We start from the raw sequence: 144179 nt of genomic DNA on the forward strand, positions 1-144179 counted from the left end.
TACTCACGATGTCGAGCTGGATTCGGCGGCGTCGGCGGCGTCGAGACTGCAGATTTTCCCTTGTGTACTGGAAACAACACTTTCCAACAATTCAGCAATTCAGTAGATGGTGAAGTCCTTTGGCCCTGTGACTTCAACAGGAGACTGGCACTCTTCCAGCCCTTGGAGATTTTCTTAGCAAGTTGTAGAGAGTACACACCAAGTTCCTCTCTCCTTGTTCCTTGGCAAAAATAAAGAAGCAGCTTTCAGGTTCCTCCACAGCAAAACAGCACTCAGGCAGAAAGGGGAGGCAAGTCCTTAGATCAGCAGGCTTCTTGTCCTTGGTACAAGTTTCCTTGTCAGAAGTGATCTCAAGAAAAGCAAAAGGTCCTAAAAGTCTTGGAGGTATCAGGGGGACAGAACAGCCCCCAGCAAAGGCAGAAGGGTCCCAAGAAGTCCTGGGCATAAAGAAATGGAGCAGAAAAGCTCCCAGCAAAGAAAGGTCCTCCAGCCAAACAGGGGCAGGGCAGGGCCCAGGGAGGCAAGCCTTCCCCTGAGCCCCAGCAGCAGCACGCCCCTGGTAGATTCAAGTCCAGAACAAGAACACGAACAAGAACATTTTGTAAGGGGACACAGCCCCTTTTTATACACCAAATCCCTTTGTCTCAAAGGTGCAGGGAAGGGGCGAACCAGATACAACTGGTTCCTGAGCACTTTGTTTTGCTCAGCCCCTCTCCCTATTCAGAGAGCAGGCCAGGGTCATCAGTCGCACCACAGGGGGCGGAGCCAGCATTGTGTGGGGAAAACCCAGCCCTATTCAGGATCCAGGTGTACTCCTCCCACCCATCTAGCTGCTGATCTCCCCATTCACCACTGGGTGACTCATCCTGACTCTGGGGATTCCCTAGCCCGTCACCTGACCTCAACCAGCCAATCGCCAGAAGGCACACATTTCATACTGCACACAGAAGTGCCCATTTCTAGAAGTGGCACTTCCACACTAGGTACATGCACGCCGCACACATCATCGCGCAGCATTCAATCATACGAGTCCGCACATACCAAACTCGGGCCTGCACACCCCACGCATCAGGAACTACCAGGACACATACATTACCCCATGCATTCCTATGGGAGGGCAGGCCAACCTCAACACACGCACGCACTTTACCCTGGGACACAGCGGTAAAGTGGGCAGAACTCAAAAATCACTACACCATGTCATCAATAAAAGCAAAAAAAGTTCAGGGGTGAACCTGCCAGAAGGGCCAAGTCCAACAGTCAGGAGCAAGGCACCTGAGTGGGGAGGTAGGTGCGCTAGAGGGGGGAACTGACTGTACTTAGGGCCTGCTTTTTCCCCCCACGGCTGACACTGCCCTCTACCTCGTGACCTAACCCTGCCTTTAGCCTCTAACCCTGGGATCACGCCAACCTTATGTGCTCTGTGCCTAGCCAGGACCCCTAAAGGGAATCAGGGTAGAGAGTTACCATCACTGGCCAAATCCTCTACATCCCTGCTGTTGCCCGGAACCCTGGAATAACACAGATCTAGTGACTGACAGCTTTTCTTGAATGAATAAGAATGTGATCATCGCCACAGACCCAGGAAATTGGCTGTCCGATTTGACTGCCCCTGAGCTGCAGATCACCCCCTTAATTTTGTCGACCCCTGCCGGAGACCCCATAAGGAATCACTCACCGCTGCAGCCCAGGGCCCGAAAGATCTACCCTTCTGTCACCTGGGGCTTGTGAGGAAGACTGGGGCCCCACCGCTGCAGTCGCAGCTCTTGAAACGCGGCCCTCCGTGAGGAGAGAGAGCCGCCGAAGTTTCCTGTAGGCCGCGCTAGGCCTGAGATCCAGGACTCGGATCAGGTGACAGGGGCGGACTGCGAGACGCCGGCCCCGCCGCTGTGCGATTTGCTGACTGGGCAGCGCCCCCGCAGGCCGCGCTGCCATAGGCGGCTGCGGGCGCAGACCCTCAAAGAGTGAAGGAAGCTCTGGAGCCCCGTACCTCAGCCCCCACCACCTCGCCGGACTGCAACTGTGGGGGAAGGCCCTCGGCCCGGACATCGCCGGGAGGCCGAGAAACCCTTGTGAGGGCCTATGTCAGGCCGAAGAGTAAGGTAACCCCCAGGGGAGGAGGGCGGGAGACTCACGAGAGGCCCGGAGCTCGCCCCTCCCCTGGGGTGGGGGGGAAAAAGAACACCCTTCGTCGAGACTGCTGGGCAAGTACCGGAAAAGGGAAGGGTTTTGAAGAGGAAAGGAGTGAACTGTCCAACCCTGACTCAGTCTGCTTAATGCAATAGCTGGGATATAATGCCCTCATTTCAGGCTTGGAAATAACGCCTCAGTCGATGCGCAGATGTAGTGTTGTGTCCCAGGACTCAAGGAGAAACATAATGTGTAGCACGACCGTGAGATCGGGGGATTAGCGCTCCAGGGTAAAAGCCGTTTAGCGCTTCAATGAATTGTAATGGTTAGAAGGGTCATGAAATGCCAGGTTTCAGGCTTAGAGGTAATGCCATATCTGAAGCGCTGTGGGATCGCTAAGTGCAGCGCTATGTTGGAGGGCTCTAATTTAAAATGCTAATGAAATTGCTGTGTTGTGTCAGACCACCAGGTGGCGCGCCTGATTACATACTATAGCTACGGTATTAAAGTACTGCTAATTCTAGCCACAATGAAATGTTTTATTCCTGATGTGATTTAGATAAGCACTGATTGACTTCGACTGAAAGAAAAGAAATGTTTTGACTCTAATGAGGTTTAGATAAAAACTGATTAACCTCACTGAAAGAAAATAAATGTTTTGACTCTAATGTGGTATACCGTATAGATAAAAACTGATTGAATTTGCTTGAAAGAAAAGAAATACATGATATAAGGAAAGATCTACCTTTTCTAATTATTTGGTGAAGCGTCATTTTTAGTGGTGGCACGCTGGAGTGTGAAGTGAGTGTGATGCAAGCACGACATGTTACTCTGGAATAAGGCCTTTCCACTTGAGCCAAGCTACCCTAGGACTCAAGGTCCAACAAGTTGGTGTTCAGCGGTGGGATACTGAGCTTGTGCTTGCATCCACTCATTAGCAGTTTAGCGTGCGCCACGCACCCTACACCTGATTTTTGGTTTTTTATTGGAGTTTTCTCCAGGTTGTCTCCCTGATTGGATTTTTTTTTGGATTTTCCAAAATTATCCCTGTCCTGTGGTGGGTTTTTTCTTTAAAATAAGGTTCATCTTACCTTCTGAGTCCTTTTTCGCATTGTTTAGGGCCCCACCTGGCAGGATGGAGTTTGAGCTGGGTAGGCTAGAAGAGTATACGGTAACCCAGCTAAAGGAATTCTGCCAGGAGAGGGGGGTATTTTTCAAGCAGGGAGCAAAGAAAGTGAGGCTCCAGACTAGCTTGAGAGCCTGGGTGATGGCTGTAGGAGAGTAGGGTCTGCAATCCTATGATCACCCAGATTTTTTGCTTTTGCTTCATTGGTTTACGACTTTCTCCGGCTGCGGGCCTGCCAATCAGACCCACAGCCTAGCTGTTCTCTCTCGAAATTAACACACATGTACGTTAGGTGCATCCACTAATTGGAACTGGGCCACCTTGTCAGTCCCTGTCTCAGCATACCACAGGTATCCAGGGCATCGGTGTACCCAGGGCCTACCAGGGGCTGAAGCATGTATTATGCCACCCCTGGAATGGCCGCCCAAATCTGACACAACTGGCTGCACGACAGCTGGGGCCACGTGGTGTAATCACCCGTTGCTGTAGGTGTAGTATTCCTACACCTAACCCTAAAATGGACACATGGATTCCTATCAGTCACTCCTATAGCAGGCCTTATCAATCCTGAAGGCAGAGTGCAGGGAATCATGTGGGACGGTGCTCTGGCGCGAGCTGAGCCCGTCGACGGCTTGCGGAACCAAGCCCTAATAGCCGTTCCATGGTGACGCGGGCCAACTACTTTTAAGGCATTATAATCCTTGCGGTTATTTGCTAACTTTGGCATCGCATCACCTATACATGTCGAGTAAGGTGTCATACGAATGGGAATACGAACCCCTCGCCAGTCCTGGTGACGGGGTTAGCATTCCCCCCTTTTAGAGGGACACGACATGGAAGTAACCTTGAACCCCGGTTAAAGTTGACTCAAGCCTCAGCATCACAAAATGGATGCTGCCACCAGACACAAGTCTGACCTCCTGCTGCTGGGGGACCTTCCAGCAAGGGGAGCTTGGACAAAGGGTTTCCTGTCGAGGGCGGTGTTAGCACCGTCCCAGACAGGGTTTGTGTATCCCAGGTAGGCAGGGCTGAAAGGAAGGTGACTGCAAGTGGCACCCCGGTGCTCACTGTGCATAGCCCGGCTCAAACCAGTTTCGGGGGCACACCAGCCCCTGAGCTGGCGCGAAGCCGGACAAAGGATAGGGGTGTAACCACCCCCCTCCTGGCTCCACCCATAGGTAGAACCTAGTCACGGGCCAGCCCCTTTCTCTTAGAATAAAGGTAGGAGCGAGTCCCCTTCCCAAATTGGATAATCAGATAATCGGATAACTCCGAATCACGAACTACTTTCCACGAAAGGAACTCTTGACTATTTCTGAAGACTCTCCCTTGTGGCTAAGGAGTAGCCACCCTGAACCAGCAGGCACCATCTAAGCGCTTGCGGTTTGCTGTGAGTCTCTCCTACGGATCAAGACTGCCCAGCTCGACGAGACCCGAGTTCCCTGCCATCTCTGACCTTTTACCTGCCTCATCAGCCCAGCTGAGAGTCGTAGGTGTGACGAGACCTGCGGGACCGGTTATCTTCAGAACCTGCACGACGCTTATCTAGCACGCCCACCGAGGGACCCTCGAGTGAGTGCACCTAGGGTTTGAGAAGCCCTAACCCTGAGCAGCTCCAGCATCGAAGTCTGCCTCCCCAGCATCCCCGAGATCTGCGTGGGGGCCCTTCCGCTCCTTGTTGTTCACCGCGTTGTTCGACCACTTGCCGACCGGCTTGTGGCCCTCTTCACGACGCACCACGATTGTTTCCTCACTAGTCTGGTTGCTCCAGACTGGCTCTTGCTCCCCTTCAACAGAGGAGTACCACGGACCCTCCTGGTCCACTCCCGACGCCATTTTGACTCCCCCGCCTGGGTGGCCACTGCCAAGATCCGCTGCCCCTTCCTGGGCCCAGCATCGTCGACAGCAGACACCTTCGTGGGACAGCTCGCCCTCCATCCTGGTCGCCGCCGCGCCTCCTGGTCCGAGGAACAGCCGAGTCCGACGTCACCCACTCACCTGGTCGAGGTGACTTCAGCCGGTACCCTCCTGGTACCCACACGATCGCTGGCTAGCGGTTGAGAACTGAGTCCCCTCTGCTTTCAGGTTTTCCTTCACCACCGATCCAGGCTTGGATCGCTCTGAACATCGTCACTGGTCGCCTGCCAGCAACTTCTTCTTTCAGGCTCCTGAGACTACACGAGGACTCCCGACATCTTGACGAACTTCACGCAGCCGCAGCCTCCGGGCTAGGTAACTCGAGCATCTCGGTGCTCCATCGCAGGTTCGCTCTACAAGTGTCCAGTTCCTTTTTCGTTTAGTCCCACTGATCGGATCACTCCGGAATCAGTATCTCCAGACTCTAACCATTCGCATTTCACTGTTAGTGTAGATGGTTACTCGTGCCCCTCGGGCATTTGTGTAAATTGTGCAACTGAAGTATTTTCCTAAGAGTTTTGTAGTGTGCTTAGCTCCCTGACTCATAACGAGCCAGGGTAGTCTTGTTATAAATAAATATCCTTTATTTTCATAACAACTTGTGTGGTGTCCTTTCACTTGGTGTTCAAGGGGTATATGTGATGGTAAACAGCTGGCTTAACACGCCCTCTAGAGTTTAGCCTAAGACTGCTCGTATCCACGCTACTAGGATAGCTGGTCTAAAAGGTTGACTTACAACCAATCATCAATAAGGGTCGTTTGGAATGATACACAGTGATCACTAGAATAGTGAGCACTACATATCAGGCCAACTTCTCACATTGGTGAGCAGCGGTTGGGATTTGAGCTTGCTGTTGTTTTACCACACACGTATCCTAAGAATATCGCAGTGAAAGATCACATAAGTACCCAGGTACATATAACTTAACTTAGAATACTCCGAGTTCTACTGAACCGGCTGTTGTAGTGTAACAGGGCTTAGCACACCCTGACTACAACTCTTAGCAAGGGATCAGTAGGTAAACCCATAGTGTAGGTAGGTGCAACACTTACACCTCACTAGAAAAGCATGTCGGTCCACGGAGAGTCTGCAGGGACTCCCCTAGTGGTCAGTGACCCTCCACAGGTCGTGTCACGATATGCAACTCTTAGCTTCAAGGAGATGAGACAACTGTGTGCCTCCCGGAAGCTAAACCAGGGTTCTAACCCTACCATCGCAATACTGATAGGTCTCTTAGAGGCGTACGATGCTAGGAGGTCCTCTAACCCAGGTCCCCCCAGTGCAGATGGGAACATGCCTCCCTTAGAGGGAACCCTCGGTGACCCAGACCTCGACCTCCACACAGAGGAGGAGGACGAGGACGAGTTATCGGGAGACGAGGCAGACAAAGGTCCAGTGGTAGTCGGCAGGCTTACAAGGACCAACTTAAGCAGGCATGAGAATGGAACTGGGGGAGCCCCGGGCCCACGCTCAAGCAGGCTCAACCTTGGGAACGGACGAGCTAGGTCTCTCTCCAGAGGCTCTGGCAGATCGGTTCATACACATGTCTCTCAGGCACCTTCTCAGAGAGGAATGACTTCCCCTCAGAGGAGGGAGCATGAAGCGAAGATGCGGGAGGTCAATCTGAGGATCGAGCGGGAAGAACTTGCCCTCGCCAAAGAAAGACTTGCCTTAGCCCGAGAGCAGAAATTAAGTGGGTTAGATCCCACTGGTGGCAGCATTCTCAATAGAGAGAAAGACAGGGGTATAGACACTAGACACCTGAGTAAAATCGTGCCCCCCTTTAAACAAGGGGACGACATCCACAAGTGGATAACTGCCTTGGAAAGGGCCTGCACTGTCCAGTGCGTCCCCCCAAGTCAGTGGGCAGCTATACTGTGGCTTTCATTTGAAGGTAAAGGAAGGGACAAGCTCCTCACTACAAGAGCTGAGGATGCTAACAACTACCAAGTCCTGACGAACACACTGATTGATGGGTTCGGCTTAACCACGGAACAGTACCGGGTGCTGTTCCGAGACACCCAGAAAATTCAGTCTCAGGATTGGGCTGACTTTGTCGATTGTGCCACTAAGGCTTTGGAAGGCTGGTTGCTGGGTAGCAAGGTTACTGATTACACAGGATTGTACAATCTTATCATGCGAGAACAGATTTTAAACAACTGTCAGAACCAATTGTTGCATCAGCACCTTGTCGACTCGGATCTGACCTCTCCCCAAGAATTGGGAAAGAAGGCAGACAGATGGGTCAGAACAAGGGTCAAGCAGAACCAGAATCAGAACCAGGGTGGTCAGAAGAAAGCAGACCAAAAGGGTAACAAGAACGAACAAAATGACCAGAAGTCTTCGACAGGTCCCCAACAAACCAAAGAGGGTGGGGGTCAGGCTTCACAGAAGAAGAAGACTCAAGAAGGCCAGTCAAAAAGGTGGTGCCAATACTGTAAAAGTAAGACTCACTGGTTTAGTGAGTGCACCAAGAAAGGAGGGCAAACTCCTACCACTGCAGCCCCTAAGGCACCTGCGCCCCCTAGTACAGTCAGCAGTGGTAGTGCGCCTCCCAAGGCATTAGTTGGGTTAACCTTGGGAACCGAGGGGAGTGACGACTTAGTCGGCACGCTCACTCAGGCCGTCCTTGTCTGTACAGGGGATATGGATATGTCCCCTGATGCCAGTCCCAATACTTTGGGCAAATACAGGCAGACACCTTTGATAAATGGAAGAGTGGCTCAGGCCTACAGGGACACGTGTGCCAGTGTCACCATGGTGACGCCTAACTTCGTGGACCCTGGACAGATCATGCTAGGTACCAGTTACCTAGTGACCAATGCCAGCAACGTCACTACCAATCACAGTATGGCAGTTGTTGATTTCTCCTGGGGAGGGGTAAGTGGCCCGAAAAAGGTTGTGGTTAGTTCAGACCTCCCCGTAGAATGTCTGTTGGGCAATGATTTGGAAACGTCACAATGGTCAGAAGTGGAGCAGAGGACTCACATGGAAATGTTAGGTTTGCCAGCGCATGTCCTTGCTGTGACCAGGTCACAGGCCAAAAGATGCCCCACTGAACAGGTGCTGGATCCTGGAAGAACGGACCAGACACCTTCCAAGAAAAGGAGCAGTAAGGGTAAGGCTTCGCCTTCCCCCTTGCCCCAGGTCGTGGATCAAGTCTCCGAGGAGGCTGACCTTAAAGAACTGAGGGAAACTGAGCCGCAAGAGCTTGAACCTGGTCAGGTTGAGTTTCTGGGCTCAGGGGGACCCTCCAGGGAAGACCTGGGGAAGGCACAGTTAGACTGCCCCTCACTTGAACCCCTCAGACAGCAGGCCGCTGCTGAGGCTGCAGGGAACGCCACGGGTACCCACAAAGTATACTGGGACGATGGACTCCTGTACTCTGAGGCAAGAGACCCCAAACCTGGTGCGACCAGGAGGCTGGTCATCCCCTTGTCTCTGAGAGGTTTCCTTCTCACCCTGGCCCACGAGATTCCCCTTGCAGGTCACTTAGGCCAGAATAAGACTTGGGACAGAATTGTTCCACACTTTCACTGGCCCCACATGTCCGAAGATACGAAGGAGTTTTGCCGCTCCTGTGTCACTTGCCAAGCCAGTGGTAAGTCAGGTGGCACGACAAAGGCCCCCCTCATACCACTACCAGTGGTGGGGGTACCCTTTGAACGAGTGGGGATCGACATTGTCGGACCAATGGAACCCCAGACAGCATCAGGGCACAAGTTCATACTGGTGGTGGTGGACCACGCCACCAGGTATCCTGAAGCTATTCCCCTTAGGACCACTACAGCACCTGTGGTGGCACGGGCCCTGCTTGGAGTGTTCTCCAGAGTGGGCTTCCCTAAGGAGGTCGTCTCAGACAGAGGTGCAAACTTCATGTCGGGATATCTGACTGCTATGTGGAAGGAATGTGGTGTCAACTACAAGTTCACCACACCCTATCACCCACAATGCAATGGGCTGGTTGAGAGATTCAACCGGACCCTAAAAGGGATGATTCACGGACTACCTGAAAAGCTTCGGCGGAGATGGGATGTCCTGATACCCTGCCTCTTGTTCGCCTACAGAGAGGTCCCGCAGAAGGGGGTTGGCTACAGCCCTTTTGAGCTTCTGTTCGGACATCCTGTAAGGGGACCCCTTTGTTTGGTAAAGGAAGGATGGGAGAGACCTCTCAGAAAGCCGGCATCAAACATTGTGGACTATGTGCTCGGTCTCCGCTCGCGGATGGCGGAGTACATGGAAAAGGCGTCTAAAAACCTTGAGGCGAGCCAAGAATTACAGAAAGCTTGGCACGACCAAAAGGCTGTCCTGACTGTGTACCAGCCTGGACAGAAGGTGTGGGTGCTGGAGCCAGTGGCCCCAGCAGCACTCAAAGACAAATGGTCTGGGCCCCACACGATCATTGAGCAAAAGGGAGAGGTCACCTACCTGGTAGACCTGGGAACTCCCCGGAGCCCCCACAGGGTGCTCCACGTAAACAGGCTCAAGGCATATGTCGACAGGGAGGGCATGGGCTTGCTCATGGCCACAGATGAGGGACAGGAGGAGGAGAGTGACCCTCTCCCAGACCTGCTCTCTCAGAACCCTGACGATGGATCAGTAGATGGTGTTGTCTTTTGTGGCAGCCTCTCTGGACATCAACAAGAGGATTGTAAACAGGTTCTTCAATCCTTTCGACATATGTTCTCTCTGACACCCAGTCAGACCAAGTGGTGTACCCACGAGGTCGACACTGGGGACAGTCTGCCCGTAAAGAGTAAAATCTATCGGCAACCTGATCGTGTCAGAGACTGCATCAAGACAGAGGTGCAGAAAATGTTGGAGCTGGGAGTCATTGAACCCTCGGACAGCCCCTGGGCTAGTCCCGTAGTGCTCGTGCCGAAACCTCACACCCAGGGCGGTAAGAAAGAGATGAGGTTTTGCGTGGACTACAGAGGTCTCAATGCGGTCACTAAGACCGACGCCCACCCGATACCAAGAGCAGACGAACTTATCGACCGGTTGGCCTCGGCCAACTACTTAAGTACGTTTGACCTGACAGCGGGGTATTGGCAAATCAGGTTAGCTGAGGAGGCCAAGCCCAAAACAGCATTTTCTACCCCGGGTGGGCATTATCAGTTCGTGGTAATGCCCTTTGGTTTGAAAAATGCACCTGCCACCTTCCAAAGGCTGGTGAATCGCGTTCTCACTGGGTTGGACGACTTCTGTGCGGCGTATCTGGACGATATCGCTGTCTTTAGCTCCACCTGGGAGGATCACCTGGTCCACCTGAGGAAAGTGTTAGAGGCCCTGCAGAAGGCAGGCCTCACTATCAAGGCCACCAAGTGCCAGATAGGGCAGACACAGGTTGTATACCTGGGCCACCTTGTAGGTGGAGGCCAGGTTCAACCATTGGAGAGCAAAATACAGGCCATCCAGGACTGGGCTCCTCCAACCACCCAGACTCAGGTTCGAGCTTTCTTGGGCCTGACTGGTTATTACCGGAAATTTGTCAGAAATTATGGATCCATTGTGACCCCGCTAAACGACCTGACAAGTAAAAAGATGCCAAAAAAAGTTCAGTGGACAGCAAGCTGTCAGAAGGCATTCGATGACCTAAAGCAGGCCATGTGCACAGCACCTATCCTAAAGAGTCCAGACTACTCCAAACCATTCATTGTCCAAACAGACGCTTCGGAGCTGGGTGTGGGAGCTGTTCTATCGCAACTGAATTTTGATGGTCATGACCAGCCCATAGCTTTTATTAGCAGGAGGCTGACCCCCAGAGAGAAGAATTGGTCAGCTATTGAGAGGGAGGCCTTTGCTGTGGTTTGGGCCCTGAAGAAGTTGAGGCCCTACTTGTTTGGCACTCACTTCAAGATTCAGACCGACCATAAGCCCCTCTTGTGGCTAAATCAAATGAAGGGTGAAAACCCCAAACTACTTAGGTGGTCCATTTCCCTACAGGGGATGGACTTCACAGTGGAGCATAGACCTGGCACTGATCATGGCAATGCAGATGGGCTCTCCAGGTATTTCCACTTAGAGCAAGAAGACTCACCTGGTCAAGGTTAGCTTATTGTCCCAAAGTTTGGGGGGGGGTCATGTAGGAGAGTAGGGTCTGCAATCCTATGATCACCCAGATTTTTTGCTTTTGCTTCATTGGTTTACGACTTTCTCCGGCTGCGGGCCTGCCAATCAGACCCACAGCCTAGCTGTTCTCTCTCGAAATTAACACACATGTACGTTAGGTGCATCCACTAATTGGAACTGGGCCACCTTGTCAGTCCCTGTCTCAGCATACCACAGGTATCCAGGGCATCGGTGTACCCAGGGCCTACCAGGGGCTGAAGCATGTATTATGCCACCCCTGGAATGGCCGCCCAAATCTGACACAGCTGGCTGCACGACAGCTGGGGCCACGTGGTGTAATCACCCGTTGCTGTAGGTGTAGTATTCCTACACCTAACCCTAAAATGGACACATGGATTCCTATCAGTCACTCCTATAGCAGGCCTTATCAATCCTGAAGGCAGAGTGCAGGGAATCATGTGGGACGGTGCTCTGGCGCGAGCTGAGCCCGTCGACGGCTTGCGGAACCAAGCCCTAATAGCCGTTCCATGGTGACGCGGGCCAACTACTTTTAAGGCATTATAATCCTTGCGGTTATTTGCTAACTTTGGCATCGCATCACCTATACATGTCGAGTAAGGTGTCATACGAATGGGAATACGAACCCCTCGCCAGTCCTGGTGACGGGGTTAGCATTCCCCCCTTTTAGAGGGACACGACATGGAAGTAACCTTGAACCCCGGTTAAAGTTGACTCAAGCCTCAGCATCACAAAATGGATGCTGCCACCAGACACAAGTCTGACCTCCTGCTGCTGGGGGACCTTCCAGCAAGGGGAGCTTGGACAAAGGGTTTCCTGTCGAGGGCGGTGTTAGCACCGTCCCAGACAGGGTTTGTGTATCCCAGGTAGGCAGGGCTGAAAGGAAGGTGACTGCAAGTGGCACCCCGGTGCTCACTGTGCATAGCCCGGCTCAAACCAGTTTCGGGGGCACACCAGCCCCTGAGCTGGCGCGAAGCCGGACAAAGGATAGGGGTGTAACCACCCCCCTCCTGGCTCCACCCATAGGTAGAACCTAGTCACGGGCCAGCCCCTTTCTCTTAGAATAAAGGTAGGAGCGAGTCCCCTTCCCAAATTGGATAATCAGATAATCGGATAACTCCGAATCACGAACTACTTTCCACGAAAGGAACTCTTGACTATTTCTGAAGACTCTCCCTTGTGGCTAAGGAGTAGCCACCCTGCACCAGCAGGCACCATCTAAGCGCTTGCGGTTTGCTGTGAGTCTCTCCTACGGATCAAGACTGCCCAGCTCGACGAGACCCGAGTTCCCTGCCATCTCTGACCTTTTACCTGCCTCATCAGCCCAGCTGAGAGTCGTAGGTGTGACGAGACCTGCGGGACCGGTTATCTTCAGAACCTGCACGACGCTTATCTAGCACGCCCACCGAGGGACCCTCGAGTGAGTGCACCTAGGGTTTGAGAAGCCCTAACCCTGAGCAGCTCCAGCATCGAAGTCTGCCTCCCCAGCATCCCCGAGATCTGCGTGGGGGCCCTTCCGCTCCTTGTTGTTCACCGCGTTGTTCGACCACTTGCCGACCGGCTTGTGGCCCTCTTCACGACGCACCACGATTGTTTCCTCACTAGTCTGGTTGCTCCAGACTGGCTCTTGCTCCCCTTCAACAGAGGAGTACCACGGACCCTCCTGGTCCACTCCCGACGCCATTTTGACTCCCCCGCCTGGGTGGCCACTGCCAAGATCCGCTGCCCCTTCCTGGGCCCAGCATCGTCGACAGCAGACACCTTCGTGGGACAGCTCGCCCTCCATCCTGGTCGCCGCCGCGCCTCCTGGTCCGAGGAACAGCCGAGTCCGACGTCACCCACTCACCTGGTCGAGGTGACTTCAGCCGGTACCCTCCTGGTACCCACACGATCGCTGGCTAGCGGTTGAGAACTGAGTCCCCTCTGCTTTCAGGTTTTCCTTCACCACCGATCCAGGCTTGGATCGCTCTGAACATCGTCACTGGTCGCCTGCCAGCAACTTCTTCTTTCAGGCTCCTGAGACTACACGAGGACTCCCGACATCTTGACAAACTTCACGCAGCCGCAGCCTCCGGGCTAGGTAACTCGAGCATCTCGGTGCTCCATCGCAGGTTCGCTCTACAAGTGTCCAGTTCCTTTTTCGTTTAGTCCCACTGATCGGATCACTCCGGAATCAGTATCTCCAGACTCTAACCATTCGCATTTCACTGTTAGTGTAGATGGTTACTCGTGCCCCTCGGGCATTTGTGTAAATTGTGCAACTGAAGTATTTTCCTAAGAGTTTTGTAGTGTGCTTAGCTCCCTGACTCATAAAGAGCCAGGGTAGTCTTGTTATAAATAAATATCCTTTATTTTCATAACAACTTGTGTGGTGTCCTTTCACTTGGTGTTCAAGGGGTATATGTGATGGTAAACAGCTGGCTTAACACGCCCTCTAGAGTTTAGCCTAAGACTGCTCGTATCCACGCTACTAGGATAGCTGGTCTAAAAGGTTGACTTACAACCAATCATCAATAAGGGTCGTTTGGAATGATACACAGTGATCACTAGAATAGTGAGCACTACATATCAGGCCAACTTCTCACAATGGCCCACCATAGCGGGGAACGGGAGGAGGAGGGACCGGAACCGGACACCACGGAAGGGACAGAATCACCTTTCCCCCCTGAGAGCAGCAATATGGATGTAGGACCCAGGGCACCTTCAAGGGCCAGTAGTAGCGCTTCAGGGGGAAGCCTGTCTTCGGCTGATTTAGCCGACAGGAGGGACGAGAGGCAATTCAGGATGGAATTAGCCCACTTGGAGAAGGAGAGGGAAGAGCGGAGGTTCCTTCATGAGCTCCATTTGAAAGAATTGGATCTCAAGGCCCTTCAGTTCGGAACCCCCAGTAGTCCTGTTGGTGGCAGCGTACAGAAAGAGGTCACCAGGGAGCCCAGACCCCACTTACCAAAGGACGTAGTTGCCAGCTACGGTGTTGGGGACATCGCCAAGTGGTTGGCTGCCTATGAGGTCTCCTTACGAGCCCATGGGATCCCGGAAGCTCAGTGGGGGGGTGGTCTCTACAGGTACATGCCTCCGGTGGGGAGGGAGGCCCTTTTAGCCCTAGAACAACGGGAGCAGACCAATTACCCCACCATGAGGGTCGCCTTGATTAGGAAATTTGGGCTGACCCCTGAGAAGCACAGGTAGAGATTCCGGGGTAGCCAAAAGCTGGCCACCCAGAATTGGGTGGACTTCCTGGACTACGCAAAAAAAGCTTTGGAGGGCTGGGTGCAGGGCAGTGAGGTAAAAGACTACGAGGGGTTGTATAACCTGTTTTTGAGGGAGAACCTCCTCGAGAAAAGTTTTCCGGAGCTGCGTCAACACCTGGTGGACAGCAAGCTAAGTAATCCTAGGAAGCTTGCAGGGGAGGCGGACATCTGGACTAGTACCCGGGTGTCTTCAAAAGGGATTGGGGGGAATTTCCAAGGGACTGGTCAGGGCGCTCCCCAGAAGAAAGAGGGGGGGAGACAAAAAGAAGGAGTTCCCTAAAGGCCCCCAAAAGAGTTCGCAGGGAAAGGGATCAGGATTCCCTCCTAAGGTTGGCCCCCACAAACCTCCTTATCCTGACCGTGGTCAGCAGCCTAGGGTTGTCCGTTGTTATGAGTGTGGTGAGATTGGGCACTACAAGGGGGATCCTAAGTGTCCCAAGAGACCACACCCTCCCACTGGAGGAAAGACCCCTGGGGTGGTGAGTGCAGTGCTGGGGGAGGAGTTGCCCCTAGATAAGGGAGATGAGTGGGCAGGGCTAACATTAGTGTCCCTGGGAGATTGCGAGATGGTTCCTAAGACCCATGTGCCCTCAAATACTACCAAGTACAGGCAATGGGTCACCATCAATGCCCAGAGGGTGGAGGCTCTGAGGGACACAGGAGCCAGCATAACTATGGTAAGGAGTCAGCTGGTGTCCCCAGAGCAGGTGGTTCCCAACGTAGTCCACCCGGTTGTGATGGCTGACAACCGAGAGGGTCACTATCCGGTGGCTCAGATTCCCTTTGAGTGGGGAGGGGTTGCGGGTCCTCTACGAGCTGCGGTAAGCCCTGCCATGCCGGTCGACTGTCTGCTGGGAAATGACCTTGAACATACGGCATGGAAGGAGGTCGAGTTCAAGGCTCATATGGAGATGTTGGGGACGCCCGAGTGGACTTGTGCCAACACGCGGTCCGTGACTGCCCAGAGAGGGAGTTCACAGAGGTTGGAGCCTGGGACAAAGGCCCAACCAGCTGCCAAAAAGGGTAAACGGGGACAGGGGAAACCTGCCCCGGCATCTGCACCTCGTAAGATGGATGGGGCAACTGAGGTGGTCCCGGAGTCCATAGAGGAGGATGTGACTTCCCTGGAGGGCTTACCTACCCCTGCAAAATGGTAGGTGGAGGGAGGACCTATCAGGGAGGAGTTTTGTCGGGCCCAGAAGGAGTACCCCACCCTTGAGGGCTTACGGCGGCAGGCCGAAGCCCAGGCAGTGGGTAACGATTCGGGGAACTTCCACATATATTGAGAAGATGGTCTCCTCTATAGCGAACCCAAGGCTCCGGTGCATGGCTCATCCCGGACCTTGGTGGTTCCCCAGCGTTACTGAGCCTTCCTTTTGGAATTGGCTCACGAGATACCCTTGGCAGGACACTTGGGACAGGACAAGACCTTTGCTCGGCTTGTCCCTCACTTCTACTGGCCTCAGATGAGCATTACATCTGACACTTTTTGTAGGAGGTGTGTTACCTGCCAAGCTAGTGGGAAAACAGGGGTGAAGCTGAAGGCTCCCCTGGAACCACTGCCTGTCGTTGGCACCCCCTTTGGGCATCGACATTGTTGGGCCATTGGATCCACCAACGTCTGCCGGTCACAGGTTTATCCTGGTTCTGGTGGATCATGCCACCCGGTACCCAGAGGCTATCCCTTTGAGGACCATTACTGCACCTGCGGTGGCACGGGCCCTGATGGGGATTTTCACCCGGATGGGGTTCCCCAAGGAAGTTGTGTCTGACAGAGGTACCAACTTCATGTCGGCATACATGCGGGCTATGTGGAAGGAGTGTGGAGTTACTTACCGGTTCTCCACCCCTTATCACCCCCAGACCAAAACCTTGAAGGGCATGATCAGGAGTCTGCCCGAGAGCCTGCGGAGGAAATGGGACGTCCTCCTGCCTTGCTTGCTGTTCTCTTACAGGGAGGTACCACAGAAGAGAGTGGGCTTCAGCCCCTTCGAGCTGCTGTATGGACACCCTGTTCGTGGACCCCTCAGCCTGGTGAAGGATGGATGGGAGAAGACTCCCAGAAAACTTCTCCCGGATGTAGTGAGCTACATGCTGGCCTTTCGTAGCCAAATGGCTAGGTTGTGGAAGCAAGCTTCCGAAAACCTAGAAGCCAGCCAGACGGTCATGAAGGAGTGGTGTGACCGAAATGCTCACCCGGTGGAGCTGGAGCCTGGCCAGAAGGTGTGGGTTATGGAACCTGGAGAGCTTAGCGCCCTCCAGGATCGCTGGTCAGGCCCCTTTGAGGTGATTGAGAAGAAGGGCAAGGTCACCTATGTGGTGGATCTTAAAACCCCCAGGCAGCCCCATCGGGTGCTCCATGTCAACCGCCTCAAGCCCCACCAAGAGAGATCAGAGGTCACTTTGATGACTGATGGGTCAGAGGAAGAGGAAAGTGAACCTCTCCCTGATCTTTTTGCGTCCCAAGAGAAGGATGGGTCGGTAGAGGGAGTGATCCTCTCACCATCTCTAACTCCCGAACAGCGGAGAGACTGCCACCAGGTTCTGGAGCAGTACGCTTCACTGTTCTAACTTATCCCGGAAAGGACTCATCTGTGTACCCATGATGTGGACACAGGGGACAGCCCACCTGTGAAGTCCAAGTCCTACCGCTTGTCGGATAAGGTGAAGGCTAGCATCCATGGTGAAGTCACCAAGATGCTGGAGCTGGGAGTGATTGAACCTTCAAGCAGTCCCTGGTCCAGTCCGGTGGTACTGGTACCTAAAGCTGCCCCGCCGGGCACTACCCCAGAACTCAGGTTCTGTGTGGATTACAGGGGACTGAACTCTGTGACAAAGACCGATGCTCATCCTATCCCGAGGGCGGATGAGCTCATTGACCGGTTGGGAGCTGCCCAATATCCGAGTACCTTTGACCTTACATCTGGGTACTGGCAGATCTCCCTGACAGATGGAGCAAAGGAAAGGTCAGCCTTCTCCACACCTGAGGGTCACTACCAGTTCTGCGTGATGCCCTTTGGGCTCAAGAACGCCTCTGCCACTTTTCAGCGGCTGGTGAACCAGGTCCTCTCCGGGATGGAGGCTTTCTTGGTTGCTTACCTGGATGACATCGCCGTCTTCAGCAGCAGCTGGGAGGACCATTTGTGTCACCTTCAGGCTGTCCTTCAGGCCCTGCAGCAGGCGGGTCTGACGATCAAGGCCAGCAAGTGCCAGATCGGGCAGGGGTCGGTAGTGTACCTCGGTCACTTGGTGGGTCGGGGCAAGGTGCAACCCCTCCAGGCCAAGATTGAAACCATCATGGCCTGGGAACCCCCCAAGACTCAGACGGAGGTCCGAGCCTTTCTGGGCCTCACTGGTTACTACCGACGCTTCGTCAAGGGGTATGGAACTATCGTGGCCCCCTTGACTGAGCTTACATCTAAGAAGCACCCTCGACGGGTAATCTGGACCGAGGTGTGTCAACGAGCCTTTGACACCTTGAAACAAGCAATGTGTGCGGCACCTGTCCTCAGGGCCCCTGACTTCTCCAAAGAGTTCATCGTCCAAACGGATGCGTCGGAGCATGGCATCGGGGCAGTGCTGTCGCCGCTCAAAGAAGAGGGTCTGGACCAACCTGTGGTTTTCCTATCTAGGAGACTACTCCCCCGGGAACAGAGGTGGAGTGCGATTGAGAGGGAGGCTTTTGCGGTGGTGTGGGTTCTGAAGAAGTTGCGGCCATACCGGTTTGGCTCGCACTTCCTGGTTCAGACCGACCACCGGCCCCTCAGGTGGCTGATGCAAATGAGGGGAGAGAATCCTAAGTTATTGAGGTGGTCCATCTCCCTACAGGGAATGGACTTTAGGGTGGAACATCGCCCAGGAGTGGACCACGCCAATGCTGACGGTCTCTCCAGGTATTTCCGCCTTAGTGAAGAGAACTCCCAAGGGATTGGGTAGCTCTCCCCACATTCAGCTGGGGGGGACGCGTGTTAGACCTGCCAGCCCCTTGGCTGTCCCCTCCTAATTTTTCTCCCTTTACCCTCTAATTTTTCTGTCCATTAGTTTTTTTTTGGTGTTGTCTTAGAGGCTCTGGGTGCCCCAATATCACTAATTGATGGTGTGGCGCAAGGTGCTTCTCTAAAATGGAGGGAGGGAGAGAGCTCCTCCACAAAATGGTGGCCTAAACTGTCACCTGAGAACCTGGGCCATAGGCTGTCATGAGGGGTTCCAGAACCTTCTGGGCCACTCTGGCTAGTCAGGGCCCAGGCTATATATAGAGGTGAGGTGCGTCGGCCATTTTAGAAGGGGTAGAAGGTGTGAGGTGAGGTAGTCAGGAGCAAGGCACATGAGTGGGGAGGTAGGTGCGCTAGAGGGGGGAACTGACTGTACTTAGGGCCTGCCTTTTTCCCCCCACGGCTGACACTGCCCTCTACCTCGTGACCTAACCCTGCCTTTAGCCTCTAACCCTGGGATCACGCCAACCTTATGTGCTCTTTGCCTAGCCAGGACCCCTGAAGGGAATCAGGGTAGAGAGTTACCATCACTGGCCAAATCCTCTAGATCCCTGCTGTTGCCCGGAACCCTGGAATAACCCAGATCTAGTGACTGACAGCTTTTCTTGACTGAATAAGAATGTGATTATCGCCACAGACCCAGGAAATTGGCTGTCCGATTTGACTGCCCCTGAGCTGCAGATCACCCCCTTAATTTTGGCCACCCCCGCCGGGGACCCCATAGGGAATCACTCACCGTTGCAGCCCAGGGCCCGAAAGATCGTCCCTTCTGTCACCTGGGGCTTGTGAGGAAGACTGGGGCCCCGCCGCTGCCGTCGCAGCCCTTGAAACGCGGCCCTCCGTGAGGAGAGAGAAGGCCGCCGAAGTTCCCCGTAGGCAGCGCTAGGCCTGAGATCCAGGACTCGGATCAGGTGACAGGGGCGGACTGCGAGACGCCGCCCCTGCCGCTGTGCGATTTGCTGACTGGGCCGCGCCCCCGCAGGCCGCGCTGCCATAGGCGGCTGCGGGCGCTGACCCTCAAAGAGTGAAGGAAGCTCTGGAGCCCCGTACCTCAGCCCCCACCACCTCGCCGGAGTGCAACTGTGGGGGAAGGCCCTCGGCCTGGGCATCGCCAAGAGGCCGAGAAACCCTCGTGAGGGCCTATGTCAGGCCGAAGAGTAAGGTAACCCCCAGGGGAGGAGGGCGGGAGACTCACGAGAGGCCTGGAGCTCGCCCCTCCCCTGGGGTGGGGGGGAAAAAGAACACCCTTCGTCGAGACTGCTGGGCAAGTACCGGAAAAGGGAAGGGTTTTGAAGAGAAAATGGGTGAACTGTCCAACCCTGACTCAGTCTGCTTAATGCAATAGCTGGGATATAATGCCCTCATTTCAGGCTTGGAAATAACGCCTCAGTCGATGCGCAGATGTAGTGTTGTGTCCCCGGACTCAAGGAGAAACATAATGTGTAGCACGACCGTAAGATCGGGGGATTAGCGCTCCAGGGTAAAAGCCGTTTAGCGCTTCAATGAATTGTAATGGTTAGCAGGGTCATGAAATGCCAGGTTTCAGGCTTAGTGGTAATGCCATATCTGAAGCGCTGTGGGATCGCTAAGTGCAGCGCTATGTTGGAGGGCTCTAATTTAAAATGCTAATGAAATTGCTGTGTTGTGTCAGACCACCAGGTGGCGCGCCTGATTACATACTATAGCTACGGTATTAAAGTACTGCTAATTCTAGCCACAATGAAATGTTTTATTCCTGATGTGATTTAGAAAAGCATTGATTGACTTCGACTGAAAGAAAAGAAATGTTTTGACTCTAATGTGGTTTAGATAAAAACTGATTAACCTCACTGAAAGAAAAGAAATGTTTTGACTCTAATGTGGTATAGATAAAAACTGATTGAATTTGCTTGAAAGAAAAGAAATACATGATATAAGGAAAGATAAAGCTTTTCTACCTTTTCTAATTATTTGGTTTAGCGTCATTTTTAGTGGTGGTACGCTGGAGTGTGAAGTGAGTGTGATGCAAGCACGACATGTTACTCTGGAATAAGGCCTTTCCACCTGAGCCAAGCTACCCTAGGACTCTAGGTCCAACAGTTGGTATTTCTGATAACTCTAATTTCTTTGCACTTTTTGTCTCTTCATCTATCCCTCCTTATTGATGAATTTTAATTAATGCACATGTCTGATGTCTCTGTATCTATCCACTCTATGCAACGTATGTTGTGGTTTTTTTTTTGGATCGTTCATTTGCTGGATGTTGGATTAGATTGTACTCTCTCTCATGAGGTTTCCCAAGATTAACGCATTTGAGTTAGATAAAATTTAATAAATTTGCAAACGAAGAGTCTGTGGTTATATTAGTCCGTATATAATTTGAACTTTGTAAAGAATTACCATTATTATTATTATTATTATTAAAAGATTTTATAGAGCGCGTAGTCACCCTGAGGTATCCCAGCGCTAAAGATCCCTACCTCTGTGGGTTGGGCGGCTGAGAGGGGGGGACGGCAAGTTTCAGAAGGAGGAAGGTTAAAATTAAGGGAACAGGTGAGCTTTGAGACGTTTCCTGAAACGTAAGTAGTTGGGTTCTTTTCTCAGGTCTCGGGGGAGAGCGTTCCAGAGGCGAGCAGTGTGGACCGAGAAGCGTCTTCCACCCGAGCGGGCTTTCTTGAATCTGGGCATGATGATAAGGGACTCCTTGTCCGATCGAAGGGATCTTGGGGCTTTGTAAGATTTTATGAATTTTCTAAGAATCGGAGGGCCTTGATTCTGCAGTAACTTATGCGCCATGCATAAGACTTTGAAAATCACTCGTTCCCTCACTGGGAGCCAGTGAAGGAGCTTCAGAGCAGGTTTGGCTGAAGCTCTGGCCGGGGTGTTAGTGAGGATCCGGGCCGCCGCATTTTGGATTTTCTGAAGTTTATTTAGGGTTGCTTCAGGTGCGCCCAGGTAGATTGCGTTACTATAGTCGAGCCTGGAAAGTATGAGGCCTTGGATAAGAAGTCTTTGCGATGTGGGTGGAAGTAGGAGCAGGATCTTTCTCATAGATTTCAGTAGTACGAAGCAGGTACCGGCTACTTTTTTGGCCTGCGTGGTGAATGAGAGATCGGCTTCGATCCATACTCCCAGGCTTTTTACTTCCTGTTTTGGGTCTGGGGGGGGACCCAGACAGGGTGGCCAGATGTTCAAGGGAAAAGTGAGACCTTTCGGACCCAGAAGAAGGATGTCCGTCTTTGATCCATTCAGCTTTAAAGCCGAGTTGTTCATCCACCCTTGTATCTGCGTCAAGCAGTTGAATAAGTCCGCAGGTTGTTGACTGGGGTGGGATAGGGAGACGATTAATTGTGTGTCGTCCGCATAGCTGACGATGCTCACTCCGAACGGGGTGACAACCTCCTCCAATGGGGCCATGTATATGTTAAACAATGTGGGGCTCAGGGAGGAGCCCTGAGGCACCCCACATTGGAGGGGTGTTTCGGAGGAGCAGGTGTTATTCTCCCAGATCTGAAAGGAACGTTGGGCCAGAAAGGAGGAAAGCCAGGATAGAGCAGTACCTTCTACTCCTACCTTCTTGAGCCGTTTGATCAGGAGTTGGTGGTTGACGGTGTCGAAGGCCGCGCTCAGGTCGAGGAGGATCACTGCCACTGAACCTCCTTCGTCTAAGAGTGCTCTGGCCTCCTCCACCGCCGCCAGGAGGGCGATGTCAGTGCCCTGTCCTGGGCGAAAACCTGTCTGCGAGTTTTTTAGCAGATTATTAGATTCAAGAAACTGGGAAAGTTTCTTGTTCACCAGTTTCTCGGCGATCTTGCTGGTCCCAGGGAGGAGGGATATTGGTCTATAATTAGCCAATTCCGCTGGATCCAAGGAGGGTTTCTTTAAAAGCGCTTTAACAACTGCCGCTTTCCAACTAAGGGGGACGATTCCCTGTTGAAAAGACGCGTTAATCAGATGGGTGAGGGGGGGGGATAATGATGGGAGCTACTTCCTTGAGGATCCGTAGCGGTGCGGGGTCCCTAGGAGATCCGCTTTTGATAGTTTTTAGCGTGTTCTCGACTTCTTCGATGGTTGTTTGCCCCCAGGAAGTTAGGTTAGGGGAGATCGGAGTGTCGAGGGGGTCGCCAATGTCGCTCGGAATGGAGGGAGGGATGGAATTAAGGATTTTTTGAATTTTTTCTTGGAAAAAGCTGGCTAGCTGATGGCATTTTTCCTGGTCCGCTTTGGGGTCTGGGGGGTTTCTCGGGACGGGATCGGGAACATTGAGAAGTTCTTTCAGGATGGTATAGGTTTCTTTACTAGAGCAGGTGGCTTTTTCAATTCTTTCCTGAAAGAATAGACTTTTTGTCTTACCAATAAAAGATTTGTATACTAATAAGGAGGTGCGATAGGCATCCTTATTAGTGTTGGATTTCTCCATCCTCCAGGAACGTTCAGCTCTTTTACAGTCCTGCCGAAGCGACTTGAGCTCTGGAGTATACCACGGGGCCGGAGGTATTCGTTTGGTGTGTCTGAGGGTGGTGGTTTTAGGAAGGAGTGTATCCAACGAGGATGTGATCCAGGAGCTAAACTGTTTATCGGCCGTAATGGCATCAGGGGAAAGCGATGGAATGGAATTAGAGAGAACGGAGAACCATTCAGATGGTACGAGTTTGTGCCAACGTCTGTCGGTGACTTTGATTTTCGCGGACTGGGTGGTAACAGTAGGAGATTCCCAGGAGATGGGGATTAAAAAATGATCGGTCCAAGGCAGTGACAAAGAAGGACTCGTGGTAATATTGGCGTCATTAGTAAGGACGGGATCTAAGAGGTGTCCCTTGACGTGGGTGGGCTCGTTATTCACCAATCGAATGTTGAGTGACAGAAGGTCCACTAGAAGGTCAGAGGCAGACCGGTCAGCGGGATCAGTAAAATGGAGGTTAAGATCACCTACAATAAGAAAGTTGGAAACAGAGGCGGCCAATTGAGAGGTCGTTTCGGTGACTGCGTTAAGGAATTTCCCAAGGGTACCCGGGGGCCGGTAGATAAGCAGTCCCGAAAGGGAGTGCGTCGGGGAGGTTTGGAGGGAAAAGTGGCAGCTTTCAGCGTCTTCAATATTGGCGTCATTGATTCTACAGCTGAGGTGATCGCGGTAGATTATAGCCAACCCGCCTCCTCTTCCTCTGGGTCTATGGCGGGTTTGGATGAGGTAGCCTGGGGGAAGGGCGGTGACAATATCCGCATCATTGCTGTCAGAAAGCCAGGTTTCTGTTAAAAACAATGTGTCTAAGCCTTGATCTTGGATCAGCCCATTGATTTCGAGTGCGTGCTTGGGGAGGGAGCGACAGTTGAGAAGACCGAGCTGTAGCCTGGAATTGGCTGGGGTCTGAGTGGCTGTATAGCAGCGCATGCAGCTTGTAAAGGGTTTACCTGCTTCGTGAGTGTAGCGACAACCTTGGTTTTTTTCAGGTCGGAGGTCCCGAAGCATGTCTGCTGAATACATCAGGCGACTGGGGGATGGATCTGGCAGCATCCCTGGGCCTGGGTCAGTCCAGGCCCGGACGGGCCCAGACGGGCTTGCCTTCGGCGCTCAAACGGCGCTCCTGCTGCACTTGTCCGCTGCGCTTGCGTGGGAGGCACATTTGGCGCTTTTGCCCAGAAAAGAGCTCAGGTGAGAATAGAATAGAAAATAGAAGTTTTAAAATATGTAAACACAAAAATCAACAATTCTTTTAAAATAGCGAATATCTCCTCCGGCTTCCGCCTCAGAGGTTAGGGTTCCACTGGTCGCGCTAGTGATCAGCGCTGTTTTTATAGGCGGGGGGTGTGGGCGTGGCCTGTCAGGTGGGCGTGGCCTCGCGTCTGCTGCGATGGCAGCCGCGAACAACAATGTGCCAAAACAGCGCTAGTTCCGCTGAAATGTGTTGAGCCTGCTTGGCGCTTTTGCCCAGAAAAGAGCTCAGGTGAGAATAGAATCGAAAATAGAAGTTTTAAAATATGTAAACACAAAAATCAACAATTCTTTTAAAATAGCGAATATCTCCTCCGGCTTCCGCCTCAGAGGTTAGGGTTCCACTGGTCGCGCTAGTGATCAGCGCTGTTTTTATAGGTGGGGGGTGTGGGCGTGGCCTGTCAGGTGGGCGTGGCCTCGCGTCTGCTGCGATGGCGGCCGCGAACAACAATGTGCCAAAACAGCGCTAGTTCCGCTGAAATGTGTTGAGCCTGCTTGGCGCTTTTGCCCAGAAAAAAGCTCAGGTGAGAATAGAATAAAAAATAGAAGTTTTAAAATATGTAAACACAAAAATCAACAATTCTTTTAAAATAGCGAATATCTCCTCCGGCTTCCGCCTCAAAGGTTAGGGTTCCATTGCCTTCAATTCTTCAACTAATTGGTCCATCGACCAAGTAGATGAGAAATTGAATATTAAGTTTGTTGTGTAAACTGTAGACTGTCTAAATATTGATCAGCAGAGTAAAGATTTCGAAAGGAATTTGCAAACTTGACACCACTGCAAGAGGGATTTGAGTGTATGTGTATGGGCCAAAATAAGTGAAGTATTTGAATGATTCATCCCTGTCCAAAATATGGAGTCTGCGCTGGATCACCACAATATGTTGCGGGATATCTCTTTGCTCCCTCTTCGGGCGGTCACCATGGTACCTCTGTTGGTTATAACTGTCCTGGTGCATGGCTCGTGGGTGGTTTGAAACTTGCCACCGGGTCGGCGGTCCTTGAGGACTACAGTCGACCCCGGCAGGAGGAATCTTGACGTGGCATGGCACCGGGTGCTGGATTGTTTGTTCCATCACTCCTGTCGTGCTTGGGTGGCTTGGATGTTGTAGGGTGGATGCCTCCAACCAGGACACATGGGTATCAGGTCTCTCCGTGGTCCTTTGAACTTAGGGACCAGGACGTTTAGAGCGTCGTGCAGTGAGGGGTGCTCCGGTATTCACGGAGGAATGAGTTGAGGCGGAGCTCAGGGTCCGCTTGCTCAGCGGTGGCAATGCGCAGCATTTTGTTCAGTGTCCTCATTAACCTTTCCACATCCCTGTTGGCTTAGGGCCACTGAGGGGTGATGCGCCAGGGGTGAATCCCCCGCTAGTTGAGGAATTCGGCAAACTCATCTCCGGTGGACCATTATCGCTCCAAATTACAGCAGCGAAACCAAACGTCGCAAACACCTTCTCCAGGATGGGAGCTATGTGAGTAAAGGCAGTTGAGGGGATCGTCTCCACTAACGGATATTTGGAGTAGGCATCCACCAGGACAAGCATGACTTTCCACCTGGGGAAACTCCCAAAGTCCATTACTTAGTTATGTCCACAGGTTGGTGCAGGCCTCTTCAGTGATCACCCGGCATGAACGCACTGGTATGCTGGCCATCTGGAAGGCGCGACATTGGCGTACCAAGTCCTCGACCTTTGTTTCGAGCTTGGGGAACCATAAGGTATCTTGGTGGTGCCCTGGTGGCCTCCATGAGCTATCTGGGTTACTTGTTGTCTTAGTGTGTGGGGGATCACAAGGCGAGAGCCTCGCAGGATTCCGTCTTGAGCAGCGCTCAGCTCGCTCCACACCCTCCACATCTGGTTAGTTCCTCTCTATCTTCTGACACCCACGCATTCCCTTCCCCGACCACTTTTGGACGGCCTGGATCGTCCTGGCGTATATCGACTCCTGCTCTGCTGCCCTCTTGATGTCTTTAATCGTCATCACCTGGGGGCATGCCTCGACCGAGATCATGTGGATATATTGCTCTGACCCTTATGTGTTGTCCGATTCTTCCACTGGTGTTGGGTGTCGGGGCAAGAAGTCGGCTGGGTTTTTAGATCCAGGTCAAAAAATTACTTCCATCTGATAGGGCTGTAGCTGGATAGCCCATCGCTCGATCCGCGGTGGCGGGTGAGAAGCAGAGCCTCTGATGTCGAGAGTCATGGCCAAAATCAAAATAAAACTCACCAAGTAGTGTGGGCCGTGTGTCAGAGCAGAACAAAGAGGAGTCCCTGGCCTCGCCATCATTGGAGAGAGTGGAAGGACTTATCTTGGTCCGCACTGATTAGGGGGCTAGCGCTCCAGTCTTTTACCTTGGAGCACGAGTCAGTAAAACAGTGTGAAGCGCGTGCACACCCTCCCAACGGCGCACTTTACTGACGTCAGTCAGAGAATAGTGGCATATTACAGATTCTGCATACCGGAGTTTTTAGTGTAGTGTAGTTAAGTTTTAGTTTTCCTTGCCGCGCATGCCCATCGGACATCGGAAGAGATAGTGTTCTCGTCTCGCTATGGGTATTCTGTGAGGAGAACGAAAATTAGAAGAGGATTTTCTTGGTGCATAATCTTGAATCAGAGTGCAACATCAGCTGAGGACCGTTTCCTACCTGTTATTTTCAGTAACTTCAGTTCCTGGACACGCAAGCACCATTTTGAGAAAATCTCTAAAGAAAGAAAAAGATATTCGTTTTCTGGAATGCTAAATCACAAACTAAAGATATCTAATGTTTCAAAAATATTCTCACTAGCTCTTCTTGGGTAGAATATAAGAGAATATTAGAGAAGTGGTTCTTAAGAAAGAAAAAGATGTATAGAAAAAACATACATATATATATATATATATATACACATCTATACATTTAAATGAAAACCGAAAACAGAGAATTAGAAAAGAGGATTGCATTTGAAAATATAAGTTTTAGAAGAGGAGCAATAGCCAGTCATTTTCAGGGTATGTTTATGTTAAGAGAAGAAGAATTTAAAAGGCAATAGAAGTTAAGGTTTTTGTAGAAAGAAGTAATGTTTTTATTTGTTTTACAGTGGCAACATAGAAAATGCAGAAGCTATAGAAATAGCAGTAAAAGTTAAGAACACTTTGTAAGAAGAAGACAAGGCTGTCTCTTCTATTATCCCCATTCCCCCTCGGAAATTTCTTCACTCTCCCCTTAGAGCTATTGGGGGAGTGTAGGGAACTTCAGAGGGGCATTGGTCTAGTGCTTCATTCTAAGAAGGTTGGGAACTTCTAAGATAGACTCCTGACATCTGAAGAGGGGAACCAGCAGCTGATGGTCCATCACGAAGGTGAAGGGTTGGCCACTCAGGTACAGGTGGAAGTGGTTGCATGCCCACTTGATGGCGAGCACCTCTCGCTCAATTTCGCATACCTGGCTTCGGTAGGAGTCAGGGATTTGCTGGCAAATGAGAGGGCTGTTCACGCCTCTGCTTCTGCTCTTAGGACAGTACTGCTCCTAACCCCACCGGGCTGGTGTCCACCAATAGCTCAGTGCGTTTCTCAGGGTCGAAGGGTGCCCTTAATGCTGTGAAATGCCTCTTCCTCGCGCATTTCCCAGGTCCACTTGGCATCGGCCTTCGTGAGAGCTCATAGCGTCTCGGCACGGGTCGCAAAGTCAGGGATGAACCTCCCGCAGTTTGGTGGCCATACCGAGGAAACTTCTTACTTCTAAAGGCATGCTGGGGGCAGGCGCGCTTCGGATTGACTGTGACTTCCGTGGGTCCACCTGGATGCCTTCCTGATTATAGATGTACCAAAAGAACTCCAGAGAGGGTTGGAAGAACAGGCATTTTTCCCGGTGCAGCATCACGCCGTGCTCACTGACGCGCCGTAGAGTAATTTTCAGGTGTCTGTGATGGTCGGCTGCGGTGGTGGAGTGGATCAGAATATCGTTGCTGACCTTAAGTACTCTGGGTAGGCCAAAGAGCAGTTTACGGATTATATTCTGGAATACCTCGGCCGCCGAGGATATTCCGAAATGTAACCGTTTGTATCGCTGCAGCACCGGGTGCGCGCTGAACATTGTGATGTATCGACTCTCTTCCGCCCAGGGCAGCTGGTCATACCCGGCATTCAGATCTAACTTGGGAAAACCAGCGAGACCCGTTGACGTCAGCAATTATGTGGTCCATTGTGGACGTGATGTGACGCTCACGCTTGAAGGCACGGTTGGGGAGCCTCATATTGATGCACAGCCATATTGCTCCCGGTTGTTTAGGCTTCTCTGCGATAACCATCGGAGACACCCACAGTGTTGGGCCCAAAATGTTCTCAATTATTCCTTGCTGTTCTAGCTTTTTGAGTTCTTTTTCCATGAGGGTCTCATGTGGAAAGGGATCCGCCTGTGTCGCAACGCCACACGGGTGGCCGTCTTCTCAATGTGAAGCCTGATGGGGGCACATTTGAGGCGCCCTAGCCCCTGGAAGAGTTTGGGAAACTGGTCCAATACCTCATCTACCTGTTGTGTTCGGACGCTCCTGGCGAAGGACACCAGCCCTAGGTCCTCTGCAGTGTGGCTGCCAATTAGGGTGTCTGACTCTCTGTCTAAGACGTGGATCGTTGTCGTCACCTCCTGCCCTTCAGACCTCACGGGTACTGACATTTTTCCCTTCAGCGGCAGCGGAGACTGGCCCCCGTAAGCAAATATCTTGGTCCGGGATGGCGTCAGGGGTGACCTGGGCTAGATGCGGGGATACTGCTGGAGACCCATCACATTTACTGAAGCTCTGATGTCAAGGATTGCCTTGACTTCGGATCCGGCGATCCCGACTACGCAGGCCGGCTGGGGTCTTCTGCGGCCCTTGAGTTCCTGTGTGAACGAAATGAGGTAGGTCTCCTCTTTATCTTTGTCAGTGGACGAGTCTTCCGGTACCTGGTACCGTTGACTGGCCCCTTGTGGCTCTTCCCGTTGCAGTGGGCTTGTGATGGACAGTTGTCTCACAGCTCTTGAGGGTGGTTTTTGTACTCTGGTGTCTCTCCCTCGGTTTCTCTTTCTGCAGACCGCCGCAAAATGGTTGTGGATCCCACAGTTGGTACAGGTCTTTGCAGGGTGTGTCTCACTCCCACAGTATCCGCACTGCGCCTTGGACATGTCGGGCTTTGGTTTCCGGAATGTGTTGTTCTGCATCTTCGTGTGGAGGGCATCGGCTTGCTCTACCTTGACGCTCGCTGGTCTTCCTTGGGCTTTTTTGAGGGCTTGGTGCATCTCAGGAGCTCGAGCTGCTGATAGGTCATGAGTCCGTGCCAGTATTAGTATATTCTCTAGGCTGATCTCCGGCTGGTGTAAAATGAGACCTCGGAGTGTCTTGTCTCGGCACCCTTGGATGATTTGGGCCCTGATCTCCTTCGGCTGGTCGGCTGCCGTGCAAGTGCTGGCTTGCTTGCGCAGCCGGGCATAGAATGCGTCGATGGACTTCCTTTCCCGTTGGCGCACCTGGCGCAGCTTGAACCTCTCAATGTCAGGGTTGAGTTAGGGGTCGAAATGAGCGTTGAGCGCTGCCACCACAGCGTTGTAATCCGTGGCGATGCCCATGTTGGCAGGTGGTTGAATAACTTGAGGATTTAATCCCCGGCGTAATGGAGGAGTAGTGACCTTCTCATGGCTCCGTTGGTCTCCCTTGTAGCGACGAAGTAGTTGTTTAGCCTCTCGATCCAAATCTTCCACCGTGGGGACGCTGTCGCTGGGTCTTCTAATTCACTGAATGGCAGAAGTACCCGGGTGAGGGCATGTTGCACTGGGGCTCTCTGCTGGGGTCGGGCCTGGTCTTCATCTGCCATGTTGCGATGTCTGTGTCACTTATTTGTCAGTATTGAAGTCTATGGGTTGCTGTTTTGCCTTCTCCTTCTCTGTGTCGTCTCTGCTTGCTGTTTTTTTCCTTCCTTTTTTTTCCTTGTGGGGGGAGCTTTCTTAACTTGATTTATTATATATATATATATATATATTTATTTTTTCTTGCTCTTTTGTCTTTCCTTTCTTCTCTTCTTTCCTCCCTTGCTCTGTAGAGGCCTTTCCTCTTCCTGCTCTTGTTACCCTCAAAGGGCTTTGGGCCTCATCCAGCCCCCTGCTGGTCGTCTCGAGGGTAGCACAGCTGCACGCGTGTGCCTCGCCTGGGAGCTCAGGAGGGAGGGCTCACTCAGCCGGGTAGGCGCTGCTCAACTGGAGCAGCTTAGAATTTTGGCGAGGCGGGTGCACTCACCGCTTCCGTGCTCTGTTCAATTGTGGCTCCTTCAGTCATGCGCTTCACTGCGGGCCTCCCAGCGCAGTCCGCAGCGTCAGTGGCGGTGCCGGCTGTAGCGCGGAACCAGGGGCAGGTCCGGTCCCTTTGTCGCCAGTGTGACACTGTGACCTATTGATAGGCCGCAAAGGCAACGGGGTCGTGTACTGGGCTGGGAAATGATGAGGCATACGCTGTGGCTCGGTGTTCAGGAGATGAACCTTGTGTGGTTCCTCCCTGTTTATTAATCCCCGCAGGCCACGCCTGGCCTACGGATGACGTGAGATCCACATCTGGCTAACACGCTGGGGAACAAGATTGCTGACCCACTACATTGGGCACGGTATGGGAGAAACGGGAGAAAAGGAGTATGAGTACTAGCCAATGACAGCCGCATGCCTATATGTGCATAATGATTGCCTCCCTCTTCAGGCATGCAGCCGCTATTGGCTAGTCCTCTGATAAAAACAAAAGTTGGCGGCCACTATAGTTATAAGCAAAACAAATAAAACAAGCATTGGCATTGCCAATAGGTCTCGCCTTTGGGACTTTATAAGTGTTTAGCCATGCAACACTTGATGTTGTTGCACCAAAGATATTGTGCTGGATAACTAAACACTTATAAGGTCCCAAAGGCGAGACCTATTGGCTATGCCAATGCTTATTAACCATAATAAGGACTCACAACACAGAAGCTCAGTGGGTTCCTCATCTTCAGGTCATTCACCGTTTCAATGCTGCTACGACACCTTATGTTCAAGGTAAAACTCTTCGTAGAGCTGCTGGTTCCAACTTGACCTTTGATTATGATGGCGTTTTCTTATCCTTGTAGAGCCACCCTCAGCTGGTCCCTGGGCGGCACTGATACGAAAACCCTCCCACCTCTCGTGCACCCCTCCCAAACTCTCCCTCTGGTGAGACAACTAGCCAACTGTTTTTTAAAATGTTTTGTAAAGTGTGATGTTGGCACCTGTACAGGTTAAGAGGCTTTGCTCATGTGGTGCCAGTTGCTTTACTTGTGCAATACTGTACATAGCTACTCACACCCCTTTTTATTTTTTCACAAAGTATTTTAAGCAAGTCGAGTCTCCTGATATGCAGCCTGCAGAGCAGGAATGGCTTGGAAACCTCAGCACTGGGCAAGTGCTTAGAGGGGCTGGGAGAGTGCTTAGAGGGGCTGGGCGAGTTTCTCAGAGGGGCCGGGCGAGTTTCTCAGAGGGGGCTGGGCAAGTGCTTAGAGGGTCTGGGCGAGTGCTTAGAGGGGCTGGTCGTGTGCTTAGAGGGGCTGGGCGAGTGCTTAGAGGGGCTGGGCGAGTGCTTAGAGGGGTTGTGCGAGTGCTTAATGATCCATTGGTTGGTCTCACTTATTATGGTGCACAGAATGGATTGAATGGATCCTTTTTAAGTGATACCCTCCCGGCAGACATGAAATGTGTTTTTATGTTTGAGTTTGCAATTAAGCACTGGCAGGGATCCTAGGAAATAATAACAAAAGAAAATATATACCGAAGAAAGTAAACTGCAGCATTTTATGGGTTGTTAAGATGGGCAAGGGGAGGAGAGAGTGGGAGGGGAGTGAGGAAGAGGGGAGGGGTGGGGAGCCAGTGAAGGGGAGATAGATGGGAAAGAGAGATAAGAAATTGTGCTAAACAAGAATGTGGCGAAATTGCATTAGCTCCATAAATGAAATGCAATGCAATGCAGCTGTCATGCAAGAGCGCACTTTGGGGCAGGGCTGATTTCCAGGGGTCGTTTATAAAAGGTGTTGTGGCTTGTGACATCAGACTGAGGGGGGAGAACATAGGACATTAGGGCACGATTATAGGCGATGGCATGTGAGAATCGACATCAGGCAAAGTTCTCAGTCGGATCGTTTCCAAGGGGTGCCAAGTGAGAAACATTAGACACAGCTATCAAAGTGGGACATGTTGAGCTATCCCTTATTAGAACTACTCTGTAAACAAGGAGCTGATCGCTGATGCAAGTGTGCGCTGTCATAGGCGCTAGTTTACAAGAACTCTGTTAAGTGTGGAACATTCTGTGCAGCTTATTAAGTACAGGTGGCAGAGCCACGAAAAGCTCGAGGCAAAGCTTCCAATGGCTTCTGCCAGCAAACCCTCGCTCCATCCTCAAGCACCAACAACTGAAGACGACATCAATCTCCCGGATCCGTCGAAATGCCCCCCACCCCTTTACCATTGATTGTTAAGACATTCCAGCACACACATGACAATACCTGCCCTGAAATGTAACAATTATAAGAAAGGGTTTCGCGATAACCCGACGTTAATCCACCCGTTCCTGCAGGACGCCCTGCAGACATAGGAGGCAGCTACCTTCCTCGCTGTGGCTGAAATAATTTCTGAAAGAGTACAAACATCTGCCACCAAGGTTCCCGTAGCCACACAGGCCACCCACTTTCACAGCAACAGCAAATTGCAGCCTCCTACCCCACACAGAGAAGGAGAAGGGTGTTGGAGCTGTGATCGAAGGGACGATAGGAAAGCTACTCTGTGATTGAATATGGGAGACAAGGGTTATGATGCTCTCTGTAATTGGCCAGTCGGTCACACCTTCAGGTTGGTGTGGTGTGGATATGTTGTAGAAAGTTTTGAGAGAGTTTTAGGCGGAGCGAAAAAAAGGTAACAGGGTAGAAAAAACCTCAAAGAGAGGTAGTTTATGAATAATAAAGACACTGCTTTTGTCAAGGGGTGGGGAAGAAACTGATACGATGGGGAGAGGATATGGGTAATGGCCAGAGCTGCCAACTCGGTAGCTGGGGAACGAGGGTCAAGTCTCTGCATCAACTTAACATTTTGTCGTTCTGGGCAATCACCTAATCTACTCGACCTTCTACAAACAAGAAAGAGAGAAAGCGAGAAACAAGAGTGCGAGCGAAAGAGAATCACGACCCGCGCTGTGCGCTGCATCAGTCTTGCGGGAGCGAGCAGCGGCCAAGTAGCACGCGCGCCGCTGCTCGCTCCAACAAGGTGGATGCCACCACAAGCACAAGTGTGCTTCAAAATGAGCAAACCGATGGCTAAAGGCCCTCCTAGAGCAACGCATGCACGCTGCCTAGGCGAGACCTAAAAAGGAGCGCAGCCGGGGACCATGCTGGCAACCTAAATAAATAAAGAAGCGCAGTCGTTATAGTTAAAGCAGACTGCCATTATTCATTAAAATATAAAAGCGGGCAGCGTGCTACATTGTATGAAAGCACGTCATGGGTGGAATAGGGGAAAATCATTAAAGAAAATAGTGTTCACAGACTAGATAAAGAAGACTGTAACAACACACGTAAAAAGTCCAGCCCTTTTGGGAGGTTACAAATGCAGACAAGGCGGTACCAAGGAGGAACTACTAAGCCTATTCATGAATTAAAAGCAACGATTTTGAAAGGACAGTAACAGGAACCAATTGGAAAGATGGGCGGAGCTTCAAGTCCTTACCTGAATGCATGCCTCGCAGAGCAGTGCATGCGCTGGCAAGGCTCGACCTAATAAAACTGCCACATCAGTGAATGTTTTTACATTTAAAAAAAGTTTACTCCAAGCCACATTTAGGTGCCCACAGTTTTTCTTTTTCTTTCTGTGGCACATTCTTGCAAGAAAAGCAAAAGAAGAAATTAACTATTGCACCAGCCTGCCAAGGCTGTCAATGTGTGTACTTTTATTGTTTTCACATACAAAATATTGCATGATAAATTACAATGGAAAGGTACTGAATGCTTGGGGTAGAAAGTAAACCCATGTTTGCAAGATGGAGAAGGTATCTTTAGTACAACAGCTATAGTGGAACAAGAGCATGTCATTTGGGGTGGGGAGCTTAGGGGTGGTGGTGAGCACTGCATCCCAACTATGGCTATTTTTACTACTCAATAGGATAGAGGAGGGACATTCAGTGGCGGTGCGTCCATTGTGGGCGTTGGGGCGTTGCCCCCCCGCCCGCGCCCGCACCTGCACCCGCACCGTAACTCCTATTGAAGTTCAGCCGCAGCCCGCAGCGGCTCCGAGGGAGAACTGACATTGACAATCATGACTGTCAGTCAGCATGAGTCAGACGTCGGACCGCCCACCTCCTTCAGAGTCTGAAGGGGGTGGGCGGTCTCCGGTCTGGCGTCATGTTGACTGACAGTCATGATTGTCAGGGGCAGGCAGCAGGCAAGCACAAGCACAAGTGCGCATGAGTGGGGATGGTGGCGAATTTTTGCACCGTGCCCAGTCATGCGCACTGGTGCCTGCTCAGGCTGGCGTATGCCCATTAGGAGAGCGAACCTCGGTCTCCTAATGGGCAGGCGGGCAAAGCGTAACATTGCCCTACGCCTGCTCTGATTGGCTTAGAAGGGTTTGAATTGCGACTTAGTTCCCAGCAGTGATGCGGCTGTTCCACTGTTGGCGCCAGAACGGACACGAGGCCGGCGGCGCAGACCTGGTCAGGTAGGATTGATTTGAATTATTTTAAAACTCCCTCCCCCGCGCGACACCCCCTCTTCTCCCCTCGTGAGCCGCGACTGCCGCGGTATCCCGCCAGAAAGGCGGTTACTCTGACTATAGTGCAGTCTCCCGCTGCAAATCAGCCGTGCTCCAGAGACTGGTCGTTTGTGGGGTCCACGGTGAATACACTGGTGCTGGTTGAGGCTGTTTGTTGCATTAACATATATATGCGTCATATGTGGTGGCTGTAGATGTTTCGAAAGTGAACTGACGTCCCTTGTGTGCGAGTGTTTGATATTTGGGTTCACAAAATGCAAATTGAAAAAAAAATGTCATGAAATCTGCGTGTCACGCGAAATACATGAATTTTGTGGTCTGCATAGATAAAATTTCAGCCGGATTTAAGAAGGCCCGGATGTCCCAAAATGCCCGCAGCCTCGCGTTCACGTAGGCGTGCCTCCCTCAAAACAGACCGACGCCTGGTAAGAAAAGGTGAACTCTCGCAGCGCTCACATAAATATCTTTGCTAATAGGAGGCTCCATCTGTTTACAGCGTTGTTGTGCCCCGTGTCCCCTGCAAGTGCGCATACTTTATCCAGTCTGTTTAATTTACCTCAAGGAGCCGTCCCTCGGTGGGTGCAGCCTCCCACAGGCGACAGCACTGTTTGCATTCTTAAGAGGCTCCATTTGCGCGAAGAGGTTTAAAATCAAAGTGCATGAGAAGAAACGTGTTCTTTAATGTAACTCAGCGCGCGCTGTACTTGTTAAATAAATAATTGATAGAAGGAAAGGCGTGGAGGGAAGGTTCAAGCTTGTACAGTACAGTATCGCTCTCAAGGGGAGTTGCGATGTATTTTGGGCGCCTCGCAGCAAGGAAGGGGTTGAACAGTTTTATGCCCTGTCGAAGCACAGGCATGATGTGGGTGAAGTGCTCAGTGGAGCGATGGTTGTTTGTCTCATCCACCAGAGCATCTAGATAGACCAAGCTAGATCTGCCAGAGTGTGGTGTCGGGCCGTCGGCATCCGGGCATGATCACTCAGGTTTGAAGAGGATGTATACATCTCAACTGGAAGGCTAGTTGAGTCAAACCCCAGAACCACACATTTTTGTCAGGCTGATTTACTTCCTTTTGGTCGAGAGCATAAACATCGTGTTGTGGGGAGCATCGCTCCCACCCCTGTGTCATCACTAGAGCATTGACAGTCTTCGAGCTCTGCTCGTCTGTGTTTAAAAATGTCAACCTTTACAGTCTGGCAACTTTTATTTATCGCATGTCCCCCTTTTTCTATTGCACCATAAGCAGCAGGAAAAGGTGGCTGCTGGGCAGATCCCGTGCAGTAGTTTGTTATTTAATGTCTACAGAAAGACGGGACACCACATCAGTTTTTTTCGGGAGGCAGAGAGCTCTTTTGGATATGGCTTAGCTGATGTATTTAGTGGAAAAGGAATCGACACTTCAGGAGGCACTGCATACTAGTGTGTCACTTCTGTTTAAACGTGTCATTCAAAGAGGCGTACGTACAAATATAGCATGTATCGTGCCCAGGATGGCCTCTGGCACACAAGGCAGGACTCTGGAGTATTAATCAAAGGCTGTGGCTACTGTGCTGCGTAGGGCATCACATTGTACACTACTATAGTTGTAGCCAAAAATTGCGTGCCTATTAAATATGATATTGAAAAAACAGACTAAACACGTGTTAAAGGTTTTAAATCTCTGCCTGAGTGTGAGCAGAAGAGTGCCTAGCGCAAGCCTTTGTATGAAAAACACACCACTCACACCTCGTCTTTGAGTCTCTCAATCTCTGCCGGCGTGTGCACAAGAGAGCACCTAGTGCAAGGATCCGTAACCAGTACTGTCCGTAACTCCCCTGAAACTCCCTTTATCGCACCCTAAGTCGCATGTTTACTACAACAGACATCGTACTGGTGGATTTGACATTTGTGAGTGATAAACCCAGCTAGCCCTGATTCTGTGACTTGTTCAGCCTGTGAATCTTTCTTTGAATGCCGCTGAGTCTGTGCCTCAACCCTCCCGAACCCTCCTTAAGTTGTTCAGAATTGCTCGCTACGCTCGCTTGCCATAGTGCAGTCCGGCAATCATTTTTCGCCTCACCACTTTCAAATGTCACCAGCCGCCACTGGGGACATTGCTTACACTGGGTCTACTGCAACTTGCTGTGTCACTAGTTTGCAGGAAACAACATCATTTATAGAGTTGAAGGTTCTCTCAGATGTCAAAACCTTAAATCTGGGTTCTCCAAGAGTAGCTTGGGAACTAATGGTAGCTCCTGTGAGTGCAGCCCAAACTAGTAAATGAAAGGCTTGATTTGGTTGATTTGGGTATGTTTCCAAAACTGAAAAGAAGGCATTTTAAAGTAAAATGTGTGTATTGTATAAACTGATAAACTAATGTTTGGATAAAAGCATGTTTTGAGGCTAACCGCTAAATGGCAATTCATGCTTCTGTGGGAAACTGGCTCTGAATATTGTATACCACTAGGTGGTTATCCGTGCACAGAGTCCAGAGATTCTCCAGAAGTGTACAGGGATCAATGTAGACCCAAAGTGCTCTATTAGTGGTAGCGTGGGTGAGCAGCCTTAGGCCTAACACAGAGGAGTGTAAGACATTTATTGCACACACTTTGACCAATAACTGACACACGACTCAAAAAAGAGATCCACACCAACTTTATAAAAAAATCTTTGTTTAAGTTTTATTTTAAGACCAAGATCTGCGCAAAACGTTATGTACATTTTTCATGAAAAATAATTTTGTCTTTCAAAAGTTGACACTTTGTGCATTTTTCCAACAGTTCAATGTTATCGCATGGAGGAAATCAACAATGCAGCTTCACAGGTAAGTAAGTACCCAACTTACAGTTCCAGTCTTCGGGGTTTAGGTCAGAAGAGGGCAAGGTTCAGGTAAGCACAAGGTCTGCACCACCAACAGCACAGAGGCTGCCAGGTGCAGAGGTCAAATTCGGCGAGGGGCCCTGTGCGTTTCAATGGAGACTGGGGGTGCTTGAAGCCACACTGCTTGCAGGTAGGTAAATCTGTTGCAGCTGCAAAGCTTTGGGGTTTAGAGCAAGCACGGAGGGGCACAAAGCAGCACCAAACATACACCACCAGCGGCACAGCGACAGCCAGTTGCAGGGTGCAAACGCAGCGTCGGGCACCAAATGCTCTTCAATGGTGAAATTCAGTTAGACAAACAGGGTGCAGGCGTCGCACCGGATGTTTCAGGAGGGAGACCAGCGACAGCAGAGGCAAGTTGAGGTGTTGAGAGTCATGAGGGTACTGTCGGTTCAGCTCACCAAGGCCCAGAGGCTTCGGGTGCAGGGGTGTCCTTTGTTGTCGAATTCTTCTATCCAGAGCTAGTCGGTGGAGCCTCTGGATTCAGTCTGCAGGCGTTGTCGTGGAGTCCAGGAGGGATCAGTCAATGCTGAACTTGAGGTCAGGATCGCTGGGGTACCTGCACTGGAGGGGTGGGCCACCTGGACACGGGACTGAGGTGTCCAGTGCAGAGTGGGCAGGACTCGCTGATCCCTGAGGACGCTGGAGTCCTATGTGTAGGTTTCTTGGGAACAGATCCGCTGTCTTCTGGAGTTTCTGATCTTTGTCGAAGGGCAGGCAGCCTTCCTCAGGTTCTAGAAGTTGCCGGCTGCAAGGCAGGTGTCATCTTCTTTTGCAAGGTCGTTGAATCTAGAGACAGGCCGGTGAGGCTGGGGCCAAGTCAGTATGCATTTTCAAACTTCACTGCAAGGCGTGTTCTTCGTCCTTCTTCTTAGGTCGGCAGGAACTGGTTTCTAAATCTGGAGGAGCCACCTAAATACTAAATTTAGGGGAATTTCATAAGAGACCCATTAGTGTCCTGGGATAAAAGGCCTCTGTAATAATGGCCCCTTCTGTTCTTTCAACAATATTGAGGAATCCGTTCTCTATAACTTAGGCAATATCCCAGTGCCTTCTGGGATATGTAGTGCATTACATGTGAGGTGGTTTTAGATAAGTCATGGAAATAATAGTGAGGCTCAGCCACCGATCACCAACACCACCCGTGGTTAATGTTCCCTCCCACCGCCCGTTTTCCCAAAGAACTCCGCAATTATGTCCCTGGGTACTTACTCGCAACGGCTAGCCAGCGTCTTTCAGGGTGATCCACCACTCCTCAGGACTGGACTTGTCTTCTCCCTCAAGAAGATCAGGTCCGGTGTCTTCCTCCTGCTCCCCAGCTTCTCAGGCCCCATCCTGATGAGTCGGGCTTCTCCTCTACCCAGCAAGGATCTGAGCAGTAGTTCCACCTCCTTTGTCAACTTCGATCGGATCTCCCTGGTGATCAGCGTCTTCCTGATTGAAAGCGTCCTCCTCCTTCTACTTTCCTTCCTGATTTGGTGATTACTTTTCTCCCGCTAGGATCCGCATGATTGGCTCTCCTCACAGAGGACCCTCCACCCTGTTTAAAGAGACAGTCACCTTTAACTGTTGGTGTGACTGTAGTGCAAGTTTGTTTAGTTTTTCCAGGTATGTCTATAATCCCCGGGACTCACCCTCTCACAGTACCAAACACTCCTGTTTCAGAGCAGCCATCATGGTGCTGGGGAACTCGCGATGTCGGTTTTCCAGCCCATGTACTCTCTATGACTTCCCTGGCATGTGCAATATCTAAGAATGGACTTCAGTATTGTAGGGGAATATCTGCTCATGCAGATATGCCCACACCTATGGTATAGTGCATCCTGCCTTTAGGCTGGAAGGCCTGCTAGAGGGGTGACTTACCTCTAGCAGGCCAAGTGGGCATTTTGTCTGCACCCGGCCATGCATGCTGCAGGGCCTAGGTGAGGAATCCCTAGGGAACCCTCCTCGGTTCGAAATTCCCCAGGTATCATTTACTAGGGACTTACAGGGGGCTTGAAGGGCCAATTGTGGAATAGTTTTAGGGAAGAAGCACTGGCACAGGGGACCTGGTTGGCAGGTACCCTGTGTACTACAATCAAAACCACATCAAATACCAGGCAAAAAGTGGCAACTAACCATGTCAAAAGAAGCACTTTCTCACAGCTGCATTAGGGATTCTTATCATTAATGTTATTTCCTATGTGCCAGGAGGCATTGCACATATGACTGCTATGACAGGCATTCAAAATTAAAAGAGATAAAGCTTTTTTTTATATTTAGTTTTTTTTTACATTATAGCTGTTACCCAAAAGGCAACCGAGCGCTGTATATGGTAAAATACAAGTATAAAGTCAACGAGTAGCCACTAATGGAATCTTATCTACAGTGGTCACTGCTGTTAATTTCTGTGACTCAGGATGCAATTCATTGAAAATAAATAGCTCTTATTATAGAAAAAGATGGCGATCCCTGCCTTAAAGAAACAGAAGTAATTTAAAGGAAAACTGTGAGCAATGCAGATACCAAACAACTAGATGGGGAGGAGAGTAATGTTTTTCACTATTAGGCCTTCACCATTTAAGAGTATGTGTAGTGTGTACCGTACTTCCCAGTTTAGTGCCATACACAACCTTGGTGTTTAGGGGTCTTGAGGAGTCAGGATACTCTGCAGTGTCCTCTCATCAGAGGGAGACCATATGGTGGTTTCTTGTCAGAGTCCTGTAATACTGTCTTTGCCCCAGAACATATATGGAATCAAGTAAGGCAGACTAAAGATATCATGCACTGCAATAGACTGCAGAGCACTCGAGCTCCTACCTTTCAGGAGTGCTTAAAATGTTGTAATATATTTCAGCTTGGTGCACATTACTGGTTATATTCCTGCCCTTTCAATGCATGGTGCTGATTTTAAATAAATATAAAAATCACCTTAGAGCACATCCAATGCCAGCATCCTTATTAGGCCTGTATTTACTCTTAAAGCCCTATTGTGCTGGTTTCTATCTCACTGTCACTCACAGAACAATCACTAACCTGTAATGCCCGAATCCACAAGAACGAAGAAGAGTCCCCCACTTTCTCCGGTCAGTGCCTCTATGAGAGTCATATATATCCGTCTCATAAGCGACTCGCTTCCGGGAGACAGGGGGAAGAATTCTTTAAGGGACCACACCAGCTCTAAATAGCAGAGGCTGACTTCACCGATACAAGGCAGAGGTTCTTCTTAATCTCCCAACTTTAATAAATAAGCAAGACAAACTATTAGCACTGACCAGATTGATCTGATAATTTGGCCCTTACTTCCCCTTATTAAGGTGCAATTGTATAAGGGGGTGGAGTGTCAAAGGCACTTGACTCCATTTATAGCCTATTCCAGGATATAGCTCAGGACGCCAGAGTCCTGACAGTTCTCCCACCCAATGACCTATTTATCGGGCCAAATCTGCAACTAAAAAAACAAAACTGAAACTCCCCACTGAAAGCTACTGGGCACCTGACGCCAAAACAGCACTCTGCACACGGCCACCCCAGTGCTGCTGAGAGTGCACCTTTTGTGCTGGCTTGAACCCCCATTTGCTTTTTAAGCCATTGGCTATACTTAAAAGAAATATAGGTCAGCTAGAGGTTTTCCTTCAGTTTTTGCTTGTTTTTTCCCCCCTTCTCTTGGACATGAAATTAAATTAAGGGGAACCTTTTTTGTCTTTATTGAACCCCCATTTGCCCTGAGCTTAAGTCCAGGAGCTTTGCTCCCACAACCCAGTGGCCTGCTCGTCAGCAGCCACCAACTGGAGGCCTCCTAACCCCCATTGGATAACATTTGGCCTCAGCACTCTGCACCCAGCCGCCCTAGTGCCGTTGAGGGTGTACCAAGAGTGCATCCTTGGCCTGGGGGACCCCTGAGTCTAACCCCAGAATACTAACTGCCACAACAAAGTACTTACCTGCTAACTATTAACACTATTTTCCTCCATAGGATAACATTGACTGTATTTCTATGAAAAAAGTTTGGAGTTGGAAAACCTAAAAAATCCGTTTAAAATTGTACTAAATAACAAAAACGCTTTTTACTCGCCTGTTTACAGAAGATGTCCCAGTGCAGTATACAGGTATACTGTACTGTGTAAGAAAAGTAATCTGCAAAATAATCTACTGTTCAATTAACTAAATAAAACTATCTAAAGTATATATACTGTAACCAAAACAAAGTGCATATACACAATTGCAAACCAAACTGTGTTACAACTGCATTACTAATGTAAAGTATTTATTGCTTACCTGTGCCAGGCTTGCTTGGTTCTGGAAAATAAAATACCTAAAAGAATATTTTAATACAAAAACAATTGGTCTGAAGTTCAGTCTCTGAGTGTGTACAACAAATGCTTAACACGGTCCTCTAATAAAGCCTTATTGCTCGACCACACTTCTACAAATAGAGAGTGAGGACTATCTACTTTACCTCTGCCTACCTTTTGTGCTCCACTGGACTCTGTGCACACTATATCTCACTTTGGTATAGTATATAGAGAGCCAGCTTCCTACAACCCACTAGTCTCAGATTTTTTTGGGCTAACCAGACTTGCTCTCCAACCGTATACAAGGGGTCAGGATGTCGGCGTTTATCAGCCTGTCATTTCATAGATTCTTTTGCATGTTGTCGTTCTTTAGCCTTTTCCCATATACCCAAAAGAGTGTCATGATGCATTTTGACCGCTGGTATTTCTGTTAACGGTAGTAGCATATGTAAAAGTAAGAATCTAGGATGATAGCCATAAGTAAAATAAAAGGGTGTCACCTCCGTGGAAGAGTGTGTGGTATTGTTTTATGTGAACTCTGCCAGGGGGAGAGCCTGAACCCAATCAGTTGTGGTGGTGCTCAAGAGACAACGTAAATATTGCTAGAACGCCTGATTGGTTCTTTCAGTTTGTCCATCAGTTTGGGGATAATATGATGTGGATAACCTGTGATCGATATGTAAGGCGGTACATACATCTTGCCAGAATCTAGACACAAATTGTGTTACCCGATCGGACACAATAACAGAGGGTATGCCATGTAACCTCACTACTTGTTATAATGAATAAATTCACCAGTTCTCTAGCTGTGGGAGTTTTTTCAACGGCAGAAAATGAGCCATTTTAGTAAGCATGTCTACAATTACAAAAATGGTAGTGTAACCTTGCGCTGCTGGAAGATCCGTTATAAAATCCATGCTAATTGAGTGCCAAGGTATCTGAGCAATCGATAGGGGTTGTAACAAGCCAGACGGGGCACAAAGAGAGGCCTTTTGTCTAGCACAGACGGAACAGGCTTTTACAAACTCATGTACATCTTTGGCCATCTTTTCCCACCAAAACCATCTTTGGCAAGTCTGCAAGGTTTTCTCACCTCCTGGATGTCCTGCCAAGGGACTTTTGTGACACCATTGCATAATTTGGTGTTGCACTAACAGTCAATTCTCATGGTAAAATAGTAAAATAACCCTTTGTCTATGCTGTTGCCAGGGTTATTTAACCATTCTAGTGTGGAGATGTCGGAGATGTTAATTGTTCCAAAACTTCAGTGGAGTTTTTTACTTCTGTCCCCACTCCTTCGAATTTCTTACTGGGTATAATGGGGAGAATAGTGTCTGGGCCAACTTTATGTTCTTTACCTAGTCTGGATAATGCGTCTGCCTTGCCTTGTTGAGCACCAGGACGATATGTGATGACAAAATCGCATTCACTGAAAAACAAAACCCACCTCATCTGTCTTGGCATGAGTGCTCAAGGTGCTCTAAAGAATTGTAGGTTTCTGTGATCTGAATAGATGGTGTGTGGTGAGCCCAATAAATAATGCCTCCATTCCTGAAAGGCAAGTTTTATCACTAATAACTCATGTTCCAAAAAGGCGTAGTTCTGCTCTACTGGAAGGAGTGTTTTTGAGAAGTATGCAATAGGATGCAGACATCCTGTCGTCTTATCTCTTCGTGATAATACCCCTCCCACGGCATATTGAGAGGAGTCTGCCTCTAAAAAATAAGGCTGTGTGTTATCTGCATGCTTGATCACCGGGGCTGAAGTAAATTTGTCGTTGAGATCCAAAAAGGCTGGATCGGCTTCCGTGGACCACAAAACCGTACTACCCTTGCGTAACAACTTGGTGATGGGAAAAATTATCTCAGAGAAATGGTCAATGAATCTTCTGTAGAAGTTGGCAAAACCAATAAAGGACTGTACTTCTCTAACAGAGCTAGGGCTAGGCCAATTTACCAAGGCGTCTGTTTTCTTTGGATCCATATGGACTCCCTCCTGGGAGATTACGAATCCCAGGAAATCTACTTGGGTTGCATGGAACGTGCATTTGTCCAACTTAGCGAACAGCCGATTCTCTTTGTCATTGTAGAATCTTTTTAATATGCCCGACATGTTCTCTCTCAGACTGGGAATAAATCAGGATATCGTCTATGTAAACGATAACGAATACATCTAGGTATTCTCATAGGATCTCATTAACAAAGAACTGAAACGCAGCTGGGGCGTTTCAAAGCCCAAAAGGCATCACACAATATTCGTAGAGGCCAATTTTAGTACAAAATGCCGTCTTCCACTCACCTCCGTCACAAACTCTAATCAGGTGATAGGCACCTCTTAGTTCCAGGTTGGTAAACACTTTGGCCCCTCCCACTTGATCTAACAGCACTGAGATAAGTGGAAGGGGTATTTGTTTTCAACTGTTACTTTGTTAAGAGCACAATAGTCCAGACAGGCGCGCAAACCCTCTTCCCGTTTGGGAATAAAAAATAGAGGAGATGACACTGGAAAGGTGGAATGTCTAATAAATCCTCTTTCTAACATTTCTTGTATGTATTTTTGAAGATATTACATTTCTGGCTATGTTAGGGCATATATGCGACTCACGGGTAGTTCTGCCCCATGCACTAGGTCGATTCTACAATCAAAACTCCGGGGAGGAGGTAAAGCGGTAGCTTTCGCATCATCAAACACCTCTCTATATTCCTCATACATAGGTGGAATCTCCAGGATTTCTGTAGGACTACAAGTGGAACAACACAGTTTTCCAGTCCACAGCTTCCTTGTAACAGTGCAACATACTGTGTTGAGACCTCAAGGTGACCGTGCGAGAAACCAAATCAATGTGAGGGTTATGTAACTACAACCAGGGAACCCAGAGTATAACAACAAAATTGGGTGCATCTATTAAATCAAAACTAAGACATTCTGAATGGCCATTGTCACATAACATGGTGATGTCCGATGTATAAGTAATTAACCAAGAGGACAGTTCAGACCCATCCACTAGTCTCACTGGTTCAGGTTGTGATTTACGCAGAAATGGTACTCCTAGGGATTTAGCCAGTGTGAGGTCTAAAAAGTTACCTGTAGTTCCTGAGTTGAGTAAAATAGGTAAGGTGTTTCTGAATTGAGAAGATATAATCAGCGTAACTGGTATGGTGAAACGCTTGGGTACATAGGCTATGGTATAAGCTAAATATTTGGAGACCTCATACACCTTTCCACTTTAAGGACCGATCTCCTTCAAGACCATTTGTTTTCCTCCGGTTTCCCATATCTCTAACTTGCAGCAGAGGTTTTCTGTACAATCCGTGGTTTTGAGGGACACTCATGAGCATAATGACCCCCTTTTCTACAATACAGGCATACATTGAGCTTTCTCCTCTTTTCCTTCTCCTTCACAGAAAGAGGACCTCGGATTCCTCCTATTTGCATAGGTTCACTGCTCTCTTTGATTTTTCTGCTCTCTTTTTTGTCCCCCCTGAATGCCACTAATCGGGGAAATTCACTACAGGATTTCTCACCTTTTCTCCCTCCCAAACTATGATCCAATTTCACCAACCAGATCAATGAAAGCAGGACAATCCTCTGGAGGGTCCACTATTTGGGATAAGAGATCTTTTAAGTCGTCTCTTAGCCCCCGATAAAATAGTGAGGTTCACTTATCCTCGGGCCAATGTGTTTTAGCTACCAACCTTTTAAAGTTGGTAACGTGAGTAGGTCACAGGATCCCAGTTTGAGATTTAAGAGTTCAGTGTCACTTGCCTGCATGAACGTATGTCTGGCAACGAGGCTAAGCATTTTCTCTTTAAACAGGCTATAGTCCTATAAAACGGGAACATTTTCAACTAAAGGCACTGCCCAATATTATATCACAAATGCCCATTCAGCAGCTTCATCTGAGAACAGCTTCATCCAGGAAGGACGCTGACTTCCAGAGAAACTGGAGATGGCACTGATTCTTAAACACACTATATTTGGAGCTATCCCCATTAAATCTTTCAGGCACAGCTAATGGACTGGACTGGGGGTGTGCACGGTTAGATAGGCAGGATGCATTTCCCTCCCTCCCGTTGAAGGGGTAGTTGTGTCTGGTGTAGGTACTGTGAACTGTGCGGGTTGAATATAACTTCTTTTGTATTGTTCCTGTTGCTCTCGTCTCTGAAAAGAGATGTGCTCTAACATGTACTAGCTCTGTATGTAGGCGTTGATCCTCTATCTAAGGATTCCTAATTCTGTTTGCAAGTCTACTAACGCAGATGCTAGTTCCTCGATTTTGGGACTCTGTAATGCAGACTGTAATGCAGGGCTTATCATAGGGGACCAAGCCTCTTCCTTATTTTCGCTTGGGTGGAGATTATTTCATGGGCTTGGCTTTCTGTCACTTACAGAACAACCACTAACCTGTAATGTCGGAATCCACAAGAATGAAGAGGAGTCCCCCCACTCTCTCCGAAGTCAGTGCATCTATGAGAGTCATATGTATCTGTGTCATAGGCAACTCGCTTCAGGGAGACAGGGGTAAGAATTCTTTAAGGGACCACACCAATTCAAAATAGCGGAGACTGACTTCGACAGTACAAGGCAGAGGTTCTTCTTATTCCTCCAACTTTAATAAGTAAGCAAGACAAACTGTTAGCACTCACCAGATTGATCTGATAATTTGGCCCTTACCTCCCCTTATTAAGGTGAAATTGTATATAAGGGGGTGGAGTGTCACTCACCATAAATTTTTCCCAAAGACAAATATTGGCAACCACACACCTAGGAGTTCAAGTCCCTCCCACTAGGACTTTTTCAGAACTAGTACTTTCTCTTATATCAGAGAAAGTCCTGAACAGATAACTTGAATACCAATTTTAGGAAGTCTCAATAAAAGATGCTGATCGCCATCAACAACCTTGTTCATCAGTGCACTGACCTTTACTGTAAACTTGGTGCGCTCCAGCGCTAGGAATGTTACCACATGAAGAAACTAGGAGTAAAGGCATCCGGTTTGGTGTAGTGAAGGAGACACTCCCCGGAATGCCAGAGGGGGTCTCAAAGAAGAGAAACACAGGTGGTGTTTGCAGCCTCAGGAGAGCCAAACACAGGGACATAGGTCTCAAAGGGAATGGAAGTCGACAATGCAGCGGCTCCCAGTGAAAGGTCCTCCAGGTCCGGGAACGGCAGCTGCAGTCGAGCCTCGAAGGTACTCTAAAGCGCAATGCCACCCGCTGGGCGTGGTCGCTTATCAAGTACAGTAAGGCAAGTATTGGCTTGAGGGCACAAAGCGTTTTTAAACGCTTCGTGATGGATCCACAACAAACACTGACTCCTGTCAGTAAACGAAAATGGAACGTCCCACAAGGGACTGTGCATAAAGACCTTTTCTGGACCGATAAGAAGGAGAAGGTTATCGGCCCAAATACTGAAGGCACTTGACTCCATTTATAGCCTATTGCAGGCTAAAGCACAGGATGCCAGAGGCCTGACACTCACCTGGAATGCACTTCTAACCACGCAGAAAGTTTACAAATCCAGAACAGCAGGCCATTTTATTCCCGTAACCTTATTTTGGAGCAATGTTCAACCAGCGTGGCCATTATACAAATAATAACAAGACCTTCATAATAATTCAAGTTATCAATTGGTATCTGTCTAGAAGCAGACAAGACTTTTGATAAGGTCTCCTGGCCCTTTCTACGGGGGTTCATGGAGACCGTAGGCTTAGGAACAGTTTTTATTTGAAGAGTTAGATGCCTCTACTTGGGTCTCAAGGCTAGGTTATGTACTGGGGGGAGGGGGCTGGGGGACCACGAGATCTCCTCATTTCTATACTCCGTGGGATCAGGCAGGGGTGTCCTCTCGCCCCTCAGTTATTTTCTCTCTATATTGGGCTGTTTAGTCAGTCCCTCAAACTAACGGAGTTACGAACCCTTAAACTTAATGTTTTTTTTTACTTTTTATTAGGCAACATAACAAAGAGCACAGTAATGCAGATCAATCACATACATTTGGGTACAGTATGTGACAAGATTACTCAATATATTATTCCAGAAATGATTCATCATCCCAGTATCTCACCCTCAATATCTAATGGGCCATGCACTATTACTTCACTGCCTCGTAGCTCCACAGTGGAAGACAGGAATATTTCACCTGTGTATATTCTATGCAGCCCACTTACGATCCCATTTTTTGGAGCATCCTGTTTTTGAAAACATCCTTCTCCGCAAACATGGCTTTATCCAGGTCTGCAACCCAATCTCTGATAGTTGGCATTTCACCCCACTTTTGTGCGACATTTCGCTTTGCGAGGGCCCATCCCAATAAAACCCATGATTTCGCCGTCTGAATAAGATCCGTGGCCTCCCATATGTTTAGTAAGCATAGTTTGAGTAGCCGTCAGTTTTGTTCCCCCAGCTCTCTAAATTTTTTTCTGCGACTAGTTTCCAGTATGTTTGGACGAATGGACACTCCCAGACTGTGTGAAAGAAAGTTCCTTCCTGGTGGCACTGTCTGAGGCAATAAGGATTGACCTTCCTGCCCATCTTGACCAAAACCTCCGGGACAAGATGAACGCGGTGCCGAATTTTGAGTTGGACAAGCCACAGTCTGATGGAAATGGCTATTTCCCTCGGGGAAGCCAGAGCATCTCGCCAATCTTCCTCCAGCGCACCCAGATCCGCCTTCCAGCGCTGCCGCAAGTAAGTTAGTAGGTCAGGTCTATTATTAATCAATTTTTTTATATGTTAGAGATATGGCCTTCTTGGTCATGGGGTCGAGTATTAGACGGTCTTCCAGCAGGGAAGCCTCAGGAAGTGGACCACCCCCGGTATTGCCGTTTTGAGAGCATGGCTGATCTGTAGATATCTTAATGTTTCAGTTTGAGCAAGGTCATAGTCCTTCTGCAGATCTGCAAAAGTGGCCAACTCTTTGGATAGACCATCATTTTGACGTGAAGATTTTAGCTTAACGCAGACGAAATAGCAGTTTTGACCCTCCCCCGATCAGTGGTCTTCATGCTCTGGTTAAGGCAGCTCAATCATTTGCAGAAGTTGCCGGCTACAAATTCAACCAGAAGACTAAGATTTTATCCAATGTGGTCTTTCTGGATCAGGACAGGGGTGGGTTCAGTCTCTTGATATCTTGGAGTTGTCTTAACTCTAAAATACTCTTATTATCGTGGAAAATAACTACAGTAAGTTGTTCCAACATTCAGATGAGGTGTTTCTTAAATGGAATTGCTTGCACTTGGGGCTCATTGATATCTTTATTTTCTTTCCACTGTATTCCACTTGTCTTACTGCTTGCTTTTTTTCATGGAAGTGGCATCATTATGGCAGAAGTTAATTTGGTCTTATTGGAGCCCTGGTGTAGAATCTAATTTATACAGCAGTCAAAGGAAGAGGTAGGAGTTTTACTCCTGATCCTTAGGCTTTATTATTTGGCATCTTTCTTCTCACAACTTCGTTAGTACTGGGGTGGGGGCACTAGCCACTAGGTCTAATGTTTAGCGAGTTCCTCCTGTTGGGGGTAAATCGATCAACCCCGGCACTGGCATAGTCAATACAAGATATTTCAACTGAACTCTGTTCAAGACGTTAAAAGTCTTCCATCCTATTTGGGGTTCCTTCAGGGAGGGACTTGCGCAAAAGTCAATATACTGACCTTAGGTCAACTATTCAATGGTTCAGGTTTTCTCATTTGGTGATCTACAGCAAAGGGTTCCTCTCCCTTCAACTGTCTTCTTTAGATATTTGCAAATGCGTAATTTTCTTTCTAGTCTTAAAGAAGCCGATTTGAGTTCTGTGGGCAGTCCTCATTTTGATTTTATCAGGAATGCTCCATCCAAGAAAAACGTTGACATGGTTTATAAGCTAATTTATCTTTCATCTCATAACCAGTTGGGCGACGTGTTTCTGGAGAGGGCTTCTAAGTGGAGTATTCAGCTCAACAGGGAAGTTACATGAGCTGATCTTAGGTAAAGCAATATGTTTCATTCAGCTTTCAATGTTTCTCGCATTAAGGTAACCAATTCAAATGGATTAATGACTGGTATTACACTCCTCAATGTCTTTAAACTATGAAGCTCCAACCAGATCACCACTGCTTCCATTGTGGATGCACTGGTGCAGACGAGGTTCAGATCTTTGCTTCTTGCCCGGCACTAAAATATTTGGAAGAATTTGCCTATGGAAACTAGGGGGTATTTCTAAGTTGAGGATCATCGCGGATCCAAAGTTGATCATGTTGGGACATTCACCAGCTATGTCGATTTGTCCATCTTGGTTATTTTTTTTCTTGATCACGTTAGCTAGACTGGTGCTGGCAAGAATCTGGCTTTCCAGCAGGGGCCCCCAATCTCTAGATTTGGGGGTGGGAGTTTTTTAACATAAGTGAAATGGTGCTAATCAAGAATGACCCTCTGAGGAAATGGTTAGGCCGGAACTGGGCTCCAGTTCAGGGGTGGTTGACAGAGGTGGCTGCTCCTCAAGACCAGTCTGCCCAGTCGTTTTAGAGTTCCCACGTTGCTCTCCTCCATCAGTTCAAGATTTATTTTTTCTTCTTGGCGTGCCAATTTACCAAAACATGTAAGTTTTGATTTGGATTTTTTCTTTATTTTGATTGTTTCTTTGTTTTCCCTTTTGCCTGATAAGTCTCTTTTTTTGTTTACTTGTGGTTGGCTTTTGTTATGAAAAACTGCATAAAATAAACATTTTAAAATAAAATGAAGTAAATAATTCAAGTAATCTCTTTCCTAACCTGTGAACATGTTCCAGCAAAACTCCAAGACATGATAAATTGAACAATGTCACTTCTTGTCTTGTTTTACTGAGTTCCCCCTCACTATGAAAAGGTTAACATTAGCCAAACCGGTTCTCATGACATGAGCTCTTCTGCTAATCCACTGCGAAAACCTTTTAGGAGGTTAAAGCCTACGCAGACGGCTCAACTGTCTGGTTTGCTAAAGACACATAGGGACATTTAAAAAGCTGACCTAGGAATGAATTCCAACTATTGCTCACCATTGGATCATTGGCTTTGTGGTTTGTAATTCACATATGTTTATTTTCTATTTTCTGGCTCTGTTTTAGCCGATCCTGTTTGAGTTAGTCCATCACATGGAGCATAGCCCCTTTAATTTATTCTTCCACAGTGCTCGCTTTCTATAAACAGGCCTTTACATTCTGATCTTATCATGTGACATTTGCTAAACATTCAAAGACGGAGGTGAAATATCAGGTTCTGTCTTCTGAGGGAGCTTGGTGTTTCCATTTTTATTTTCTGACTTCAAAGTGAGAAGCTTTATCTGATAATTTGAGGATGTGAAAGCAGGTGGGTTTTTTCACTTTGATTCGGTTTAGTATTTTCTCATCTTTTTCATTTGCTCTCCCTACCTAGGTGATTTGCTGGAGGTGTGACACCTTTAGGTTCTATGCACTCTACAAATGCATTTTTTTTTTACTTACTTAAGACTTTTTTCTAGTACACAATAAAATGTAAATGTCTGTAAATGAAATATGCAAATATTGAATATATCAGAATTAGGAAAGAACACATTATCTGTTTTTCTGTAGTGTGCCAGAAACAAATATTTGAAGATAAAAAATATTCATTAGGCTTTGCCATTACGACATCATTTGTGTGCTGTATAGTTTTATCATTAATACTTTGTCTTTGCAAAGATGAATGGTCATTTCAATTGAAAACATGTCTGGAATGGCAGGTGCAGTACCACACCATGCATATGCCAGTTCACGCTGTCCCTCCACGCCACTCCAGACCACTACGACACTCTTCAAACGACTTCACTTTACTCTAGGCCACTTAACTCCTCTCAACTACTGTCTAACCCACTTCACTCCAGTCTAAACACTTTATTCCACACTGACAATTTACTCTGCTCTATGATCCCACATTCCACGCCACTCCACGACATCACTCTACAAGACTTTACTCAACTCTAGCCAATCCATGGCATTGTACTCCGACACTAAACCCTCCATTCTCCTCATGCTACCCGACTTCATGACACTCTACGATGCTCCACTCTACAACACTTGACACACTATTCCACTACTCAACTCTACGCCACACCCCAGGCCCTCCCCTCCACTTCACTCAAAGTCAATCCACACCACTAACGTTTCGCCATGCTGAGCAGCAGCCACGCTGGTGTACAATATGCTTAAAACACACTAGCAAAGCCAATAAATCTTGCATAGGCGAGACCTATTGCCTTTGGCAGTGCTTGTTTGGTGAATTTAGTTACAGGAAGTGGTGTAGGGAAAAACCAATTTAGAAGTTCCATTGAGGACAGTTACTACCCCTTTCAGGCTAATCGGATTAGGTTTCACTGAACTTCCCTCCGCTTATGTTGTGAGAAACACAGATGTGCATTGGTGTGGCATGAGCCCAAATTTATTTGCAGAATTAATACAAATTATCCTTTATTTCATTTAAATCCAGATCTTTCGTTTTTTCCCATTTTCTGTTCCATTCATCCATCCATCCAGTTACATGTACTTGTTAGTTTAAGTGATGAAGCTGCATCTTTTATGCTTATGTGTCACACTGTGCTGTGTTCACTCAACAGACAAGAATAGGTACGGTTATTCATATTCCTGATTTGGGCAACGATACTTTAACTAGCTTGCCCTCATGCCACTCATCTGCAACTGAACAAATGGAGTTTGTTTACATGTCCGCTTTCTGCAGGCAACCAACCCGGTCTTTGGTCTACAATATTTAGGTCAGTAAACTGGGTACCATACAGTTGGACAGTAATATCTGTTTGGTTTTCTTTAGAGGTCCTGGAAGAGGCAGGCCTGTGGTATCAAGTTTCATATAAAAAAGTAATAATTCAGCATCATGGCTTTACTGACAGGCTGTTATTCAGTGGACAGACAAATAAGCAGTTTTGTGTTCTAATGTATTGCCACATGAGCAGAGAATGTTAAAGTAGAATGCCTGCTAACAAGTTTAGGTGTTTAATGATTGTGCCACATTATCATCTTACGAGCACTTAAAGGCACTAGCATCAACAGAAATAAAGGAGCAAGCAAATGTATAAAAAGGGAATTATACACATGGCCTTAATGTTAGTTGGGTAAGACGTTCTTCATTATGGGTAATGGAACCGTCCAAGGAAAAGGGTTTGTAATGTTGAAAAGATCACTCCTTCAACTGGTAACTTCTTTAGTACAGCCCTGGAACAGAGGTCTATGCACAACGACCTCCAAGTTCACATCGACAGATTCAAATCCTCATACACAACATAATACATTCCATTCCATTAGCTTACTTCATGGTACCCGATGTCCTCCCACAATTCTACATTCTACTACTAGTAAAAACACCACAGGCTTTCTTTATAAAAGTTCTATTTTTAGCATATATTTCTTAACTGGAGGTCATTGGGTTTTGTTCCAAAATAGAGTTCTAGTGCGTTCTGGACCTTTGATCCCAGCACTCTCCGGGACTGCCCTCCATGTTTCTGATGAATGAAGGAGCGAACTGTAATTAGGTTTACCGATGCGGAAGCAGCTTTACTATCAAGGATGCAGTGTTGCTAGGCTAATATTCAGCAAAAGGGAAAGTAAAATGTAACACACTAGTTATCCATGCCCAATCAATTATTTGATGGGACCTCAAACTAGGAAGCCAACAAGTTCACAATGGAATGAGGTTCTAATATTAAAGACAAAACTAGTGTTCTCTGATTTGGACTTTGTTTCCGTGGCAACCAGAAATAACACGAACGGGTATTCTCATCTAACAGTATGCCACAAAATGAAACCTTCTAGTCCAGACAGAATGAAGTTGAACGTCAGCCGTGATACCACCTGGAGAAAGCAGCTATCTTTCAATGTGTATTTCATATTTGCTTCTCAAAGGCTACTGCCACACTATTTCTCTTCTAACCTACCTCTAGATCAGTAGACTCAACCCTTCAGGCAACACATTGACATATTGCGACAGCTCAGCCTCAGTGACTAAGGAGTAACAATCTCTATGCCCCTTCTACTACTAAACAATGTAGCAGCTTTTTCCTGCTTTGGAGTCCCAAGTTATCTTTCTGATCAATGTCACTCTACACCTTCCTTAACACTACTTTTGCACCCACTCATTGTGGTGTCCTTGGCCTTCCATAAACCCAAACTCATGTACATAGCTTCTTGTTTCCTTCACACACACATTTTAAGTAGCTAGTCATATGCAAAGCATGAGTTTGTGATTATAACTGACGGCCAAGGTTTAAACAGTGATCAAACAAATAAAAACACTTCGGCGTAAGATGTTTATTGTAATATAATTTACAAAATATGCATGATCCTCTCCCAAAAGATTCCTCATATGGCGATGGATCAATCTGAAGCAAGACATGGAGGTGGAACTTGAATATCTGCAGTCAACTGCTTTATCTGAAATACAAAGAAAGTTTTATTAGAAATAAACTGAATGTGCAATTAGTTTCCAACACTTCAAAACTTAAAATATACCTATCACAAAGACATGATGAGCGTAAACTAATTAACATAAATACTTCAAAATGGTGTTAAAAACAATGATGACATTGTACTGCTATGGATATAAACTTCATCTGAAGAGAAGCATACAGGCTTGTGATCACACCAAAAACAACCAAACCTGGTTTGCGATTAGGGCAGATTTAATAGGCACCCCATAACTAATCAAAGGAAACTTCAGTCTGCATACAATAGTTTGCTAAAAGAACATTAAGAAAGTTGCTTAAATTATGTCACTGATCATAAATACACATGGTATGAATAATGGGATGAACATTTTCATATACTTCTCATTTTCTGGCGTGTTTGTTTAGTGCTCCATAGAAGTGCCTGATAAAAGCTTCGCAGTTGCATTGGAAAATCCAACACTTCCTTGCCAGATGTTTCAACCACACAGATAAATATTATTCCAAAATGACAAAAAACGTATATATATATATATTCATGAATCTGCTTTTAGCCAGACTAAAGAGTGTGCACAAGCATACCTCTGTTACCCCACTGTGACACCTTACAAATAAAAAGGTACAAATATATATGAAGTTGCTTCTAGCTGTGATTAACAAGTGCTTGAATGTCATTAATGATTATAGGCAGGCAGATAAGGGATAGAAAAGTCCCCTTCCAAAGTAAGGAAACAGAACGAAAAGTTTTAGAGCTACTTAAAGTCTACCACTTTCTAAACTTTAATGCACCATCGATCACTAAGCGATACAGAAAACTCATCAGCTACAATAGCTTTCACTAACACATTTATTCTTTAAAGTGGCAAGTACACAAAAACTAGTGAACTATAAAAATAAATTCATGGTTGGCTGCGAGATATGTTTCTGGACCAAGTTAACTTGCTTTACTAATTTAAATTAAATTGTGACATGGTGACCATATTCAACTAATGCACAGGTAACACCAGGAGTTATATTAAGCTATGTTAAGATTATCAGTACTGCAACTTGGTAGTTTCATCCTATTACAAGTGACAGGAATGGGTTTACTTTCTGAGAAGGTAAGTCTTGGAATGACTGGAGAAGTACAATGAGAATTTGACTGCTACTTCGTCTACTAATGCAATGCAGTGATGCACTAATGTGTCTTTAGTTCACAAGCATTGTCAATTTGGCACGTTAACAAGCTATGTAAAAAGAGAAATACAAGTATATCTTACAATGCCGACATCGTTTTCAAGAAAGGACACTCAAGTAGGGAAATTCTTATAATGAACAACATACACCACAAATGCGTTTTTGTAAAGTGTTGTAGCATTTATTATTTTTGGACATGTTTGCATACATTTTCCTGATTTCTGTGGGTTTCTTTGACTTTTTTTTGTAGCCCCTTGCTTTTGTATTGGGTGCCTGTGCTATGAAGTCATCACTATTGGGGTCAAGCCCCACAATGGGAGGGCTGCTGTGTTAGAATATTTTGGCCTAAAACATGCTGCAAAGACTATTAGGATGCATGGCTTTACATCGGTCATGTACAGAAAACTGAACCAGGTTTGTAAAAGTTAAAATTAAGCTAAAAATTGTTGTTAAGCATTGGCACTGCAATTTAGTTTTGACTTAGTAATCAAACCACAGGTGTGAAATAAAAAATAGCTACATGTCCTAGGGACAGGATTCTTCTGCAATCTACTTGACCGTTTTGATGCCATGCAGTAACATATTGTGGCAGCACCTTTATTATGTCAACGCTCTGATAACAGCCTATCTTATTATGTAAGGACTCATAAGGGTTTGAATTCTAGCTAGGCGGAGATTTTGCCTTCTTTCTGCACATTTACATACAGGGGTTGGAAGTAGGCAGGAAGCAGTAGTCCATTGGTTGAAATACCCTGCGAGTATGCGCACACCCACCAACGAAAACGTTTAAGGGTATTCACCAACTCCTATCCAATTTCTTTCCACTCTGGAATGGTTAAAAATCATGACAAGGCTAGGAGTAAAACCTTTTCCAGGGGAAAGGGAAAAAGGGATGGCAGGGAAAGTGAATTTGCAATAATGCTGCAGATTTTCGCATGTGCATATACATGAATTTAGTTTGTTAGGAGTTTGGTTTTCACACCTGCTTCTGGAAAAAAAGTTGTGAATCTGCCCTAAAGCAAAGACTTGTACCTGCAGAAGCACTTTTGTTTTCTTTAAGGCCCCTAATTCATTTTTATGTTGTCCGTAATGTTGCTTATAATGGTCTTATATTGATACTCCTTTATTCATGTTTTATTTTGTTATATCGGCATCAAACAGGTTTTACCAAATGATACCACAGACAAATTGCAGTTAAAGTTTCACAATAGTTTAGCAAAACAAGTTTTCCATGTAACTCAAACAAACTAGAATGGGTCCCAGTTGGGTAAAGGCAGAGATCCAATTTGAAGGCAGCTTCTTTGATAGGAGTGTGGGGGCTCCTTAGGGATTGCCAGTCACACCGTCAAGTAATCACAACGCTTAACTGAATGTTGGTCAAGTTTGCCAAACACACACTGCAGGTCTCTCATCCTGCAGCCACAGGGCACTGAATGAGATATAGTAATATAGGATTAAAATTCTTCAAAGGGTCTTTGCCCCTAAAGAATGAACAGTATGCAATAACATTAATAGAAATGATTAGATGTTTTAGATAGGGGCAGCTATGCTTATGGTAGTCTTGTCTTAGTAAAAAGAACTGTATGGCATAATAAATCAGAGGTGTGTGCTATCAACTTAATCACTGCAAACACGATAAAAGTGACAGCTGTGAGCAGAAAGTAAAACACTGGACTTTAAATTCAGCAACAGTCAGTAACTTGGGAGTATTTACATCAATGTATCATTTCACTTTACCTGATGACTGGACCTCTATCTTAGCTCAGTTTCTAGTAATTGTGTTAGAAATAAAAGACAAAAAGTCAAGAAGCAGGCAATGCATGCAATTAAAGCAAAGCAGTTGAAAAGTAAGAAATTGCTGTCCAATCAAAAGAGGCATGTGCAACAGTAACACTTATTAAAGACATGCATGATTTTAAACAACTGAATACAATCAGCCAAAAGCAACGTTACATATCATTACCAACCACAAAAACCACAGAAATTGATAAATGGTGCAAGAGCTAGTAGCACAAGTTGGTTAACTCTGTGTACAGCAATCGGAGCAAAATGTGGCAATTAAAAAAAAAAAAAAAACACACATCTCAGACCATCACACAAAGCAATGGGTTCAAATATGTGTGCTACTCATGCTCTTAAGAAACTGCACTCAAAACATTAATACATACTAATTAAAAAGTAATATCTTCTACTTTTATGAAAAGATAAGTAGCAAAGACAACAAAACACCACAAGTGGGAGAACATGGGAATGGGTGCAATGCACGGTATTCTGTGCCATTAGGGTATACAATATTCCAAAAAAGTGCAGAGTTCACATCTTTTCCATGGACAAGGAGGTGAAAATCTGCATTTTACAAGTAGTGCTCGGAAGCCTAGGGGGGGGGGAATGGGCGGCCCAGTGGCTAAACGGATTACCTTGGCGCTCAGTGACCTAGGTTTTAATCACAGGATCAGCCTTGGGATGGCTTGCGGCTCGGCAAGTCATATTGTCTACTTGTGCCTTGAATGGTAACATTCTCTTTTCATATGGTCTGCCTAGATTTTTTTTTAACTTTTATGAGAATGTTTACTGGCGTTGTTGACCCTGGGCACTGCTAATATGTTACTAGAGCATGTGCTCTGACACCTCTAAACACGGCAATTGATTGGCTAACCACGGTTTGAGTATTTAGTTGATGAGCATAGCCACTGTAAATTGGTGCAGATAAGTTAAATGTCACACTTGGGCTGCAGTGTGCATTTACAACACCCATAAGTGATCGGAACATGACTTCAGGTATGCCATTGCAGCCTTGACCTGCTACGAGTGAAGCTGCAGCTGCCCTCCCATCAAATTAAGTATTTTTGGCATGTGCCTTGAAGCCAGCAAGATCAGAGAACATAAGCAAATAATCACATTAGTATGTCTCCGACGTGACAGATTACAAAACACTTTCACTGCCTGGGATAAAACACCTTTTTCCTATGGGAGTGTAATTATGAATAAAATGATCATAAGCTTAGGAAACAGCTACAGATTTATCTACACTCCATTATGGGGGAGAGAGAGGGGGGGATTTCTGCTAAAGTTTAAATTTCTCTGCCAGAAAGCCAATGCAGTAGTTACACCAGTTCTTGCTGCTTCACTTTCTCCAGGAACAGTGTTTAGGTTTGATGAAGTGTGAAAAATCCTTTCTTGGAAAAAAATATGGGTGCGTACCTTCCTAGTCAGGAAGCAGGGAAGAGTTAATTACAGGTCATCCACTGCCCCTCATCTTAAAATGTGGAAAAAGAGTTGTCAGGAAAAGGAGATGGCAAAAGGAAGCAAAGGATAACCACCATCTTAGTATGAGGGAAGGTCTTTCAAGGTAGTCTGTTCTCAGCTATTATCTGCCTACACTGGCCTCAAAACCAGTTATAGTAGGCATTCAAAGGGTACTCCTTCATAGATATCCTATGGGTTGGACGTTTAAGCACACACGTTGGGACCTCGGGTCTGCCATTTTGAAAGACCAGCAAGTTTTTTTGGTCTCGCCTAGCATTGCTGCGCACATGCGCAGCTCGCTCAGCGAGATTTATTGCAGAGGAGTACTTTTAGAAAAGGGCTTTAGGCCCACCCCTCATTTCCATTGGCTGGCGTCACCCTTTATGCTAAATGGTGGGCAGCCATTGGAAATGAGCTATGTTGCCTCCCTTTGGCTTTTTGTGCCGGCCCACCCGGACTGGTTCACCTGCTTCGCGGCTGTCATGAAGACTTTTCTCATCTGCTTGTTTATTTAACAAGCAGATAAGAAAAGTCTTCACAACATCCCTGAAGCGGGTTTGCTACAAGTCTAATAGCTTTGTTTACTCCGATCCAGGCAGGCACGGAGTTCAGAGGGTCACGGGGAGGACAGGCGGATCCTGGAAGCCTCTGGCTGCTTTTCCACCGAGGGAGCAGCGTGTATTTTCTGGAGACAGCCCTTTCCCTGCAGGCCGGTCATGTGCGCACAGGACGCAGTGTCTCTCATAATGCTGCTTTTTTATATTCACGCGCTAGAGGGGCATCCCGCACAGTGGTATATGCTGTGCCTTTCGTTTGTTACTTGGTGTCGAATTTGATTATAAACCTGTAAAATAAATTCACAGCCTGCAGTGGACGTTCAAATTATTCCCTTTGATGGAATACAAAGAGGTCTATTTTTCAATGTTGATTAGAATGTTAACCCCTTCCCCGCTCATGACGGAACCGTTCCGTCATGAGCCACGGTTGGCGTGTGCTCATGACGGAACGGTTCCGTCATGACAATCCTGTTGGCGGCCGCTCCGCCTGCGCGGCGCTGTTTCCCCGCCTGTGCGGGGCGACAACGCAAATGGGCGGAGTCATGACGGAACCGTTCCGTCATGAGCACAGCTCAACTGTGGCTCATGACGGAGCGGCTCCGTCATGAGCACAGGCCCACCGCGCTGCCCCCCTGCCCCCCCCCAGCGCTGCAGCGGAATGTCCGCAGCAGCGAAGGGGTTAAAACCATGAAAATGAAAGCACACAGAACGCTCAGCATTTTTGGCGTTTGCTTGTTTTTATAACATTGGGTGGGTGTGCTGGTAGCTTGTGTCTTCTGTGGTTCGCAGCCACAGAAAGCATCCGGCCCCCTCTGCGACCAATTGCCCCGCTCCTGCTGAATGGTGTGGGCAAGGCAAGCAGGGATCTCCCAGGGTTGGGTGACCAGAATTTTAAAGCCAAAAACCGGGACATTTCACGAAAATAGAAGGACTAGAGTTTTATTTCAAACGAGCGCACAAAATGACAGCGCTCCTCAGCAGAGAATTACAGAATAGGCAGCTAGAACATACATAAAATGCAATTTTTAAACCCAGAAGCTTGCCTGTTAATTAAATTGCTTTCTTGAAACAACTGCTAACTATCCCTGCTTTTTAAAACATAAAAAGCACCTCCCACAGTTTTCAGTCACCCCTCTCTAAAAACCAGGACAGGAGCTAAATTTCCTGAAATCTGCCCGGACAGCAGGTGAAAAACCGGGACCACCCGGGCAAATCCTGGACGCCTGGTCACTCTATCCCAGGGACTCTTACAGGGCCAGCACCCTCCTCGGCCAGGGAGCACTGTCGCTCCGGTGCCCCGTCTTAGCCACAGCAGCACCAGGGTCTTTGGTTCAATCCCCTCGCGGCAGCCCAGGCACAGCCATGCCTCACAGTCCCAGCTAAACCACCATCCCAACAATCATGGGGCCGCTTCAGTCCGAGCAGCTGTGAACATGGTGAGGAGCTCAAACCCGGCGCGGATCTTTGTGAGCTGACCGGGAGACAGACGAGAAGCAAGGCAAAATGAGTGTGTGTGCGCGTGTGTGTACACTCGCACACTTAGTAGGCTACGCACAAACCGGGACAGCCACACACAGAATTAAGAACTAAAGGCTTTAGTCCTTCTTTTATGTCTTGTGCCCTCCCTGGTTTTTTTGCTTCTTAAAATCTGGTCACCGTTCTCGGTGCTCAACGGGAGTTCTCTGACCCGGCTGGTGGGCGTGAGTTGAAAGGTCTTTTGGTGGGAGCTCTAAGTGGTGGTGGTAGTATGTTTTCAGGGAGAGACCAGGACTCCACAGGGCCAGAGGGATGGTGAGTTCGCTTGTATCTTGCCATCTGATAGTGCAAGAGTTTCTTCTCCCTCACTCCTGGTTTTGTCCCCCCCCCCCCCCCAACCCCACGGATCTCTCCTTCCAAGCTTGTGCCTCTGTCTTGTCTATCCAGTGTCAGCCAAGCGTGCTCTACTGTCTGCGCTTTAACTATTAAGTGTAAACAAAGCTTGCACTACGCCTGCGTTTTTAATGTTAAGTGTAAGCGACCTTACTGCGTCGCCTCATCTGAGTACCCCACGCCAACCATAATTGCAGACACGTGGGGGCAATGTACTCTATCCGACCCACTCCATTGTTATCTGCAAAAACCTCCTCCCGCTTCGCCTGGTTCACCCGCCTTACCCTTGTAATTAAAACCTTTGCTGCCCCTCCCTAAGCCACTGAAAAGAGGGCCCCCATGCCCCTCCACTCTCACCGCTCACACTCACGCACTTTGTCTCCCTCTAACCCGCCTCCAACATTAAAAACGTTTATGCCTCCCCCTGCTTCACCCCAGGCCAATTCTTCTTTGTGAGTACTCTGACATTAATAATCCGCTCAGAAACACAGGATGTTGGCCACGCCGAGATCAACAAGCATTTTTTATTTTGCAGAGGTGGGTTTTGGCGTGCAGAGCTGACCTTTGTCTGTTAACCCCCATGCATGAAATTAAGGAGTACAGGGAATGGTGAGTGAGTTCAAAGCAGATCACAGGGAAGTTTTTTTTTTTTTTTAAGGAAACTGTTGCGCAGAGGGGGATGTGGGCCACCAAAATCGTTTGCTTAAGATGACCCAAGTCTGTCCCAAAGCATGTTGTCACCTCCTGCAATTGGAGATTCACTAAAAGGAATTAGCAAGGGACTGCCCTTTGATGTGAGAGCGGATCCCCCCTGCCCCCAGCAGTCCACTGAGAGTCCCCCTCACTCTTCCCTTAAAAACACAGCTACACCGTAAATGGCAAAATAAATGTGACCTCAGCGGCGAATCCTTGCTGAAGCCAATTAAGCAATTACAAGTTTTGCAACAACTAAGTTACAAGGGTCCAAGAATGGCACCTTGAAGAGGACCTCAAGTGGCGCTCTATTAATTTTAGTAATAAGTGACAACAAGCTCTTGCGGTGCTTTTCCAAGAAAGAGCCACAATTTCTAAATGTTTTGTCAGAATCACTTTACGCTTTTAAAATGAAGTGTTATGCCCACGTTTGCGATTTCTCGTCAGTATTTGTGTATTCCTGTTAAAGGTTTTTGAGTGAAACAAACTGAACTAAGGCTCGGGGAGTTATAAAATTAGTCTCTGCAGTATACACAATTAAAATGTAGGAAATACAAACTATGCAGTTTTGTCAAAACAATGGCTTTACATCTCTAGCGGTTGCGGCTGAACAAATTGCCTCTATGCGCTATAAGCAAGCATACTCGGGTCGGTCCATTTGTTTCTCGGGCTTGGTGTGGACAGTGACCCCTCCCGTCTAAGTGCGGCGACAACAGACTGCACATACAGTGCACTCACTTCTCATCTGGGCATACTATGGAAACCTCCCCATGCCTACAAAAATATAAACCGTGCAGGGGACCTAAGTAGCTCATGTGAAAACCCATTTGCCATGCCCCCCCCACACACACCTCATCTCTAATTCTGACAACGTCCAGTGTAGTTGCAATAAACTCTTGCAGTGCTCTGGGCTCCATGCGGCGAGAAGCCGCCAGCGCATTTGGCCCATTTCGTAGCTTTGCGGCACTTTGAACATAAGCATTTGCAATACAGTAGGTCTCGCATTTACGAGAGTTTCAGCTATTGGCATTGTAAATGACAATGCCTTTTATTTATCGGTTTTAAAAACCTACACAGATAAAAGGTTTGTCATTTACAATGCCAATAGCTCAAACTTTTGCAAATGCGAGACCTATTGCATTGCAAATGCTTGTTCTTTTAGCAGTAAGGAACAGGAATTGCTTAAACTGTAAGATGTTTTGGGCACAGGGATTTTCTTCCGTCTGGATCTGAAGTCATCACCCATATACCCTATAAAAAAAAGAAAATCTGTCCACTAACACCTCCTCAAGACACAATCAGACTGTAAAAGAACAACAGAATAACATGTTACTGTGTCTTCCTGCAAGAAGCCGAGGTATGGTCCTTCTCTCTCTTATACATCAGCTCTGAGGCGTTCAAGGCTCACCCCATTTGCCCCCCTGCTGCTAAACTGTGGCTTGCCTCCAAGAATCCTACCCCAGCTGTCAGAGCTCTAGGAAAGACCAGGAGAGCATTATCCAGCATCTGAAGACAGTGTTGCTTTTGGTGGTGGCTGGAAGTAAGGGCAGAGAAGCCTGCCTCACCCTTGGAGCTGTGGGTGGATACCCTCAGAAGACTGACAGGAATATTGGGAGTATTCAAGCGATCAGTCTGAAAGGTAAATGACTAACCCTACCATCCATGCCCCTGGTAGTGGTTTGCCAGTAACTTTCTCTAAGTTTCCTTCTTAGGTCTCGCCTAGCTTTTTAGTGCATGCGCTGCTCGCTTTGCGAGGCATGCTGTATTAGGGCATTTTTTTTAGAAGTGGTGTGGAAGCCCCGCCCATATTTTTCATCGTCCATGGTAAATGCTGGCTTCCCATTAAGAATGAGGCTTTAGTCCCTCCTTGTTACAGTCCGGTCTCCTTTCGCCCATCAGGACTGGATCTTTTACTTGCGGTGTTACGACTTTCTCCTTCAATTAGTCGGTAAGCACTTGTTTTTTCCTTCGTGCAATGGCGACAGTTTGTTTTCTTATTCCATGTTGTACAGCAGCAAGGCTGAAAGTTTTTTATTTTTAAAACGCTACGACGCGGTCAACGATGGCGGGTCGCAGCTTAAATATAATGAAAACAAAATCTAAAGTTAGAAAAAAACGGTATGCCTCAGATAGTGATGTCCGCGTTACAGCGCTTTAAATTATGCTTTTAATTTTCTTTACGCTGTGACGCCTTGCCCCCGTTGTTGTTGGCACATGCAATCTCCTTTCCCGACCTGCTTGCTCCTCCTGTCACCACAAAAAAAACATTAAGAAAGCCAATAGATTTTGAATAGCAAAGATCTATCGGCTTTACCAATGCTTGTTTCTTTATTTAATTACTTACCAATGAAGTGATCTTACTACAGTGTGAGATTTATTTAGCGATTGGGATAAAAGTGTTTCTCTAAAGTGACTGCAAATGTTTTGATCCGGAGGTGACATAGCAGCCAGTGCGCTCGTAGTTCCCCCCCCTTCCCATCAAGGCAGGCATGTACACGGGCTGCAGTTATTAACGAGTGCACACAAGGTTGGCAGCTAACACAGGGCCCCGCAGCGCACCGGGCAATAAGAGTTACTTCCCAGGAAAGGCTGATGGACAGTGGGGATTGGGACCATTCTGTGCGCCTGCTCTTTCTATGACTTCAATTGACTACTTCCTGTTACCCTGTAACTGACTGAACACCGCTGCTCCGTGGCCGTAACGACTCAGCTTTGTAACAGACTGATCTGCGATTAAATACCCATGACTGTTGTGGGTGCGACTGAGGTTATGCGAGTGCTCCGTGAGTGGCTTGGATTGACTGCCAGCTCCGTGGCTTCTCCTGCTTGCTTGTGATTGGTTTGTGATTGTCTGCACATGAAAGCACTGTCACTGCGAACATACAACAGCTCTGACACTGCTTGCACACAAAATGCTCTGCCACTGTGTATGGGCGGGTTATGATGACCGCACACATCCGAGATCAATTTGGAAACCGCACATGGTGAGCTTTGTAATCTGTATCTTCCTACACTCACGTTATCTAACAGCTGCTCACAGCTACTTTGCAAGACTCCTCACAGCGCACTGTCATGAGGATTTCACTTTAAGCGCCTGAGTACCTCTTTGTGCTTACCTGCACACCGCTGGTTTGTGAGTAAGGCTTAGTTGCTGCTGTGTGCCTTTGATACAGCGCTTTGTGTATTGTTTTGCTGCGAGCAGTTCTTTAACAGCAGCACCAGTGAGAGGGGCACAAACATCTCCATGAAAAGAATTCAAATTATACTACAAGACATGGAGACACTTAGTGCTAACGAAGGAGGTGAACCCGGGCCGAGGGATCTTTTTTACCACAGTTTAGGACAGAGGCAGGTCAGAAGCAGGACCAGACTTTCCATTGCAGGCACCAGGCGGTCCCGATGGTCCGGAAGGGTAGGGGCCAGTGTTGGACTGGTGGGGGCCATTTTTAGGCATGCGCTGCTCTGCGAGGCATGCTATATTGAGGTATGGCATAGGATCTCCATCCATTTCCAGCCCATCTTTTCAATTGGCACCTGTTACAGTCCTTTCAAAATTGTTGCTTTTCATCTGTGAATAGGCTTAGTAGTCCCTCCCTGGTACCGCCTTGTCTGCATTTGTAACCTTCCATAACGAGTGAACCTTTTACTTGTGTTATTACTCAGTCTGCTTTATCTAGTCGCTGGGCACTATTTACTTTAATAATCTTCTCTATTACACCCATGACGTCGCAGCATGCCACCAGACTTTATATTATTAGTCATGTATTTTTAAATTTGCAACACAGTCTGCTTTAACTATAGAGGCAGCGCTTATTTAATTAATTTCTGGCGTAGTCTGCTTTCACTTTAGCAGCGCACTTCTTTATTTAATTTAGACTGCTGGCCACTTTCACTTTAGCTGCCGTGCTTATTTATTTATCTTACAGCACAACTGCTTTCACTTGAGTGGCCTCGCTACAAAAGACTTATTTATTTTTACACTTTGTGTAAAAGCGCCCCGTACGCGCTTTCGCTTCAATTTAGACCAGTGATACTCAAAGTATGGCCCGGGGCCCGCTTGCGGCCCTTTTGACCTTTACATGCGTGCGGCCCCCGGTGTACAGCAGCACAAGCTGCGGTTTAGTTGCAGAGCGCTAATATTTAGAATTTTTATTTTTAAAATACATGTGCAAGCATTTATTGACCTGCAAATAAAGGCTTGCCCATTTATTTAGCATGTTTTTCGACATCCTTACACAGTCTCAAACCGGCTACTGCCACCCTGCTGGCATCAGTGCGGCCCTCGATCACACCACAGACCATACTTTGTGGCCCCTCCGCCAATGTTTGTGAGTACCCATGCTTTAGACTCTGCTCACTGTAACCGGAATACGGCTAGCAGCGTCTAAAGAAAGGGGCGCAGCCACCATTAAAGTGGGCTCGCATTTCGCGCGCGTTTGAGCTATTAGCATTAGAAATGACAAAGCCTTTTATATAGGTGTTGCTTTGAAAAATACATACTTAAAAATCATCATTTACAATGCCAATAGCTTAAAATCACGCAATTGCGAGACCTATTGCATTGAAAATGCTTGTTAGTTCAGGAGTTCACTCCGGTGGCCGCTTTTGGTAATGCTCACAGACTATTAAAACCCCATTGTTCCAATTGGTGTTCTTGGCAAATTCATACGAAAATTTTTATCCCTTTACCCAATATGACATTCAGGTTTTTGTTTAGTCATTACATTTACCTTCATTATATTATTTAATACGGTTTTGCTGCTGATCAAATAAATAACCACCATTTCTCAAGGAAAAAGCTAGCTGCTTTTTGCCACTGCTATGAGGAGTTAAGCTCAGGTTTTCTAATGGAACCAGGTTACCTTAACACTTTGGGTGCCAGGCCTTTTCCCCCTCCTGTGCCTGGCGCTTCCCTAGTGGGTGGGAGTCATGACGAGATAGTCTCGTCATGGGCACAGCGCGACTGTGCTCCATGACGAGACCATCTCGTCATGGGCACAGAAGAGATTAAATGACAATTGTTTACTAACTTTGTGAGATTCCAGAAAGTAATACAGAATCTCAGTTGTGCAACAATTTATTGTCGTTGTCCTATTCCATTTCTTATTAGTAACCTTCACAACCTCTGTGTAACCATTCTGCTGCTAATTATTGAATGTGCTACTATGTACAGTGTGTAAGGGAGAAATGTATTATTCATAAACATTAAAAATGCATATTTTAAGCACTGGTTTCAGGATGTCTACACATTCTAATCAGTAATATGATATTTAAAGGGCTTTAACAATAACATTAAAACATTTCATGTACATCATAATACTTACAGTGCTGCAGCACCAGAAATGATCTCAATCAGCTCCTTTGTGATAACAGCTTGACGGGTACGGTTGTAAGTTAAAGTCAGCTTGTCAATCATCTCAGCTAGAATAAATGTGTGAAACAATGCTAAGTACCTCCTCCGCATTAATCACTGCAACACCATATGGAAAAATGTGTAGTGGGACTTGCAGCGGTCTTGCTACCATGAGTCAAGCCATTCGAACATAAATCAACACAACAAGAAATGTTTAGGAACATTATTCAAGATACACCTTTTCCATGGCCCTTGTGAAAGTAAATGTTACCAAATAGAACATAAGCAATGGCAAAGCAAACCAGGATGGGTTTAATGTGCCAACGCATGGAAACGCGGTATTAGCACATTAAAGCCAGTCAAATCTAAGAAATAAAAGGTGATCTGTATTGAAGGCTCCCCTTGGCCTTCATTACAGGCCACGTTTTGCTTCTATCGGAAATCAACTTCAAGGAACAAGTGAGCCACCATTGAAGTACTTCTATCACTTCTATAATGTAGACAGAAATAAAGGATTATAATGGAGAGTTTGTTGACACAGACTAGGAGGAACAAGGATGATGGGACGAGCAGTATCATACACATGGAAGAGCGAGGGGCAAGAGGAATGAACAGCAAAATACTGGGTGAAAGTAACCTGAGCAGAAAAAGGGGTAGAAGGAGCATTGAGGATCAGAGAGGGAGCCCTCTAGTGGTAAAATAGTTCCTTGTGTGATTCAATGTAAGGACCTGATCGAAGGCAGAAAGACACACCGTTTAAAGCCTATAGCAATAGGTGAAAGAGAAATAATACCAGGGGCTGAGCCAAGACATGTTAAACAGTCTCAAGCAATTGGCTGAAAGAGGCTATTTGGGAAAAAAAAAAAAGGCAGCAGTTAAAGAAGACCGATCCAAAGCAAACTGTATGTTCGAGACAATAGGTCTGTTACAAAGGTGTGGAGTGAAAATCCAGACCTAAAATAAGAACAAGCATTGGCATAGCTTTGGGACCTTATAAGTGTTTAGCCATGCAACAGTTAATGTTGTTGCACCAAGGATATTGTACTTCATAACTAAATATTTATAAGGTTCCAAAGGCAAGACCTATTGGCTATGCCAATGCTTGTTAACATAGCATTGATTATTAATGTTTAGACACCACACCCACCCATTTTTCAATCACAGGCAATGAGGGGTTTCATTATGGTACCTCTAAAATGTGATCTCACAGTGGTGAAATGATGGAAACGCGTTCATTGGATTCACAGCTTGGTACTGACGTTGGGAAGCCTACCTACTATCCAGAAATGTGGAAAGTCCAGGGCGCTCCACTTCTCCTTTTGTGTTTTTACTCATGACAAAAGCGCTCAAGGTGAAGAAGTGAAAACATATCTAAAATACCGTGTAGCACCTCACAGTTTATGTAATGTGCAAACATTTTCGCTCGTTAATCACTTGAGTCCTGCTAGCAGACAGGTTGAAGAATAACCATCCTTGTTTATATGTAATCCAGTGCCTTAAACCCCATGCTAGGTTTGCAGAATGTCTTTGGAGTGTTAAATAACTGATACATTTTAGGTTAACGCCTTGCATGCCCGCCCCTTTCCCCGCCCAGTGCCGCGCCTTCCATTAGCGGGAGGAGTTCATGACGAGCTGGACTCGTCATGGGCACAGCGCCACCGCAGCCCATGACGAGTCCAGCTCGTCATGGGCACTGAAGGGGTTAAGTTACATTCTTGTGTGGTCGAGTGCTGTAGTGGCACGGCGGCGCCAAGGGTTTAGATCTTTTGTTTTGTTGCTCTCCTGTATTATGCAATATCACTTCTGTTTATATAAAAAAGCAATCTTGCATCAACACCTGCACTTACCAAGAGGCCCCCACCCAGTCTACTTGACTCTTCTCAGCTTCCCCCCTCTCGTCCGCGCCTTGAACACGCCCCGTTCCCTGGAGAGGCCGCCATCTCTGGCATGCGCTGGAATCCTTCCTTTACCTCGGCGGAGGCGGACCAGAAAGCAGAATGAGAAGCGCGCCGATTAAGCTATTAATGAGGCGCCCGTCACCGCGCTGTCAGCCGCGCGGCCATTTTATAAAGAGCAGATGAGAGCAACACCGCGTCCTCCATTCCAGTGAGACCCGGGGGACGGCATCGAGGGGCTCAGACAGAGCGCGATGAAGGGAGTGATTAGAGCACGTCAGTCTCTGAGCAAAGATAACAAACGCGTCTGTGAAGAGGAATTTAAACACGGGGGCAAGATGACAGAGTTGAGAGGGAGAAGGGAGGGACAAGAAAGCAAAATGAGAGGTAGAAAAAGAACAAAGTGAAGGAATAAAAGAAGGATAAAACGGAATGAGAGAAGACACCAGAGTTGGGGTGGGGAGGTGAGGTGAGAGATTGAGAGGAGCTAGAGGAAGGAAGATAAAGGAAAGGTGAGTGAGGCAGAGCAAATACAGTAATTGCATAAGAAAGGAAAATGCAGCGCCCAGAAGCCAAAGAGAATAGGGGAGAAAAGGAGATGAGATAGAAATGAGCGGGTAGGGCCAGCTAGGATGGACGAGACAAGCAAAGAAGGAGGGAGAGGTGTGATGAAGTAAGAAGCAAAAGAAAAGTGGTATGAACATGAGAACTGATGGAAGATAGAGGGCAGAAGGGAGGGCGTAGAAAAACCGATTGATTGAGAGGTAGAGAATGAGTGTCAATGGATGAGATCAGAGAGAATGAGGAAAAGAGGGGAGAGAGGAGAGAAAAACAGTCAGAGAAAGGTGAGAGAGAGCGCGTTGTCCGCAGCAGTGGCAGTTAACTCTGGTTTATTAAAATCAATAAGCATTGACAAACTCAAGTCATTGCTGCTGGCTGAAATGGTCAGTGGGTAATTCCTTGTTGATTACTGTGCTTTCTTAATGGTTACTGAGAGTGCGTGGCGTCTGAGGTCTGACGCCCTACTGAATCCTATGTAACGTGAGGGATAGCTCAGTTGTGTCGTCAGAGTTGTACAACTAAATATCCTCGGCAGTGTCATCAATGAGGGGCGTCTGAGTTATGGAATCCTGCTGCTGACTTCTTTAATGTTGTTGTTACCATAGCGATAGCACTGCTGTCTCAGAAACTACTGAAAACTGTTTGATCGAAGAATAGCTCTGCTGTATAGAAGGGCTTCCTGCCCGCTGCTCTTCCTAAATAATAATTGTTCTTTCGGCTTCTATTTTGATATTTGCATCCTGAAAGACTGCTGAGACTTTGAAGCAGCCTGCAGCGAACAGGAATTAATCTCTGTCCATCAGTCTCTGGGACAAATAAAGCTGGCTAAATCAAGCAAAACCAGCGGAGCCGCCAAGTACTTAAGAGGCCTGTGAAATTGAATGCTCTTGGCTGACAAGTTCGAAAGACAATACCAAATCTGCTTTTCATCATTCCGAGGTCGATATGCGGATTACTGATAATTAGGGAAATATTACCTAATTTTAATTAGAGTGTTTAGCGGCAACAGCAAGTGTGGGTTGAAGTGCAGTATGAAACAAGCCGGTAATGTTTGTTACGTGCGGCCGTGAAAGGGGGCTGTGTACGAGTGGAACACGAAAGTGAAATTGATCGCGGTCCAGACTGTGACAGGAGGAAAGACAGATGGCGGCTGCGCACATGCATGCAAGCTTGAGGCCACCAAAAGCCTGTGGTAGCACTGCGAAAACCCGCTTACAAAATGTCTCTCCAAGCAGCGCATGTACTGGCTCAGGCGAGACCTAAAAAGGAGTACTGGATTATAATGAAAAAGCACTACCATTTTTTTAAAATGTTAGTTACCGTTGCTTAATGTTGTGGTTACAAACCACGAGTAAGTAACAAATGCATATTGGACAGAAAATTAAAGCAAGCATTTCTGTCAGCAAAATTAGAAGCCAGGTGCATGTTTTATATAGTTACATATTATAGCTATGGTTTCCGAAGCTTTAATGTTTTCTCCAAGGCAGAAATACAAGACCCGGCTCTAAAATTGTCCTTTACTCTTGCGTGGTCATGTAAAATTAGTTAGCATGAACAAGTACGAAGATACTGCCAAACATGAAAAGGCTTCTCTTGCAAGACAAGATGACACGAAAATGCTAGATTTACAAATAGACAGCACGTAAGATTTACAGATTCAACTTTCAAGACCTGAATTGTGTGAAATAGAAAAAGAAGATGATTTAGTGAAAAATAATTGTAAAATATCCCAGCTCCAAGAACATGGTGATTTACACTCTAGGCACATTAGCACTAAAGGCTTGGCTCTAAACACTATACACTGAGCGACTTAGCAAAATAGGTTGTCTGATGAAGGTAAACTACTTTACCACAAAAATTAAAAAGTAAAGGTAACAGGAAAACTTTCTACAGGGGAGGGGGGGGGGGGGGACGGGGGGAGGGGAAAGATAAACCACTGTACGTCCTCCCTGACCAAACTACTAAATCACAAATAAGTATGGTAGCGCTAGGAAAAGAACCAAGGGACTGTTGTCCCTATTTGGGGACACACGTCAAAGTCCAATTAGGGATGTGGCAAAACTATTGACAAAACAGCAGGGAAGATCATTTTTATGGAAGAGGAGACCTCACACACATTTTTGTAATGCTTCATCACGGGCGACCTCTCTCCACCCTGGTAGGACAGTGCCACCAGGGGGTCTCGACTTCCTGAGGAAATTAGACAAAAGGGAGTTCTTAGATAAAATCTACTGTACAATGATGGGGTTCAGATCAATTTTAAAATGCCTTGTGATCCCCCCCGTATATCACCTTTAATAGAGGGGACCTCGGGTATAGCTAAAAACTGAGTTGAGATGGTAGTTTGAAGACCACGGCTTATACCGTCTCTTCTAAGACAACATGTTTCTGCCCTAGTTATTAGCCTCATCATGCCTGGGGCATTCTTCAAGGCTGTGGATCCCTCCTCTTCTCAGGTGACCTAAACGCCGAGATAAGAAGTGCTAAAAACAAAGAACACTCAGGTGAGTCCTCCCTGCGTATGAATTTCAAGAAATATAAATATTAACCCTAGATTTTAGGGCATTCCAGACTCTTGGTCTGGAAAGGGGACAATGTCCTTTATAGTCAAAGATATGTCAAAAGATCCAACCGCTCAGTATCACCTAGACGGAACCGCTCCCAGATGCTTGATACCAAGCAAAATGAAAACGTTACCCATCTGATTAGAAACATAAACATCTACAGATTGAGAGTTTCTTATACATTTCAACCTACCAGAGTAGCCTAACAAAGAAACTGAAAGATGTGTGTGTGTATGCGCACACACACGCATATACTGGATCACCAATTTATCCTAATATTTTAGTAATATGAATAAACCAGCTAAATACACATTTTGTATCCAGGATAAAAACATTATATATTTTGCCCCAACCGCACACCCAGCGCCCCCCCCCCCCCTTCCCGGCCATCTCCCTGCTGAATCCTTAATTTTGGAGTATCTTTGTCACGTCCATTGTTCCCACTTCAGCAAGGCCAGAGTATCTCCCTGAATGGTTGGGTCTACTTTGCTTGTACTTATACTCACAGGCATTCTTGGTGGCATTGTCCATAGCAGTCATTCTCGCACTCTGCTCACTGGTAGTGGACTCCTTCAGTGCGTAGAAGATGATGTTGGCCAATGTGAACTCTTGGTAGTTTCGGAGTACATCGGCATCAATGTCGTCATAGATACTAATGCTTTCTACAAAACAGACCGGCAGAATTAGTAACTATCTACATGTATTGTGAAGACAGATTTAGGATCTCGTTGTGATAAAGCTGCCTCCTCCAATTCAAAATTAAATAATTACCTCCTCAGATGGACTTCAATACCATGACCACACCATGAAATCCAAAGACATAACTAAATATTGTCCCCGTCAAACGAGATTGTCCCTTAAGAGGCACATAAGTCTGACATTTGGATTTAATTTCCCTGCAGGAACAGGTCTCTAAGGCACCCTTAACTTTTAAATATCACAACTGGGCATGCAGCAAAGTACCACCTAGTCTCAGGCATAATACTGCTCTGAAACAGGATTTCCCTTATTGGACAACAACTAAACTACAAAACAGATCTCAGGAAATGAGGTCTTAGTACAGAATTACTTATTACTACCTTGATAGTCTTGCAGGTAGGTAACGGGTTATCAGTATGCTATTCAATTACAGCCATTTCATTACCCAAAGAAGATGAAAGCTGATTTGGCCCCCAGGATGCTTTCTCAGTTTTTAAATGAGTAGGCAATAGTAGAACTATGCTTCTTTCCTGGATTCACTAGGGCAGCAGGTCTTAACCTTTTGACTTCAGTGGATTCCGGCCAATTAATTTCTAAAATTTCAGCCTCACAATAATACACAAAAATACAGAAACAAGTATACATTAAGCAAGTTAATAAACTATAAAATATTTTAGGTTCCCAACACAAAATATGCACAAATCAAAATGTAATTTTAATGGGAAGGTTGCAGCTTTCCAATGGTTATTTTTAACAGACAAATTGATATGCTACACTCTACCATATCACTTAGTCTTTTTTTGCTCCCCTAATGCATGCTTTCTTTTGTTAGTGCACAACAGCACTTCAATTGAGGCCTCCAACTTTCCATATCAGACTCCATTTGCTGTACTTGTGCTGCTCTCATAATTAAATCAAAGAATATCAATTTGATTTTTAGCCTCCAATTTCAAATTCCTTCACATTTACAGAATGTTTTAAAGAAATTACACTTTGATTTTGTGTGTTTATATATACACTTTATTATTCTGCTAATATTTAATATTCTTAACAGTTGCAGAATCCTTGAGGAGGCAGCGCGTACCCCAGGTTAATAACCACTGTACTAGGGAAGATACAGGTTTTACCATAGACTAAATTCAGAATAATTAAAATAAAAAACCAAGTTTTTTACTCTCCTCGTTCTGCACTGTTAGCCTTTTTAGATCAGGATGCCATGACAGAGCCCAGCTAGAATGAATCACAAAGCATTCTCTTTAATCGCTAATTGGTGATTGGCTAGGCACATGGGCTTTTTTGAAATGTGTTAGCACCTCAATTTTCCTAGAAGAACTGGTGTCACACCCTGTAAGAGAAATACTACAAAAACCTTTCCTTGCATGGATGGCTATGGGCATTATAGAATATAGTAAAGATTACTGCTGTTCTAGTCTTAGTACTGAACACTGCACAAAATACTCACCAGAGCCCGATACTGTTTCAAGGGAGAAGATTGGTTTTTCCTCGGTCTTGTAGGAGATGACAGACCTAAATAAATTTAAAAAAAGGTATTTTTGCAGGCAAAGTAAACAAGCTGCTCAGGGTGATACAGGAGAATATAACCAAGTTCTGCAGTGCTCGATTCACATGAGTAAAACACTACCAGAATAAGAAAGCACTAAGGGTACCAACACAGATCTGGATTGTCTCTTTCCCCTCCATTTCCTCACAGAGGCATAATTAAATGAGAAAATCTTTGTTAAACAATAAACACCACCAACATGCACTAAAATGGTGTATGCTACGTTCAATAAAAACAGAATAGTAAATGGAAAGAAAATAAAGAAATACAGCAACTCTTAGCAGCCCATGAATCTACAAAGCAGGTGGCAAGCAAAGCATAATCATGCATACCAAAAGACTCAAAAGAGGGACAATCAGGATGAAAACATTTTGATACATCATTGTACATCAAATACTTTAAATGCAATTTCTTCGCTTTGTGATTTATCTTTCTTAGTTAATGTCCATCTCATGTTGTAGGAGATCACACGCCTATAAAGCAGTAGCTCCTTCCTCAATTGCAAAGGGAATTCAAGTAGATTAAGTAAGTTAGTTCCGATACCAAAAGTTTAAGGGAGAATGCCACACCAAATGCAAATAATGGTCTGCAGCTCTGAAGGTGAAAGTACATGCAGGTCCTCTAACATATCTATTAGAACATTTTCAGATGTATTTCTTTTTTTTAAATTCATTTGAGAGAACACAGATGGACTTACTTCAAATCAGGGTCCTGCCATCACTTATTGTTCATAAGTTCCTAACCTAGTCATGCTAATCTTACATTTTCTGCTACTAATAAATGTCCATGTTTCCTTTATTACTATTGTTCTTTGAGTACTTTGTGTAGAAATGGAGTTCTAAGCTGCTGATATTTTCCACCATTGGAGTTTTTTTTGTGACAAACGTTTGTCAGCCTTCCTGTTCAAAGCAAATTGTGATACACTTTAGAATGTGAAAAGATACAACCAGAATATGGCACTGAATCTCATGTGATAACCTTTTGGGTGCAAAACTGATTACACATATGCATGTCACAATATAAATTTACTTGAAGCGGTTATAGATGACAGATCCTTGATCAAACTCATATCCGCAATTTAGGAGTTCTGTGGCGATAATAGATGCATCGCCGAAAGTGGGTGGCTTTCTGCCAACTTCTTTAAACGTCAGCAAAATCTGATCCCTGTGAGTTCTGCAAAAAAATAGAGATAATGAAATACATGGTGGACTGAGACCAAAATTTAACTTAAGAAATAAATAACGAGAAGGTGTGCCCTATGAAAAAAAATCAATAACTTAGTCTAGTCAGAACAAGCAGGCTTAGGTAAACAAAATGACCCTTAACACAGAGCAATAATCCAACTGATTCTCATGAGCATTTGTTTTGCAAGTGTTCAAGCCTCAGCAGACAATGTTTTTGCATCAAGTATAGTCACCTACTGTCACTAGTTGGTTAAGAGTGGACATTTTCTCAAAATAGAAAAGCATAGCCAGCAAAAGCCCAAGGAAAACTATATTTCTAAATTGATTGGTATATGATGGACATGTTCTCTTAAATAGGCACTACAATCAACTGAACTCAGGCGATATACAACTAGAAACATAACAGTACATTCTAAGGTCTTGCAAGTAATATCAGACTTGCAATGCAGTATAGTGCAAGCGCAAGTCAAGAACAGAATAATTTGCTGCCATAATATTTTCACGCTCAACAAGGTGTGAGAAGAGTGATAACAGGGATAAACCCTGCTTCGACCATAAATAAAGGTGGAGTGTGGGACAAACTACATAGTGAGTGAGGCCTACAAGCGCGACCAGTGTGTAGACCCAATGGTACTGGTGGAGTTTTTAGATCATGGATACAATTTGCTATTTACTATGTATGTGAAAAAAATATATATATCTTATAAGCACTGCTGATGCATTTCCAGAAAAAAGTGCCAGATTACTATTTCCTCTTTAACATCCATAGTCATTCTTACAAAGCATGCATGTAAGAGTAGCAACCACTTTGTCTCAGCTCACGTCCAATCAGCAGATGTCCTCAAGTTTGGAGAACTATTTGAGAACCAGCCATCCTAATCCTTACACCCTGTACACTTACTCTGCACCCAACAAGTGCATTACAGTTAAAAATAAAAAATCTAAGTTGGAGAGCAGGAGAAAAGATATGCAATATATAAAATCACCACAACTTTATAGTGAAGCCTGCTAACATCTAGCTCATAATATAGGTACAAAAAAACAAAGGAAAATACCTCTGAAGAATACCCCTCAGTTTGTCTCCGACTCCCACAATCACGGCTTCCTTCCCAGTACTGGACAGGGCCAAAATCTCATTTTTGATGTTTTTTGCGACATTGGAGTGAATAGCACCACAGAGGCCACGATCGGAGGAAACGCCAATGAGAAGATACTTTTTCTTGTCTTCGGGGGCCTTTATTTCCGCTTTCTCATACAAAGCTTGAATAGCGGAATGAAAAGATGGCAATATTTAGACAAGTATTGTTGAAATCATTACTGAAAGACTTAAAAAATAACATTAATTTTGAAGAACCGACATGCCAATGGTAGTGGAATTTCACTAACGACGTTATCATTCTTTTAAGCTATCTAGCCATTCTCTTTGAATCAGTCACATGACAAATTACTTGGCTTAGATTACATTCAAATAGTAATCTCTGGAGGCACCGAGAAAACCAAAGCAGACTAATCAAAGTGGACATTTTTAAAGCAAGCAAACCATGACAAAGTCAATAGTTTGTGCTTTTGCTTAAAAAAAAATTGTTCTCCGTCTTCTCTGGCACGATTAACATTTACTTCACACCATGAGTGCTAGATTTCCTTCACAAAAGACACAGCAACTGGACAGCAGTCCAAGATTCCGTTCAGGCACATGACCGGTACAGCTAAATAAACAGCAATGAAAGCTAATATCTTTGTTGTGTGTGTGTGTGTGGGGGGGGGGGGGGGGGGGGGGGCTAAGGACAACATGATTATATAGAATGGTTCAAAAGAACAAGACTATTAGACTAACAAGCTGGCTGGCGGTGGTTAAAATAAATTAAGAATAATTTAATACAAGCAATGGCAACACCAATAGGTCCGAGGTTAATGAGCCAACACTTGCCTTAGTGCATCACTAACAGAAAAGAAGTTTGGACATTATTAGAAAATTGACAACATTCCAATAGACTTTAAGACCCAACTGACTAGTACACTTTAAAAAATGCTAATACAATAGGGCTGAGGGGGCTTAACACAAGGCCCTAACAGTACTGATCAGCAATGCACCCAAAGTGCTCTCTTAGTAATAGTGTGGGTGAGCAACTTTAGGCTTATCAGATGGGAGTGTTGAGCATTTGTTGTATACGCAGAGTCAATAAATGGGGGACACAAAGAAATCCAAAAACCAATTTATAAAAATAACCGATATGTATATTATTTTAGGCACCAAGAATTTCGTGATCAGGTGAGTACTTTTAAGATAGGTTTTCTGTGTTTAAATAGACAATATTGGATTAGCAGTAATGCTACCCTATTGGAGAAAACATATACCGCATACGGCAAGTTGTCAAAGACTTACAGGACTGTTCTTCAGGGCTTGATGTAAGCGGGGGCCAATGCAGCACCAAAAGGTCTCCTCGGTTGGCTCTAGGGCGTCCAGGAGAAGAGGTGCTTTTCAGTGTCGGTGCCCAGTTTAAGTCAATGGGAAAAGATGCTGCAAGTGGGGACTGGGGGACTAATTCTGTTGAACCCAATGGGGGGCTCAGGTCTTGAGGAACACTGTGTACCAGGGTCACTGTTGGTTCATCTGTACTCGGGCTGGGGGGCTCACGTGCAGTGTTGCTTTGTCCGGCAGTGTCACGCTGCAGAAGGCTCTCGCGCGTGTCAGTCGCCTTTGGGCTGTGGGGCTCGGCTGGAGAGGTGCTTTGAGTTGTCGGGTCACGGTGGTCAGGGACCCTTACTTCACGGGTGGACCCCGGAGATGGGGATAAAAACAGGACTGCTGGGCAACTCTCTGTGCTGGTCTCAATGGTGCCGACATCCCTTGTTGGCTGGTCTGTCTTCGCAGGGTCAGTGTCTGGATTGGACCACCAATAAGTCTTGGCTGCGTCAAGGGTTCGGGTACCCTGGGCATTGGTGCTGGAAGCCTCCTGGGGGGTCTAGTATCTCGTTCCACACTGGGGAGAAGGGGCTGACCTCTGGGAGCATGGAACACCTCCTCCTGAGTGACTGCTGAATGGGAGAGCTTGGTGATCAGCAGTTTAGTAAACAAGAGCTTGCATTTTGATACCTGCATAATGCAGGGAAGTAGCTCCATTACTCCATGGGAGATGCTGGCTGTTTTTACAAGAGCTGGCAGTCTTCCCAGGCTTTTTGGAGCAGTCACCATTGTTGGGAGCAGCTGGCAGGGTTGGCACCAAGTTAGTTGCAGGTCCTCAGTTCTTGTTTCTTTCGGCTCTTTGTCCTTCTTGAGTCAGTCGATTCTGATTATTTGGTGCCAGGGGTTTCCCTAAATACTACATTTAGGGACATTAATGGGAGGGAAGGGTAGTAGCCAATGGGATACTTACCCATGGGATCATTACACCCCCTATATGACCACTTCCTGTGAGAAGTGGGCATAACCCTGTCCCAGAGTTCCGAGTTCCAACAAAAACACAATGGTGGAACCCTTCCTTTGCAGAGCACATCAGGTAGCCCACCATAGGGTTATGTCGAGTCTGTGTGGGCAACATGGCTACTGCATAGCTAACTTCCTGCAAGTCCTGGTGCCAAATAGGCCTCATGACAGGGAGTGGCCTTCTCCAGGTCTGGAGGAAGCCAGGGTTGCACATCAAAGGCTGCAGAGGCATTGTTTCTGACCTTCTGAGAGTATGGGCTCTCACCCCTGCAGGTTGGAAACTCGTCTGGTGGCGGCAGACTGGACAGGACAAGTCAGTCAGCACACTAGAAGACTAGTAGATTTCAGGGGGCATCTCTAAGGTGCCCTTTGGATGCATGTCATAATAAATTCAATACTGGAATTAGTATAGATTTATTAAGACAAGGTGTCTGATACACAGGTTTCAGTGAAGCCATTATGTAGCTGGGTAACTCGTAATGACCAGTGCCCAGAACATACCTTAATATGGCTTCCCTGTTCACTTGCAATTGGTAGTAATCTGGACTAAACATCACAGGGGCATATTTGCTCATAGGATACAATGGAGTTCAAGAGCAGTCAGGACTTCTGTACGGTTAAATTACAGCCCAGATGTTCTTGGGATTCAGATAACTAATGGTAAGGGCATGACGGCCAACATATATAATGTTTACGCTAGGAGCACCAGAGGTGGTAGTTCCCCAACTCTTCAGGTCTTGGACAACTTATTGGAAGCCAGGTTTGATAGTTATCCACTTATAGTTGGGTGGGGACTTCAATGTAACATTTGAACCTCTCGAATGGGCAGAGGCCAGCGACGTGAATGAGGAGAACACATTTTGGAGGGTACCCCCGCTGGAACTCGCCCAGATTAAAAAATGGTGGCAAGATGCACTCCAGTTAAATGGGATAACCTTAGAATATAGGTTAAGGGCCACAAACGGTAGAACTACTTCAGATAGAGGAGGAGGAATGACTTTTGCTGGACCAAATGGGTCAAGTAGGATTGACTATTTACAAGTGGACCTGACACTTTGACCGTTGATACAGGATATGGCCATAATTCCATTGTGTGACAGTGATCATAACTACCTTATTCTGTCTATTTATAATCCATGGGGTGGTATTGGGAGAGAGCCCCCGATACCATCAAGCACAAAGATTCTAATCCCCACAAGTGACAAGCGACAACTTAAATGGCCAGCGGTACCAGCGGATGAATCAAAGATCAAACTGATTAAGGATGCCCTAATTAAGCATTTAACAACCCTAGCATCAGTGACTAAACAGAGCAGTTGTAGCACCCTCCATAGGGAATTCTTTGATTGCCTGGCCTGTTTCTTTCACACTCCGAGTAATAAGACCAGGTTAACTCAGGGAAGACCCTTAGGAAGATATTCATGGTTCAATAAAGAGTGTAGGACCCTAAGAGGGAGATTGACTGTTGCTATTAAGAACAGAGAGCCACCAAGTATTCGTAAAGCTAGGAAGGATTACAAACAGGCACAGTGTAAAGCCAAAAAGGAAATGGGAGGAGCTAGGAGAGGCCATTGGGCATCCTGATAGTCGGGACGTTTTGGTCCCTGGTATCCAAAAGTAATTTTTAACTTACACCTCCCTTGGCAAATAATATTCCGGACGTCGAATGGCATTAACATTTTAGTGAGCTATATTCTGGCGTTCCTTTTATTGATAGCTCCCAGATGCTCCACGACATAGGTCTATCTGCATGTACACTCACGTTCACTAAGGAGGAGATTTTGTGCTCCCTTGATGCCATTATTCCAGCAAAAGCCCCCGGTCCTGATGGCATCCCTGGAGACCTGTCGTACTGATGGGGAACATTGGGCAACTTATTTTATGAGACTGGCCAACGATATCACTAGCGGGGGGAGCATTCCAGAAACCTGGATGGGGGCAGAAGTAATACCCATTTTTAAGAAAGGGGACAGGTCAAAGCCCGCCAACTACCGTCTAATTAGCTTGATAGATTGTGCTGAGAAGGTCTTCTGCCGCTCGCTCCTTGTTAAAATCCAGACCTGGATGGAGGAAAATGACATTCTCTCTCTCCTCTCCTGGCGGGCTTTCGGCAGAAGACCGGTACTATCGACCAGGCGTTTCGCATGGTTTTGCTGTATTGGAAGGTAGTTGTGCTGGGCAAAGGCAGTCTATATCTTGCCTTCATCGATTTGAAAACAGCTTTCGACCTAGTCCCCAGTGACTGATTTTGGCAGGTCCTTCAGGATATTGGCATGCCTTCGGAATTTCTAAAACCACTCCTCAGGCTACAAGAGGAAAATTTTGCCTGTGCAAGGTGGGGAAACCAGGGCCAAAACACTGAGCCCTTTAAGATCAGGCGGGGGGTACGTCAAGGGTGTGTCCTGGCCCCCACCCTCTTCTCCTTTTATGTAAATCAGGTGGCCGATCTTTTGTGTTCTACTCCGACCGATGCTCCCTCGTTGGCAAATCACAAAATAGCTACTTTGTTGTCTGCAGACGACACCCTTTTGGTATCCAAAACTCCTATGGGCCTTCAAAAACTTTTAAACTGTTTTAAGACCTTTTGTGATGAGGAGTTTGGTCATCAACACTACTAAAACTAAGCTGATGATGCTAAATCCCCATAAATCTTTTAAAGGTAACTTGGTTCTTAATAGTGTCCCGCTCGAACGAGTGAGCTGTCCGAGGGAATGGTATGGAAGAAACATCTAGAGAGGGCGTCCTTGAAATTCTCTCAGTTAACTGGGGCCTTGCGACTGGAGCATTGCCTCTCTTATACCAAGCCTGTAGCCCCCGTACTGAAGTTGTATAGTTGCAAGGTAGTAAATAGTGTGCTCTTTGGGGCAGAACTGTGGGGTTCTATAAATGTTAACATCCTTTCAACAATAGAAAATAAGTTTCTAGGAAGCCTGGTATCACTTCCACAGAGCACTCCTCTCCTTCCCTTGAAACTTGATATGGGTGTCAAATCTATCAATGACCAGGTGAGCTTGCGCCCATTGCTTTTCTGGCATAGATTAGTCACAACGCCCGAACTGTTGTCCTACGCAGTCGCTTTTAATGAAGTCTCTGCCTTGGACACAAACCATGAAATTGGGAGGATCAAATACATAAATACCATCCGGGCGGACATAGGTGTGCCTAAGGAGCTAGAAGTTTTTCCGCCCACATATTCTAGGGACCTATTAAAATCACAGTTTTGGGCATGGGTAGATGAGATTTTTTTTTAAATTCGTCATGGCTGCCTAACTGATATGTTCACTTATATTAAATCCAGCAGCCGGTTAGAAAGTTATCTTGATTTTATAAGTACCGGGAGACAGAAAATTGTACATTCAGTTTAGATACGGCTGTCTACCTATTCATGCTTTTACTAACACTTCGCTGACAAATACATCACAGCCCAAGGGCTGGCCTTCTTGTCCATGCGAGACCACTCCATGCTTATGCAACAGCAACATTTTGGGGCCAATTTTGGGCCATTAGAAGGAGGGCTCTATCCACTGCCCCGACTGGCACGAATAAAATAAACTGAAATCTAAATGACCAGACCAGTCGGGCGTGTACTTTGCACTAGCACTTTGTTTTGTAAATAACTGGGTTGTATGCTATTTTAGCTCTGATTTGATAGGATATATCTTTTAAATATTGAAATCTCTTTATCTTTGTACTTTTTATATATTTGTATTCTTGTGGTAAGTATTTCTGCTAATTCTTAGTCTTTGCTTTTAAATTCCCAAGAGTCTGTATAGGGAGTATTTTATAGTACCTTTTATCTTGTTCATTGCTACACTAGATTCATGTGCTTACTTCTTTTATGGTACTGTAAAACCGAAATAAAGACTTTGATGATGAGGACTCATGAACACCTGGGGTGGGCACCTGCGCTACCTGGACCCAGAAACAAAACTTTTTCTGGACGGAGGTGTTCACCCCTCTCCCAGGTCCGGAACAGCAATCTGCGGCAGGGGAGCTTCAAAGGCCTTGCCGCCTTTTCAACATGATCACCCAGGCTCTCCTGCTATCAGGAGCAGGCCCCCTTCCTGCCTCACCCATTTTTAAGCCGGAAGACAGGTGGGAAATATTAGAACAGCCCAGAAGGTGTGCCCCACTCTGCCAAGCCCACGCTTCAGTGCGCGCCATCTTACAGATTCAAGGTTTGTGCCCACTTCCCCACACGGGGTAAGCACACTAAGGGTGGCTACTACCGCGAGATCCCTAAAAATGCCCCCTAAATACAGTATTTAGGGGGCAGCCCTGAACCCAGAAGTTAGTTCTTGACGACCTAAGAAGATTGGAATCCCGAAGATGTTACCGCCATGAAGACTCCAGGCCCAACTGACTTGTCCCCAGCCATACTGGCGTGCCTGCAGCTCAGAAGAAAACAGCGGCTCAAAAAAAGGATCAGCGACCTCCAGAGTTGGTGAGGACTGGTCCACCACTTCAATAAAGACTAAAGACTCTCGAGGACAGCAAAGAACAACAAGCATTAGAAATGCAATAGGTCTCGCATTTTTTTTGAGTTAGAGCTATTGGTGTTGTAAACGGCAATGTCTTTTACGCTTGTGTTATGGTGTGGATGTATGTGGTTGGAGTGAAATTATGTTGATGGGATTGGAATTGTTAGTTGTGTAATTGTGTGGCGTGGAATTGCGTGGAGTGGATATATGTGGTATGGTGTGCAGTGGAATTATGTGTATTTTAAGTAATGTATAAAACAGTGGTGTAGAGTAAAGTTGTGTAGAGTATAGTGGCATAGAGTGGCGCTGCTTACATTGCGGTGGAATAGAGAGCAGTGGAGTGGTACAGATTGTAAAAGAGTGGTGTAGTATAAAGTGTAGTGGCGTATAGAAGATTGTTTTAAAGTCGAGTGAAGTGGTATGAAGTGGAGTGGTAAAGAGTAGAGTGGATTGGCGTAGAATGCAGTGCCACAGAGTGCAGTTTTGCAGAGTAGAATAGGTGTCCCCAATACTCCAGTATTCACTGGCCTTTGTCCCTATATACAAACATGCAATAGAGGGTAACGCATGTACACACTTCTAAAACTACTTCATGCACATACGACCTGAGCGCCTACATGCATACATGAAAGGAGATACGGACATGCATATATGAGGAGAGGTGTCCTAGGGATGCAAATTGCTGCCTTTTGGTTCTGGAACCTCAGGTTTGAATCCCAGCCTCGGTGCTAGACTCAATTTTGTATGGTTGTAGGCAAATCATTTAATCTTCCTGCACCTAAAATGTAAATGCATTTGTGCCATCCCCACTTGATGTACACTATCTTGTACATCGTCTCCAGACCCTTCACATAATAGTATTGATAGAGTGCTCCGTTGCTTCACAGCTAGGTTTGCGCTATATAAATACCTACACATGCATACATATGATTTAGGCTTCTACAACCACACGTGGCAGAGGCTCTAACATACATTGAGGCTGGCTGCTACATGGATACATAACTGAAGAAATAACATATAGAAGACTGAGGCTTCTTCTTGCAGACGTGACATCCAATGTTAAATGCGTACATGAGTGAGGCTGCTACATGCATACCTCATGAATCGCAATTATATCTGGACCTACTATGTGCACACATGACTCAAGCTGCTTAAAGCACACATGACTGAGGCTACTACATAGACTGACGCCGCCTAATGAGTACATGGGTGATACTGAACAGAGTGTGCTAAATTTATGCAGCATTCAGGCTACTTTATACATCAGTCATAATCAATGGCATCTTGTACATCCTAGACTTGGCACCAGAACTTCCGCGCACACTGAAAGTAGGTGTGCTAGTGGTGATGCCTGTACAGCTCTGCTGGCAGGTGTGTAATGTCCAACAAGCCCACTGCATCACCTCCGCTTTCGAAATCTGCTCCGGTGTGCAAACAAATGAAACGAGGCAGACTCCAAACCCAGCACTAGTCTGAATATAGCATTTCCAGTTTTCTACTTCTTATGACACAGATGACACAACACAGATTTGTAAACAAAGACAGTGGTATTGCTTAAACTGATGTACCCCACCCCTCGGCAAAACATTGCGAACTGCCGCTAATATTTCACTAAAGCAGATTGTCCCCAACTATGCAAAGGCCTTGGGGTAAATGTGGACCCTTTTGACACCTGCCTCTCTCTCACTACACCACAGGGGGCTCAAAGGCCTACGTTACACCCTGGTAGCAGGTATACTGTGCCTTATGTCAGAAAAAAGCTTCTCTGCGGGAAGAGCTCTAATGTCCTTAAACTACTGCCTACTACAATTATGTTTCACCTTTTTTGCTTCATGTCTAACTTCACGGGTATTAACAGCTTTTCTGATGTTTAAAGTTAATAGAGATGCTCTACATGGGATATATATTGTCAATATGATGGTAATGGAAAAATATACACAATACCGAAAGGGTGGCCAGTTAATAACGTTGCTGAACTTCAACTTATAGTCCTTTATCTCAGTAAAGGTTAGAGCATGAACGGTCTTTTAGAATAGTTTCTATGGCTGAGATCTGAGCCAGATCTGTTAATCAGGCAGGGCTGTTCCAGTTGAACTAGAGCCTGGAAGAACTGGCCTTACCTCGTAAGATCTGTGCAATCTCAGGGGGCCTCTCTGCTATGTAAGCCCTGAGCACTTAAGAGTTATGCAACCGAGGAGGATAAGCTAAGATGAATTAGACTGCGTTTGAAGGGCTAAGTGTGTAAGATCAGCATCTGTGTAACATGTGAGAGTTTCTGCTGTGGTAGACTCGAGCTTGCAGCATCTGTCCAGTAGAGGAATACATGCATGTGCTGTCAGATCCATGTGAGTAGAGACAGCTCTACTGTCAAAAGCCGAAGGTTTCAAAATCTATGTAAACTGAGGGAAGGTATCACTAAGCATGTATTAAAAGCAACACAATGGCAGCAAACAATGACAAATAAACTGAACCATTAAGTGGACACTGCCGCCGTAAAAAAATAAATTAAAAAAGCCACACGGAGGGCATGGATGGGGTAGGGAGGGAGAACAATGGAGGAACCATCCGCAGATTTCTTCTTTATTTAACAGAGCACCTGCTGCGGTGATCCATTAAGTGCGGCGTCCGTGCATTGGGAGGATGGGGACGGCGGGAGGGGGGCATGGCTTGAAGCTAGCAGTTGCTTGAATTACGCGTTCGGAGACTGTAGCAAGCAGGGACCGGCAGAAACACCACAGCAGACTTTGTGCATGTGTTACTGTACGGATGACGAGCTTAAGTCAGATAAATAGGCTTCTCGCCTTCCCTACACTAAGCATAACAGGCCCCAAGCACATAACAAGCATCAATCTCTTGTCTTTATGGGGCCATGTGTTTCTAATTAGAAACACATGGCCCCATAAAGATAAGAATGTGCTTTGCGACAGTAGCAAAGCAGGACCCCAGTCGGATTGGAGGCGAAAGAGCGTCCACAAAAAACCCTCATTTCCAATGGCAGGCCACCGTTAAGCATAAACAGTGACACCAGCCAATGGAAATGAGGGGCGGGGCTTAAACCCTTTTCTGAAACCATATCTCACAAAATTTCTCGCCAGCGAGCAGCGCATGCGCTGCAACGCAAGCGGGACCTAAAAACAGGAGGAAGCCCGTTAACCCAATTGAGACCTGGGTAATTATGTATAGCCAAGCAACAATCTCTCAACCGGTAATCATTAGGTAAGATAGGTACAATAGATTAAAAAATTAATTTCAGAGAGAGTAAAAAGGGAGACCACAAATATAGGTACTTTTTTTTTATCTATTTGGAATGCAAGTAGTTATAATCGCACTACATTACAATATATGCATAAGTAACCCAATTGTAGGTGTGCACATTCGTGAAAAGGTGAACGGCGAACAACCAGTGTAAAAAGGCGCAAAATACAAATTAGTTGAGGGTGACAAAAATAGTCAGCAGATAATTTTTCAGAGAAAGATTCAGCTGTTTAACCCCTTGTGTGCCACGCCCTTTCCCCGCCCTGTGCCGGGCGTTGCATTAGCGGGCGGGGTTCATGACTAGCTGGACTCGTCATGGGCACAGCGCAACCGCGGCCCATGACGAGTCCAGCTCGTCATGGGCACAGAAGGGGTTAAGGAGACCACAATAACACCCATAACAGCGCTTGAGGGTCCACGGCGTTTCGACCTGTACAATTTCAGGTCATCATCAGGACCGGTTACATGGATATGATAAGTGCTGGGATAGTTACGCAGCCTGTATGATAGGAGCAAATTAAGTCAAAGGAATTTGGGCTCGGTCACATAGGACACTAGAAGTCCATGTAGCAAGCAGGGAATGCGTGTGTTAGGGAAAAAGCTCCAGCTGCTTATTGGTACAAAACAAGAATCCGAGATATGCGTGGTGTCCGGACATCAGCTACTGCGGAACAAATCAGTCGGGGAAGGAATGATGTCTGTCAATCTAGGGAATAAGAATGAATCGCGGGAGGGGGTACCCAGCAAGCGTCTGGGTCCAGAGGGAGAGTGAAAAGTGGTGTATGCCTTGTCAACCGTCACGGTGTGCTGGGAAATCGGCACTGTCCACTGAAGAAGATCCAGCCCCTGCGGTTTCAAGAAACCCTGCTCCAGGGCTTATCTCTGCACCCGGTCACGACCCGTGACCCGAGGGTCCATCCGACCTGAAGTGGTCTCCCTGCGGTTCCGACCTCCAAACCATTTAGGGGTGTCACTACAAAGGTTCTGTGTCAACACCTGCAGTTTCTTCATGATGACCAGACCGATAAGCAGATTCCAGATGTTGAAAGGCACCCTGCAGTCCCTGGCCCTGCGTCCTGGTGACCCAAACCAGAGGTGTCCTGACAGAGACATCTCTACTTATCTGCCCAGCTGTTGGTTCCTCCCCGAAGACTTCCTGGACCGAATCCAAAGACGACAACCCCTATAGGACTGCATTGGGCTCCCGACACAGTCTAAGCACCATGCCGCAACTGTGCCCCTGGTCGTCTAGTCTTGCTGCTAACTTGGGACCCCCTTTGCACGCGCCTTAACTCCAGGAGCTTGCCTCCCAAGACAGAGTGGCCTGACCATGAGCACCCCCCCCCCACTGAGGTGCCCCCCACACTGCCTCCGGCCGCCCTAGTGTCTCCGGCGCTGCACCTTGAGTGGCAACCTGAACCTTGGTTCTACCCCGCCCCCCACCCCTCCAAAAACTCAGTTACCAAACCTGTTTACTTACCTGCAAACCTAACATTTCATTTTCTTTCTAGGATTACATGGTGGGTTTTCCCTGAAAAATATTCTGTGTTGAACTGTCTTTTACTGCAACAAAAGTAACTTAGTGCCTTCCCAAGATGTTAAACTTGCTTACTGCTGTGCTGTAATGTTTAAACTGTGTTAGGAGTTTGTTTAATGCCAAACTAAGAAAGTAACACCAAAGTAAATAAATGTAATTTCAAGTATTCTGAAGTGCTAACAACCTTATTTCTTTGACTGCAAATTAACTTCTATGCTTCTACAAAACCAGTATACAAGTGTATTGAAAGTATTACTTGCCTACTTCTAAGTAAATCTTGGGTCTAGAAATAAAAACAACAAAGTTACAACTTTTTATACAAAAAAATTGGTCTGGATTCAGTCTTTGAGTGTGTGACATCATTTCTTGCCCGAGTGTGTACAACAAATGCTCAACACTCAGATAAGCCGGATTGCACAATCACACTACCACAAAAGAGAATAAGGTGTTATCTACTTTAGCCTCTGCAATACCTCTGGGGATCCACTAGACTGTGCCCACTATACCGTTCTTTGGTATAGTATATAAAAAGCTAGTTCAAAGAGTGGCATAAGACATGCTGCAGCCCTAAGGGACCATCAGTGGTACCCCTGCCCTATGTACCAGGGGGTACCATTTACTAGGGACTTACAAGGGTGCTAGTGTGTGCCAATTGTATCCGTTTCCCTTGTTTAAGGCAAGAGAATTGGCACTGGGGCCAGGTTGGTAGGCTTCCATTGCACTTCCAGTTGAAAACATCAGCACTGGCGAGTAAAAAGTGGGTGTGAATCACAAAAAGGGGCGCTTTTCTACACTTGTTGGGTATGGAAAATGAAAACATGGGATTTACATGATTAAAGCCGCAAATATGAACAGATGTAGCAGCCTCTCGTAGAATATATGTTTACTCAAAAGACAAATATGGGGTGTCAGATCCCTCAGATCACTGAGACTACTTGATCACCCTGACCGTCAAGAGGATGTGATTTTACAAGATAAACACAAGCTGGATTAGTCTACGGTCAACTTGTTGGAGAACGTGGGTGAGGGAGGTAATTCTGTTTCTTCTTTGATTAAGGGCCCCAATTAAAGCATGGTGTATTTTGAAAACTAACACTAATAAAATATTTTTTGAAGAAAAAAACGAAAACAGTTAGAACTAGCATTGGCAAAGCCAATAGTTCTGTGTTATGTGCTAGCATACGCAGCTTTGGCACATCAGAGAGTCACATGGGGAGGCCAGCAGAGAGGAGACTGAGGGCTACTGTTGTAAAATAAACCCTCATACAGTTCATTGCAAGCCCTCAAGTGGAAGCAGAAGGATACACCCAAATAAGCAATGGCATCAGACGACAGATGAATTGTCTACTGGGCAGAGCAAAGACGTGATTAACAAAGTCTCATGGCAATGGCTAAAAAAGGCTGGTTGAGGAACAACAATGGTTGATACATCCCAAATTAACTGTTTAAGCAACAGGTCTGATGGACAGATTCGCTGTCAAAACCAAGACCTAAAAACGTACAACAGCTTTTATCTGGGGCCTATAGGTGAAGTCTTATAACAGTGTCGAAGGTTAATGTTTCTGTTGGAAAACGAGGCAGTATCTGTGAGGCCTGCACAAATAACATGACTACATTTGTCCTTCACTGGGAACCAAACACCCAATTATAGCACCTGACTCTGAGGGTAGCATTACAGAGCAGTCTGAGGCTTACTCAAGCGAGGTGGTGTGGGCTAGTAATCGCCATTACCGGTGCGCAGCAGTAACACTCAATAATTGATTGTCCAGTCTGTACTTTGCTTTATAAAAGTAAGAGTACATTTATTAAATACACACACTACTCAATACTAAGCACCAATTTACAAATACACATAAGCGGTTGGAATTACTTTTGTGACATTGCTGACATCACCACCCCTCCCGCGGCGGCAGGGGGGGGGGTCTCTAGTACCACCACTACCAGGGATGCACATTGTCTTGCCCCCAATGCAGTTGGTTGAACATAACCTGGAGCGAGGGCCCTGCGCACTGGCACTTCCCAGTGGCGACCCACCCCATTATCTCAACAAGTCTTAACAAGCATTGGCATAGCCAATAGGTCTCGCCTTTAGGACCTTATAAGTGTTTAGCCATGCAACAGTTGATGTTGCACTAAGGATATTGTGCTGCATAACTAAATACTTATAAGGTCCCAAAGGCGAGACCTATTGGCTATGCCAATGCTTTTTTTTTAGCAGATTAATTACCTACAGCCGGTGAGACAGCTAATTCTGTGTCTAGTTCGAAGCTAACCCGCTATGTATGAGGAATTTAATAGAAATGTAAACAAGGATGCAATTTGCTTGGCTATCACTGGAGCAATAATAGACGCTACATGGAAAAGGATTTTATATAAAATGAAAACACAGAACTGCCAGTGTTTTTCTAAATGATGGTTTTGCTAAATGATTGCGTGCTTATTTATTTATTTATAGCATTTATAGAGCGCACTGCAACCCCATGGGCATCCTGGCGCTGGGTACATATAGCTGAGAAACCTGTAGAACAGAAGAGGAAGTGGACAAGATGTTAATCAATTAGGTCTTTAGGTAGATTTTTTTGGAAAGAGCCAGGTTTTCACCTTTTTGCGAAAGGCCATCAATTCATTTGTTTTCCCGATGTCAATAGGAAGAGTGTTCCATAGATGGGCTGCGGCTATACTGAAGGCTCTTCCCCCACAAGTGGCTTTCTTAATCCTAGGAAGGCTGATCAGATTTGAAGATGAGGATCGAAGAGGCCGGGTAGGCTCATACCAATTGAATTTATTTTGGAGTGGTCGAGGGCCTAACCCATGAACTGCCCTAAAGACAATGCATAAGGATTTGAAACAAATCCTCTGGTGTATGGGCAGCCAATGGAGATCGGCCAAGGCAAGAGTGGTGGAAGATCTACGTTCCCGAGAAAGTGCCAGTTTGGCTGCAGCCGCCTGGACACTTTGAAGTCTGGAGATGAGAAAGGCAGGGGATTCCAGCAAGAGGGCATTGCAGTAATCCAGGCGGCTGAGGATGGTACTCCTGACTATATTAGCTCTGGTCTGTGGGGGCAGGAGAGGTAGCAGTTTTCGCAGTCCTCGCAATAAAGCAAGGCAACTACCGACCTGCTTGTTGACATTAGTCTCCAGGCTCAGGCTGTTGTTGATAGTGACTGCGAGATTCCTGACTGTTTTTACTGGGGCAGGCGAGTCTCCTAGCGACTGGGGCCAGAAGTCTGTAGGTAGAGTTTTGGAGATTCTTCCCACTACGCAGTGCAGTATTTCAGTTTTGTCACTATTAAATTGTAGTGAGTTCTGGTTTAGCCAGAGTGACATTTCCAGCATGCAGGTATGGAAGGTCTCCAGTGAGTTTGCATGGGCTCCATCAAGAGAGATCATTAGCTGAGTGTCATCTGCGTAGTTTGTCACGCTGATGCCATGGCTTTTAATGATGCACATCAGGGGTTGCATATAAATGTTAAAGAGTATGGGACTGATAGCAGACCCCTGTGGGACCCCATGCGGCACTTTAACAAACTCTGATTGGTATGGGGGGATAGCTACTGCCTGCCATCTATTTGTTAGGTAGGAGCGGAACCAATCAAGCGCGACTCCTCCGACTCCGATGTCCTTTAGTCTTTTTATCAAGATGTCGTGGTTCACCGTGTCGAAAGCGGCAGACAGGTCTAGCAGAATCAGAATTGCTGATTCTCCCCTGTCCGCCCTCATTCGAAGGTCATCCATGACTGTCAGCAAGGCTGACTCCATTCCATGAGCTGGTCTGAAACCAAATTGCTCCTCTTCCAGGATGTTATTAGTTTCTAGGAAGAGGGCTAGGGACCTGCTGACCCATCGCTCTAAGATCTTAATCAGGTATGATAAGAGGGATATAGGTCGGTAATTCTTTTGGCAGTTTGGGTCCAAGTTTGGTTTCTTTAATAACGGGGTAACAACCGCCAATTTCCAGTTTCTTTGTACGGAGCCTGTACAGAGAGATTGGTTACACAGCTGATGCAGGGCTGGGAGGATATCATCCTCGAAATTCTTAGCTATTCTATGAGGAAGAGGGTCTAGGGGGGATCCTGATGTCGTATTAAGGGCAATTCTAAGAAATTCCTGTTCTAAAGGAATCATAAAATTTTCCAAAACGGCATTAGAAGACGGGTGTCTAGCATATTCCACCTTCTCATCTCTGTTCGCTTGATAGCTAATATCCTGCATTGTGGGGATAGACTTACTATTCATTCCCTCAACAATTTTACTGATTTTTTTCTGAAAGAATATTGCTAGGCCATCACATAACTACTGTGAGGGCTTGATTTGGCTATCGGCGCAAGCAGGATGAGAGAGTTCTCTGATCATCTTAAAGGTGTCGCGGGATTATTAGAGCTTTTGGAAATTAGGTCTGCGAAATAGCATGTTTTGGCTAGAGTAATTTCCTTCTTATATTGTACGATAGTGAGCCTCCATCGCACTTTCTCCAGTTCTGAGTAATTTCTCCTCCAGAGCCTCTCTGTCTTTTTACAAGTGTTTTTCAGTTCTTTCAGTCTATCCGTATACCAGGGTGCGGAGGGTTTTCCCCTTTTCTTGATTGTTTTCAGCGGTATGATAACATCAAGTTTCTTAGTTATCGCATTACATAATGAGAGATAGTTAGTAGTGACGTCGTTCTCTAGATTGAACGAGGTCCCAACCTGACGAAAGTCAACCTTTCCTTTTTAACAGGTTCCTCCAGTCACGACCAATAAAGGTTCTGGTCTGTGCCCTTGCGGGTCCTGTGTAGGTCGGGATAAGGATATTAAATATGAGGAGGTGATGATCTGACCAACCTACTGGAAGAGTTGTATCCAAGGTCATAAGATCTTCTGCCGCGAAAATTAAGTCCAGTGTGTTTCCTTGTGTGTGTGTTGGGGTAGTTATCCACTGTTTCAGCCCTAGATTCTGACAAGATTGAGTGATGTTATGCAAAGCTGTGCGTGATTGATCATTGTCCCATAGATTAAAATCACCCAATATTAGCAGCCTGCTATGAGAAACTGAGAAATTATTTATAACGGTGATCAGTTCCTGCTGTTGTGAAGCATTGAAAAACCCCGGTGTCCTGTAACAAATTAGGCCCGTAAGACAGTGTTCAGAATCATGTTTTAAGGAGATCCCGAGGATTTCAACGCAGGAGACAGTATCAACGTCCAGAATAGTGATGTTTAATTTCTCTCTGAAGATAATCCCCAAACCTCCTCCTCGCCCTGTATTTCTGGGTTTATGAATTATCTTATATCCTGCAGGACATGCTGGGCCTAGCTCTGATTCTGTTCCCGCAGCCATCCAAGTCTCGGTTAAGAAAAGAATGTCTAAATTATTAGACTCAACCAGAAGCTGTATTTCAGTAGCATGTTTCGGAAGGGATCTGACATTTAGGAGTCCGCTAATTAGATTTCCCTTAGTGCTAAGTTTAGGCTCCGCGTAGGTTGGTGAAAAGAGAATCTTGTCAGAGGTTAGATTGAGTTTCAATAGTGATTTAGGGAGGAGGGGATTTATATTTGGTAGCCGCCCTTGGCAATTGGGACATAAATATTTGTCCTTATATATTATATTAGGGGCTAAACGAGGGCACTCTGCTATGTCTGCCAGTGGATTCAATAACATAAGTGTTTCCCTACTGTACCTACGTACTTCAGGGGACAATGTTGGACGCATAAGGGGGGGGGGGCCCTAGGCCCGGCCTCGGCGCGGACGAGCGCAGACGAGCTTGCCTTGAGCGCGCCTTCGTCGCGCAGTCGTCGCGCCCGCTGCGCTCGTCCGCTGCGCTTCCGGTAGGGGCACATACTTTACGGTAACAGAGGGTGATAACAAGGGGGCGTGGCTATGGTTGTGGGCGTGTCTTTGGCGACCGGCCAATCGCATCGAAGCCCTGCTTGCGTCAGCGGTCAATCAGCTGATCGGGGGGAAACTAGTGCAGGTACAAGAATAAGCAAGTTGAATTTAGCAGTTTTTAAAATATAACACTCTGTTCCCTACTCCCGGCTGTGCCTCAGGAGATGCAGCTATACAAACACCGCGCTCGAGATCAGCGCGCGTTTTAAGCAGAGGGGGGCGTGGCTATGGTTGTGGCCGTGTCTTTGGCGACCGGCCAATCGCGTCGAAGCCCTGCCTGCGTCAGTGGTCAATCAGCTGATCGGGGGGAAACTAGTGCAGGTACAAGAATAAGCAAGTTGAATTTAGCAGTTTTTAAAATATAACACTCTGTTCCCTACTCCCGGCTGTGCCTCAGGAGATGCAGCTATACAAACACCGCGCTCGAGATCAGCGCGCGTTTTAAGCAGAGGGGGGCGTGGCTATGGTTGTGGGTGTGTCTTTGGCGACCGGCCAATCGCGTCGAAGCCCTGCCTGCGTCAGCGGTCAATCAGCTGATCGGGGGGAAACTAGTGCAGGTACAAGAATAAGCAAGTTGAATTTAGCAGTTTTTAAAATATAACACTCTGTTCCCTACTCCCGGCTGTGCCTCAGGAGATGCAGCTTCTGCATTCCTTTCTGTGGAGGGGGAAAGAAAGGAAGGGGAGACGGAGTGAGTGTACAAATAAGATAGTGTGAGAGTAACCTGCTGTACTAATGTTGATTCTAGAACAGTTCTCATTTGCTCATGTACCAAGTGCTCACCAAATGCACTTTATTAACACAGGTTTGTGTTTTAGTTTTCATTAACTACTGCTGTTCTCAGAGTGATTTTGTGCAGGTGTTGAAAAGAATTTACAAAAGCTGGAATGTGATCGACTCATGGCAGGGTTACATTCCGACCTCCCTGACTGCTGTGCAGAACATGAATTCCAAAACAAAAAAACATGTCAAGTAGAGGTAATGTAGATGGAGCAAGTGGTTACAGGGAATACATCACCACATGTAGGGGATTGTAAAGGCTGTTGATCATTTACCCAGCAAATCAATACGAGATAAAACACGGTGGGTCACATTGGGACAATCCACAAAAATAGAAACCAAAAAATAACTCACCATTGTCTGAATTTACACTCAGAAATTGTGACCACAAAGGCTAGAGACCAAACTGCTACAGACTGGTGGAAGTAAAAAGGACACAGCCAGACTCCTTACCACAGAGCAGATGATTCCAACAAGTCCGGCGGTTCCCGAGCGGATTCCCGGAAGTTATCCAGCAGGGGAGCGTGAGGGCTCCCCCTTGTCAGAGCAGACGCCGGACTGCACATGCGGCCCTAAATAGTGTAGTGCAAGAAAACGTAGTTTCCCCACTATCGGCAGCGCCAACTTGAAATGGTGAAGGAAGACAGTGGCTGCTTCGAGGGGAAGAAGGCTCACCATGTAATGCCGGCCCTACCTGCAGACTAGATCGAGGCTGGCGAGTGGTGTGCGATGTGAGGGAGGGAGGGGGAGAAGGGAGGCAAGCGGCAAAAGTGAAAGTGATCGCGCCGAGGCTTGGGAGTGGTGTGCGGAAGGAGAGGCATAGCGAGCATTGGAGAGGCGGAGCCAGGCACGTGAACGCAAGCGCTAGGCCAGCAGAAGCCTGGGGGAGCACTTTTAAAAGCACACTACAAAATGTCTCGCAGAGCAGCGCATGCGCTGACTCAGCGAGACCTAAAAATGGGTAACCTTGGTGACACCTTGGTGACACAAAACCCTGACTGAGCATTTCCTACTGACCATGAAGTATACACCTCTACCTCTTAAGGGCTAGCAGTCGAGGTTCTTCACCAAGCGCAGCAGCAAGAATACATGTTTAGGCATCACTTTAGAATGGCAGTACTCATCACCTTTGTGGATCATTAGAATGCATTGAAATTACAGCCCCTAAAGGCATCACAGATGAATCACAGGATTACACATATACAGCAAGCCACACTAGCAGGAATGTCTGGCGAAATAACCCCACTTTGCTTATGACATCACCTTTCACAGGTACTTCACATTACACCTGGGACTTTGTCCCTCTGAAAGAAATAACATTAGTAAATACACTACGGGTGCAATTATAACTTCACCTCCAGGGTATGCCTTTCTCCAGACATCCCCAGCTCAGTCCTTCATTCTTTGGTGCACTTCTAAATACACCCCAAGCTGTAGAACAAACGTTCCAGCCCAGAAAGTGTTGAAATGCTGGCTGAGCCCTTGAGGGGTAATTCTTTTCAAGTCCCCATGAGACTTGGAGAGGGACTTTTCTTTGTGGCGCTGGGGGAGACTACGTTGCTCCTGCAGCTCCCCCTGCACCCTGGCACTCACTTGGTGGTGACCCGTCCTCCTGGGCCCACCACGAGCAGATACAAGGGAGTTTTCCCTTGCAGGCCGGTCAGGGCCTGCCAGGCATTATGGGGCACTTCTCTGCGGCTCTCCCGCTGCGTGGGGGAGAGCCGCAATGTGCGCCTCCGGCCGCGTTGCTTCTTTATTGGAGGGTCCGGTCCCACCCGGACCCCCATGTGAGTGGTACGGCTCGGGGAGTCCACCCCTGGCCGATCAGCTCCTCTTTGTCTTTTTAGGGTCCCGGTCCCACCGGGACCCCCGCATGCCTCCTTTAAGGAGGGCAGCCCAGGGAGCCCATCCCCTGCTGCCCCCGCCGGCTCCCCGCCCGGCCAGCACCCTTGCGTGCTGCGACGGGAGCCGGCCATGCAGTTCTGGTCTGCCCGCTCCGGCGGGCAGACGTGCAGCACTTCGCCGGCTTCACGGGCCTTCTCTGGACTTCGGGGGAGTGCGACGGCACTCCCCCTCCAAGCCTGCCATCACCTCGGGGCCCAGAGATAGGGTCCCGGGCCCCCCCCCCCCCCTCACCAGCTTCACGGGGAGCGTGATGGCGCTCCCCGACTTGCCTCTTCTGCGGGGGCCCTGGTGGGCTCCTGGCATCCCGCGGGAACCTCTTCACGGGGAGCGCGATGGCGCTCCCCGACTTTGCTTCGGGGTTGGGGTCCCGGGACCCTGGAGACCTCTTCACAGGGGAGAAGGGGGGGGGGGGGGGGGGTAAATAGAGACACCGCTCCCCGACTCCTCTCCGCAAAACAGAGCCCGCAGTTGGGATCCCGGGCCCCTAAATACCTCTCCTCGGGGGCGATGGCGCCCCCCTCCTTTCACTTCTTGTTGGGGCACCGCCCAGGGACGCGCAATGGCGCTCCCCGGCTTTTCCACTTGCCACAAGGGGGGTTGCACGACGGGCGCACCCTCCATTTCAGCCCCACGCTCCGCTGTACCGGCATTTTCACGGGGAGCGCGACTGCGGTCCCCGGCTTCAGCGGGGCCCAGAGTTGGGATGCCAGGCCCCTCTCCCCATTCCCAGGGGGGCACAACGGCGCTCCCCTGCCTCCAGTTTCGGCTGGGACCAGGGTGGGCTCACGGGTGGGAGCAACGGCGTCTTCACTGGCTCCCTGCCTTTCGCCTGGCTCTCCTCCTGGGCCTCTCTTCTCCCTGCGCAGAGGCCCCTGCTTCTGCGCACTGGTCTCTTCTCCTGGCACAGTTCAGGATCCTGGAACAGTCAGGGGGTTCCTCCTTCCAACTGCGCCAACCTCCAGCACCTTCTGCCTCCGCAGACCACACCCCAGAAAGAGCTCCTCTTCCTGTGCAAGTTCTTTTAAGAAGTTGGGGAGGGGGCTGGCAGGAAGTCTGTTTGCCCTATCACACAGCGACACATCACTTCTCTGCCCCTGCTCCCTCCTTCCTGCCCAGGCCTCTGGGTTTGTTCAAGATGGCATCGTCTGGGGGTCTCCTGCCACATGGTCTCTGAGAGCCCCTTCCTCCCCAGGGCTGCCTTCGCCCTTGTGCAGCTTGTTGCCTTGCACCCAGTGACAACTGCTGATGGATTAGCCTGTAGCTCCACCCATCTTCTCTCTTTTGAGGGAAGGTCATCAATCCGGGCTGATGGGGTCAGCCCCCAGCCAGGCCCTGGTTATGAGCTGACTCAGAGAAATATAACATATATGGATGACCCAAAAGCAGTAAAAATATGACTTTGGACTCTGCAGAATACTTCTGCTCACATAGGTTACAGTGGACTTTGGTACGTGTCTGGAATTTGTAGGCCCTATGAAAGTAAAACTAGCACCTGGGCTCCACATCCCCATAGGAGAATAATGAAGTGAAAACAGTAAAACACACCGACTTTCCCTGGCATGTTTCTTCCCAGTGTATAAAGCCTATTACATGTCACCACCCAATTCTACATAAGTCCTGCAACACCATTCTCTTTGTATCTGCTCCTGGGCTGCGCATGCCAAGAATCTCCCCTGCGCAGCCCGCACACGCATGTACACATGTCTGCATGTAACCAGCCCGGTGCCCCTTACTCCCATCTGCTGCACAGCGGCCTAGTCAAGCTAGGGGGACACCAGTAAAATCCACATGCAGTCTTTCATCATGAGTTCACTGTGGGTGAGTCCCAACTTATGAAGCTCTCACACAGTAAAACCTCAACAAATAGGTGCCCAAAAAGCGAAAAATCCGGGCGGCTCAGAGTGTCAGAACCACTTTCTAACAGTTTCCAATAGTAGTGGTACAGAATGAGAGAAAGCCCCTCTATGTCCACTTTGAGAAATCCACAGGTATAAACGGACAAAGAATAGACCTTGTTTTAGTGTGCACTGCAATCTGTCTCAATTAATTGTTATTGTGAAACATAGTCTCCCTTTTAAACATTAGGCTCTGAAAATGCATACCATTCTTTACCCCCATCTATATACTCACTTCACCCCAGGCATTATCAGAACTGACAAAGGTAGCTCTCAACTCATTCCGGATTTAAAGACAGGCATAGCTGGAACTGGCAAACGGCTTGAAAGTGAAACAGTTCATTGATACCCTCATTGGTGGTTCTGACTGGCCATCTTGTGATAATGCTATTAATGCAAGAAGAATGCCAAGGAAATGTTTTATAACCCAGATTCTTTTTACAAAACTACTGAAATCTAGAGGAAAGGAAAATATATAAATAAAGCAGTGGTTCGTTATACAGTTTAGACAAAGAGGGGAAGTAGATGCTGTAGATTAAGCTACTTGGAGGGTAGAAGCTTAAGTGGTTGATATCACAAAGTGTTTTAAGTGGACCACTTGCAGGTTACCATGTAGGAAGAGGATTGATCTATAGGTGGCGATATAGGTAGTGGTTTAAATTTTAGGATACAGGTGTAGGATTAGAATGGTGGTGCGAAGATAGTTGAATGGGTTATGCTCAGCAGTAGAAGTGTCACAACTGCCTGTACTGTCATACCATTTAAGACAAACTAAAATCTTAAATTGTCTCAGAAAAGTATCGGAGGATAGGACACCAATAAAACATTTGATCAGTGCTACAATGGCTGTATTAACAAAATAGCGGTATTTTGTAGTGCTGCTGAGATAAAAATGGATGCTCATAGTTACCCAACTCAAATGGTACTCATTTCATCAACCTCAGAATGATCAAAAACTAAGTGCACCAGCCGTGACTGGAACCTGGGCTCATAGTGACAAAAACAGATCCCCTCAGCGCTTTCATTAGTCCACTTAGCCACCAAACTAGACATCTGATTTAGAAGTTGACATAATTGATGTGGCTGTGCAGATCAAAGCAAAAATCTGTTATTGGTTTATTTTGTGTAAGGAGTTATTTCTGGCTTAAGAGTAGGAACCTCTTTTAGGAGTTACTGTGTTATGAGATATCCAGATTTTTCTTCCCCATACGTTTTCAACAACTTGGTAGCCTTCAAATACCCAGGAGGGCAGAGGTCTCTACCTCCTCATATTTGGGCCGCAGGTGGATGGACAGTATTTATGGCCCTATTCTTTGTAAGAGGAAAGAGTAGTCTTCAGATCTAAAGATAACCAAGCCCTGTTTGGGAAAACGTTGAGGAGCTATCAAATCTTAAATATAATTAAGATAACTGCCCAAGTCAGCTAAAGATTTTCACACAGAAACACATGGGGGCGATTTGTCCTGTCCGGTTCAAAAACCGACACATTCTAAGTTGATTGGTTTGAAACAGTGATATAGGATATATGCCAAACTGTAATTAAACTTTGCAGTCGGAAGTTTATGACAAAGTGATGAGTGAGTCCTAACACTGTGCCTTTACCGACCAACCGGTCCTTAGACAAATTTGACAGTAATTTCACCTTGTGGTATCAATAGATAGTAACATTTTGATAATACTATGATGTAGTGCGTATTAATGTTTAAACTCTAACATTACCCCCATTTTACTTCAATTAGATTACCCACACAAGCAGATTTTGTATATGCATCTTTATAATGAGAGAATGAACTGGATCAAAATGTTGTACTACATTGAGTTAAACAATTACACATTAAAGATCGCGTCTATAAGGCATATTGCTCTATTTGTCAGATTTCTGTGTGGATTAAGACGATCGAAGTGATTGGGAGTTGTAAAATGCCCAGGGCCCAGGTGTCTTCAGAAAAAAAATACTATTTACAAGCCTTCCATAATGTTATACTCAGCTTCACTATTACTACTGGTGGTTCTTCGACTGACAGGAGCAGGCCTAGAGCTCTAGGCCAGACTTTGTGGAATGTCTTGTTAATGGAAATGAGAAAATCTGAAGATCACATGGCATTTTGCAGGGTCTTAAACACTAATTTATGTATTATCATAAGTGGGTTGTTCCAAGGAGTAGCTTCTTCACATGCAGTACCAAGGAAGGGGTGGGTAGTATCGACACATTATGTGCATTTTCAGGGTATAATTAGTTTTCTATGTAATAGTGTTGCCAGTTTTCTTTATGCACACAAGAGACATTGATTTATACCTTAAATCAAAGAACCAAACCGACAACTACTAAAGAGGCTCAAATTACGCAGAAAAACCAACGTGTTTTTTTGGGTATGACAACAGCGGAGAAAGGTTTTCAGCCTCCCTTACCAAGCGCACCAGTTCCATACACTCTGGCAGGTTTCAGAGCTCTCTCGGCTTTAGTGTACTTTGCAGCAGCAACCATCTTCATTGACTTTGTAATTTTCTGAGTGTTTTTGATGGACTTCAAGCGTCTTGTAACTATAGCATGAATGAAAAGGGGCAATGTTTAGGGTAGTCATGGAACAAAATAACAATCAAGAAAATAGACAATGCTCTTAAAAATACAAACAAAGATTTGGTGGGTACAATAGCAGAAATCATCTCATAACAATAGCATAATGAAGGTTCTGGACATGGCAGAAACTGCCAATCCTAACTGCAGATGTATTACATGGCCATTCCTCGACAACTTCACAGCACTTCGAATGTTAAAATTAGAATACTTACTTTCCTTCAAGGTGGCCATATTTCTTACTTGGCCCCTGGAAAACAAAAGATATTTTATCAATAATAGCAACTTTTCAGGAGTGGAAGAAAATGTCGGAAAACGTGTAACAGTGTTAAAGTGCCAAGTCTAATCTAGCTGACAAACACAGATGCTAGGTTTAAATGAGCTCTATGCTTAAACACAAAGCACATTTTAATTCACATGATTTTGGGTACAATTGTACAACCACCCTTTGGTTAAACTGAACAAAAGTACCATTTGTGAATGTATGCCTGTAAGACTGAATTTCAGGCATACATGACAATCTGCTTAATACAACCATTCATGCACAGCACGATACAAACTGAATTGTTTCTTGAATGGTATCCAACTCAACTGAGATTGCTTTATCGACGACTAAAAGAATAAAAGATTAAGCCAAACCAGCCAAGATATAGATTCCTCGCTCATCGTTCTCTGCAGTGGACTCTATAGCGACTTAGCACTCTTATCTGCATAAACCTGTTACACTTATGGAATAGAAACTAGGATAGAAAGCGGACCATCTGCTCACCCAGAACTTTTAAGAACAGATAGTTTGATTCTGGAATATGAGAGCCACGTATAAGACTGTAGAAACATCAGCAGACTGCTTCTGTGGATGGCGTGTAGCCTTTAAAGATCTTAAGGCGTTGAAGGTCTGAACAAGATAAACAAAAAGCCCTCGTACTTACACTCGGGAATGTTAGACCTTTTATCAGGTTCTCTTCATCACATACTACAAAATAACATTTAATAAATCAGGAAAGGGTGCGGAGAACGATTCCTGGATTTAGATATTGAGAGGTGGGTTCCCTGACGTTCTATGAGGGATGAGAAAGTGGAGGCAGGCTGGGAGGTAATGTTCCCTCACTTGAGACATGGAAAGGGTTTTCTTCCTCCACATGCAGGAAAGGGGTTGGAGGGGCTTACATCAGCACAACGGGGCAAGAGAAGGGACCATAGGGGAGGGGGTATGGTATTTCTCTACTGTGGAACAAAGCAAACGCTTTCCTAATGAGATAGTGAGAGCGTCTACATCGTGGACAAGCGTTTTCCAGACTAAAAACACTGGAAGAGTCCTTCATGGGATACATTACTAGTACAACTGGGAGTAGGCTTTCCATCTGAAACAATGCAATGGTGTCTCTACTCGATTAGGGTCTTTTTTTCAATATAAACAAGGAAAATAAATGTTTCCCACACACGAGGCAGATGGGGAGGATTTCAGCTACCCGTTATCGGGGGAAACTTGCCATCACTGTGTAGCAGTCTGTGTCCCCATTCCCTATATCCCCGAGCTATGACTACTTGCTTTCTTCGTGTGTCTGTGTGGGTATAAGGGAGTGTACCAGGTTGCTGTCGGGTGAGTTGGTAAGCAGGATTTGATGGAGATTCAGTGATTATGAATGATTGTCCCTGTACTTTATATGTAACGAAATGGTTGTTATTTTTGTTGTTGATTGTAAGTGAGGTGGGTAGCATCCTGTGTCACCATGTACTGTATGTCTGAGCTGGTATCTGGCACGCTTAGAGGGAATGATGCCATAGCAGAAAACAAGTGGCCGTACAAGTATCGTGTTTAAGCTGCATAAAAGGATGTTATCTGAGAATCCAAAGCATTTAAATAGCAACTGGTCAATATTAACATAAAGAAAATATTAGCCATTAAAGTTTAAATTGGAGAGCAAGTGAAAGTTGGCAACTCATCAGAGTAAGTCACCAACCCACAGTACCCTTGCAGAATTCAGGAAAACCTATAATGAAACTGAAGCAATAGTTAGAGAGAATTAGTTGGTGGTTACAAATGGGGAAAACAACGTTGTTCTGCAGCTGTCATTCTTCTTATGAGATTATATTCACTATAGCATGAAGAGGAGGGCGTTTATTTGCTGGGGACTTTAACATTTTCTTTACTACGGTCGAAGGGCGTAATTTTCCTCACTGGGGACGTGGTGGTTGTACATTCAGTTGAGGGTGGAAGGGAAGACATGGTAACCTCTTAACTGAGATTATGCAGCAACGCTGATCCTCCGTGTTGACAGCAGATCTTTGCTTTCTTACAAGCGAAAGACAGTTCTCACAATATGTTCATTCGCATGACACGTTTTACAGTTGAAAACGTGGGAGGTGTTCTTGGTCACTGGCGTAATTTGCCAGGGTCGATTCTGCCTGGGTACATGCACACCTATCTGCCTGTTGAGCTTCCGAGGAGGACACTAGCAGTTTATTTTGATTAAGTTTTCTATCCAGACCAATTGTAGTTTTCGAAAGGGTTGTGAAGGTTTGCAGGAAGAGTGGCACTGATTCCAAACTAAGGGAGGCGCCTATCTAGTTCGCGTGGTACCCTCTAAATGAGAGTGACCTGAAGCAAGGGCTTTTTGGCTGACATGGCCATCTTCCGGTAATGACCAGGGCATTACATGAAGGTGACCGATCAACGAAGAAAGGGGCATCAACAAGTAAACCCGCATCCTAAAGCACACTCCGACGTGGAATTATAGCCTTCTTATATCACTATTCTTTCACAAACAGAGGAGTTTAATGAAGTGTCCAGCGGTTACGTTTGCGGTACTGCAGCTCTCCTGACAAAAAGAGAGCCCCTTACAGAGTGTTCGAGCCCTCGAATACCCTGCCTCCCACACCACCTTACTCGAGTTCACCACACACTACTAAGAAATAAATTCATTACCATTGCGGCTGCAAAACCAAGACACTGGCCCGAGAGAACATGGTGACTCCGATCAAGGTCAGGTTTCGCCGACAGCGCAGGCGCCGAAAGGGATCGGAAGCCGGGTGCCGGAAGTAGAGAGAGAAGAAAGACTAGAACGGGTTGAGTTTAGAGACATAAAACAGAAGTAAAGATTATGAGTGAGAGCAAAGAGAGACTAGAACAGTAATTCTTTAGGCGCGAGAAAGGTGAAATGCGTGTCTAGAAACCATATTGGTAATGCATGTGCTATTTGGATGTAATACATCAAAAAGAGAGCCCTCAGTGATTAAGAAATTGCAGGATAAGCAAGAACAAGGAGAAATAAAAGACAACGATATAGGACAAGTAATTTAACGCCAAAATACTTTATTAAACAGTAAACTCACAGGGCTCTGAAAATGACGAGTAGCATACCCAGTTTACAGTTTGCATTATAGGGCAGATAATAAGCTGCGGCAGAAACAAAGATAATAAATGCGGCTCTAATGTGCCCACGCAGTGTGGTAGGTTATGTTGTTCTATTGTTATGATTTAGAAATGTTTCACTTTAAGGAATATTGCATTCTTTTAATTCTATTGTGCATCACAGAGATCTAGAATGTTATGTTGAGATGTTAGATTATAATGGGATCTTGACGGTGTCAGTCGTGGGTCCTGCTGATGAGAATAAATCTGAAACTTTATTCTCCAACTTGTCTCCTGGATTTATTGAAATGTGGTAAACAACCCGCTACATATTTTGGTTATGTCATGTATTAGTTGCCTTATTATTGTTTAATCATAATGTTTCTTTTTTTATGCTTTTGTTTTATGTAATTTCCTTTTCCTATATTTATATCTGTATGATTTATTTAAAAGAACAATGTATAAGGAAAAGGATGTGTGGTAGGTTATGTTGTTCTATTGTTATGATTTAGAAATGTTTCACTTTAAGGAATATTGCATTCTTTTAATTCTATTGTGCATCACAGAGATCTAGAATGTTATGTTGAGATGTTAAATTATAAATAATGGGATCTTGAGGGTGTCAGTCATGGGTCCTGCTGATGAGAATAAATCTGAAACTTTATTCTCCAATTTGTCTCCTGGATTTATTGAAAGTGGAAAACAACCCGCTACACGCAGGTGGTCCCAGACGTTCGTAAATGCTGTTCTAGCACTAAAGCGTGAGGGCGAGCGAAACCTATTCAACCTTGCCATCAACGGGTGGCAATTTCAAATTGCAGAAATGTAGAACACATCTGATCCTATAAGAATGACTGTCAATGAAGTGTCAACCATAAAGTTTTATTTAGGAATTTTAGTCAAGCAGGAATTCATTTTATTAAAGTTCTTATTGTCTTGTAAACCCTAACCCTTAGCTCATTCACTACTTTAATTCTCTTACATGTATTGTTGCAGTATTTATTAACATTCTATACAGGCTCCATTAACGAGGGATTCTCATCTCCGTTTTCTCACGTCTTCTGTCCTTGCTCCTTGGCAGTCATTCAGCTCTTGCGGTCATCCGGTCATCTCACGTATTCACTGAACATATGTGAATCGCCATCTTTTCTTATTGCTACTGGTTTAGATAGGCCCAAATATACTCTATTAATAAAGAGATCATAAACAGACGTTAATGTCTCAAATATATAATTCTCACTGTTTACCACCCACTTCGACTCTATCCCATGTTATTATTATTCTCTTGAGCAAAAGCATTAGCAATAGCAGCCTTCTTTTAAGTTCAAGCAAGCATATGCCGAGCATGTGGCTCCTCGAGACCACGTTAGTCCTTCTTGCACATGCGTGAGAGTTTTCCCTCTCAAAACGGGTTAGTCACGTTATCTCTACATCATTTGGGGTTGCACATGCGCAAAGCATTTTTCCTATTTAGAGCGGGTTTTAGTCGCGTTGCATTTTATTCCACATTAGTTAAGCATGCGTAAAGCTTTTTCTCCCCATGTGTTTGTGTCTGGTGCATATTAGTCTCATCTTATCTACAGTTTTAGCGATTAGTAAACGTTAAAGAAGGCTTTCTCCGAACAAGTTTAGTTTTCTTGAATCCTTGCTCCATCAAGTGCATAATAGCCCAATTAGAGTACAGGATCAGTCGCGTACCCAGTACAGTTCAGATCAGCAAAACACAATGTATAAAATGAGGAAAGTAATCCGGCAGAGATTCGATTTCTAAAGTAAGGTCACCGTCTTCGTCCTTTATTGAATTTGATATTTGCCTCTAAAACAGCTAATGGATTTTGTGCCCTCCATAACCTCCTGGTGTAATTTTACTAGGTTGCGGTGTTTATCAGGACTCTTTGTATTCTTCTATTGAAATTATAATAGTAATGCGAGATCCAGTGTCAACTAGGATTTCCAGTGGTTGTTTATTAATTCGTACAGTATCCTAGGTTGATCGTGGTGATCTAATTCATTGAGAAGATTTACCATTATAACCTAATCATCCAAGTGCTCCTCAAAATTACTGTAACAAGCATTGGCATAGCCAATAGAACTCTCCTTTGGGACCTTATAAGTGTTTAGTTATCCAGCACAATATCCTTAGTGCAACAACATCAAGTGTTGCATGGCTAAACACTTATAAGGTCCCAAAGGCGAGACCTATTGGCTATGCCAATGCTTGTTTTGAGTGAGTGGCTCATGCAGGTATGCCACTGTGAGGTAGAGATGCTGCGAGTGCTTTTACAGGAGCCCCTGTGACATTGCGCCTCTTCAAAATGTGTCTTTGATCTGGTGTAATACTTCTAGACCCTATTCCCGTCTTTTCACACCCAATACATCCTTAAATGTCCCATGTACAGCCGGGGGTTGACACTCCTATTACCCCTGCCCTCCAGTGACACTTTACCTGTCACAGGTGGTGGTGGACGTGGTGGACGTGGTGGTGGACATGGTGGTGGTGGACATGGTGGTGGTGGACGTGGTGGTGGATGTGGTGGACATGGTGGTGGATGTGGTGGTGGTGCACGTGGTGGTGGATGTGGTGGTGGTGGACGTGGTGGTGGTGGTGGTGGACATGGTGATGGTGGTGGACATGGTGGTGGACGTGGTGGTGGTGGACATGGTGGTAGATGTGGTGGTGGTGGACGTGGTGGTGGAGGTGGACGTCGTGGTGGTGGACGTGGTGGTGGTGGTGGACGTGGACGAGCCCTGGTAATTTCTCTGTGGTTGGCTCTATGGTATCTTTCCTCCATGAATGGAAGCAATTGTTGATTGTTATTTTGAAATCATAGCAGATAAAGTACTGCCACTACTTGAGTTATCAAGCATTTTAGGCCCTGCAGCCGGTAGTAGTAAAGTGACATGCAAACATAATGCAATGCAGTAAAATGGAATGTGATGGGACACTTTGGAGAGAGAGCCGTCCACGGGGGAAAACTTATAATGTGATATTTTATGGCTCAGTAGTGTCTGCCTTATATTGAGGCTATTGTTAATTGTCGTTACAAAGAACATTGTAAGACGAATTGCTGTCTCTGTGCGACATGCGACCTGTGACAATAAAGAGAGAGAGCAAAAGATAGAGTGCAAGCAAAAGAGAAAGAGAGTGAGGGGGGAATGAGAAAAAAAAGCGCAGCCCGCACTGTGTTTAATCACTGTGAATGACTAATGCTGGAACGCAAACAAGCAGCAGCTGTTTTAAAGCACACTTGTGCCTGTGCTGGCCTCCGCGCCAAAGCCATATGTTTTCAATTAGAACACGCTCCGCTGCTAGCTCCCGCAAGGTGGATGCCAGCACAAGCACGAGTGTGCTTGAAAAGGAGCAGACCGATGACTAAAGGCCCCATGCGCGCTGCCTAGGCGAGTCCTAAAATGAGTATGTTTATGAACTTTTTCATGTGTGAACCTGAACGACAAATCTTGGCAAAATAGTTCTTTCTGCCACACCTTCGGCATTCCTTACCTAAAGCTGTACAGTTTTTTTTATAATGCTACATGGCTCTTTGATCCACAACGGTGACATTCGGTCTTTACATGCTCATTTGGTTTGAGTTGGCTGATTCTGTTTTGCCCCTTGTGCACAAAACATCCTCCGTGTCATTTTTGTGCGTACAAATTGAATTGACCTCGTTAGTCATTGTTTGTGGCCTCCATAACATTTTAACTCTCTTTGCTAAAGTTTCACAACTTTTTATAGTACTTATGACCTTATCTAATGTGGGGATTTTATGACATAGCAAGTTCTCCTGTGTATTAGTGTTGTTTGATCCTGGATCATTTTATCTGGATTTTGAAAGGCACACGTTGAAGAAAGCATCAGTAAGATAGCTGCATAAGCCTCTACTGATTCACCATGGGCATGATACCTGTAATAGAAGTAATGTCTTTTCATTATGATACTAAGAGTAGTATGAAAGTAAACCCTCATTCTTTTCCTTGCCTTTGTGTATGTGTTCTGGACGTCTTCTCCTTCAGGTTTTTCAGCAGGACTCACATTATCACACAACCGCCTACCTTCAGTGCTAAGACTATTGTACAAGAGTGCTGTTTTTGTTCAGCAGCATATTGCAACCTGTCAATTGCCACCAAATGCATCTCAAAACTTTTAATCCATTGGCTCTATCTCTCCTTAAGAGCGCCTCGTATGTCCTAAAAATTTCCTGGAATGGAAATAGCATTCATTACCTCTGCCATTTTAAATGATATGAGTAAGGTGTGCAGCACTGTGCTGTAATGGTGCTCCTGTATCTTATTCTGATTAAGGTGGACTGCAGCCTTTACTAGCTTCTAATACTTCCCCAATTTGGATGGTTACAGTGGATTATCCAATTTAAACAAGGGAAAGTGGCAGCAGATATACTGCTTTAATTTAATATACTTTTCTTTAAACATATTATTCTTTTCCTTGTAAAAACGCTGTAAATATTTTTCAAATCTCTGTGCTGTAATGATTTTTTCCAAGAGAGGGCGTAGCGAGTGGCTAAATCACCACGAGAGGCAGGCGTGGGTGGGGATTTTTTTTTTTAGCTATTGCGTCAGGACTTTTCAATTCTATTAACTACACAGATGCGAGGATTATGCTTCTCTTTCATTTACTGATGTAAACACAGAAGCCAATCAACATTTGAACAAATGAAAAAACAAATTTCCCATGAGCCCCAATAGTCCTGTCTCCACCAATCATAGGGGCATACAGTATATATAAGCCAATGTAACCGTATCACTTCCTCTTTCTTTGGTATTAATCTTCAAAAGTCATTTCCAACAGCTCTTGTCACTGCGAACACCAAACCGCCTGGTACATGTCAACCATAGGAACTGTGAAGGTTCTACCTCTCCTTTTATAAGCCTTTGAACTAACCAAAAGGACATCCCACTCTTCAGGTTGTTTTAGCCTCTGTGCCTGTAACAAAAAGGAAAGCAGTGGTACAGCCTTCACCAACTCTATCACTCATTTTACAGGGCGGGAAACACATTTATTAATTTATTAATTAGAACCGAGTTAGCATTAAAGATAACATCTTGTCATGATCAAATATGAATTCCAGTTATGTCTGAACCACCACCACAGGGCAGGATAATACTCGCCTCCGTGTTCTTAATAGAATTGAAAATTCTTTTAAGAACTCGAAGGCGAGTATTAACCTGAATTAGCTAGAATTATTTTTATTCTATGTCAGGAGACGAGGCTTCGGATTATGCTAGTTTAAAGTTATACTACAATATTAGAGGCAACATCAACAACTGGTCTCTTCCAAACGAGAATCAGTAGAAAATACCTTTTAGAACATGGCTCCCCTGATTGAGTGCGCTCCAAAACAAGACACATTAATTCCCGCTTCAGAGAGAATCTTTCTGACCCAACGGACCAGGGTTGCAGATGTGACCGGGTTGAAAGGTTTCTTTAAAGAAGTAAGCACTTGACCTGCTTGGTCCATTCTCAACTCAAGGGTATAGTATGTTCTTCATAGCATTTTAAACATTGTACTACACATAGCTTTTGGTGATGAGGAAAAGCCGGGTAAACAACGCATCTCAAATTAGTCTTAGTACATTTTGATAATGGAAAATTACACCCTTGAAGGAGTTAACACTCTACTTGCTATGTCCAAGGCTCGAACATCCATCACCCTTCTGCAGGAAATAAGGCAAAACAGTAAGGTAAGTTTCGCCGATAGTTGTATGCGCGTAATACAGCAGTTGCCTGTGCAGGTAAGAGCGGTGGGGCCGGGTTGGGGGGAGAGATTCGACAGACAACCACGAGGGAAAATTAAATAAATGATACATTTTCCCTCGTCGTCGTCTGTCAAATACACACAAACCGAGCCCCACCCCTCTTAGCTGCACGAGTCGCTGCTGGCATAAGATCTTCCTAGCCGGCCAAGCCCTGATACAGCGCAAGACAACATCTAAATCCCATAAATTCGAATATTTTGGTTGCAGTGGACGAACCATCAGTATACCGCTTAAGCCCTTGCATACCAGGGAATATTCTCCCACTGGTCTACCATCCACATGAGGGTGACCCACTGAAATAGCAAAACGGAAATTATTCACCATTCTGTAGGCCAAACCCTGCGTGGCCAAATCCAGCAAAAAAATCACAGTGATATGGATTCCAGATCCCAAGGGATCCACCTCCCGTTCACTGCACCAAACAACCCAGCTACGCCAGGCTGATTCGTAAAACGTATGGGTAGAGAGGGCCCAAGATTAGGATAAGAAAAACAATGTATCCTCCGAAACTCCTGGCATTTGTCAACGTTTCCCGAAAGTCGCCACACCATGAGGTACAAGAGCCCCTGACTCATCAGGGAGTGAAGATGACCCACTGGATCCATTAGGAGGTGCGTTTGGGGTTGAATGTGAATTGGAAGGTCGCCCAATAGCTCCATCGCCACTGAAAACCACAACTGCGCCTTCCACTCACTTGTGGCAGGACCCTCTGAATCATCGAAAAGGAGGGAAGGCGTATGACAGGTCCCCCGATCAATCCTGTAGGAACGCCTCCAAACTCATTGCTCGAGGATCTGGTCTCCAACTGTAAAGTCGTGGAAGATGAGCGTTGAGTTGAGAGGCAAATATGTCCACCGAGCATGGACCCCTGTGCCAAGTCAGGACCTGAAACACTGTGGATGTAGTCTCCAATCGCTGGAGTCTCAAAGAAAATGGGAATTCTAGTCTGCTCGTATGTTGGACGAGCCCAAAATGTATTCTGCCATCACCGAAATTTGATTCTAAAGGGTAAAGTGCCAAAAGTCTTTGGCAATCTCCACCAGAAGGCGAGACCTTGCCCCCCTAAGCGGTTGATATAGTGAACCACCGACACATTGTCCATCCGTAAGAGGATACAACAAATTGTCTTGTGTGGTGACAATATCCGGATCGCAAAGGACCCAGCCAGTAATTCTAGGCAATTAATGTGGAGTGAGAGTTCCTCGGAGGACCACCTGCCTCTGGTCTCCACTGAGCTGCAACGGGCTCCCCAGCCTCATTGGCTAGTATCCAACTCTATCACTACCTCTGGGATTGAAGCGAATATGGCCCTGCCATTCCCGGCGCCTATGTGCTTCAGCCACCAATTCATCTCTATCTTGACCTCCTCTGTCAAGGAAATCTGTTCGGAGTAAGAGAGGCCCTTGCGGAGATGCAGGATTTTCAATCGTTGGAGGGCCTGATAGTATAATGGGCCCAGGAAGATGGCCTGTATGGAGGACGCTAAAAGTCCCACTAGGTGAGTAAGGGTTCTCAAGGATATAGTCGGAAAGACAAGCACTCTCCTCAACTTCTCCTTGATAGACAGTCTGATCCGTAATGGTAGGAGAAGTTGGGCCCTGATCGAGTCCACCTGTATACTCAGAAAATCCAAGATTTGTGATGGCACCATGACTGACATTTCCCTGATTATGACAAACCCCAGGTCCTGTAGGAGTTGTCCTGTCAAAGAAAAGTGAAGAAGGACTGTTTCCTTGTCCTGTGCAGTGACAAGAATATTGTCCAAGTAGATAATCACCCGAACCCCTCGCTCCCGCAGGTACTCAACAACTGGGCAAAGAAGCTTGGTCAAACACCAAGGGGCTCAAGAGAGACTGAATGGCATAGCGGTAAATTTGTACCACCAATGAAGCCATTGGAATTGTAACAATCTGCTTTGAGGGGCGAAGATGGGCACCGCTAGATATCTGTCTTTTAGATCTAATCGAATCAGCCAGTTGCCTTCTTGTAGGAGATCCCAAAATAAATGTATGTCCTCAACTTTGAAGTGGTGATACACAATCCAAGATTTGAACTCCTTTAAGTTGAGTACCAGTCGAAAATCCTGATCTTTCTTGGGAACCAAAAATATCGTACTGACGAAGCCCCTGGGGTGTAGCGTTGTTGAGGCCACCGCCCCTTGGTTATGAGGGACTGAACCTCATTGTCTATGAAAGACATCTCTGTGTGGGAAAAATTAAGAGGAGCCAGTTGACTCCCCTGACAAGGAGTTGAATAAAACTCCAGGTGAAATCGTTGTACTGTCCGTAAAACCCAAGGGTCCTGTGTAATCGCCAACCATTTGTGAGAAAACAACTGAATCCGCCCCTACCATGATTTCTGATTGAGGTAATAATCTCACTTTTGTAAGAGGTATCCGCGGTGTTGTCTCTGCCTCGGTAACCACTTTGGTGGGCGTGACCTCTGCCTCCTCGATTTCGTGTAGGATAGAAGTTTGAATGACATTGGGGGCATACCCGTGTATGGCCAGTCAAAAGCCACGGCCTGGCACTCTGCCACGATAGCGTCCAGCCCTGACAAAAAGGCCCCAGTTAAAGACCTTCTTCAACGATGTCCATGCTTTGTATAGGGCTGAAAATGTCGACACATACTTTCCTAAATCTTTGAGTAATCTGTTGCCGAACAACAAACCGTTGGCAACATGCCAGCCTCATTGGAGGCCAAATCTGCCAGTTCCGTATCTATACGCATAAGAACTGACTTGCGGCGTTCGGTGAATAATGTGCAATTGGTGTTACCTAGGAGGCATAGACCTCTCTGTGCCCATTCCAGGATTTTGCCGGTGTCCATCGGGAATTGGTTGTCCTTAGCCTGCACCCCCAAATCCATAATCTTTGTGATGGGACCAGAAATATCTAAAACTTTGTCCTGGCAGCCTCTCCAGGCCCTGTCTTGACCCTTCTTGTGGTCCTTGGAGAACTTCTTAAGGAACGTGGCGATGTTGGGTCGAGATCTGGCGTGTCTGCCACTTTCCCTAGTAAAGATGGGCAAGGACACTCTGAGCGCAAAGTATTGCGCACTTCCTACTGAAAGCCTTGGGGAAAATTAGCTTGAACATAGTGTGCCACTTCCATACAGGGAACCCATTCCGTAGACCTAGAATGAGTAATTTCCCTGGGGTAAAATAAAAATGTTTTGTTTGCTGGTAAATCTGGCTGCACATGTCGCACTTTGTGTTTACACTGTGACCAGTTCAGAGCCTCCTGGAATCGTCTCCTTGTCTGAGGGAGCATCTGAAGCGGATGTGCAGGGGTCCGCCGTGACCGTGGAACTTCTTGAGAAGCCAGGTGGTTCCAATTCCTCAGTGCTTCCGTATTCATGGTCCCATAGGACTGACTGCGCCAATTGTGAGAGGACCTCGGCTGAAGACCCTCTAGAAGAACTGTAGGAAAAGCCCACCTCGTGACAAGCCAAATTATGTTTTGTCGTGCCCCCTGCTGCGCCCAACAGTTTGCGACGGCCATATCGTTTTGGGGGCTGGGCAAATGGCTGTAAGGCTCTAATGAATGTAAGTTTCACCGAACACTGCACTTGAGTATCGAGTGTTTCCACAAGGCGCTCCTCCATATCCTGCTTAAACGGGACTTCTGCGTATTCCAGATAGTCCTCACCCACATCTTCTTGACATGCCATTGCCACTACACAGAGGAAACAGGAGGAGGTTCAAGGGGGGGATAGATAGCTCCAACCAGGTGCAATCTTAGTTCCTAGAACTAGATATCAAGGTCCCAAAAAAATAAAAAGTTGCCAAAGATCGTTGTGGATGGAGTCACCTGTCACTCCTAGGGCACAGCCCATGTCAACGCTTAATTCACCCCATTGGGCGATTTCCAGGGACTTTTAAATTGCTACGCGTCTCTCCCTGCATTTGCGCGGTGAACCAATCGGTAAATAGCCCCATTTCGGCTTCACCATGCATGAGCAAGTCAGCCGCAAGGAGAGAGGACAGGAGTTGATAAGCACGTATACCACGCGTCCCTCTTCCCCTCCAGGGCGTTGCCCCCGCGTATATCTCCGATTGTTACAGCTTTTCAAAATAGCGTTCTAAATATAACACGTTCAATATACATAATATTAAACAAGGCAAATGGCTTAACTTCGGCTGCTGCAGCACAGGGGCGTAACAAACGCCCCCGCAGCCCCCGCGGTGCGGGGGGGCCCCCAGTCTTCGGTTAGGTGAAGGGGGCCCCCTCAGCTCTTCGGTAAAGAGCTGTGAAAGGCTTGCTCTAGAAAGCAGGTGCAGGCTGCAGTCGGCTCTGAACTCCTCGCGCTGACCCAGGGCAGGACTGAAGAGAAACAAAGTAACAAGTTACATTGTTTCTCTTCAGTCAGAGCGCGGCTGGAAAAAGGATGGGGCCCTGCACTCTTCAGAAACACCGGGGCTTTCAGGGAGAGAGGTCAGACTTGTAAAGAGCAGGACAGATAACATTCTGCAGCGTTGTCGGTAAGTCTAGCAGTTTTAATTGTGAGTTTTCATTGTGAGCTCCTTCAAAAAACATGCTATGTTGTGGGTTGATAACAAATGCCTGATATGTTTTAAAATGCAGCATTTACATTTCTACAGATAGGTTATCTGGGTCTTTAATTAGTCCCAGCTGTAAATATCCTCCTGTCGCTGACCCTTTTCTTTGTCTCACACCACTAACAAGTGCAGGATATGTTACATCCTGCCAGGCCCGGTTCTAGAGGGTGTTGTAATCCTCATTGGCTTATGTGACATTCCCCATAGACTGATTTATTGTCTCTGTATAATGCATGCTGTTATGTAAAGTACTGTGACGCTATGAGTAGCGCTGTACAACAAATGGAATGGATATGAGAGAGGGGCAACGGAGAGATGAGGGGCACAAGTGGAGGGTGGCAGTGAGGGAATCCGAGGAAGAGGTCATGGGGTGGGGAGCTACGGAGAGATGAGGGGTGCTGGTGGAGGGTGGCAGTGAGGGAGTCAGAGGAGGAGGTCAACAAGGTGGGTGGAACTACAGAGAGATGAGGGGCACTAGTGGAGAGTGGCAGTGAGGGAAGCCGAGGAGGAGGTCCTGGAGTGGGGGTGGAGCTGCGGAAAGATGAGGGGCACTAGTGGATGGTGGCATTGAGGGAAAACGAGGAAGAGGTAATGAATGGGGTGGGGAGCTACAGTGAGATGAGGAGCACTGGTGGAGGGTGGCAGTGAGGGAGTCAGAGGAGGTGGTCACGGGGTGGGGGGAACAACAGAGAGATGAGGGGCACTAGTGGAGGGTGGCAGTGAGGGAATCCGAGGAGGAGGTCACAGGGTGGAGGGGAACTACAGAGAGATGAGGGGTACTGGTGGAGGGCGGCAGTGAAGAAATCTGAGGAGGAGGTCATGGGGTGGGGGGAACTACAGAGAGATGAGGGGCGCTGGTGGAGGGAGCAGTGAGGGAATCTGAGGAGGCGGTCATGGGGTGGGGGGGCTATGTAGAAATGAGGGGCACTAGTGGAGGTTGGCAGTGAGGGAAGCGGAGGAGGAGGTCATGAGGTGGGGGAACTACAGAGAGCTGAGGGGCACTAGTGGGGGGTGGCAGTGAGGGAATCCAAAGAGGTCACAGGTGGGGGGATCTACGGAGAGATGAGGGGTGCTGGTGGAGGGTGGCAGTGAAGGAATCTGAGGAGGAGGTTATGGGGTGGGGGGAATTATGGAGAAATGAGGGGCACTGGTGGAGGGTGGCAGTGAGGGAATCTGAGGAGGAGGTCAGGGGTGGGGGGGAACTACAGAGAGATGAGGGGCACTGGTGGAGGGTGGTAGTGAGGTAATCCGAGGAGGAGGTCATGGGGCTCGGGGGGAATTACAGAGAGATGAGGGGCGCTGGTTGAGGGAGCAGTGAGGGAATCTGAGGAGGAGGTCATGGGGTGGGGGGGGCTACAGAGAAATGAGAGGCACTAGTGAAGGATGGCAGTGAGGGAAGCCAAGGAGGAGGTCATGGGGTGGGGGAACTATAGAGAGATGAGGGGCACTAGTGGAGGGTGGCAGGGAAGGAATCTGATGAGGGGGTCATGGGGGGGGGGACTACAGAGAGATGAGGGGCACTGGTGGAGGGTGGCAGGGAATCCGAGGAGGAGGTCATGGAGTGGGGGGAAATACGAAGCTATGAGGGGCGCTGGTGGAGGGTGGCAGTGAGGGAATCTGAGGAGGAGGTCATGGGGTGTGGGGGAGCTACAGAAAGATGGGGGACACTGGTGGAGGGTGGTAGTTAGGGAGTCTGAGGAGGAGGCCATGAGGGGGAGTGGCTATGGCGAGATGAAGGTTACTGTTGGAGGGTGGTAGTTAAGCTATCTACAGAGAAAGAGGTCAAAATAGAGGTCAAAAAGACTTTGCACCAGCAATAAAGCCGGCCCTGTCATGGCCTTTCTGTTTTTATTTATTTAATTAACAGTCAGGTGATTAGGACAACTGTGGAGCATACTTTATCATGCATGCTAATTATGTTTACTGCTATATTCAATATTTAAAGTTTGAAGGTGATTTTACTATTGTTTTTTACTGGGAATAGTGAAAGTGGAACTGAATGGTGGCTGATATGGGGCTAGGGCCCAAGGTCAGGTGTGAGATAAGGTGTGATGGAGAAGGGTGGTAGAAAAGTGGATAATCAAGCCTGTAAGAGAGTGCGCTGCAGAGTCAGAGGTCAGGTGGAGGTAGTAATGAAGAGGGTTTCTCCCTGAAGGCTCGCACAGAGGAAGCCCGGGTAGTGTCACTTGCTTGATACTCCCACCTTAGAAACCTCCTCCTCCCATCAAAGGGACATTGCATGGAAGAAAAGCACTTTTTGAGAGTGATAACATTTAGAAAGAGACTTTGAAAAGAGTGCGTTTTACTGTGCCTTGTAAGAGTAAGGAGAGATAAAGGAGGGCCCAGAAGCAGGCCTGGCTAGATATATAAGCGATAAATCGGGCCAGCAGTGGCCCACCCAAATGTACCCTTGGCCCACCCAAATAAAAATTCCTGGAGCCGGGCCTACCTCCTGCCCCCAATTTTACCATTCCCCGTCCCACCCTTCGTGTTAGTTGGCACTAGCTTGGTTTTATTTTACCTTTGCCAATGCTTGATTACTTGCTTCACAAGCATTGGCTGCCGCTGCATGGCTCCCACGTGCTGGCCTCACACTTCGGAGCTGAGGAGACCCGTCCCCTGTTGCTGTAGACGCCTCGGTGCTGTTGCTCCACCCTGGTGTAGGCTGCCAGCTCCTCACCCTGCTCCTAAACCTCTTACTCATCAGCTCACAGCCTCACATCTACCGGGGCACATGAGCTGAGCTACCGGGAGCCGTTTGTGTTGGTCTTGGCGCTGTTCTGTGGTATTGCTTGCTGTGCTGGAAGGAGAGAGGGCTCCTTCCTGTCCACCTCTAAACAGGTGCCGGGGACTACAGAGAAAGGGGGCCGGGATTGACAACCCTTGTTGCATGTGACAATAAATGACCTAGTATTACATTCTCTCTATAATGGTGAGTTCAAATCAGAACATGCCAAATGTGGCCCTCGGGGTAAACGCACTGCTACTGGGCGCCAGAGACACACAAAAATCACTATTCGGCTCCCGGGCATCGGCTAAGCTTTATCCAAACAGTTCTGAAGTGCTGCTCACATGGTATTAAGAAGTCTTTTCTTGCACTTTTTCGTCGAACAGCACGTCACAGAGACCGGTCTGTGTGCAACCCATTAATAAAACAAATTGTACCTCTGCCAGTGGCATAGCGTTAACTTTTGTTGAAATAGTGCCAAGAAACACGCTTATGCTGTTTGTGAGAGCTATAGATCACATAAATTGTACCTATTTCAGCTGCAGGCGAGTTACCAACTGAAGCGTGTTACAACAGTGCTTAATGGAAGGTCCTTGCTCTTCATCTGATGTGTGCATAAAATGAAAAGCATGTGGCGCTTTGTTAGCACTGGAGTCGTAAAAGAATATGGAAGGATTCGCTGTCTTCGTCTTTCTTTTCTCATCTTGGTCTCTTTCAATCTTACTTTCATTACTCTTGCACTTAATTTACTAACTTTTCCTACTTATGCCTACTGCTGATTTTTGTTTCTACTCATATGTTGCATACTTCCTCTTACTGTGCTACGTAACCTCTTAATTTTACCTTTCTCTTACACCTCATATTTGTTCCCACTCTTACGTTTTATTATTCCAACATACTCTTGCTTCCACTTACAATTTATTACGCCTATTTCCTCCTGCTCTTACTCATTTCTCCTCTTACTCCTATTACGTCTTCTAACTGCTATTCTTACTTTTGCTACCGTATTTACCAATGCTCTTATTACCATTAACTTAGTCCTACCTACTCCTACTTGCACTCTTACTCCTGCATAATCCTATTTGAACCTACCTTCCACTACTTTTACATCTAAATACTTCAGCTCTTCTGCTTAGCCCTTCTTATGCCTATTCTTACTCATACTTGGGAGAGGAGTTGGCCTAACGGCTAGGGCGGTCGACCTCGAATCTGGGGAACTGGGTTCGAGTTTCAACAATGACGCTGAACATCCTGTGATTTTGGGCAAATCACTTAATCTCCCTGTGCCTAACAAATATGAATGTGTCCTCATGTAACGCAACTGGTGCTCATGTAAAGCGCTATGATACCCGATACGGGTCAAGTTCGAGCTATATAAAACTCCATAAAATAAATAAAAATAAAAAAAATGAACAGGATCTGCTCGGTCGCATTGGAAGGTAAACAAGCATTTGCAATGCAATTGGTCTCGCATTTGTGAGAGTTAGAGCTATTGACATTGTAAAGGACAGTGTATTTTACCTATGTGTTTTCTGCTTGGAGTGGAGTGAATGTGTGTGGTGTCAAGTGGACATATGTGGTTTGGATTGGATTGTTAGTTGTGGAATTGTATTGTGTGGATTGGATCTGTGTAGCGAAATAATGTAATTATGTGGATAGTAATTGTGTGGTATTGAGTGTACTGGAATTATGTGGAGTGGGATTGTGTGTCATGGAGTGGGATTGTGTGTCTTGGAGTGAGATTATCTGGAATGGTATTTTGCGTTGTGGAGTGGTATGTAGTGGAGTTTACTTATGTGGTGTGCTGTTAAATATTATAGCATGATGTGGAATTTTGTGGTGTAGATTGGATGTATGTGGTGTGTTATGTAATTCTGTTGTTGGTTTGAATTATGTAGTTTGTTGTTGAATTATGTGGTGTGGAATGGAAATGTGTAGAGTTGAAATGTGTGACATGGAAGTGTTCGCTGCTGGGTGAAAATTATGTTGAGTGGTATTATGAGGCATGGTGTGAAGTGTAGTTATGTGGAATGTTGCTATGTGACAGACTGGATTTATGTGGAGTGTATTTATGCAATATGGATGAGAGCATAATTATGTGGAGGTTAATTATGTGGTGCTGAGTGGTATTATGTGTGATGAATTGTGTGGGGATGAATTGTGGAATTGTGACGTGTGGAATTATGTGGCATGGTGTGGTGTATAATTGTGCGGAGTGGAATTATGTAGCATTTTGCAGAGTTGTATTTTGTGGAGGGTAATTCTGTGTTTTGGAGTTGCGTGTAAATATGTTGTGTGACGTATAATTATATAGGTTGAAGTGGAATTATGTGTACTTGAATTGTGTAGTGTGGAGTGGAATTATGTGGTTTGGAGTGCTATTAAGTTGTGTGGAATGTTATTATGTGATGTGGAATTATGAGGTATGGAGTGAAGTAGAAATATATGTTTTTTCATATTTAGGATTGTAAATATGTGGTATGGAATGTAGGGTTAAATTATTTATAGTTGAATAGTGTGGCATGGAACTATGAGAGGTTCAAATGTGCTGAGTTTGGTAGAATTAGGTAGCGTGGATTTGAGCAAGTTGTGCACGCTAAGGCTTTTATGTCATGGGGTATAAAGTTGACGATTGTCTATTTTTCCTTGTAAAAATAATTTGGGCTGTTTCTTTACCTTCCGGTACATTTCTGAACAATTTGTTAAGCTAAATTGTAATGTTTCTTTTTGTGCGTATGCAGGAAAGAACGAGTGTATGTGGAATGTTGCAACGTGGCATAGACTAGATTTATGTGGAGTGTATTTATGCAATATGGATGAGAGCATAATTATGTGGAGGTTAATTATGTGCTGCTGAGTGGTATTATGTGGAGTAATTATGTGTGACGAATTGTGTGGGGATGAATTTTGGAATTGTTAGACGTGTGGAATTATGTGGCATGGTGTGGTGTATAATTGTGCAGAGTGGAATTATGTAGCATGTTGCAGAGTTGTATTTCGTGGAGGGTAATTCTGTGTTTTAAAGTTGAGTGTAAATATGTTGTGTGACGTATAATTATATAGGTTGAAGTGGAATTATGTATACTTAAATTTTGTTGTGCGGAGTGTAATTATGTGGTTTGGAGTGCTATTAAGTTGTGTGGAATGTTATTATGTGATGTGGACTTATGTGGTATGGAGTGAAGTAGAAATATATGTTTTTTCATTTTTAGGATTGTAATTATGTGGTATGGAATGTAGGGTTAAATTATTTATAGTTGAATTGTGTGGCATGGAATTATGAGATGTTCAAATGTGCTGAGTTTGGTAGAATTAGGTAGCGTGGATTTGAGCAAGCTGTGCACGCTAAGGCTTTTATGTCATGGGGTATAAAGTTGACGATTGTCTATTTTTCTTTGTAAAAATAATTTGGGCTGTTTCTTTACCTTCCGGTACATTTCTGAACAATTTGTTTAGCTAAATTGTAATGTTGCTTTGTGTGCGCATGCAGGGAAGAACGAGTGTATGCAAAAAATCATCCTATGTCTCAGTATTAACTTCCACACCACTAAACAATAATCCCAATCCTAGAATGAGTTATCCGTTTGCTTTGCAACAGTTAGTTAAACAAGGAAGTGCTTTGCGAGTCTGTAAGTAGCAAAGGTTTTAAAGGGACTTGTTTTTGTGCAAAGTATTGCTTTTCCCAGTTCAAGGAAGGGATAAAAAAATATCTTCAGATAATAATAGGGGTGACAGGATGGTGCGATAGCAGAATATTGATTTGGGTGGATCTGGCGAGGACTGCGGGCAGCAAGTGCTTGATACGCTATTTGCATAAGAAAATACTATATATTTTTTTCGTTATCCTCCATTAGTTATTAGTATGGAAGGGGGAAGAGAAGCGTTCACCGACAGCATTCGGTTAGTCTTAGGGACACAAAGAATGCTGTGGTCTGTGGTAGATGGCGTCCAGAAGGCATACGTATATGTATCAGGAGCTGCCAAAGAAAGGAAGTGGAAATGCGCTTTAGACGTTGCTGGTATTGATGGCTACTGTGCGGTTGCAGACTTCGCTGGGCTGACAGTTGGTGGGGAAATGCTACGTTGTCATTGTAGGTTTAATTCATGAATCGCTCATTCTCTCTGGTGTTTGTCCTTGGGGTACTTGTTGACTGGTGCTACATATGGGATCTGGTTTGCCTTTGACAGCAGGTATGGTTTAGTGGGGTACATAGTGTAAATTAATGTTGGCGTGAGGAAACAAAAATCTGACCCTTTGTACATTTGATATTATTGTGTGCATCATGCAGAAGATGAAAAGTAGCAGGAACGGCTTTGATGCCGTATAGGCTAGCAGGAAGAAATGTTTTGAGGTGGTCAGTTGCAGAGATTGTTCAACATTTTTAAAACTTCCACAGTGGCATTGGGGGGGGAGGGGTGCAGCTGAAAGGCTCTGTCTCTACTGGTAGGCAGTGGTTAGATGGTGACCGGTCATCAGTCTTTCTGTGGGTGATGGACAGGGGAGCAGTAGGCGGCGGTCACTGGTTTGCAGTGACATCCGAGGGGTGGTTTTAAAGGCGGGCAGAAAAGCATAATTGCGGGTTTCATAGGGGTGAGGGTAGAGTGTAATGGATGAGTTAGTAGCAGGCACGACGAAAGTGATCTGAGTTTGGAGGTGGTTAACTGAGAGGGCTTCGCTTGAAGGTGGGTCATCAAGTAGGAGGATGTGTTTGGTGGGCCGGCTGGAGACAGTGTTATGTAACTTTGCTGGAGGACGCAGCAGCATTTACTGATGTATGTAAATCGCTCGATGAGAGGGCGGATGTGACCAATAGAGGAACCAGAATCCTTTTTTTATGGCTGGGGTGAGCCCCTGCAGTATGGCGGGTCGCTGGCCTGAGGGCTCTTGACTGGCGAGGAGAATGGGGGGCCCCCTCCATGTACTTTGCAGGGGGGCCCCCTCAAGTTTCGTTACGCCACTGCTGCAGCACCAAAGAAAGAGGAACTGACTTGGTTACATTGACTTATATATACTGTATGCCCCTATGATTGGTGGAGACTGGACTACTGGGGCTCATGGGAAATGTGTTTTTTCATTTGTTTAAACGTTGATTGGCTGCTGTGTTTACGCCAGTAAAGGAAAGAGAAGCATAATCCAAAGTCTCCATCTCCTGCCATAGAATCTGTGCGCGCAACACTAACAGGAATGCCGGGCATTCGGCAACAGAGGCAGGGTTGCCGCATGCAGCGCAAGGCAGGGTAAGCTCCACTAAAGACATTCGTAGATGTCATGACACACACCCAGCTGCCAGAGCACCAAGCGGCACTAGCGAGCATACTTAAAGTGAAATGGAATACCTTTATTAATGATGAAAAACAGGCAAAGAGTCATACGATCAGTTCTTTTCTATCAGCCTGAGTCCTGGAAGCACAGCAGCAATCCCATCCTCGTCACCAATTGGGTCACAAAAGGCAACAGGACACTAAATGGAGCAGGAAATCTTTATTCGTTCTTACTCCCCATACTCACTCCGAATACTCACCACCCCCACCCACAACTGTCAAAACCCAACCCAACTTTCCAACCATGGCGTGTGGGCTCCACGCACCTAACATAAATGTGTAAAGGGAAATGGACAATGTTAATGAAACATGTTAACTGAAAGGTAAGGCATTTAATACATATAAAATAACTCATCAAACACAACACATGTTTAGTTTTTATTTTAGTGAGAAAGTAAAATACAAATCTATTCACTTTGTACAATGAAACATCACAGTAAAGATGGAGTCTGAGGCCTAGTTTGCTTTAAGTTAGCTAGAGTACGAGTTTAGATTACTTCGAAGCATTACATTTCAGCAAAATATATATATCAACTTCCCTCTCTGATTGTTCCCTAAAATCATTACAAACATGCCCTCTAGGGACTTCATAGGACAGTTGTCATCAGATTTGGGTTCATCCGTCTGGTTTCGTCCAGCTCTTTCATTTCAGTGTACATGCCACTTTGTAACTCCTCTAATTTCTCATCAGTCCTTTTTAGTTTTCTTTTGCTTCTTGCTGACATCTTCTTTTCCCCAAATTTCAGTCTACCCTTTGCAAAAATTATTCAACAGCCTCTGAAAGAAAAATCCATGCTGCTCCAATTAGCAAGAGCAGTATAGGGGTTAAAAGCAGTTTAAGTATTCATCCACCTACGCTTCCAAGTCACGCATCTATCGTTGAAAATCCTCTCCTAATGGAACTAGCTAAAAGCTACATACTTCTAAACATCAGTTTATTCAAGCTTCTTTAGTTCATGCATGACGTACGAAAGGTTTATGACAAAGTTATTAATCTAGTTATCTAATCTAGGGATATAAGCACTGCATTCTCCTGCTTGTATCACCATGCAAACTCTTCATTCCTTTGCAAGAAGCATATCTAAAGTAAGTCTGTCCTGGAAGATCATAGCCCTCATTGCAAGAAGCTCCTTGTTTATCATTGTTAGTGTGCCAGCCACATTAGTAGCTAATCTATCTACCAAGGTTGACAGCTTTCTAATTTTTTCATCCTTTTAAGGCCACTCCTACTGAAGATATTAATGTGCCAAATAATCCAGCGTGGAAGACAAAATGTACATATTCTCCTTATGTCACAGATCCTTAATCACAAACAGCTCATTCATGCACTCATTCATTGGTGGGGTCCATAACACCAACACACATTACCTTCACACAAACTCACACAAATCTGTACACAGGAGAAAGGTGGTACCTTATTACCTATCAGGATTATTTTCTCCTAATTTATGACACATTTTATACAACTTCAAGAATCCTGCTTTATCATCAAGGCACTCCACTGGTTGGTCGATGGACCAACTAGTTAGACTGATTGATGGTGAATTAGAACCAGCTAAAACACAATTAAAGCCTAGGAAACATTTGATATTTTCTGTAATTAATTTAATAACCACAAAAGAATTTCTTATTATTTCAATTTTATTTATTTTAGCGTAAATTAAACTCTTAAATCTTGCATTTATTGTCTAAAGTTCATTACTTAATCTTTAGATTTATTAAAGAGGAAAATATGAACATTCAGAAATTACTCTTAGACATAGATTTAAGGAAAATACATTGAATCGTTACCAATTGACAGATGACAATAGCTTCAGATCAAATAGGGAGTTATCTGCATTGTCAAATGAAGGCTCCCTCGAACAGGCAGTCCAACCCTCACCAAAAGGATCAAACTGTCATACGAAATAGAGGATGCAGCGTAATAAAGTTCAAAATTTCAGCAAAGTCCGAACATCAATCCGGAGCATGGACCAATTCCACTGATAGCATAGAATTTAGAAATGCAAAGAGATAACCCAAAGACAAATGCAGCCACAAATGCAACCCAATGAACGAACGGACGCTGCTGCAACCAACCCTTCCAACACGTAATGATTGATGCAAGGGTTTTTATACCCCTTTCCACCTTACTTCATTTTAGATATGGCAACTTTAGGGGCAGCACTTTTGCGCCGAGCCTAGCATGTCTGTACATGTCTGATTTTGAGACTCGCCACATTTTCCATAACTCAAACCCATTTAATGCTGATATATACCTTTGGAAGAGGTTCATAGATGACATCTTGATACTATGGAAAGGAGAGATGTCAGCTTGTATTGAGTTCTGTGGATGGATCAACACCCTTGATCCACATCTCAAGTTCACCCACACTGTGTCTGAAAATAACATCCCTTTCCTAGACCTCAACATTAACCTGAACAGAGGTACACTTTCAACATCGCTGTATAAGAAACCGACAGACCGTAACAGCCTGTTACTCTACTCCAGCCATCACCCACGAAGCTTGAAAGATAATCTCCCTGTCGGGCAATTTCTGAGGGTGAGACGCAATTGTAGTAATCTATCAGACTACAGGTCAGAAGCAGAAAAACTGGCTAGCCACCTGAGGGCACGTGAATACCCAGAAAAACATATTGCTTTAGCCAATAAAAGAGCTCGTAACAACCATCGGGAGGCACTGTTGGAACCTAAAACACAAAACCTTACAGATGTCCTCACGTGTGTCACCTCATTTACTCCAGTTTCCAATGAGATTACTAAAGTAATAAAAAAACACTGGAACATCTTGAATACGGGCACAATGAACCTTGAAGTGCCAAGGTTCTCGTTCAAACGCACTAAAAACTTGAGGGATACACTGATTCACACCCGCCCACGTGCGCAGGGGCACCCAAACCAAAGACAATTATGGGACCTGCCGCCTGTGACTGGGCACCACCCCTGTGGATCGTGTTCAGTATGCCCTTTAACTGCAACACACAAGACAGTCCAGCTTAACAACAGCTTTAAGTGGGAGCTACGTCGCCATACCAATTGTAACACGTCTAACTGCGTGTACCTGATTACATGCCCCTGCAAACTGCAATATATTGGTATGACAACCCGCCCAGTAAAAACACGCATTACTGAACACCGTAGCAACTTCCGTTGCAAAAGAACCAATACCAGAATGTGCATGCATTTTCAAGAAAAGGGACACACCCCAGACTCCTTTACATGGCTAGTTTTGGAATCTTTCTCCAATATTACTAAAGATGCCCTATTAGTGAAAGAACAAAGGTGGGTGTACAGACTGGGCTCCCACACTACAGGCCTTAATGAAGCCATTCCATGGTCCTCCCTGAAACCACCCTGAGTTAATTTCACACCGTTGTAGCTACCAAAAACGGTGTACTCCACCTCAATGTGACCATTTCGTACATGAATCTCCTCTTCATAACACAGCGCCATATGCCCTATTTCCCCTACACCCCATCCTTAAACAAGATCTACTGATATGGGCGGGATGAGTTTTTTTCCCCTGTTTCCTTTCCCCCCCCACAAGAGCTTATCTATACTCTGACTATCTGACCATTACATGATGTAAATGGGATAAAGAAAACAGAGTTTTTTCCAGACCATTTTGGTATTGTTCTAAACCATATTCAATTTCTCCGTTAGTATTTACCCTTTGTACCCTGTAGTTTTAGTCCAGTATCCAGATCAATTCTCCAAACCCTGAATACCCGATAGCCATTGACACGCTGTGAGTCCCTTTACCGCTAGCAGGCTCCTCACCTAAGATGGCGGCCACAACGAGCCTCTATCGTTGCACCATACTTGGAAGAGTGCCTCGATCCCAACTTCCGCCCACCATAGGACAACATCCTTTTTAACCCCCGCGATACAAGATACTCCACCTCCCAGTCCTGGTAGAGCGGGGTAGGTCGACCGGAGACACGAACTCGGCGTGTCTGTAAGTACACGAATGCCGTTATATCTCTATGACGATATCTTTAAACTAGTAGAAGGTTTATACGGAAACGTTATTTTGCATGTGGCTCAAGTAAGAGAAGGGGCTTACTGGAGTTCTGTGTTTTTGATCATGTCAATCTACTAGCTCTCTCAATATACGATTACAGAACGCGAAGAACTCCTTGCGTAGCCTACCAGGAACTGCAGTGTGCTATCCTATGAAATTGATAGGGTAAGTCGACACAGCATGTTTGTTTCCCGGTCTAAAGAAAGTTTTTAGCTATTCGACACTTTGTGGATTGATCACATCACGTGGCTTGTGTGTTTTTGTTTTTATTACCACTTTGAATAGTGTGCACCGTCACTGCAGCTGCACTAACTAGTTCACGAGACGCACCTTTTTTACATAACAAATTGTATTCATGCATTCTATAACCACCCTGGTCTTCCTCTCCTCCCTTTCCACAGGTAGACCGAGTTGCAGGTAAAAAACCAGCTACTAATAAGAATGCTTACTGTAAATTGGATATACAGTTTAAATGTAGATAGAATACACTAGGTCCTGACGAATCGCTAGAATAATCCTCAGTCAGAGCGAGAAACATGTTGACCCCAGATGAGGCAGTGTCTATAACCTAGCACATTAATCTACGTTACTAACACTTTACCTCATATCTTTTAACTAGGTAAGGAGGCTTCATAATAAATTGATTGAGATAGTACTCCCTTCCCTATTTTAACTCCCTATCACTTTTTCCTTCATCTACATTACAGTAGAGCCCCTCACTCCCACCTCACCTGACGGCTGTTTGGATAAAAGATCTCCATAAGAGCGCTCCCTAACAAGGAGCCCGTCGGGTATTGCACCAGCCGACTCGACGTGGAGCAGCCCGATGATGAAGCATTACATCCTGATGGGTGCGTGAGGCATGACATCCTGATGGTTGTGTGAGGGCTCCCATATCCAACCTTGTGGCATCTACATAAACTTTATGCACACCATATGTTCCGTCTCACTCGCTTAAGGAACAGCTTTGATACTTCTTTGGTTGTATACTTTAGGGCTCACTTAGCTGGACCTCCTTTCCAAAGCCCTGTTCGCCCCCACATTTTTTTCTTGACAAACTTTAGGGGCAGACCAAATGGTCTGATTGGACAGTTCGGGGTTATCAGTAGTTCATTGAATTTTCCCCACTGCAAACTGGTTCTTCATAGTAACTTTTCACAAAGTTCTCAAATCGTCACTGTTTTTTCAGTTCCCAGGCGGGGAAACATTAGTTGTAACCTTTTCAAGGTAAAAAAGGGTCCTTCTGACAGGTTCTCTCTTTGTCTCTTCCTTAACTCTCATTTTGTCATCTTCTGGCTTGCGGTCAAGTTCCTAGCACTCTGTCCTTGGCAAAGAACACGATGTCAGGAGTTCAAGCTACCTCGTGATTTCAAGAGTCATCTGGGCATGCGCAGAAGTCATCGCGCGCACATGGTAGCATCTGCTTCAGAGAACGTCATCTTGGGTACTGCGGCCTAATAGGCCCAAAGGTCAACTTAAGCAGAAATAGACACAACAGCAATTAAAATATAGAAATGAAAGTTCTGATGTTCAAACCCATACTAATCCCAAAATATATTAGTATTTTCCAAGCTGTAGCAACATTTTAAAGCAATAATACTTACCACTTGATATCTTTTAAAGCACAAACGATCACAAAGCAACATAAATCATGCAATTTTACTATTTCACCGCAATCTAAGGTTAGTCTGCATACCATAGTTAATTAATTAATTAATTTTACCATGCAATTCGCATTTTAGTCCCAAGTATATTTGTGTTTATCAAGGTGCTAACATTGATTAGTATTACTTCCACTTCAAACAAGTTATGTAAATAAATTTTAGTATGATTACGTAATTAGTTCCATGCATATTAGAGGAGGTATACAACATTTTGTTTTACCTACTCCATCAATCCCCCTTTTGGTGATTTTAAACATCACCACTACTCACAAATTTCACTAAATTTGTCTACGGAAATGGTTTTATTCAGATCCACTTGCATTTGTTAGTTTAAACAATAGTCTTCTCCATACTGTTCTCTTTTATTTTCTTGTACATATTTTCTTGGAATTCTTCTAATTCTATTTCTACTATCTCTCTTTCTGTTATTTCTTTCTCTTTATTTTTCTTGTTTTCTCTTTTTATCTTATTTTGTAATTTTCTTCTTTTTATGCACAAACATCCTAATCTCAATATTAACACTAATATAATCACAAAGGTCACAGGTATCAGTATTTTTCCCACAAAGGAGCTACCTAATTTTGTTAATAAATTCTTAATAGTGGAAAAACCCTTACCAAGTTTCTCCCATACACCTTCAACCTCCACTGGAACAATTTCTTCATGCAATTTAGTTATATTCTTAATATATTTCTTTATGTTCTGACTTTCATCAGGAATGTAAGTACAGCAATGTTGTACTTTCAGCATTCCACAGACTCCTCCCTCTTTTGCCAATAAACTTTCAAGGGCGAGTCGATTTTGCATTACCATAGCTCTCATGGCAACCATTTCGGTATTTACCATTAAGAACCCTCCAGCTGTGCTTGTTGATAAACGATCCACAACTGTAGACAATTTTCTAATTTTATGTGCATTCAGAGATATTCCAACTGCTGGTATCAGTGCTCCAAAGATATCACCAATAATTTCTGGCCAACTCTCCCTTCTTCTACGTGTTAGCTGACTACCTATTTCGTGCAATCCGTCATCTCCCGTACCAATGGTCCGGTAACCTATAATAAGCTCTGTTCCCACAGATGGAATATATTCCAGGAAATCTTTTCCTCCTTTAAATCCCCATCCTCCCATGATTTTGTATAAATCGTGGCACTCACTTGCACCTACAATATAATTATCAAATACAGTATTATCTCTGCAAAACGTCCCTTTCTGGGGCCAATCTAAAGTCGTTGCCGGGTTTGTTTCTCCCTTTAAATGATTTTCCTTCCCAACATCCCAAAATGTTGTTTCCATCATTCCCCAGACACCTTCTTTTGCATTTTAACTCTCCTTTCCTCTACCATTTTCAGGAAAGTTCTCTCTTCTTTTCTTAAACTACAAGTAAGGTTATTCTAAAACACTTCTTCTAAAGTTAATTCTCTCGTCTCCAGGAAAAATTCACCAAGAGTTTTACCAGGAATCACCTTGTTTAGTTCACCAAGAGTTTTACCAGGAATCCCCTTGTTTAGTTCAGGAACTACAGGAATCTGTGAGAAAATATTATCTATATCAGTGTAATGGTTTTCTAATTTCCCTGTTTTGTAAAACAAACTGGCTAGGACACTACAAGTTATTCCATATGTTAAAGGAAGGTAATGATAAGTGACACCTTTGGATACAGATGCAAGTAACTGCATGCATACATAACAATCTCTAACATCCATTGTTTTTACGTACTCATATAGTAACTTTGAAAAAACGTTCTTAGAAAAATCATTTATGGACTTATCTTTGTGAAATTCTGTTCTATCTACCAGTTTTGTGACATGGCTGTCATCAGAGTTATTAGTTCCATGTATAGTGTGTCCACCTATATTTTCAAATGTTACTCTAAATGAAATTGTTATTGCTAATATAATCCAAACAAGCATTAATAATCCTGTACCACAAAAACACATTTTACACCATCTCCTTAAAAATCCACATGTTGGATTTCTTTTCTCAGTGTTTGCCATTTTGTGAATGATCAGTGTCTTTTGACTTATCCTCTTTCTTCAAAATGTATCTTTGTCTAAACCTAAGGCTTCAGTTGCCTACTTGATTCCTTCTGGTCATGTGTCGTATTCGGGCTTTTAATTCCTTTCTGAGCTCTTTTGTCCTCCTAATTCATGTGTGAATCATCCTTATCCATAGGTTCACAGTCTTTATTCAGAATTTCCTGATCATCCGTTTCTTCTCTGGTGTCAGACAAGATAACTCTCAGGATTTCCGAATCTTCTTCTTCCTTGTCCACCTCCTGCACCGTCACTCCTAGACTTACTTGGCTATCAGCTTCCTCTTGTATATCCACATATGTCCATTTCGGTGACTTGTACTTCAGATTTGGTTTCTTTATCCTCTTTGTGCTTGGCAAGTGTTTCTGAGCCGTGTCCTTTTGTTTCTCTTGACTAGACACTTCATTCACTTGTTCAGCATCATATTGTTTTATTCTGGTCAATCGGTATCTTAATTTCTTGATTTTGTTGGGCCAAACATCTTCTTTCAAAAGCCTTTTTAATTTTGATCCTTTCTCTTCTCGCTCAGTTTTCCAAGCCCTTTTCCTCAAATTTCTTCCACCTTTATTTTCTGCTTCACTTTCTTCTGATTCTGTCTCCGTCTGGATATCACTTTCTTTTACCTTTATCCTCCATATTTCAGATTCACTGCCTGAATCTATCCCTCCTCGTGTTTCTTCCGCACAATCTTCCTGCTGACTATCTGACCCTTTTTCTATCTGTTTGTGGTGTTTCCCTAAACCTCCTCGGGGTTCTTCCGCAATTATCTCACCCTCACTTTCTGTATCTACTTCCTCTCCTTCTATCTCTACAATTTCTGGAGGAATTTCTCTTGTACTTGTACTCGGGATTTCTTGGTTAAAGATCACTTGTACAGGTTCTTCAGTTTCATAATCTGTTCTTTCTCGTTTTCCTGCTAGTTCTGTCTCTGATTCAGAGCTAGTATTGGAAATTTCAAGTCGTCGTCTTAGTGGTACATTTTCTTGATCAATAATTTGTCTTCGGCCTTATTCATCAGTTTCTGGCTCTTGTTGGGTCTTTGTTTCTTCTGATTCTGATTCCGAACTGGTATCCGATACCTCCCGATGTTGGTCTGCAGATTGATCTTCTGGATCTGGGACTCGAAGAGTGTGACCGGCATGAATCCAGTTCCTCAACCCTGCACACTTCACAGCAGTTGTCGTTGTCAGAATCACTTGACGTGGTCTTCCCCAGCGTGGAACCAGACAATTTCTTCTTCTATGTACTTCTTTTCAAGACTGGTCGCATCTGGTCCAACCTGATGAAACACAGAATGTACCATATCGGCCAGTCCTTTGCAATAATCCAAGACAAAGTCATCAGATATAGGCAGCAGTTTGTTGACAGAAATGAAAACATGTCGTATTGCTCTGCCCATGATAATTTCATGGGGGCTCAGACTAGTTTTCCTTTCAGGAATTGACCTAATGCTCATTAAGACAAGAGGCAAGACATCTGGCCATTTGAGACCGGTGGCCAAACACATTTTTCCCAACCTGTTCTTTATGGTGCCATTCATTTGTGGCACCACTCCAGAAGCCTCTGGTCAGTAGGCACAATGTAGTTTTTGTTGTACATTTAATGCTTCACAAATCAACTTTATAATTTCATTCTGGAAATGTGTCCCTCTATCCGTTTCAATCGTTACTGGAAAACCAAATCGAGGAATGAACTCTCTCAGTAAGAGTTTTGCAACAGTGACTCCATCATTTCTTCTAGTCGGGTAAGCCTCAACCCAACGAGAAAACACACAAACGATCACCAATACATATCTTAACCTGTTGCATGAGGGCAGTTCAATAAAGTCAAGCTGCATACAAGTGAAAGGACCTCCCTCCCGTCCTATGGTTTCCAAGCTCTCCACCATTTTCCTTCCTGGATTAAACTGCTGGCATATGAGACATCTCTGACAAAGGCTCTCAGCTATCAGCCGGAACTTTGCATTTATTCCACGTTTGTTTGAAAAGCCTAATCATGGCATCCCTTCCAATGTGTGCCAGCCCATGGTACTTCCGTGCCATGGTAGAGATCATGCTATCAGGCATTACTGGTCTTCCATCTCTGTAAACCCAAACTTTGTCTACTTCTCGTTGTGTACATCCTGATTTTACCCACTGTTTCTTCTCCTCTTCCCCTGCTTCTTCCTGTAACTGTCTCAATTATTCCCATGTACTTACGGTATTAGTAAAAAGCAAGGGACATAACTCCATTTCCTTCTCCTTGTTACGATTTAATGAAGTCTGATTTCGTGCACAGTATTGAGCTAGGTCATTGGCAAATTCATTGCCTGCTGACACATAATCTGTTCCCTTCTTGTGTGCGCTATATTTTAGAACAGCGATCTGTTTAGGCAGCTGTATCGCCTGAAGTAATTTACCAACTATTTCTGCATTTCTAATTGGAGTTCCACTCAATGTTAAGAAACCTCTTTGGGACCAAATTTGCCCAAAGTCATGCACCACTCCAAACCCATATTGGCTGTCTGTAACCACAGTGACTTGCAAATTCTTTCCCAACTTGCATGCTCTAATCAATGCAAACAACTCAGCAACTTGAGCAGATCGTACTCCTCTCAAACAAGATGCTTCCAAAACGCTTGCTACAGTGCACACAGTATATGCAGCACTCAAAATTCCTTCTCCAGGTCTTAGGCATGACCCATCCACAAACATCACATAGTCACTCTCTTTCAGAGGCACGTCTTTTATATCCGGACATTGTTTGGTGCAAAAATCAAGCACTTCCAAACAATCATGGTCAACATCATCTTTCACTTCTGCATTCACAGCATCAGGCAGTAATGTCGATGGGTTCACATTAGTGCATCTTACAAGACTCACATTGGTAGCACCCAAAATCACTTTTTCATATTTAGTTAAACGACTATGCGTCATGAACTGACTTTTACTTCTTGTCAAAAGGATTGCCACATCATGGGGAACAAACACTCTCACAGGATATCCCATTACAATTCCTTCACTCTGTTCCAAACTTTTGCAAGTAGCAGCTACTGCTTTCAAACATCCAGGCAATGCTACAGCTACTGGATCTAGTACAGCTGAAAAATAAGCAATCGGTTATCTCGATTTTCCATGTCTCTGTACTAACACGGAAAGAGCACATCCAGCTCTCTCACTGCAATAGAGCTCAAATTATTTTTCATAATCAGGCATTCCAAGAGCTTGTGCTTCACACAAGCTGTCTCTTAATTGTTTAAAAGATTTAATCTCTTCTTTATTCAGCTCAAGTGGATCTCTCACATCACTCTTTGTCAAACGTACTAATGGTTTTGCAATCAGCGAGAAATTGCTGATCCACTGACCACAGTATCCCACCATTCCAAGGAACATTCTGACCTCTCTCTGAGTCATTGGGGCTCTCATTCCTTTAATGATTTTAATTCTGTCTATTGTTACTTTCCTCAGGCCTTTTTCAATCTTATGACCTAAATATTGCACTTCTTTCTGACAAAACTGCAATTTAGATGGTGATACCCTAAGTCCTCCATCTGCCAAATGATATAACAAAGCAACTGTGTCAACCACACACGCTTCTCGCGTCTTCGATGCCACCAATAGGTCATCGATATATTGAACGAGCACTGAACTTTCTGGCATCTTTAAATCTTCCAGCGATATCTTTAAGATCTGATTAAATATTGAAGGACTCTCTGTATACCCTTGAGGGATATGGCACCATGCCAAAATACGCTCGCCGAACCGGAACGCAAACATTTGTTGGCTATCAGGGTGCAACGGAATTGAAAAGAAAGCATGACACAAATCAATGACTGTATACCATGCTGCATCATCGGGAATCTGGTATAGAATTACTGAAGGGTTTGGCACAATGGGACCGCAAGGAACAACAATTTTATTCACCTTTCTCAAATCCTGCACTATTCTAAATGCCTCATTTGGCTTTTTCAAACCCATTATCGGTGAATTACATGGACTGCTCATTATCTCTCTTAGAATTCCTTGTTCAATCATTCTGTCTATTGCAGGCATCACTCCTGCAACTATTTCTGGTGTCAACTTATACTGAGGAGTATTCGGGTAATTAACTCCTTCTTTTACAGTTATTTTCACAGGATCTACTCTTTTCATTAATCAAACATCTTCTGTGAAGTCCCACACTTCCGTTTTCACAGTTTCTTTTAATTCCTGAGGTAATCCCTCTGGATCAAATACAACAAATGCTTCAGTAATTTCTGGTTCTAGGTTAGCCATTGTCATTCTATACAGTACATCATCGTCTGGAGTTTCAAAGGCTATACCATCAGGTGTACAAAAGATGGTGCAGTTCATCTTACAAAGTAAGTCCCTCACTAACAGATTTACAGGACTAGTGTCACACACTGGAAAACGATGCATATCAGCACATTTCCCTATTCTAACCTTTACAGGATCAGTAAGATAAGCTTTTATCTGTTTATTAGAAACTCCAACCACTTGGATTGTCTCACCAGAGAGAGGAAGGTTTTACACTTCAGCTGAGCTAACAGTTGAACGAGTAGCACCAGTGTTCACTACGAAAGTAACATTCACTTCATTCACCTTTCCATCCACAAAAGGTCCAGTCTGGTCTACTTCTAGAGTTGCGCCAAGTACGCACTCCTCTTCATCTCCTAGGCACCTTCAATAACTCTCCTCTGACTCACTTTCATTGCGTTGCAGCCAATACTGCGAAATGGCACCAGCGCGCGGTAGCTTTGTTACCTGTTCTTCGTTGTAGAATCCTGTCTCATTACTGTATCTTTGCGGATTTAGGTTCTGTGGAAAAGGTGGCTTTGGCACCTGACACTGTTGGGTAACATCCTGCTACTGTCACGGCGGTTGGCAACTCACCTCATTCTGCACCTGTGGATTTAATGATGAATTATCACCATTAGCTTTTGGTGGCAATTTACACTTGGATTTCCAATGCCCTAATTTTCCGCAATTATGACATGGCTACTTCTCTTTAGCTTCATCTATGCTAATCTGACCTTTTCCTTTTCCAATATTAGGTTTTTGTTTTACTTGCCCTATTCCACTGGCCTGTTCGATTAACTGGGCTTCTTGTGGCTCCGCTACTTTAACCTGTGCCCACATTGCTTTCTCCTTAAATTTTCGTTGTTTGGCTTCAATTTCATCACTAAAATATTTTGCATGTTGTAACACTTCATCAATTTTCTTATTTTGCTAATCTACCGTATGTTGTTTAATCATTTCACTAACTTCAGGCCTTAAACCATAAACAAATCTGTAAACAAAATGACTCAAATCTTTTTCACTTAGTTTCTCATCTCCACTGTATTGCTTAAAGTCTAACATTAACCTCTTGTAATATGCATGCACGGATTCTTTTACCTCTTGATGAGTTCTGTCAATTTTTACCCAATCCGTTTCTTTCGGAGGTACTTTATTTTTCAAAAACGTAATTCCCTGATCATATTTTTTCACTACTTCTGGATCTGGGGCTCCTGTCTTAGGATCCCTAGGATTCTCTTGTGTTGGCCAATCTATAGTTATGTTACATTCTGTCCATAAATCTGCAGGTACAATTATATCAAAAAGACCATTCAGATCTATCCATAGCACTTTTGAAAGTTTGACAAACCTGTCTACCTGTCTGTACCATTCAACTGGTTTTTCTCTCAACCTTGGAAAATCATTAGTAAATGACAAAATATCCTGTCTATTCCAGGAAACATGTACATATCCTCCTCCAGGAATTTCTCTCATGGGACATTCTGTTACCACTGGCTCCTTTTCTCTCATTGGGAAAGCTAGAGAGGCTTTGTCTGTAGTTCCCTCTCTCCTTCTAAACCATCTACTCCTCCATCGATCCACATCACCCCATTTTCTTAACAATGCAATTAACTCTTTAATTTGGGTTAATCTCCCTGCAGTATTCAAGTTTTCTATATCTTTTTCAGAAAAATCGACTCTGTATGGCTTCTGTAATGACCTTATTTTTTCAAAATCTATTCCCATTTCACTTGCTGTCTCTTATAACTTTTCATGCAGCGTCCTTGCTCTCTAAGTAATGCTTTTACATAAAAACATTAATTCCTCATCTTGGTATGCCTTTAATTTCTCAGTTGGAATTGTTCCTACAATGAATTCTTCTAAAGTTACTTTTAATTTTGCTACATCTAAAGGTTGTAGTTCTGTATCGTTTTTCTGCAAACTTCTTAACCAATCGCTTAATTTTTCAGATGTAGGTCCTACAGGGGTTGTCACCTTTCCCATTTTATCTACCATTTTCTCTGGGGTTTCTGTTGCGGATTCTGTTGCCATAGGTGTCTTACTTGCTGGACACTGGTTTACAGTCAAATTTTTAGGGGTACCTCATCCTGATATTCCTGCAGAAACCTTCCATTCATTCTCTCCTGAACTACTCCTTTCTTTCTCCTTTTGCATACCACCATTAAATGGGACAGTTAAGCAATGCTCATTATCTTTTTGTTTATCAAAAACTGGTATTACTGGTCCTATAGTTACCGGCACAGTCACTGCTTCCATATTCTTTGTTAATTCCCTAATCTTTTCAGTTAAGTCTAGTATTGTTCTAGCTAATTCAGCAGACTTTTCATTTTCAGATCTTACCGTCTGTGACATTTCTGAATCATTAAATGGATTATTTTTCCCAAAATTATTCGGCATTGGTTCAAACCTTTTATTTGTTACAGTTTCCTTTGGCGGTGCACTTGGCGTCACCATCGCAGAATCCTGTTGATATGGGGGTGGGTTTTTATAGAACATGTCCTCCAGCACTTCATCCTCTGATTCACTCACTCCATATCTGTACCCCTCTGACTGTATTATTTCTTTTTTCCGTACATTTCCTACCACTTGCATCTCCAGAACCTCTCAGAGGAAACATACCTTAAGTCATGCTCGCATTTCGCCATCTTCTCATTCTGTCATCATGACTTTCTTGACCATAATGTCTACCAAATACATAATTATACCTTCTACCACTCCGATGCCTTTCCTTTTCATACAGCTCTTCTTCCCATTCAGTCAAAGCCTCAAATTGAGTAGGTCTGGGTTTTGGTTCCTATCTCATCATTCTATCTCTCAAATTTCGTAGTACTGCCAGACTAAATGAACCATTTTCCGGAAACACTAACACTCCATCATCTTTGGTATACTTTGCCAAGAAAATTGATCCAGCACGGAAGACAAAATTTACATATTCTCCTTATGTCACAGATCCTTAATCACAAACAGCTCATTCATGCACTCATTCATTGGTGGGGCCCATAACACCAACACACATTACCTTCACACAAACTCACACAAATCTGTACGCAGGAGAAAGGCTGCTGGACAAGTGGGTACTTTATTACCTATCAGGATTAACTTCTCCTAATTTATGTACACATTTTATACAACTTCAAGAATCCTGACTTTATCATCAAGGCACTCCACTGTTTGGTCGATGGACCAACTAGTTGGACTGGTTGAGGAAAATATGAACATTCAGAAATTACTCTTAGACATAGATTTAAGGCAAATACATTCAATATTTACCAATTGACAGATGACGATAGCTTCAGATCAAATAGGGAGTTATCTGCATTGTCAAATGAAGGCTCCCTCAAACAGGCTGTCCAACCCTCACCAAAAGGATCAAACCGCCGTACGAAATACAGGATGAAGCGTAATAAAGTTCAAAATTTCAGCAAAGTCCGAACATCAATCCGGAGTATGGACCAATTCCACACTCAAACTGATAGCATAGAATTTTGGAAATGCAAAGAAATAACCCAAAGACAAATGCAGCCACAACTGCAACCCAATGAACGAACGAACCAACGAACGAACGCTGCTGCAACCAACCCTTCCAACACGGAATGATTGATGCGAGAGATACCCTTTTCCGCCTTACTTCATTTTAGATATGGCAACTTTAGGGGCAGACCAAATGTTCTGATTGGACAGTTCGGGTTATCAGTAGTTCATTGAATTTTTCCCAGTGCAAACGGGTTCTTCATAGTGACTTTTCACAAAGTTCTCAAATCGTCACTGTCTTTTCAGTTCCCAGGCGGGGAAACAGTAGTTGTATACTTTTCAAGGTAAAAAAGGGTCCTTTTGACAGGTTCTCTCTTTGTCTCTTCCTTAACTCTCATTTTGTCATCTTCTGGCTTGCGGTCAAGTTCTAAGCACTCTGTCCTTGGCAAAGAACAAGATGTTAGGCGTTCAAGCTACCTTGTGATTTCAAGAGTCATCTGGGCATGCGCAGAAGTCATAGCGCGCACATGGTACCATCTGCTTCAGAGAACGCCATCTTGGGTACTGCGGCCTAATAGTCCCAAAGGTCAATTTAAGCAGAAATAGACATCACAGCAATTAAAATATAGAAATGAAAGTTCTGATGTTCAAACCCATACTAATCCCAATATATATTAGTATTTTCCTAGCTGTAGCAACATTTTAAAGCAATAATACTTACCACTTGATATCTTTTAATGCACAAACGATCACAAAGCAACATAAATCATGCAATTTTACTATTTCACCACAATCAAAGGTTAGTCTGCATAGCATAGTTAATTAATTAATTAATTTTGCCATGCAATTCGCATTTTAGTCCCATGTATATTTGTGTTTATCAAGGTGCAAACGTATTACTTCCACTTCAAACAAGTTATGTAAATTAATTTTAGTATGGATACGTAATTAGTTCCATGCAAATTAGAGAAGGTATACAAAGTTTTGTTTTACCTGCTCCATCACAAATATATCATCCAAAATTTGCGCAAAACTACATCTGTTTCATCTCAGGTAAGTGTTATTTCTCACTTTTAGATTGTCAGTATGATATACAGTAGTGGCTCCTCAGCTAAAGTGGAGGAGCGTAGCCCCACTGCTTTTCAGCAGTAGAAGGAAAAATAAAATGATAATAAATCAATGTTATTATCATTTATTTTTTTCTAGTTGCGGGCGCAGCAGCTTTGTGAGGCAGGGCGGGTCTGCTCTGCTGACAGAGCAGGAGAGGGGAGGAGTGGTTTTCACTCCCTAAATGCGCATGAATGTTTGGCTGGCCGTCTCGGGCCGGCCAAACATTCATGCACACTTAGCATGTTCTCCACCCAGGCTGCATTACAGCCTGAGTGGAGAACATGCCCAGTCCCCCAGTCCCCATCTGAGTGCCGAACTAGGGTGTCACACCAATCACAACTCTGCATTGCAGTGTTGTGATTGGCTCAGGGGAGCCTGGGTGCTTCCTGGGTGTTTCTTTTTCCGGGCGGAGAGAGGAGTGGAGACACACGACGAGGAGGACGCGGTGAGGAGGTCATGGCGAGGAGGTACGTTTTATTTAATTTTGTATGTAGCTCCACCTCCCCGCACCATCTTTCTACTTTCCTTCCTTTGAGTCTTCCTTGACTCCCTCTACTGCAGCTTCCTTTTCCTTTCTTCTCCTCTCGTTGGGCTCATCTACAAAGATACTCTAATACTCTTTAATTTTGCATGAAAGCTCACATGCATTTTAGTTAGTTAAGTTAGAAAGTGTAAGAAGCAAGACAAATGTCACCATATATTTTAGTTTACTCACCTATGAAAGTTCAAAAATCAAGAAATCTGATTAGTTGTCTGTATGTACAAATGTGAAGGATTGGTAACAGGTACATTTTTAAAGGCAACTTATAATCAGAATAATACAGCTTAATCAAGTCTTGACAATAAAAAATATTCAAGCACACACTACAGGAAAATGCACTGGAGAAAGGAAGATGGTAATAGGTGCAACCCTTAGCTGCAGTGGTAGTATGATAAGAACAGAATTCAAACTATGTGACATTTTCCCTACTGACTTTTCTTGTTTAATCACTGTGAGAAAGTGCCATCTTTCTTGCATGGTATGCCCCCACTTTTTGCTGAATTGCTGAATGTACTTTGACTGAGTGTGCCCTGGACTCCTGCCAATCAGGTGCCCAGGGCCTATGTTCCTTCCCTAAAACAAACAAAACCCAAATTGGCGAACCCTGGCCACATGTCAGCCCCTGGTAAATGGTACCCTAGGTACCCAGGGCCTTGTGACCAGGGAAGGCCTCTAAGGGCTGCAGCACTCATTGTCACATTGCAGGCTGAGTGTTTGGGTGCAAGACAAAAACAAAGTCGACATGACACACATCCCTGTGTGCCATGCCCATCACCTACACTGCCATGGCATACATCAGCCACCCCTCTAGCTGGGTGCCTTATGCCAATGGTGTGGACACAGGACCAGGAGCCCTGTGCCCCTACAGTGCCCAGGTCCATTTCCTTTGGTTTTTGCTTTGTTCGCCATAAGTTGGCAGCGTATGCTCAGACATGAGTCCCTTGCTCACTTTGCCACTGGATTCAAGCTAGCCTGCCTGAAGACGGCTGAAATGCCAGAAACCGGTCCTAGGAAGCTTGTTTCCGGTCCAGGGAAGACATGGCTTGGCAGTTCGGGCTGGACTGTTCCCATGAGGCACAGGGTTAGACTGATTTGCATATGGCCATGTCTGAACTGGGGTGGCAGAGTGGGCTAAAGAACAGTGATGGATTAAACCCAGATCAGTTGACTGGGGGTGAGTGCTTGCAATGTTCAACACTCCGTCCATCATTTCCTTTGGTTTTTGCTTTGTTCGCCATACGTTGGCAGGGTATGCTCAGACGTGAGTCCCTTGCTCACTTTGCCACTGGATTCAAGCAAGCCTGGCTGAAGACGGCTGAAATGCCAGAAACCGGTCCTAGGAAGCTTGTTTCCGGTCCAGGGAAGACATGGCTTGGCAGTTCGGGCTGGACTGTTCCCATGAGGCACAGGGTCAGACTGTTTTGCATATGGCCATGTCTGAACTGGGGTGGCAGAGTGGGCTAAAGAACGGTGATGGATTAAACCCAGATCAGTTGACTGGGGGTGAGTGCTTGCAATGTTCAACACTCCGTCCATCATTTCCTTTGGTTTTTGCTTTGTTCGCCATACGTTGGCAGGGTATGCTCAGACGTGAGTCCCTTGCTCACTTTGCCACTGGATTCAAGCAAGCCTGGCTGAAGACGGCTGAAATGCCAGAAACCGGTCCTAGGAAGCTTGTTTCCGGTCCAGGGAAGACATGGCTTGGCAGTTCGGGCTGGACTGTTCCCATGAGGCACAGGGTCAGACTGTTTTGCATATGACCATGTCTGAACTGGGGTGGCAGAGTGGGCTAAAGAACGGTGATGGATTAAACCCAGATCAGTTGACTGGGGGTGAGTGCTTGCAATGTTCAACACTCCGTCCATCATTTCCTTTGGTTTTTGCTTTGTTCGCCATAAGTTGGCAGGGTATGCTCAGACGTGAGTCCCATGCTCACTTTGCCACTGGATTCAAGCAAGCCTGGCTGAAGACGGCTGAAATGCCAGAAACCGGTCCTAGGAAGCTTGTTTCCGGTCCAGGGAAGACATGGCTTGGCAGTTCGGGCTGGACTGTTCCCATGAGGCACAGGGTCAGACTGATTTGCATATGGCCATATCTCAACTGGGGTGGCAGAGTGGGCTAAAGAACGGTGATGGATTAAACCCAGATCAGTTGACTGGGGGTGAGTGCTTGCAATGTTCAACACTCCGTCCATCATTTCCTTTGGTTTTTCCCAGGTCCATTCCTGAGCACTGTAAGTGCAGTGCTGCCATTTAAGAGTACATGGTGCTGAGAGCTCGTCCAACACGAGCTCCACAGCACCATAAAGGCAACACTGAAGACTGAGAAGTTTGGTATCAAACTTCTCAGCACATTAAACCCACACTGATGCCAGTGTGGGATTTAATGTACCAAGCACCCCAGAGGGCATCTTAGAGATGCCCCCTTAAACTTAACCTACAATCCACGTCTGCTCTGAGGCTGCCTAGGCTGCCACACAGCAGACATGTTGCTGGACCCCTGGGTAGGAGAGCCCCTGCTCTCCTGGGCCTGCAACAATGCACATCCTGGGCGAGGTGCTAAATCTTCTCCCCCAGGATGGGCAGGGGGAAGCTTCAGAGGCATGCCGCCTTTGTGAGCTTCCCCAGGCCACTGCTACCCCCCACTCTGGCGTGAAGCTTTGGCCGGAAACCCCAAATAAGGACAGGGGATGTGCCAGCCTGCCAACCCCACCCCTCAGGTGGGGGAGGCGATGTGAAGCACATCTCCGGGCTCTCGCCATCTTGAAGATGGGAAGCCCTACCCAATCAGGACTAGGCTCCTGCCCCCCTCCCACAGGAGAGAGGCAGGATAGGGGGTGTACCCACCCTAGGACAGGGACCCATTGGTCTCTGCCCTTCACCTACCCGTAACGCCCCTAAATCTAGTATTTAGGGGCACCCTGAACCTTCCTTCCCCAGATTCCAGATTCAAAACTACAAAGAAGAGCAAGAAGAAAGAAGACTTGCCCTGCAGCTGCTAAGAAGAGGAAGACACCAATTGCTTTGGCCCCAGCCCTACCGGCCTGTCGACCCTCGAACCTGCTCCTGCTCCAACCCGGCATCTCTTGTGGCCAGCAACCTCACAAACCCCGGAGGACCTGGCTACCTTTTGGCTCTAAGCCCCTGGGACTCCCATGAGTAGAGGCTCTACTCAAAACCTACCTCTAATCCCTGGCAGCAGCCCGGAACCGCGAACCCAGCACACTCTGCACCAGCCAAGCCTGGCCAGTGCCAGAGTGGACAAACACCACGAGGACAATCCCACGGCGACTGTGACCCCGAGTCTGGCACCCAAGGACCTCCCTCGACACTCCTGAAGGAGCCTGCAGCCTCAGAACAAGGTGCCCCCCCCAACCGCGATCAACAGGGGGTAAGATTTCCCGACACCAAAAGGCACCCCTGCACGCGGGGCCCCGCGGCCCCCTGTGCCCAATCCCTGGGTACCTACCTATCCTCCAACTACCCAACTTACCTCTCGAAGTGGTGGTGGCACCTGAAGAATCCTCGTCCCCGACCTTGCAGTCTTTTTCCAAACCGGAGATTTTCCATTGAAATCAATTGAGCGCCCGAAGGCTCAAAAGCACCCTGCACCCAGCCGCCCGAGTGGCCCTGGCAGTGAAACCTCTACACCTACCTACTTCCCCACTTGCCCAGAGTAAGTGACCAGGAGCCCAGCTCCCACAGTCGCGTGGCTTGCCAGTTAGCAGCCACCAACCA

The 144179-nt window shown here is 45.8% G+C and overlaps 1 protein-coding gene across 3 annotated transcripts; it reads right to left on the reverse strand.

Annotated features, from left to right (window-relative positions):
• Positions 1–54356: 54356 nt before the first annotated feature.
• On the reverse strand, positions 54357–104648 carry ATP5F1C (ATP synthase F1 subunit gamma). Of its 3 annotated transcripts, XM_085653533.1 has the most exons (10): positions 104507–104648; positions 101796–101830; positions 101415–101546; positions 76919–77123; positions 75709–75852; positions 74581–74645; positions 72926–73081; positions 67371–67467; positions 57419–57450; positions 54357–54494 (listed from the first exon to the last, which is right to left on the reverse strand). In XM_085653533.1, exons 1-9 carry the CDS (start codon positions 104545–104547, stop codon positions 57444–57446), a joined length of 882 nt encoding a protein of 293 aa, XP_085509659.1. In that variant the 5' UTR covers positions 104548–104648; the 3' UTR covers positions 54357–54494; positions 57419–57443. The 3 variants fall into 3 exon arrangements, with proteins under 3 accessions (XP_085509659.1, XP_085509660.1, XP_085509661.1); XM_085653534.1 differs by lacking the exon at positions 57419–57450 and having other exon boundaries at positions 104507–104647; XM_085653535.1 differs by lacking the exons at positions 54357–54494; positions 57419–57450 and having other exon boundaries at positions 67367–67467; positions 104507–104647.
• Between the last annotated feature and the right edge of the window lie 39531 nt (positions 104649–144179).

Source organism: Triturus cristatus, chromosome 4_1, assembly GCF_964204655.1.
Source record: "Triturus cristatus chromosome 4_1, aTriCri1.1, whole genome shotgun sequence".
NCBI lineage: Eukaryota > Metazoa > Chordata > Amphibia > Caudata > Salamandridae > Triturus > Triturus cristatus.

What these genes read in the sequence shown, in the direction of transcription:
- ATP5F1C (XM_085653533.1), bottom strand. Translation starts at nt 104,547, where the DNA reads ATGTTCTCTCGGGCCAGTGTCTTGGTTTTGCAGCCGCAATG. An exon ending in GTCATCTATAACCGCTTCAA is followed by an intron (nt 74,646 to 75,708) that starts GTAAATTTATAT and finishes AAATTTATTTAG; the next exon opens with GTCTGTCATCTCCTACAAGA. An exon ending in CAATGCCACCAAGAATGCCT is followed by an intron (nt 67,468 to 72,925) that starts GTGAGTATAAGT and finishes CATTTATTCTAG; the next exon opens with CTGAGATGATTGACAAGCTG.